The sequence below is a fragment of the Cupressus sempervirens genome, chromosome 3, assembly GCF_028749045.1.
Source record: "Cupressus sempervirens isolate cs-2001-9-10 chromosome 3, ASM2874904v1, whole genome shotgun sequence".
Taxonomy (NCBI): domain Eukaryota; kingdom Viridiplantae; phylum Streptophyta; class Pinopsida; order Cupressales; family Cupressaceae; genus Cupressus; species Cupressus sempervirens.
Window position 1 is genome coordinate 1,025,472,044 of NC_143120.1, and position 144,179 is coordinate 1,025,616,222.

Sequence of the window (144,179 nt, forward strand, 5' to 3'; positions counted from 1 at the left end):
TATCTATTATCTTTTTACTAATTTAAATAGGGATAAATACTTCTCACTTACACTTTTGCTTTGCCGTGCATCAACAATTATATAATCCTTTTGTTTACTTCATTGAAATTTGTTAACATCACAATAAAATGTTCCCAAGAAGTAATCCTTTCTTTTATTCCAATCTATCGCAAATAATGTATATCAAGTAAATCCAATCCCCAAAGTTGAACCCAAAACCAATGGGTAGAAAACTCGCTGCCTAGCCCAACTCCACCATTCATGTAGGCTTTTTCAAATAGGATTCTATGCATATAATAATTCATTCCTCCAACTTCAAAATTTGATCTCTATTGACTTTAGAATCAAAAAGCCTTTAATCAATTCCTTCGAATTATTTAATTCCATCTCAGTTCTTTAGAAGAACAATCAAACCAATACAGTAGAGAATTCAAACAAAGAATGAGTTGAATGGTTTTTCCTTATATAAGAATGTGAAATGAATGACCATCTATCATGCCTGACCACTACTTTGGGTTTTTCTTCAAATTAGGACCTTTCTATTATAAGATTTCCTTCTGATGTTATGTTTGTATTTTGAAGAACTTGGTTATATTACTGTCTTTGAATTATGAGACTGATGCTGAATGTATTTTCTATTTAGAACTATGTTATTAACAATGAATGTGATTTATGATTTTTTGATTTGAACTGGCATATAAATATTTGCATGTTGTTGGGTATCGAATATGTTCATTATATTTCAAACTCATAGTAAACTACATTTTGTTTTATAGTGTATGTTAACTTGACATTTCAAAAAAAATCATTTGAATGGTAATACGTTGTTTGCATTTAGAACTTATCATTATATTTTTGTATGTGTGACTGAGAAGGGATAGAATTATTTCATGGGATTTGTTTTCAGTTTAGCATATAGGCATATGCTATAAAGGCAATTAAATACCTTATATTTCATATAACCTTCAGATGGTTTTCATTACATAACTTGTATTCATTTTGTTTAAAAAGGGTTTGAGAAAATCGCAATTTGCATTGCAAATATTTATATTTGTTTAAAAGGGGTCTAAATACCCTAGGTTGTGATTGGCATAAAGATTTCCATTTTTAAAAGGGTTTAATTACCTCTTAATCTTTAGGTAACCCTAAATGGGCATCGATTGTCATGAAGGAGGAAATCATGCTTATTGTGTTGAAAGCCAATTCATGGCGATGGACTTGGTATTGTCGAATAAACAGCACTGTGATTCATATGGTGTATTGTATGCTTGTTAAGGGGATTTATGGCACCAAAGGTTTAGTCAGCCATTTCATGTTGTGAGTTAGGTTTTTTGTTAAATATGGGCTGGAATCTTGGCTGCATTACTCTGTTTGAAATACATCTGTGACCCTTAATGCTGAGGTATCAGGATAATGAAGGGTGTTGGTTGGAAAGGAAACTTGCATATTGGGTTTAGCTTGATGGAGTTACTCCATAGAAGTTGTCTGTTGTTCTTTTGGGTTCTTCTATGCCACTTCATTTTGAAGTCATTTGCAAGTTATGTGTGTTGGCATTGTAGAGATTGCTTACTAGTTTTGACTTGGCTTTTGGGGCTTTGGCTTCGAGTTGCACTGCAGAGCATTTTTCATCTTCAGTTTTCATGTAGGGGCAATTTCTTACCCTACTCTTTCTTTCTATTTGCAATTGTAATGTTATTTAAATTGGCATGTTGTAAATGGTTATGAGTTTTACATATTGTGTATCGATACTCAATGATGGATATGTGCAGACCATGGCATTATGTGCAATGCTTAGCCCTACATATACCCATCTTTGAATGTGGATTTATGGAGAAATTAATTCAGGTGTTGCTATATGGATATATTTGTCTGGGCTTTGCCCTAACCATACAATCTTTCTTCGAGTTGAACTCGGTCGTGACTTCATGTCTGCAAAATCATGTCTGCAAAGTGTTTAGGATATGTTTATGGGTATTCGGCTTTGTTAGGGCCAAACTTCGAGAGAATCATATTTTAAAATTCATAGATATATGTGGTTCGGCCACAGTCTCAAGCTTGCATTTGGTTTTAGTCTTACGACTGATTAATGGCACAGTTACTTTGATTCTTAAGATATAAATGATTTAAATAAGGGTTATGTCACTGTTAAAAAAATATTATGCTTGAATTCTTTAACTCGGTTATTGTATAGTAAAACAGTAACTTAGCGAATAGTTGTGACATTTAATGGTAATGACATTTTGTCAAATGGTTAATAGGAAGCTCGAATTAAGAAGAAAATCTTCTGTGACAACATAGTTTACCCATTTATTTATTATGGAAATCGAGTCTTATTTAACTAATTGTTTTGTGGTATAGTTTGCAACTGAATAAGTCATTATTCTATAACAAAGACATTGACAGATGTTGTTGTATCACCAGGGTCATTATGTGAACAGTTAGTGAGCATCTTACAGTTTTTGGATTTTATATCTTAATCATTTTTAGTCATTGATATAATGTAAGTTATATTGCATATTTCTGAGTCATATTTTAAATTGAATTCAGATATTGTATTTTAAATGTTGATTGTAGATATAACTAGGTGGTATCTTATCGTTAAACAGTGGTAAAACTTCAATAGACACTTGGATATTTAGTAACATTGTAGATTATCTTTTGTTAAGCATTGGCTATACTTGGACTCAGTAATGTTTGATTTTACTATGAAGTGTTTTAATAAGCATTTATAGATTGTTTTGAAATAAGATGTTTGAAACATAATCTTGTTTTATAAAGATGTATTTCTATTCTTAAATAAAATGGAAAGTCATTTTAAGTTATGAGATGGATTATGATATATGTTGGTGAAATGTCATTTAAAAACAAGAATATCATATGTACATTGTATTATTATCTTGGCCAATTCGAAGGATAAGCTCAGTTTGTTATAACATTAGAGATAAGTAGTATAGTACTATGACTGGTAAATATCATTAAATTGATGTATCAATTTAATTATATTTATGAGATCATAATATTATAGTATTTATTTTTGTTGTTATAATAACCTGAGTTTACTTTCAAAATTTGGTAGTAGAAGATGAGATTTTAAAAAGATGAAGAATGTAATGTCATGTGAAATCTTACTATTATTCATTGCATGTGCATTCTTAGAATATCTGATTGATGTGTATGTTAAGGATAGCTATAATGAATGTATATCAAGGTGGCTAAATATCGATTTATCCTATTCAGTTAATCAATTCAATGATAATTTTAAAGATGAATTGGGTGGGTTAATTACATACAAAAGATAATTGGCCTTACCTATGACTTAAACCAATAAGGTTAAGTACGAAGAACAACGCAAGTCGCTATTGCATCATTTCATGAGTACTCTAGAGAATCCCACGATGTGTTGTCTATGGGCTTACCATATATGGATGCAGTGTCTTAGCACCATAGTGATGACACCTCAGTATATATATGGTTCATTAACTAGTTATTCTTAGTGTGAGTTTAACTTTGCATTGTTAAGAAGATGATACTTCTTGCATAGTAATTTTAGAATTGCACTATGTTATGTGGTTCAGATATCTACATTATGGTTATATATATATATTCTGACCCGTATGCAGGTGGACTACACTTTTCAACTTAGTGTGTACTGAGCCCTCTTTGTGTTGTGTTGCATTTTGTCTATGTTTCAGGTATTCAAGTTGAATAACTAGTGCTAAGGAAGACTGTTGAAGTTACTTCTTAAAATTGAATTTGATATTTGTAACGTCCATATGTTGGACTTAGGCATCTTTGAATGATATTGTTCTTCATTATTGTACTGAACTCATTATGTATTAACTTCATTATGGAAATTTATTTAGACGATATATTCTTATATTTTGAGGTCTACGAATTGAGAATGAGTCAATCATTGTACTTGTTCTTGTAATATGATGATTAAATAAATAAAAAATTCGTTGGTTCTTTATGTTTTTTCATAGTTTTTTTATCTTTGTTTTGTGGATCATTACATTTGGTATCAGAGTGCAGTTAGAATAACTAGGACTCTTGGGTTTTAGGGTTTTTTTCGTCTTCGATGCGTTATTAACAGTTAATTTTTTTAGGTTGTTATCATGCCTCCTATCACTAGAGGAACTCGAGGTCACGACATTCCTAAGGATAACCTTGCTGGCAGAGGCAAAGGTAGGGGTAGGGGTTGTGGTAGAGGTCTTAGGCATAGAGAAATGTTGGGGATGAACAGTTTGATCAAAAGGCTGGGGTTGGACATAACTAGGATAATTAGGCAGATCAAGCTATGGTACTTCAATGGATACTAGAACATCTTGATAATATTGAGACTAATAACTAGATTCCTAGTGGGGGAGCAAATGTGTGGGTACCTCTTGTGCAGGGTATTAACCTTCCTATAGAGGATGATCTAGTGGCAAGAGCTCAGCTCAAGGATCTTTCTAAGGTAAAAGGGCCATTATTTTATGGTATAAAATAGGGTACAACAGCAAAAGCTTGGCTGCTGAATATTGAGCGGTGCTTTATCTTACACCGTTACTTGAGTAACATGAAACTAAAATGGACGGTTATACATTTGAGGGGATTTGGTTACTTGTGGTGGGAACAAGAGTTGGAGAAGCTTGGCATTGATATCTCTTTAGTTACTTGGGAACTCTTTGTAGAGCATTTCAAGGAGAGGTTCATGTCTGAATATTGGCATCGGACCCATGTAGAGGAGTTCTTTTAGATTATGTAGATTGGCTCTAGAGTGGAAGCTTATGAACGTAGGTTCTACGAGCTTAAAAAAAAATTTGGTTGGGCAAAAAATGATAAAGCCATGAGACATCATTTCATTAGGGGGCTTATGCCCAAGATCAAGGAGGAAGTGAGAACTTTCAGACCTATGTCTATGCAGGAAGCTTTGGAGTGAGCAAAGCTAATTGAGATGAAGTCTAGCTATCATGGGACTTCATACAAGACCAACATGGATCTACCTACCCTGAATGTCAGTAAGAATCAAAAACCTCCTCAAACTGGTTCAAAATTGAGATTTTTAGTTGGTAAATTCAAAAAGAGGAAGTTTGGTAAGAACTCCAAGGGTTCAGAATGGCCTAGACCATCTCAACCACCTCAAAGTGTGCAGAGTAATAATCCATCTCCTAGTCCTTCTGGTTAGAACATGGGATTCAGGAAATCTATTGAGTGTTATCATTGTGGTCAGATAGGTCATTACCAATCTCAATACCCTAATTGGGACAAGCTAAAGGTTAGACTTAAGCCAGCTAGGTCTGAGGTAACAATTGGTGATTTTGCCAGGAACCACTATGTTTTTTCTACCTTGGATTAGAAGCAAGCTAAACATCAGAACATAGTTATTGAAGCTCAGGGTAATATCCAAGGTATGAAAGTATCTATCTTATTTGACTCTGGAGCTATAGAATCATTTATTTCTTCTACTTTAGTTGCATATAGTGGTATTCATGTGGTTAAGGCAAGGAATAGATGGCAAGTGGAATTAGCATCAGGTTCTAGGGTGAACACTGATATTATTGCTCCTGACAAAGATTCAAATGAAACCTTTTACTACTTTAGCGAACCTTAGGGTTATACCTTTAGGATCATATGACATAGTTTTGGTAATGGATTGATTTGAACTACATCAAACTATTTTGGATTGCAAGGATAAGACAATCACTTGTTTGGATGATGTTGGAGCAGCTAGGGTTATTACTGGAATCAAGAGACCCATCTCTTTGCAGACTATTTCTGCCAAGCAATTGGCAAGGTGTGCTTGAAAAGGTTGTAGTTTGTTTTCCATATCGGTAAATGACTTAGAAGATTCCATGGTTAAAGATTCTTCTCTTGATCATCCAGTCTTCTAGAGTTTTTCAGATGTTTTTGTTGAAGAGATTCCTGGAATACCTCCGAGAAGAGAAATTGATTTTCGGATCAATTTAGTGCCAGGAATGGAACCAATTTCCAAGACTCCATATAGAATGATAGCTTAAGAGCTAGTTGAACTTAAATTTTAGTTAGAGGAGCTTTTGGAGAAAGGTTTAATTCATCCTAGCGTATCACCTTGGGGTGCTCCAGTAATCTTTGTCAAGAAGAAAGACGGTTCCTTGAGACTTTACATAGACTATAGATAGTTGAACAAGGTCACTATTATGAACAGGTATCCTTTTCCTAGAATTGATGACTTGTTTGATCAAGTTAAGGGTGCTCGTGTCTTTTTGAAGATTGATCTGAAATCTATGTATCATCAACTTAGAATTTAGGAAGCTGATATTCATAAGATAGCTTTTTGCACAAGGTATGGGCACTATGAATTCATAGTAGTACCTTTTGGGTTAACTAATGCACCTTCAATCTTTATGAGCCTAATGAATGGTGTGCTTAGAACTTTCCTAGACAAGTTCTTAGTGGTATTTTTGGATGATATTTTGGTGCTTTCTAATTTTGCTGAGGAGCATGAACAACATTTAGAGCAAGTTTTGGAATGTCTTCGTAGCAACAAACTGTATGCCAATCCTTTGAAGTGTGAATTCTTCAAATCAAAGATTTTTTACTTAGGTCATATTATTTCAAGGGATGGAATTTCTGTAGATCCATCCAAAATTCGGGCGATTGTAGATTGGCCAGTACCTGCGAATGTGTCCAAGGTTCAAAGTTTCATGGGCTTAGCAAGCTATTATCGTAGATTTGTGTCAAAATTTTCTAGAATAGGGCATCCTATCACATCTCTTCAGAGAAAAGGGAGTAAATTTGTGTGGACAGAGGAGTATGAAGTAGCATTTCAGAAACTTAAGGAATGTTTGACCAAGGCACTAGTTTTGGTAGTCCTTGATTCAGCTAAGGATTTTGTGGTTTGTACTGATGCATCTTTGGATGGCATAGGGGCAGTGTTGATGAAAGGACATGTTATAGCTTATGAGTCTAGAAAGCTTAAGAGTCATGAGGTGAATTACCCTACTCATGATCTTGAACTTGTAGTGATCATGCATGCTTTGACCAAGTGGCAGCATTTTCTTTTGGGTCAACAATTTGAGTTACATACTGATCACCGAAGCCTTCAGTATCTTTTCACACAACCAGACCTCAACACTAGACAAAAAATATGGATCAAGTTCTTGTGTGAATATGACTTCAACATTAGTTATGTGCAAGGGAAGGAGAACATTGTTGCTGATGCACTTAGCAGAAGGTGACATGAATTATCTACTTTGATCCTAACATTGGATCTTAAGGATAAGATCTTGCAGAACCTTTCCACAGATCATTGGTTTTAGGTTGTTAAGGATGTTATTGATAGTGGCAACATCTTGGAAGGGTGTTTTGAGGGATATTCAGTAAATTCTGAGGGTTTACTGCTATTTAGAGGGAGTGTGTACATTCCTGAGTTGGGTGATTTGAGAAATCTGGTTTTTTTTAGGCCCACAAAGCACCATATTTAGCTCATCTGGATGTCAAGAAGATGCATTCTTACCTTAAGCAGCATTACTATTGGCCTAGAATGAAGAGAGACATAGCAGATTTTGTGGCTTGATGCTTGGAATGTCAGTGAGTTAAGGCTGAACATCAGCACCCTACGGGACTATTGCAACCACATAATATTCCAGAATGGAAATGGGACACCATTTCTATAGATTTTATTACTGGATTGCCTATTATATCTCGTAGGCATCACACTATTATGGTGGTAGTGGACCATTTTTTTAAGGTTTCCCACTTTATTCCATTTAAATCATCCTATAATGCAGCAACGCTTGCCAAGGTATATATGGAGCAAGTAGTTAAGTTACATGGTATTCCTAAAAAGATTATTTCTGATAGGGATCTAGTGTTTACTTCTTCTCTTTGAAGTGTTGGAAATATTCAAGATATAATAGGTTACTAAGAGGGGACGGGTGAATCAGTAACAATAAAACTTTTAAGTCAACCATACACAACATTTACTCATCTATCCTGCTGCATAAAAAACTATTAAACATTTAAACCATATATGCACAGAGATTTGGTGACCCAGAAACCTTCCAAAAATAGAAAGTAAAACTAGGGTGGGGATGATACCCACAAAGCTTCATTACTGCAGTATGAAGTTGGCTGGTTAAGGCTTACAATGATCACTTCTAGTGATTTGCCCTGTTAGGAGCACAAAGGATTGCTAGATCCACCTGGTTAGAGGATTTACAAACACACTTTAGAAGTATGTACTCTGTTAGGAGATTTGAATAAAGATGGTTAAGTCTACCCTGTTAAAGGATTTAAAAAAATGATTCACCTATTAGGATGAACCAACAGATCAACTTACAATTTGACTGAGTTCTTTATTTTAGATCACCTTCTGTGATTGATGAAATCATTTCCGCTCCTAGTAGACCTTGCTGAGTATTCTTTTCTGCTATTGAATTTGCATATCATATCTTATGTCCCTCCTATTTGCAATATTCTATCTCTTGTGTATTCTTGAATGTGTCAATTGTATATATGTCTCTTGAATGATATAATACATTATATATATATAGATATATATACCATTCCAATAATTATTCATGCAAGGTTGGCCAAAAAAAAGTAAACAAAATATAATTGAGTTGGCCAAATAGTAAAATAAACTCGAGTTCTTCAGATAGACTTGATGACCTTCTGATACGCGACATCCACTACATTACTCGGCATCATCATGCACTCGGTAGATGTAGGGGCTCGGTTCATACTAGTCATACAACGTTGCTTGGAACTCAGTAACCATTGGTGACTCAGTAGATATAGTGTCACTCGGTAGAAACTAGCTTTTTCGTTAACCTCTTGAGCTCGGTTATCACTAAGTGCTTCCTTACTCGGTTAATACTGAGTGCATCTTTACTCGATTGATACTAAGTGCAACTCCACTTGGTTAATACTGAGTGTATCTTTACTTAGTTGACACTAAGTGCAACTTCACTCGGTTAATACTGAGTGCATATTTACTCGGTTGACACTAAGTGTAACTTCACTCGGTTAATATTGAGTGCATCTTTACTCGGTTGACACTAAGTGCAACTTCACTCGGTTAATAATATGTCTTCAGTGCTCGGTTTGAATTGTGTTGCCATCATTCGGTCTGCACTGTATTACTCGATGCTTGTTTAGAACTATGTTGCCATTATTTGGTCTGCACTGTATTACTTGATGCTTGGTTAGAACTGTGAGATGAGTGTTGTCACTAATAGAAAATAACTTTATACCAACAATCTCCCCCTTTGGCATTAGTGACAAAAAAAATTATGATTCAAGGTTTATGTGCAAAAAAAAATTGACATACAGTTCTGAATTTTCAAAATTGCTCTTTGCAAGTCTTATTTACCCATATTTTTCTTACATGTATCTCCCCCATATAGTATGCACAATATTTACAAGTCATTACACATATTTGCACAATTTTATCTCTTGGAGTGTTCTATCTCCCCCCTTTTGTCAATAATGCCAAATTAAACAATATATATTTACACAGAAAGTTCAAAATGAGAGATAAACTCAGAATGTACCTTGAGAATAAGATCCAATATCTTATCCCAATTTTATTGCAAAAGTTTGCTGGTGGAGAGTGGTATTTGAACTTCTACAAAGAGTTCAATCATATGATCTGCAATTGAGAAGTTTTTGTCATGAATCAATGTTTTGGAATGGGAAATATGCTTCTGCATTGTGTCCATGATAGGAAGGATCATATTTTGGATGTCAATCAGAGTACACCTGATCCTTGCTTCTTCTCTCAACAATTCTGCCTATTTCTTTGACAAAAATCTTATTCTGAGATGATGGGATGAACTTGAACTGTGGTAAAGCTGCAACATTTGTGCACTAACCTTCATATCCTCATCAATTTTATTCAACTTTTCTTTGATTTCCTTAGTATACTCGGTAACATCACAAAGTTTGCCAAAAATTGAAGTTACATTATTAAAAGAATGTTCAAAATTACTCAAAATTGTAGACAATTCTACCTGTTTTAATGCAATATGCTGAGCAATGTGCTCAAGCACCTTATTGTCAAATTTCTTCTCTACCTTTTCAATCAAATTTTCTTGGCTAGAGGTATCCTCATTGAATTTATATACAGCCTCTTCTAACTAATTCAAAATGTGTTGAGTAGAATCTACTTCAACACCAATAGCTTCTATTAATGCTATATTCTTGGTCTCTCTCATGCCTCAGTTGTTTTTGCCTTGCCTTCTGATCTAATAGTTGACTGATCATTCTCATTTCATCAACTGATGCATTATCTAGATCTATCTTAGGAATGACAATGTCCTTATCCAAGTCTATTTCCTCATCCACTGCCTTGCTAGAAATCATGTATCTTTTTGCTTTTCCTGCAGTGACTTCACCTTTTCCCTTTGAATCTGAAATAATAGTTGATGAGGCTGGACTGGCTAACAAAACTAGAATAGGACTCTAGCTAGAGGAAAACTGAGAGAAGTGCTAATAGTATCAAAAATTGATGTTCTTCCCAAGATTGATGTACAGGTTGGTATGGGAGAACTAACAGATGCAAAAATTGGAGAAGATGAAGTTGTCAAAATTGGAGTACTAGAGGGTACACTTACTATACACACTGTAGTAAAAGTTGATATGCCTCATGAACTTACTGATGTAGTTGATGATTCCTCGGTCAATGAAGATGGCTACAGCTTGGTTAATGAAGTGGTAGACACTTGCATAGGTGGTGCCCAGAGCTGAGAGGAGATAGGTGAAGATTGGGCAATTGATGAAGCTGTTGTGCACACAATCTCACTAGTAGAGGCTATCTCCGCAGTTGATGTAGCTACTTTAGGTGGAGAGTGAGGAAGAGATGCAATGACTTTGGCTGCAATTTTTATAGGATCATCTTCCTCCTTAGCTTGATCAGCTTCTTCTTCCTCCATTTCCTTGTCGTCTTCCTCCATTTCATCTTCCTTGAATTCTTCCTTAACATTTATCATCATTGAATGCAAATCCCCTAGAATATCTTCAATGTCATCATCATCACTGTTGTCATTGTCTTTGATTTCAACAATATCCTCACTAGATTTATGTAGATGATAGATATATTTCCACATGTTTGTTACATCATTGACAACATGCTCAATGTCTTTGATAAGTATCAAAAAAGTGTGAAATCTAATCATCATATTACCTTCATGATCTTTTAGTGATTTCTTCACTTCTGCATCAGTGAGATTCGGCAGGAGATTTTTCAGGGTTTTCTCAAAGATATCTTTGACAGTTTTGGTTGCAATTTCCCATCTTGGTTGCAACCTCTCCAATAGCTCTTTAGGGATCTAAGAGGCAATCTCGTCTAGAGAGTATTTCCATCTTCCCATTTTATTTAATACCAACTCCTCAATCTGCATTTTCTCCTGTTATGTTCTTGTCTCAAACTTCAATTCTTTGAAGTTTGTGAAGCTAGTACCTTCTTCTAATTGCTTCAACCTTTCCTCAAATGTGAGTGGAGGCTTGACAAATATAGGTTCTTTCTTCCCATGTCTTGTTCTTCTGGAGAAGACTGCAGTAGCTTGCCTTTTAGGTTTGGTGATAATCACCTTACCTTTCTTCCATTGAGGCTCCTCTTCTTTTTCTGACTCGGTTTCCTCTTCTTCTTCATCATCTTCTCCTTTCCCTTCAGTAATCATCAGAAGACCAAGTTATGTTTTTATCTTTGCAATCTTCCTCTTTCCTTTGCTAATGACCTGAGGGATTTTGATTGAAAGCTCAATTCTGGCTTTAGCTTCATCGTAAGTTCCAAAGACTGGTTGCTTTGGGTCTACTGGTTCATTCACTAGTGCTTCTATGATATCTCTAGTTTCATCAATATTAACCTCATAAGGAAGAGGTTTCACCCATGCAACTCGGGGCCTGACTGCCTGTATGTATACTTTGTCACAATCTACCATAAAGCATACATCTTCTTTATATTCCTCAACCAGTTTTGGTGGAATCCGAAACCTATTGTTCATTCTTTCCTTAAAATATTCAAAGTAATTATCCAAAACACTATCAAAATTTTCTCCTAAGTCTGCAATGAACTCATTTATTTGATAAAGAACGGGAATATCTTTTCTCCATACTATTGATCCTTTTGATGGAAAAGAGTTTTGAACATAGAAAAATAAAAAATGAACAAATCAAAAGTGAACCAAATTTGCAGGAATTGTTCTTTGAAGTCCTTATGCTTTCCATATTTTTGTTAAATTGAGACAAAAGAAATTCAGACAGATCAAACTCAACATTCTTCTTTACTACCTTATATGCTAAATCTACTGCTTCGCAAGGTACACTGTTTCGACGGCTGGAACTGTAAATTTTATGAGCAATAACGTGAAAACCAAATCTTAATTTAGCATTAGCTACTGTACTAAGCTTGAGTCCTCTACCATCCCATTCTACTTGGGTTTCAAGATGCTTATGCTCGAGTTTCAAATTTCCATCTACACTCATTTCTCCTAGGGCATTATCAATTTCTAGGTTTCCAAGTTCTTGAATGGAACATTTGAAATGAGAGCGAATGTCATTTACAAGGAGTATCTTTGGAGGAATTTGAGACTGAGCACCATTAGGGTCAAGTGATTCTGCAATTGCTAGTGCCAATTTAAAGTTCGGCGCCTTCCATTTCACACCTTTAACTAGCATTTCTGAGCCTCTCTTTGCCTTACAGCTGCTGCTACCAGATGCCATTGCTGCTTGGTAAGTGAAGAGAAATTTTGAACAAATTCTTCACTCTAAAATAATTCACTCGAAATTGCTTTAAGCTTGCTCTAGAATCGCAGAAGATAACTTAACTCAAAGTTCGTAGTGAAGAATGAGATCAAATTTTGCCCTTTTTGATGAAACATTCATCATAAATGCTTGGTACAATGGTAGATAAAATGATAGGTTGTCATCCACTTGCTCAATAGATACTATCAACTCGGTAACCAAGAGAAAACATTGATGTACCAACCTGACTCGGTAAGGTCACGAACCTACCTTGCTCGGTTGATATAACTTGGTAAATGAAACTTTATCGCACTCGACCAAACTTGGTTAAGACTAGGAACAAAGTGTATCTGAATACTGTTCTGATCATCTTTCTTCTTGTGGAACTATTTAGGATAATTCTTGGAGGATGCAGTTCCATACTTTCTTTTATGAGTATTAATTGGAAATGGTGGAATCACTCATTACTTGAGTGATATTGCCATTGCTTGACTTATCTTGTTCAGTGGATTTTGGAATCCATTGTTGCTTCATTTGCTTTTGAATGTTGTCTACTTTGATTTTCTTATCATCTTTGATTCTTTCTATATTCATGCAATTTCTAGCTATATGACCAAGTTCTGTACAAGTGTAGCACCTTACAGTAGTGTCCTTCTTCCTTAGGTGAGGTCTTGCACAATTTATGCCAGTATGTCCATATTCTCCACAATAGTGACATCTGCACTAGGTGTTGTAGTCCCATCCAAGTATGGCTTTGAAAAGTTGTTCAGCTAGATTGAATGATTTGGATCTGCATTGGAATGCCTTGTGACCATGTTTTTTGCATTTGTGACAGTTGCCTTCAAATTTTGGTTTTTCCTTGCACTCATTTTCTTTGTGACCATGCTGATTGCAATTGAAGCATTTACCATTGAATTTTGTTTTTCCATTGCTCCAGCATTTTTTTGATGTATGACCTAACTTGCCACAGTGATTACAAGTGGGTTTTCAATTCCTTCATTCACCTTGTTTGGAGGATTCACCTTCTTCTTTGTATCCAAGACCAGCTTTACCTTTATGTCTATAAAGATTTTCCTCATTTTGTTGATTTAATTGATTCATATCTGCTTGGGATTTCATCATTCTTTCATTGACTTGCCTTACAGAGATTAGATCATTTTCCAAGCTTTCATTGATTTGTCTCTCAGTTCTTAAATCATTCTATAGACTCTCATTTTGTACTCTAAGAATCTTGATTTCTTCATTTGCATTAGAGAGTTGGTCTATAAGGTCTTCATGCTAATGGGATTGATTATGGCTTTTATCTTCCAATTCTTCTTGTGCTTTATTTCTTTGTTCCAAAACTTCACATAGCCTAATTGACTATATTTCTTGCTCTCTTTTAAGCTTTCTTACCTCTTCTTGTAGAGATCCATTCTTTTCTAGAAGTTCTTTGATTGCCTTGTCAACTTCTTCTAAACTACTTGATGGTAACAAATCTTCAATCTTTTCTTCAACATAGTGATGGTCATTCATTTTTCTTGCAAGTTCCTTTCTTCTTTTTAGGGATTGATAAAGATGCTCCTTTGCTTCTTTGAGTTGAACCAATGCCATTTCTAGATCTAACTTTTCATTTTCAATAACTTTCTCTAGTCTAAATATCTCCATAACTTAGATCTTTGCTCAAGCTGTCAAACTTTGTCTTGAGAGCCAAAAAGCTTTGATACCAATTGTTGGAAATATTCAAGATATAATAGGTTACTAAGAGGGGAGGGGTGAATCAGTAACAATAAAACCTTTAAGTCAACCATACACAACATTTACTCATCTATCCTGCTGCATAAAAAACTATTAAACATTAAAACCATATATGCATAGAGATTTGGTGACCCAGAAACCTTCCAGAAATAGAAAGTAAAACTAGGGTGGGGATGATACCCACAAAGCTTCATTATTGCAGTACGAAGTTGGCCGGTTAAGGCTTACAATGATCACTTCTGGTGATCTACCCTGTTAGGAGCACAGAGGATTGCTAGATCCACCTAGTTAGAGGATTTACAAACATACTTTACAAGTATGTACTCTATTAGGAGATTTGAATAAAGACGATTAAGTCTACCCTGTTAAAGGATTTACCAAAATGATTCACCTATTAGGATGAACCAATAGATCAACTTACAATTTAACTGAGTTCTTTATTGTAGATCACCTTCTATGATTGATGAAATCATTTTCACTCCTGGTAGACCTTGTTGAGTATTCTTTTCTATTGTTGAATTCGCATATCATATCTTATGTCCCTCCTTTTTGCAATATTCTATCTCTTGTGTATTCTTGAATGTGTCAATTGTATATATGTCTCTTGAATGATATAATACATTATATATATACCATTCTAATAATTATTCATGCAAGGTCAGCCAAAAACAAGTAAACAAAATATAACTGAGTTGGCCAAATATTAAAATAAACTCGAGTTCTTCAGATAGACTTGATGACCTTCTGATACGCGGCATCCACTACATTACTCGGCATCGTCATGCACTCGGTAGAGGTAGGGGCTCGGTTCATACTAGTCATACAACGTTGCCTAGAACTCAGTAACCATTGGTGACTCGATAGAAACTAGCTTTTTTGTTAACCTCCTGAGCTTGGTTATCACTAAGTGCTTGCTTACTCGGTTAATACTGAGTGCATCTTTACTCCATTGATACTAAGTGCAACTCCACTCAGTTAATACTGAGTGCATCTTTACTCGATTGACACTAAGTGAAACTTCACTTGGTTAATACTAAGTGCATCTTTACTCAGTTGACACTAAGTGTAACTTCACTCAGTTAATACTGAGTGCATCTTTACTCGGTTGACACTAAGTGCAACTTCACTCGGTTAATACTGTGTCTTCAGTGTTCGGTTAGAACTGTGTTTCCATCTTTCGATCTGCACTGTATTACTCGATGCTCGGTTAGAACTGTGAGATGAGTGTTGTCACTAATGGAAAATAACTTTATACCAACATGGAGATCCATGTAGCAAGATTTAGGTACTCAGCTAAACTTTAGTTCATCTTATCACCCAGAGGCAGATGGACAAACTAAACATGTCAACCAGATACTAGAAGACATGCTTGGGATGTACGTAATGGATAGACAGAATAAATGGGAGGAGTATCTACACTTGGTAGAGTTTGCTTATAATAATGGATATCATAGTTCCATAGGTATGGAACCCTTTCAAGCATTGTATGGAAGACCTTGTAGGATGCCTCTAAGTTGGGATAATTTGGAGGACAGGACTCTTTTAGGACCTGATATGTTGTAAGATTTGGAGTAGAAGGTTAAAAGGATCAGAGAGCACCTTATTACTGCTGAAGATAGATAGAAGAAATATGCTAATAGGCATAGAATTGACCGTCAATTCCTGGTGGGTCATAAAGTGTTTCTCCGGGTAAGACCACGTATGAGTCCAATTTGTTATGGAAAGGGATCCAAGTTAGCACCTTGATTTGTGGGTCCATTTGAAATTTTGGAGAAGGTTGGACTTGTTGCCTATAAACTTGCCTTGCCATTGAGTCTTTCACACATTCATAATGTATTTCATGTTCCAGTTTTTTGTAAGTATATACCTGATATTGCTCATGTATTTGATTGGGAAAATTTACAGATTATGGATGATCAAATCATGTTGGAACCAGTGTAGATCACTCAAAGAAGAACTATGAGTTTAAGAGGGAGAGAAATAAGGTAGGTAAAGGTCCTATGGGACCCCAATGATGAAACATCTGCTACCTGGGAGGATGCAGAAATGATGAGAGCAGCTCATCCGTTCTTGTTTACTGACTTCTAGGAGAAAGTTGAATCCTAGTGGGGGAAGGTGTCATGCCTGACCACTACTTCAAGTTTTTCTTTGAATTGGGACCTTGCTGTTATAAGATTTCCTTTTGATGTTATGTTTGTATTTTGAAGAACTTGGTTATATTACTATCTTTGAATTATGAGACTAATGTTGAACATATTTTCTGTTTAGAACTATGTTATTAATAATTAATGTGATTTAGGATTTTTTGATTTGAACTGGCATATAAATATTTGCATGTTGTTGGGTATCGATTATGTTCATTATGTTTTGAACTCATGGTAAAATACATTCTGTTTTATAGTGTATGTTAACTTGACATTTCAAACAAAATCATTTGAATGGTAATACGTTGTTTGCATTTAGAACTTATCATTGTATTTTTGTATGTGTGACTGAGAAGGGATAGAATTATTCCATGGGATTTGTTTTCAGTTTAGCATATAGTTATATGCTGTAAAGGGAATTAAATACCTTATATTTCATATAACTTTGAGATGGTTTTCATTACATAACTTGTATTCATTTTGTTTTAAAAGGGTTTGAGAAAACTGCAATTTGCATTGCAAATATTGGAAAGACTATAAGTGGTCAAGCCCATTATTATTGGAAAGACTAAGAATAACAACATTCTCATGCTCTAATGGCGATAATGCCCTTCCTAGCTTGTAATGAAAGGTACCATCTATCTTTGATTGGAATGACAATTGGTAGATAGTGATACCAGAGATGTAATTATGAATGTCAGGTGTAGATTGTGTCCCACACTTAGCTCTCTTCACCATAGTTTCTTTTCTCACATTCTCTACCCTTGCTCTCACTAGTAGCTTCTTCACTCTCTCTATTAAATCATCACTTCTTTTATATGTGGTTTTCACCTGCAAAAAGAGAGTTTTTTTTAGGGTAGATATCTCCAAATATTGTGAAATATGTAAGTGTAGTAATAGTTCAGATATGGTGTTTTATTCATCCTTCAAAAATCAAGGGAGCTCAAGAAGAAGAAATGTACTCTCTACCATCCTCTACTAGATCAAAAAATATGATGCAAAATATTGATTATAAAAAAGCTTGCATAATCATATTCTATAACAACAGTGATAATATAGACATGTCTTTAATATCCCTATAAAACTTTAGATATCTCTTTAATATTCTATAACAAAAGATTTTAAATAATTAAAAAACTATTAATAGGAGCATCTACTTGATGAAATAGAGTAGCCCTTAGGTTTGACTCTTGATACAATTTCAATAGTTTTTTGATAGAATTACAAAAATCCCAAAGGAATTTGAGTACTACTCCCAGTACAAAACTCCGATAGGAATCCCAATAGTATAGGCTAATCTCCCACAAAAAAGTACCAAAAACAAAAGAAAGTCAAACTTCTTTTTTTTGCAAATTCATGAAAACATAGTGATTTTTCTCCAATTTTTTTGGTGTTTTTTCCTACAAACTATTCAGATCATGAAGATCAAAGGGTGAAATTTTCAAAAAAAATCCATGAGGTTTTGGATCTTTTGGAAATTAGTCAACTATGCATTTTTGTGGGAGGATAGTCATGTCCATTTTTAAAAACCTCTTTGATAAAATGTTGACGGACATGGGATTCAGTGGATTGGAGTTACTAAAAACCATTGAAGGATGTCTACCATATCTTGCGCATTATGTTTATTCTATTTAGCATAAATAAGCACAAATCGACTTGCTTACATCAATCATAACATCATGTTTAATTCAGCTATGGTGTTTGATCCATCCAAGGGCACTTCAAAAAGGTTTTCAGTTCCTGTTGTTTAGGAATTGGCATCTCAAAACCTTCAAAGCCTCCCTCAAAGGTGTATCAAATCAGAGAAAGAGCACCCAAATGACTTCTTCTTTCATCAAATTGACATCCTCATAATTGATGTGGACATGTTTTTTAGTGATTTGGAGTGCTGCTAGCAAAAGGAAATAGAAAAATTGGGTATTGCATGTGAGAAATGGGGATTTTTCCAAGTAGGTACCTTCAAAATTGATTATAAATTAAATAGTAGACTTTTTTTTTTCAAATTCTCTTACTTTGTTCGGAGGTATGTATGTCCTTATGACAAGCTATAAATCATGGGATTCCTTTGTCTATGATGGAAAGAATGAAGAAAATTGTAAGGGAATTCATTCAGCTTCCTTTCGAAGAAAAGCTCAAGTACGAAATGCAAGATGTTGAATGCTATGATTAGCTCTTTGTAGCCTCTAATGATCAAACATTGGACTAGGCAGATATATTGTTCTTGACAACTCTCCCCACAGAGAATAGAAACATGAAGTTTTGGCCAAACACGCTGGCGGGCTTTAGGTAATTAAATCTTTATTAATTCACGTAGCATTCATAACATCCTGAGATCATGTCCAATTTATGTATGATGAAGAATCTAGTTATTTTCATGTCTATCATGTTTAATTTTACATGATACACATACGGTTCTCTGCAATTTAAATCTCATACTCAATTAGTCATAGCATCTAGGCAATTATAAGTACTAATTTTCTCATAATTCTATTGCTAATTTTTCTTTTGAAGTGGGTAGTATACACTCGTAAGATACATATTTATGCTCACCTCCCAGTTTTTCAGATCTTTATATGTAACATTATTGGAAGGATATTTTTTAAGGTAAAATCTCTATATTATGGAAATTGTGTTTTAGTCCTTCCCTAAACTATTTAAGATGTGTTGGAATTGATATCCCAACTACCACTGTTTATTATCTATCCTGCTGTATCTGCATTTTCTCAATTATCAGTATGAGTTTCCTTACCCTTCTCTATTATGTTTTCTCTTGTTTTCTATAGAGCCTTTGTTATGGGTTTGCTTCTTGATGTAGCTCAAATCAAGAGGTGAGAGATTGATCTATAACATACACAACAAATAACCAACATAAATGACGAGAAATTTAGATACAAGAATTTGAATAGATTACATATGTTATGATCATTTCATTGAACCACTACTACAGGACAAAAAAGAAATAGAAACTATCTCCGGAGCCTTCAAGCCTCGACCTCTATTTCATCCTTCTACCTGATGTAGGGCATCAATGTGGCAAAGGAAAATTAAATTTGAATAATAAATTTCCCTTTCTTGGTGTGTTAGGGATTTGAATGACCATGTGGGAGGAATATTATAAGTTAACTAAATATGTAATGGTTTGTTTAGTTACATATGGAAGAGGGAGGTAGCTTTTAAGTTATATTGATTTTGTGTTGGGGTGCCTTCTCAAGGCTCTGTGTAGTATTTTTAGGGTGTGGGTTGTATAAGATTTTGGAGTGAAGTTTTATTTTGGGGGCTTTTTGTGTAGGTTTTCTCTTATAGAAGAAAAACATCAGATATGGATTATTGTGACCCACTACTCATGAAACATGAGTCAATCAATTTGGCTCAAAAACTACATAGTTGAATCTTGATAGCAATATTACAATTTGTCTTGTTGTGAAAAATATCTCCTCCTTATCAAGTTATTTCTTGATGTTAAAAACACAACTGTTGCAGTTCTATGAGAAACCAAATCAGTCAAAATGTTGTAAAGTGAAGCCAATAAGCTCATTGTTTTGTAATGCAAATTTTTTTTGTATCTCAATAAGAATTTTTGAAGATTGCTGCATAATTTTTTTTTCAATTGTCTTCTATTTTTCTATTATATATTTCAGATTTGTATGTGTGTTTAGAGTGTTGATTGAAGAAGGTGAGAGCAACATTTCAAACCACTGCCTATCTCTATTCTTAGACCATTCTATAAAAAAAAAATTTAAAAACTTTAGTGATCCATAAGATAAAAGAATCCACCATATGGTTGATTTTCTGATCATGTGATGAAATAGAGCTTATATGACCTAAAATTTCATTTCCACCAAATATGGTACCTAGTAGTTGTTCAACCCACTCTCTTTTCTTCTTTAGCAATTGCTTACTCCAGATATTTTCATCCTTCTCATTGTACTCATATTCCATCTAATCTTCAATAGTTACAAGGGAATATTAATAAAGATCAGCAACTTCAAAGATGAGATTGATGTCTAGATCCTTAGGCAATCCAATTGTTAGTCCTTGTATTTATCTTCTTTATAATTTTGTAGGTTCCAATCTTCTTCGGCTTCAATTTATTCTAGGTACCTCCAGGATGCCTTTTCTTTGCATAGATGAACCATGATCAATTTTCAATCTTGAAAGACTTTTTCTCTTTGTTGGAAATCAGCTCTCATCTTACATTGTTCATTCACTAACTACTATTTGTGTCTAACTCACTAATGCATCTCTTGGAAATACTTTTAAAAATCTATAGTTTCTCCTTTTTTTTGGTGAGTTTATTGGAAAATCAATGAAGTCCATAACTCCCTTAGGATTTTTTCCACATGCAACATGAGATGCATACTTACTAGTAATTCTATTAATGTTGGAATTATGGGAAAATTCAGCTTGACGAACCACCAAATTCCTTTATCGAGGATTATTCCCATCTAAACACCTCAATAAGTTGCTCAGTCTCCTATTTACAGCCTATGTTTGACCATCGATTCAGGGATGGTGCATTGAACTAAATTTTAATCTGCTATTCAATTTTTTCCACAAAACTCTCCAATAGTAGCTTAAGAATTCAATGTCCCTATTAGTAGTTATCATTTTTGGAAGACCATATAAACACATAATTTCTTCAAAGAAAAAATGGACCACTTGATTTGCATCATTAGTCTTCTTACAAGATGTGAAATGATTTAGTTAAAAAAAATGGTTCACCACTACAAACATTAAACCGTTACCTCTTTTGGTTCATGGAAGATCCAAGTCAAAATTCATAGGAATATGAATTCATAGCTCCCTTGGCACTGGTAAATGCATGTAGATTTATATTTTGATGCCCTCCTATTTTACTTGTGGCACCTTACAAGAAGCAATTTTTTTCAATGTCTCTATCAATATTAGGCCAAAAGAGTTTTCACTTACTTTTCTAGAAGCTTATCTCTTTCAATCTGACCTGCCAACCCATTTGAGAGCATCACTTCGATGAACTATTCCCTCCTAGATCTAAAGAAAAGGAGAGTTGGGTTTCTTTAAACCAAAATATGTTATGTAGTAAGCAGTCTTCAAATGGTTTCATAAGTGGCTTGTTTTGACTACTAAGAATTGCATAGATGTGACCAAGATTAGATAAGTTGTATATCTATTCTTCATTTCTTTAAAGCCAACAAACGCATGACTCATTTTAACCACTAAGTGATGTCTTTTGCACAAAGTGTTAGCCGCTACATTAGAGTGAATCCTATTTTACATGTTTGTGTGATAGCTTATCCTGTGAATGTATATTCTTCAAGGCTTGGTTTTCAACTATTAAAATGAACTCTCTATGTAGAAGGTAATACCTCAAATACTTTATGCTTGTACCACTACATAGAATTCTTCTTTATAAATTGTGCACTTTTTAGCTTCATTTACTTCTCAATATAAAAGGCCATTGGCTTCCCATCTAGGCTTGGAATTCCCCCAATAGCAATTTTTGAAGCATCAGACTCTATTGTAAAATGTTTCTCACAATATGGTAAAGCGAGATTAGGTGTTGCAGTATCTTTCTTTTTGAGTTTTTTGGAACTCACATCAATTGCTCTCATCCAAGTGAAATCCTTTTGTTTTGTTCAATCAATATTTGGTGCACTAATGCCACTAAAATTCCTAATGAATATCTCGTAGACATCCTAAAGGTGTCAAGCTATGTTGACATCCTTTATTCATCTAAGTTGCAACTTTGCATGCAATCCTTTTATCTAGTCTTTGAAATCACATTATGTGTCATTTTGAAGAAGTTTTTAATCCTTTCAATCTTGTTTGCATCTAATTGCTGGTCTCTATTATAGCCTGTAGGAAGTTCTTGTTTGTGATTTTAGATAAATATACATTCAGTCATAATTCATAATTTCTATATAATGTTTCATGTGAGACACAACTATTACTAGTCCAATGCATGCATATTGGGAAATAATATAGTCAATTATTGATTTCATTTATACAAAACCCCAAGGAAGATCTGTATAGCATTGACATTTGTATATCTTGTCTATAGTTTGGTGCCTTTGGTTGGGCTTAGTGTTTAGGTCTATTTTCGATCTCAAGGAGCTCCGCCTCACAATTTGAAGAGAGTTTTATGCTCACACATTGTTATGTTTTGTCTTGTCTCGAAAATGCTTACAAGCTAAAAGGCGATTAGCAAGAAAAGCTAATTCATAACCAATTACACTACTAGCCATGAGGTATGTCATATTATTGCATATAGCATGGATACATAATCATATTATTGTGGAGTTATTCTGTGTGCAAATAAAATCATATTATACAGGTCATCAGGTTGGTACAAGATCTAATAGCATTGCAAATATTTTGCAAGATAGGCTTATAGGTGGGCATTGTGGAATCTTTCATTTTGTGAGGAGTCCATGAGATTTTTTGTTCAATGTAGAACCAAAGTACTATAAATGCAACAATTAGAAATTTAAAAGCACAAGAATAATCAACACAAGATATTTATCCTAGGAAAACCTGCCAACCGGAGGAAAAGAAATTAACCACACTCAAAATAGTTCCTTTATTGAAAATTAGGAGATTCAATACAAAGCTTCACAAGCTTATATGGAAGAATGACTTTTTTAACTGACTGTTATTAACTTATTACATAATAGTCACTAGGAGTGTGTCCTTATAGCACTAGACATATCCAATGCATATCCTTCTCCTTTTCAAATCATAGAGCACATATATAAATCTAATCAAATGATAATATTACTTAGAATATAATATCGTTGAGTCATGTCTTTACAATACTATCTTTGACTTGCAAGCTACATAGAATCATAGTGATCAAACAATATCAATCACTTGGAAGAAAAAATCATTACTAGATACTTCAGATGCAACAACCAAAAGACTTAGGTGTTAGCTAAACACAACCCCATGTTACAGGAAGGGTCGATGGTAGTTAGACTTTCCATTTTGCATTCCACCAAACATACAAGCTACATGTCACTATGAACTGGTGATGCTTAATCTTCCTCTGTAAATGACATTAATGGTAGTGACAATGAATGGCATGAATGGTAGTGATACTAAATGACATGAATGGTAGAAAACATCCAACACCACAAATATGATAACCACCAAAACATGTGATTACATTTGCATCATAAGCATGGAAACATATATGTGCTAGCAACAATAACTCAATTGCACCATAACCTTAACCATGACAGGCAAAAACAAGGATGAAAGATATGAGAAAGATGAATGCTAGATGCAATACATCATCACATCTCTAGTAACATGATTAAAGAGTCATAGAAAATAATAGAAAAACACAATATATCCTTCAGAGGTCATAGAACATGATATTATGGTTTAGCATAACCATTTCAGTTAACATAGAATTGAATGCATAGTCCCCAAATCAACAAGCTGAATTAGTAATTCGGGAGAAGTAATGTCTCTTAATAAACTCAACCAGAACAAGTATGTATGAGAGCTCCTAATGCTACCAAGCATTAACAGTTTTGTGTATCTATATAGCACATGATTTAAGGAAATTGTCCAATTGTAAATATTATTAATTAAAAAATTGGTTTGTATTCCAATGCTGAAGTTCTAAGATTGAATGTTTGCAGACATCATTAGTTAAAATTAGGTAGAGAATGAGTGGGAGTTATAAAAGTGGAAAAAAATAGATCAATTTCTTCACAATAAAGAAATCAAGACACAAAGACTATTGTAACATCTAAAACTCTGTGAATATAATAAAATAAAATAAAACACTAATTATGGAATTGAAAACTGAATTACAACTAATTTTGAATTTCCTAGGAGAACCATATGAATATTTTTATTATTAATGTTGGCTCCCCTCACATCCTTACAGAATCCAAAACTTCAAGGTCCAAACTCTTACCTAAATTCAAAGAAGGACTATGAACCAAAAGATAGTAGATAGACCCAAATTATTTCCTTCAACAGTAATCATCGAGTTCTTAGGAGGAACTTTTTCGACTGAATATGGAGCTCATCTTTGAAATCTTGACATGAGTTGGGAAAATACCTACTCAAAGGCCTATGTGTCAGTGAATTTGCAACGAAGATTCATAGTGGATAATCGTCTCCTAGACTCTTGTTGTGAGGTTTTCCCATCATCACCCCAAAACTTCGGGGACCCCCCTTTTTTCTCAATCACCTTGGGAATAGGTTTTAAGGTTGTCCAAAAATTGAGTTTTGAATTTCTTTTAAGTCTTGGACACCTTTGGGCCCAAAGGGAGAAAGGTTAGATTTATTTTCACCTAGTTTCAACTTGATTTTCCAAAATGATCAATTTCATCCTTAGGTCAAACAAAATTAGAACAACAATTGGTAGCGTAAAAATGTAAATTTTGTACTTAGACTTTTTTTTTTGAAAATTCAGCTATAATTGTATAAATTAGAATAATTTTCAAAAAATGAAATTTGTTAGATTTACTTTTTTGGAAAATCTTGAATTTTTTTTCGGTGAGAAAATTTTCTTTTGTGATGATGAAATCAAATTGCAAAATTGATTGTAGGCTCTAAAGAAATGATTTACTTTTTAAAAAAAAATTAGAATGGCATAGCAAAATTGGTGTCAAATGGATTAAATTTGTCTTGAAATTTTTAAGTCTTTAATGAAATTAGTAATATAATATTAAAAAATGGCTTTTGGCTTGCCAAATCTAATTTTTAATGATATATGAATTACTAAACCATATTAACTAGAAACATTTAGCATCTACAAGGCATTATTTACTTTATTTTCATAGTTTTGGTCTAATTGGCAATTTAAAAAAGTAAATTTCATCTTGGAAAAGTTAATTTTTGGCTAAGCATTTAATTGGGGGTTAGTTTTATGTTCTAATTTTATTTTATTTTGCTCCGAGGGTCCCAATTGGCTAGCTAAGAAAGATGAGCAAGTGGGGTATAAGAGGAAGCTCTTCCCCCTTATTTCTTCATTCCTCACTCCTCCTCTTTGATGCTCGGGTGATTTTTCCTTAGAGCAGATTTCCTCTTCCTTGAGCAATTTTACAAAGGTAGATTGGCATTTTTCTTGGGTGATGTTTTTCATCTAGGGAAGATTGGCATTATGTTGGTATTTTTTAAGGATAATTTGGAGCTGCTACCCCATGTTTGGAAATTTTTTGAGGACAACTATATACTTCATTTTGGTAATTTTCCTAGGGTAGAATCCTCATTCTTAGCAGCTTCTCCAGGGCAGATCTAAAACTTCTCATTGCTAGGAAATTTTTGGAAAGTCTAATTTTTGTTAAGGATCTATGATTTCTACCCTAATTTGGGCAATTTTATTTCGAGGAGGTTATTTGATCAAAGTTGTAATTTTTCTAGGCAAATGATGGACAATTTCAAAGGATTAAAATTCTGATTTTTGCAAGAGGGTTTGAATCTCTTAAGGTCTGATCCTAAATTCCAAAAGAAGACTCGACTATTGGTAAAGGTAAATTCAAATAATTTAGAGTTGAAAGGGGTCCTTAAGCAGATTTCTTTATTTTGTTCTTGTCTAGACATTGTCTCCCTTAGTTCTTTTTGCATTTATCATCCACTACTTCATCATCCCATCCTAGGTTTAAGTTTGGAGACTAATAAGCGTAAAATCTATTGGTGTTTTGAAATGCTACAGGTTTCAAATTACCTCGATGAGAACAAGATATATCTAGGGGTAGCTAACTCCCATCTTCAACATACCATTTCAGACAAAGGGCAAACTATAAGGCTAGACCCTTCTTCTACTTCAAGCTCTGCAAAACCTAAGCGGGTGGACCTTAGATTCAATTAATATGGTACCAGTGCTAAAACATATTCCTAAATCTAACAAAGCAGATAAACCATTATTTCTCTTATTAACTGATGCAATGATATAGATCTGCAATATCTAAGTGCAAGATAATGAAATTCACAAGCTGAGTGAGGGCATTCTATTGTAGCTCTTCAACATGAAAGGGAAAAGCATTTGATTAATGATGTTGATTTTTCAACAAAAAACTCCAAATATGTAGTAGTATGAACAAGCGATCCTGTAGCTGATCAGTGCCTTATCTATTGGGAGATCCATGAATCAAACACATACATATGGATACCTGAGACATACTCATATATTTAGATATCTAATCTATCCATTCACCTTGTAAATAGACATCTATCATCATAAGGATTCTCACTACATACTAAATATACTCCTGATGAAACCTAGAACCCTATCAAGGTAAATAAGAATTTACTTGGCTCTTTGTTCCAATAAAAAACTTATCTAGACATACAACCTTAAGGGATTATAAATGAGTTTAACCCTTTGTTCTCAAACACAAAACTTTGTAGACAATAGAGGAAGAACACGAGAATTAGAATGTAACTAAAGGTATTTCTACTCAACTGTATACATTTCCTTGAAATTATACATTCATATGCATGAAATCAAAATATAGAAACACATAAAAGATCTAAAATTTATCTATTATCTTCACTATAGTTGTTCATACAAGAGAAATTGATGAAGAATGAAAGTGGAATAATTCTGGATCCAACAAAGTGGTCTCACAAAAAGACTAAATATTTCCAACCAACAATGGTCTCACAATGAAAAAACTAGAACCCTTACAATGGATGAAAGAAAGAAAGATATAGAAGAGGATGAATTCTTGGATCTAATCTAAGAATGACATGTGTCCACTTGAAATTCCATCCTTTACAATTGCCAAACCTCTTTCATCTTTCTACCCATAAGATCTGATTTTGTTTTCATCATTTTTCTAAAAAACTTGAAAAGATCTCCTATTCAATGATGAAAACCATGTTGTTCTCCAAAATAGTTGAACTGCATCATGAAATGCTAGTAAAAATTTGGGTTTAAATTGATTTGAAGGTGACCAAAATTGATTCCAACTACATTTTTACCATTTTAAAACATATTCAAGTCATTAGCCTACTAGAAATCACAATTGAACTTCAATGCCTGAATGTGGTTACAAGTTAGGAATCTAGAAGAAAATCTTGAATAACTTGAACAAATAGCTTCCTGTACAAAAACAAACTCCAGAATCAAAAAGTTCATTTTCTCCTAGTTTCGGTGATATATAATATTGCTATGTTAGCATACCAAAAACCCTCAGAATCTCAATTTGAATAAACATACCCACTTGCTAAAAGCTTTAGCCTAGTATTAAATTTTTAAAAATTTAAAATAATTCTAAAGTTTAGACTTTAGAATAAAACCATTTTAGATTTAAAAGCCTGGACGTACCCTTTGGAGAAAATATTTTTAAATGACATTTTAAAATTTATTTATTTATTTTCCCTCATTATGTCATTTGGGTGAACTGAGGTTTGACTAGGCTGCCATGTGGTAGCACCTAATTAGCCAGTGTGACATCCAGTCAACTACCACCTCATCTCCAACCTAGGCCCACATGACACCATCTAGATGGCTGACATGTCACTGCCACATGTCAACCCCTTATTAGCTATCAAACTACCCACTCAGCACCCACATCATCTCCAACCATGTCACTGTGGATGGGGCCTACTACCAGGTGGTAGCTTGGCACTTCCCTACTTTTCTTAATAGTCAAGAATTTCCATGAAGTGGGAATGTGCCAGCTATAGGATATACCATCTGGCACAATCCTGTGCCTCTGTCATTTATTTTTCCATGCTATTTAGTGAGCATCTTCATTCAAAATTTTGCCTGCATGGAATCTAGCTAACATTCTTGTCTAGCATACATGGGGCCTACCACATTAGTATGAAGCCTTTCAAAAGGCTCCTATCTTTAAGACATTGTATGTTATGTGTGGATTTGTATTTAAACATCCAAAAAACTCCCTGACTTGTGAATGTGGGATATTTGGTTTTTACTATTTTTTCTTTAAAATGCTAAGCACTAGCTTGCCAATGAAAAGGATGTGCTTTACTCCAATTTAATCACTGATTTCCTCCTCCATCAACACCAAGTGTGATAGGACACGACCCTCCACTACAAATCTTCAACCAAGAAAAATAGTCGTAGCCCTCATTTAAATTGATAAATCAATGTCCAGGTGAGTAAAAAGAGTATGAGTGAGTTGGAATACGTGGGATGAAAACTGCATAGGGTCCATTAAAGGATGGAAGAGAGCATCCCAACTCAGCACATGGACATGCCCTTCCTCTTTCCTTTTAACTTTCACTACTTCCTATTTGGAACTCCTCCATTGCTACTATTGACTCCCCTGCTCAAAATTGTGGGTTTCTCTACCTTGGGATGCCTCCTCTTCAAACACTACAAGATTTTGTTCGCAGGAAGTAATTGCTACCGATCTAATTACAAGAATGATAAACCTAATGTTTGCGTCTAGTGGGCTTCGCTTTGCACTGAGACAGTTAGCTCAATTATAGACCAGATTCAAAATTTGGTAGGCTAGTCTCATGAATCAACTATGTTTTTAGTATTAAATGAATCTTGCATAACCCATCATTCCAATTGATCCCCCTTGCCGAACTACCTCCGTGAATTGAAAAGGCCTTGTTTGTTGAAGAGGAGGCCATGTGCATTTCCAATCAGGTTGCCAGAATTCCACCATTTCTCCATATATCAAAGTTCCAATCCAAATGCAACACAACAACACAGTAAGGCTCTACATTTTGGATTCACTAATTCCTTGGTGTTAGCAGTGTTTTGAGTCACCATTTTTCAAAGGTCTTTCCTTCAACTTTTTCCTATCCCTTTGTTGAAGTCTTTCCCTTGTTGCTTCACATATTCACCATCTCCCAAAGTGATTATTTGAAGTCCCTTCTTTCCCTGATTGATATCTCTTCCCTTGAACCACTTTGAACCTCTTTGAACCTCGGTTCAAAAATATTTCAAAAAAATTCAACCAAAGGTTTTGTACTAATAGTTTTTCTAGCGAGTGATATGTGTCAATTTGGCAGAGACTTCTTTTTGAATCGCTTTGAACCACTTCGAACCTTGGTTTGAAGTAGTTCAAAGTTGTTCAATTACAAAGGTGTGTTGGAAATATTAAAGTTTGGTCTATGATGCATCGTCATCTCGCAAGGAAATTGATGGTCATGTCAAAGAACAATGAGTAAAAGGACATTTCTATTCCCAATGTGGAAAGTCATCATCATGGGGAAAGTGGGAAATCTTTAGCCAAAAAAGGAATCAGATGTCGCACTAAAACTAATCATTACTGAATACATCTAAAAAGGAAATCATTAAATGGAAATTTTATACAACAAGGCTTTCAAACATGAGAATGTTAACAAGATGTAATGTGTCACAAATGTCATATGATGAGCCAATACTTCTGCACGTAAGTACTTTCCTTTTAAAACTCATTCAGCTTTATTTTTCTATTTATCATGCAAAGAATTGAAAGTGTGGAGAAGAAGTTGTTAAGGAAGATGGAGGAAAACATTAAATTTTTAGTAGAATATAGATGAGAGCTTAGAAATTCTTGTTTTGTCCTGAAATCTCTATATTTTTGAAGCCTTGTTGTTTGATTAAGAATGAGGTTTGTATTGCATTTCTTCGATAATGTCACAAGTTTAGAATGTAGAAACCTAGTCATTTGTGATACAAATTTTCAAGGGGTGAAGTTGGAGAATTTACAGGCAAATTTTCTTGAATATGCTAATGAGGTGAATGGGTGTATGGAAGTCCTAACCAGTGGGTTAATTGATGTTGTTGCTTTTCCCCGAGCCTTTGTGAGTCCTAAAATTCTATAAGTTTGCATTGATCACTACGATGTGAAAAGAAAGAGTATTTTATGTAAAATTGGCAACATGATACTTTCAATTTCCAGAGACACTATTGCCTCTATACTAAATTTGCAAGAGAATACCTTTGCTGCATTCTCCCCTATTCAAGCTGAGGCCAAATATCAAGAAACCCCAAACCAATTTTGCAATACCATGGCTAGGAAATGGACTAAGACCATGTATGGTGGAGGATCCAAGCTACCCAAAGTCATCACTAAAGATTGCCTAAAGCCCCATATTCATGATCTAGTGGTGTTGTTGCATAGGGTAAAAGGTTTAGCTGATGTGCTTCTTTTTGAAGAATGGATGTATAGGTATATAGAAATCATCTTGAAGGGTGAACAATGGATGGATTGGGAAGAGATTATTGCTAGCTCACTAAGGTCTCAACTTAGACATGCTAAGGAATTCTAAGAGGATTTTTATATGGTGTCCTACTACATTGCTTGTACTTGTGATCTTACCCCTCTTCCTCATGGAGTATGGAGTGAAGAAATGATAGTTTTTTAGTATTGCCCTCTACTATAGAAAGATAAAGTCTTGGAAGATTTCAGGAAAGTTCATGACATATTAATAAAGAGGGTTTATATGTCCCTGAATGAAGTGTCGATGCCTCAGTTGTCTCCTGAATCCCAAAGGTTAATTCAGCAATATGGAAGTTACTTCATACAATTCCCTAGGTTCACTTACTTAAGGATAGGTGGATTTGAAGAAGAAGCTATAAAGTTACCACAATATGCTTTAGACTAGTTTGTATTGGTTGAGGTATGTAGGCAACTTTTCTGTATTATAAAAGATAATTTACTACAAGATGATTGGGAAATAGCTTTTCCTATCAAGCTAGGTTTGTTAATTTGTGGTAGCATGACCAATGCTTCTATTATTGGAAGTAATTTTCTTGGGTTCAATTTCAGCTCTTACCATAGCAGAAGGAACTTCGATAGTAAAGGATATGCAGTCCAAATTCTTAGCCCTGAAATTCACCCCCCAGCAACTCCACAGTTAGAAGATCTATGGCAAGATTGTAGGAATGAAGAAGAAGTTCTAAGGAAAGATCAATCTAGGCTGACTTTGCAGCAAATTGATTCCTTCAGGTTAATGTTCAAAAAAAAGGGAGTGGTAAACAATGGCTCAGATATAATTGAAACTAGTTGGGATGAATCTAGTGAACCAAAGTCTATGGTTGTTGATTGGATTAAAGATGAACAAGATGATATCAACCTAAGGGCTAGATTTATACTTACCTTCATAGATTACTGGTTAAAGAAAAAGAGAAAAGGAATTATCAATGAACCCTCTTCAGGGGTGATTTCTTTATCTGAACCATCTTCGTCTAATGTCCCACTTTCTCTTATTGTAGGTAGTATATTGGCTTAAGATAAGTAAAAGAAGATGCCACTTCATTTTCAAATGGCAGATCCAAGGACTAGATCTCAATTTAAATCCAAAGCCCTAAAGAAATATAAAGTTTAGGAGGGAATGTCAACTCAGGGACAAGATTTGAATGACGGCCTCAATTCCCTAGATGCTGTGGATGGTGATGTTCAATTCATCAAAGCTCCTAAATTAGATCAGCTCAGATTCCTAACTCCTACTAGAGATGCCAAAGCAATGTCTATGAGCCCTACTATTCCTTCTTGGCTATCTAATACAATCAAAAAGAAAATGAATTTGCAATTAGTGTCCACACTAATGAAAGACATTGCCACTAAGTATGCAGCTAGAGGTTTGATGGTAAAGAAGCTGAAAATAGATGCTCACCTCACCAAGGACCCAGTAACTAGGAAGATCACTACTAATATAGCTACCTAAAAGTAGAAATAAGAGTCAGGGGATATGGATGATGAAGGCTTCAAGGTTACCTCTTTTGAATTGGGAACTATTAATAGAAACACTGGTAATGATTTCTTTAAATTCTCTGTTGATCATATGTTGACACAATCTGAAAAGGATGGTAAAGAGAAAAAGGAGCTAAAAGCCATGGTAATGACAATGGCTAAATATATCGATTCTCTAATGAACCTTGGTGCATTGCAAATTGTTCAAGCCCCACAACCCTTTGATCCTAATTCTGCAGAAAGTCAACAATTAATGAGGCAAATGCAAAGGGGTAGGCTGCTAGTTGATGCCATTAAGGACTGGGTGGATGATATCATGAAAGAAGGTAAAAAATTTATTTTAGAATTTGTTAATGTTTATGCTAAGGGAGAATCATTGCTTGGAGAGATCCAAACCTTAGTTCTAGTTTGGGAAATAGAGCTAGGTCAATGTCAAGCAATTATTTTTCAAGTGGATGAAGTTGAGAGATTCGGGGTCATCAAGTTCCTGAATGAGAACCCAATGAAAAACATGGATCCCTGCATGTTGTTCATTATGAAGAACAATATGGGTTGGAAGGAGTCGGTTTACAAGGAAATAATTAAAGGAGTGCAGGGCATAGAAAATAGAATTACTAAAATGCACGAAGAACTCCTCAAGGATATGAAGGTAGTTAATCCAATAGGGATCCTACAGTTCAACAATAGGAAGATGGATGTTGAGACACTAATGAAAAGATTCAATGAAGTTCTGGAATAAATCAAGGATGGTGAATCGCCAAGTGCCAATGATTTCAATACATTGGCAAGTATTGAATCGATGTTGTGTCTCAACAAGAACCTGATACCATGTCAGAGTTTAAAGATAAAGGAATTTAAATGGCAGAAGGACAGGTGTAGAGCCTGATTGCTGAGCTTGAAGAGTCTTCACTCCCATGCAATGCAGGAGTTTATGAATACCTTCCAAAGCTGGAAGCTGGTACATCAGACCATTGGTAAGGAGGACAAAACTGATGATGATGCTTGAACTAAACCATTGCTTTTAGTTACTTTTTGGCCTTCATTTTCTAAACTGCTTTTTTATTTTGTAACTATTCTTGTCTTAACCAAAATGACTAGGTTTTTATGGAGGCCTTTCAGATTTGTATGGAAAAGCTATAAATGCTGTGGCATTGAACTAGTTAAAGGTTAGCAATAAATAGTTAGAAAATAGATAGTTGGAAACTCTACTAAAGTAGATACTTTTATACAGCAATCAAAGGATATTATATGGATGTTTTTTCTTTTGATTAACTATGTGCATGTGGAAGGTTTAAGATATATATATATATATATATATATATCATCTTGAATTCAGCTTGGAAACTTTGTGTTCAAAGTGTATGGACCATTGTAACTTTGTGAACTCTAGTTTATTGGTTCAAGATATTTGATTGTTCTTCTTACAACAACTTCACTTCAATTTAGCTATTTGAATGGTTGATATAAGTTTATGGTGTTATTCATTCTTCTGAAATAGGTTTTCTATATATATATATATATATATATATATATATATATATTCATTGTATGTTACTTTGAAGTTTAGAGTTGATTCTTTACCTCATTGCCTTGAAGTAGTTGAGAGATCCTTAGGCACTTTTAGGTAAAAGTGCAAAGATAACTTGAATTCATTGAAAATCTAATAAGGGAGCTGTACCTTTAAAAAATTTAGAGAGAAAGTCAAATAATATGAGATTTTCTCAATTGTTGTGGACAGTTTATAATTTCTAAACCTTGGGCATAAAGAAAAATGATTAAAATCATTGAAAGTTGGCCTTATCTATAGACTCACTGCAATACATGTCATTTCCCTTCATAGCATTTCCCTCCTCTTCAAACCTACAAAAAAAAATCACACAAAAGAAAAGGTTGCTTCCTTGGACCTGTGCATTCAAACCCACTACAAGTCTCAACCCAAAACTAAGAGGTGAGAGAAGACTCTTTTCATTGTACTAACTTTCTTATGATAGACTAACAATCCTTTTGATGTTGCTTCTATATTTCTTTTTAAAAATCCCAATCATATCAGCCTTCTTTTCAAAAAGTATCAAACATTAGTTAGAACACACTGGTTTACACCATAAGGATTTGTCATAACATTTCCCTTCATACCCCAATGTGTGACCAATCCCTCATGTTCATTGAATCCAATTGTTATATGTATAATGCAGAATATACAATGACTTAAACCATTATGAATTTCCTCTTTAAAGAACATATTTTATACTACAATGCCTTATCCATCAGGTGAAAATAGTTAGGCCCCAGAGTGAGACTAGCTAAAAAAAAATTGGTTTTCAAACACTTGATCATTTAAACTAATCCATTGATTACCTTGAACTAATTAGAATCAATTTTGATCACTGAACCATCAATTAAAGCTCATTTTTCCATTAATATGCAAATTATCAATTTAATGCCAGAGGGTCCTTTGACTGGCTTTAAAAATTGACAGCAACACCTAACCTAGCTTTGAGATCTGACACACTAACTATTTGTTCCGCATACTCCTACCTTGTCAAATCTTGTCTTATGATGAATTTCTAGTTAAAAGATATTTACTATCAAAGTTGCCCTCTCAGAATTACCTACAAGAAAATATGTTAGAAAACCATAAAACATGTTTGGATTTGGCTTTGAAAATTGGGTAAACTAACACTTGGAAAAATGAAACTTGGGGTGTTGGTTCACTATCATGAGGAGAGTATAGATCTATGATTTGGTCTCATGATGAATAACTGGGCACATTTAGCAAATAGTCAAAGTAGGCTACTCAAAATTTGTAGACTAGAAACCATAGCAGAAAACTATATTTTGTAAATGGAATGGACTTAGGAAAGTGTGCAAACAGATTTGTCCAGACTTGAAAATTGACACACTTAAAGTATTTTTGGTGTAAAACATAGTGGTATAATCCATTTGATTTCACCTATCATGGATTCTGAGATATGACATCACGAATAGGGGTACTGACAACTCTACATCTTCTGATAGCAGTGAAAAGTTAGAAATTGCATTTGGAATTATGTTTCAAAATTGATCAAATGGATTTTTCGTAAGCTCAAAATTGAAACATAGAAAATTTTTTACCTCTAAAATGCAATGCAAAGAGAATCTTGGTATTTTGGTCAACTGGGTCAAAGTTATAACAAGTCAAATAGGGCCTTCTAGAATTCTAAACAATTCATATTAGCATGACATCAGTAAATTCTAGTATGGTAACTAAACACTACCAAAGAGGCAAGTCATGAAATATTATTGCGTACAAGATATTAAATTGCAAACATGGCCTCCTATTGTTGTTTGATACTTAGGCAAAAATGCAAAATTAGACAAATGCTTAAAATGGGACTTCACAAAATAGCTTGGAATGTCAATTTATCATAATGGAACACATAGATGAACTAAATGAAAGGTGCTAGAAGCATTAAACACCTCTTAGGACTCACAAGTATAGTCAGCTACACATGCATCAAAAGTGCTTATAGGTCTTAATTTCTCAATGGTACTCAAAATTAGGGCTTTGATTTTGAGTCCCAACAATGGCTTTGTCCTGGGATGCATGTCCCTTGTGGACATGGCAAGGATTTAGATCTCTGGAAGAAGCAGACCATTGCCACAATAGTAGAAATTTATGCTAAAAAAATTTATTGAAAGTAAGAAAACACTACTCTTACTATGTACACACGATGACCCCAAGCCACCAAACTTCAAAAAAATTTTTTACCTCTATCAAAAACTTGATTCTCATTGAGATTTTTTTGAGGTAAAATGAAATTATCATTCTCTTTTGTTTAACCCAACACATCAGCACTTTCAATCACTTCGTTAGAAAAAACAAAATTGTCATCATTCTTATAGTGCATATAAAAATCAAAGACTATTTCATCATCATGCTCACTATGAGAAAAAACATCAAAATTTTCATGATTATGCAAACTGAACTGTGAATCAAAATCCAACGATGATTCATACATGCTAATTGGAAACACAAAAATTTCATATTCTACACCATTCACCAAGTTGTATATACCAAAAACTTGCAACTCACCTTGTGTCTCTGGCTACAAAGAGTATGTGAAATATGATTGTTGCCTACTTGCAGTCATATCATTCACTAAATCAGATTTATGTTTCACTGAAACCTCTTCACACTTAAATAACTGATTAGTTACCATATCTAAAAAACTATCATGAAAGTGCTGACATAAATCATGTTGATTGTAATCTTCATGAAAAAATTTATGAGAATGAACTTTGAACTTATCATTAGCATATAGTGCAAACTTAGAATCAAATTTATCACTTCTAGCCTTTGCTTCTTTTCCATATTTGAAACCAATTTCAGAATAATCAGCATGATAAGAATCTAAAACAAAATATGAAACTTCTCCTTATTGGTACTCTCTTTATTAGAGAAGCCGTCATGTGTATTGATACTTGATCTATTATCACATACACCTCCAATACTTGACAATATATATTCTAATTTTATATTGAATTCAACACCAAACCTTGGGAAAATGACCTCACCTTGAGAAGAAGTACCACAAGGGACAGCATGAGCATCTTGAGAAATATTTTCATATCTTTCAAAATCATGAGGTAGGAGTTTTAAAATTTCATCAACACTCAACAAGACTTCATCACAAGTCTCTTCTTCTAGGTTCTAATCATAAACTAGCTGATCTAAAAAACTTATAGCAGTAGTACCATTAATATGACAATCTAAAAAAATAGAATCCATACTAAAACATATTACCTCTTCTTTGCACAATACCTCTTTACTAAGTGTGTCATTCTCATATTTACCAAAAGAAGAATTATCTATACTGCTATTAAAACTTTCCACACTCTCATGCATACTATCACACAATTCATTTTCAATCACATAACCATCTTCACCCTGCTGACTAAAATCATCTAATTCAGTAGATCTAGAATCTAGCTCTTCATAATCACAAGAAATGTTTTCATTATCTATGGATTCACTAGACTCGCTATTAGTTTCAACATATTCACATTGGCTATTTAAATCATTCTTAAATTTCTTGGAAAGACTATCAACATGAAAGATTTTTTGTACCCTCAAATGTGATGGCTAGTAAACTTAATTAGATATAAGGACATCTAAGAAAGCAATAGGCCCTGAAGATTCCTTGGGTCTTAAAGATGCATGCAACTCCATAAGTGCTAATTTAAACTTTTCATAGATTTTATCATCTTCTAGACCTTGAACATTTCCTACCACATTTCTTATAAATTTGACAATCTGATTACAAAGAGCTTTCTTAATTTCTATCACATCTTATAGCACATCTTCATGTCTTGGTAAATTAATTTTAGATTTGATATCTACTTCCATTGTAAAATAAAACTTCTACCTCTTCCTTCTAGTGCTAAAAATCCTCGAATAGAGGCAACCTTTTTAAACACTTGACTTCCATTAAAGAGAAACATGAAAACCAAAATACCTCAAGTGTTGATACTAAACTTTGATCTGCTAATTTAGCACAATTAAAAGACTAAAATTCCTTCACACCACTAGTCAAAAATTATTAGAGCCACCACCTCCTTGCTAGAGGATAAATAAATCACTGTTGTGATTCACCTTTTTACACTTGTATGTTTTATAACAGTAGATTGCAAACAACACTTTAACGCTTATCAACAATTTAAACTTCCTTTTCAAGAGACTATCAAAAGCTTCAGATTCACCCATACAACTAAGAGTCTTTCAAAATTTTGCAATGAAATCAAATAGGAACAAATTTGTATAGATATTTGAGACTCGCCACTCACACTTTTTGAGAAATAAAACATAATTTGTTACTTGACAAATCTAAACCAGATCTTTAGATGTAGGAGAAATGTAAACCATCAAAACACTCTTGTAGCTTTATGAAATTTGAAAATGGAATACAAATTTATATTGATTCTTGACTTTGATTTTACAACACCTTTAAGAACAAAATTTGATTGAATTAACTAAAGATAAACACTCTTGACAACACAATTTACATTCAACCTCAAAGTTATTGTTGCAAATGGATAAAAACTTACTGGGAGACATGAATCTTCAACACAGATATGGAAAACATCTCACAACCCTACTGCTATAGCAAATTCTTACTTACTATATTGAATCTTTCTTCAAATTCTCAAGGTTTGTCTATTATAAAAATTCAGAAAATGGTATTTATTGTCTATGGACTAAAATATTCAAATAACACTAGAGATTCATGTCCTTGTAAAAAAATGTATTACCATCTTATCTCCCCAGTAGAATTGCCATTTTTTTGGTGTTTTGAAATGCTACAAGTTTTAAATTATCTTAATGAGAACAAGATACATCTAGGGGAAACTAACTCCCATCTTCAACATATCATTTTAGACACTAGGCCAACTATAAGGCTAGACCCTTCTTCTACTTTAGGCTCTACAAAACCTAGGTGGGTGGACCTCAAATTCAATTAATATGGTACCAGTGCTAAAACATATTCTTAAATCTAACAAAGAAGATACAACCCTTATTTCTCCTATTAACTCATGTAATGACATAGATCTACAATAGCTAAGTGCAAGATAATGAAATTCACAAGCTGAGTGATGGCATTCTATTGTAGGTCTTCGACATGAAAAGGAAAAGCATTTGATTAATGATGTTTATTTTCAACAAAAAACCCCAAATATGCAATAGTATGAACAAGTGATCCTATAGCTGATCATTGCCTTATCTATTAGGAAAATCCATGAATCAAAATACATACATATGGATACTTGAGACATACTCATATATTCAGATATTTGATTTATCCATTCACCTTGTAAATAGACATCTATCTTCATAAGGATTCTCACTACTTACTAAATATCCTCTTGATAAAACCTACAACTCTATCAAGGTAAACAAGCATTTACTTGGCTCTTTGTTCCAATAGAAAACTTAATGAGACATACAACCTTAAGGGATTATAAATGAATTTAAGCTCTTTGTTCTCAAACTCAAAACATTGTAGACAACAGAGGAAGGAGAAAAGAATTAGAATGTAACTAAAGAGATTTCTACTCAATTGTATACATTTCCTTGAAATTATACATTCATATGCATGAAATCAAAACATAAAAACACATAATAGATCTAAAATTTATCTATTATCTTCACTATAGTTTTTCATACAAGGGAAATTTTTGAAGAATGAAAGTGGAATTACAATTTTGGATCCAACAAAGTGGTCTCACAGAAAAAATGAAAATTTCCAACCAACAATGGTCTCACAGTGAAAAAATTGGAACCCTTACAATAGATGAAAGAAAGAAAGATATAGAAGAGGATTAATTCTCGGATCTGATCTGAGAATGACATGTTTCCACTTGAAATTTCATCCTTTGCAGTTGGAAAACCTCTTTCATCTTTCTACCCATAAGATCTTATTTTGTTTTCATCATTTTTTGTAACAAACTTGAAAAGATCTCCTGGGTATGTGCAAGATCATGGTGTACCAAACTATGGCCTTAAGTGGTAGTGAAAATTCAACAAATTAGGGTTATGTCAACTTGACACATAAATTTAAAGTAGTTATGGACTTTATATCAAAAAGTTGTAAGAAAGTAATATGTAGGAAATTGAATGTAGTTTCGAAACTACTAGGCCTTACCAAGAGAAAAAAAATAATTGATTGGTCAAAAGTTTGGATTTTAATGCAGTACTACAAAAATTTTAGGTCAAAAATAAAAAAAGTAGGTGTATGTCTAACCACCTTAATCAAAATCAAATGATTATATTTTTTTAATATAATTATAGATATAAAAGTAGACTCATGCCCGGATGTGATGACTATTTTTTGGTATTTTAATTCCAAATAAATAATTAAATATGAATTTTCTACCAAAACATTTTTGGATAAAAAAACTCATATGTCTAACCACCTTAACTACTATAAAATTTTATCAAATTTAATTTTTTTTTAAATTTTTCTTATACTAGTGAAACATAGAATGTGACACAACTTTTAGATTTAAAAAATGTTATACTATTTGAAAGTTATAGATATTTTTCAATCAGTATGTCAATCAACACTTTACAATAATCTTCATTGATAATTAACTAATAAATACTTATTGAACTCATAATTTGACAAAAATAATATTGATGGAATCTTGAGAGTGATATTAAAAAACTCTTTTTCATTTCATTCAATTTCTATCAAAATGACATTGTCAAATGGCTACCCGAAGTCTGAGTGTCACTAAAACCCTTCTCAAACAATTTTTTTGGGTTGACCGAGTAGGGTTGGTAAATACCAAGCCTAATCGGATATCCGATTAGGCTCGGTGACTTCCCATGCCTATTTGGTGGGAAATTTCAAAAGGTAAGTTTTTGTAAATTTTAAATATGGAGGGAAACAAATTTAAATGGAAATGAACATAAAACAATAACTTTAGACAATTTTAGAAGAAATTACATATTTTGTGACTGTTTGAACATTAATATTATAATTATTATTGCATTATACTAATATATATGATTATTATTATTAAATATAATATAGTTTTAAATATAATATAGTGATATATATAATATATTATTATTATTAAATATATATAATAGTATTATATGACAAAATTATTCTATATAATCTAATAATATATTATTATTATATTAAAATATAAAATATAATATAATTATTATATATATTAATGACATGTAATGGGTCGAAGGGGGTCATAGGTCACCCTATGTCCCCCTCTAACCCATAAGAATGATTCTAACATGTCCCTAGTGATCGAAGGGGGTCATAGGTCAACCTATGACCACCTTTGGCCCATATGAAGCATTCTAATATGTAGGACCCCTAGGGACATATGTCACCATGTAATACATTAAAGGGGGTCATAGGTTGACCTATGACACCCTTTGACCCATACAAAGCATTCTAATATGTCCCTAGGGGTCCAAGGACCCCTAGGGACATATGTCATCATGTAATAGGTTGAAAGGGGTCATAGGTCAACCTATGACATGCTTTGACCCATAAGAACTATTCTAATATGTCCCTAGGGGTCCTGGGATGCCTAGGGACATATATCATCATTTAATGGGTCGAAGGGGGTCATAGGTCACCCTATGACCCCCGTTGACCCACAAGAATGATTCTAATATGTCCCTAGAAGTCCTAGGACCCCTAGGGACATATGTCATCATGTAATGGGTCAAAGGGGGTCATAGGTCAACCTATGACCCCATTTGATCCTCAAGAATGATTCTAATATGTACCTAAGGGTCTTAGGACCCCTAGGGACATAAGTCATCATTTAATGGGTCGAAGGGGGTCATAGGTCAACCTATGACCCCCTTTGACCCACAAGAATGACTCTAGTATGCCCTTAGGGGTCCTAAGACTCCTAGGGACATGTAATGGGTCGAAGGGGGTCATAGGTCAACCTATGACCCCCTTTGACCCACAAAAATGATTCTAATATGTCCGTAGGGGTCGTAGGACCCCTATGGACCTATGTTGTTATGTAATGGGTTGAAGAGGGTCATAGCTCAACCTATTACCCCCTTTGAGCCATATGAAGCATTCTAATATGTCCTTAGGGGTCCTAGGACCTCTGGGACATATGTCTTCATGTAATGGGTTGAAGGGGGTCATAGGTCAACCTATGACTCCATTTGACCCATAAGAATGATTCTAATATGTCTCTAGGGGTCCTAAGACCCCTAGGGACATATGTCATCATGTAATGGGTCGAGTGGGGTCATAGGTCACCCTATGACCCCCTTTGACCCATAAGAACGATTCTAATATGTCATGTTGGTGTTTTAAAAAGGACTAAATCTATTATGTAACAAGATGCTTGATACCAAGATGATAGTACTCATACAATCTAAAGGCTAGCCAATTCTTGTTAACAATTGCATGTGCAAAGCATTTGGACCCAACTTCAACAAAACCAAAGGTGGTTTTCTACTCTTCTGGCTCTACAAGACCAGGGTGGGTATACCCAGGGATGATTCAAGACTAGGAAAACTGTATGAGGATTATTTTTAGTTTCGTTCTAATTCTCATCTCAAATCCTCAAATACATACACAATTCTTGATAACTTGATAAACACATCCCATATAACAGATATGGCCAAAAAATCTTCCATAGATCTGTAGATGTTCTTTGACAATAGTTGCTAACTAAAGCTAAAAAATTCCATGCAGACAAGTATAGGCCAACTTTAAAGATCTACAAGAAATAATAATAAAGTTGATTATAATTCTACATTTTGACAATCATTTGTGACATACTTCTCCTTTAGCTAAATCAATTTGATCAGTGCCTAATCCATTGGGGTTCAGAGTCTACTACAAATTTCTAGACCTAATTTGTTGCCTTACAACAAATTTCATCAGCAATTCCTATCAGAATTCATCATTCAAAATCCTTTCCCATACTACAGCAATCTTATCATATTCATTAGAGCTTTTATTTAATCCATTGAATTAATAGTAGTGATAAAGAGATATACAACCTAGTTGGATTCCATTCAATTACACAAGCCTTTACCTATACAACATCAAGATAACCAAATAACAGAAAGGAGACAAAGTTCAGAAAGAAAAGATATGGGATAGTTCATAATTTGTATTCATTTTTCTTGAAAATTGTATAAAATTCATAGTAAACTTAAAATGACCTTTAGGAAGAAACACATATCATTCTATATTTATGTATTCTTAAAATTCTGATAGAGAAAATACACCACAAACTTGCTTTACAATATTGGACCAAAAACAGACTAAGTATTTCACCTAGACCAATAGAATTTGGACCCTTTCTCTAGCCCTAGAATTTCACTTATATAGTGTGAAATGCAACAAGCTTCAGGCTAAGAGAAACAAGACAGGTGTCCTTTTACAAAATTGGGTATATTACCCCTTTTCAAAAGAAACCAGACACCTTAACTCAAAAAGGAACAAATAAAATAGTAGCAGATGATAGCTGGAGCATAAAATCTTTAACTTTGTCTTTTTCTCTAACTACTCCCTGTTGATAATTCTTTAATCTCTGCAATTGCTTCCCAAAAAAATACTTCTCTTTTGGTGGGCCATTCACATTCCTTAACTGTTGTTAGTTCATCAACAGTTTTATGCCACCTGGCATCAATAATCACCCTTCCTTCTATGGTAAATCTAATCATTTCAATTTCAATTTTGAAAAGGGTATCAACTAGTTTATTGAAGAGACATTCATCAATACCATCTTGGAAAACATATACCACTTGTGGCAAGTCTATAATGTGATCAAAAGAACTAGACCATTCATTAAAATCTTTTACCCTATCATCAGAATTAATAAAAAAAAAAATTAAAGAATAGAAACCATTTGTTAGCACTTTCAATTTGCTTTGAATTATTGTCAGCGTCCCTGTGAAGGTTTGCAATAAGTCTTTCACTTTATCCATACCCTCCTTCATAGTAATAACTTTATCTAGGAGATCTAGCTTTTTAGCTAACAAGGGTATCAACCTATCAAAGAATTGCATATATGGCCCCCATTGTTGAAAAATAGGCTCAAGCCATCGGATTGCATCCTTGCATACCTATTCTGTAGATTGAACATTGATGAATGTATTATAAGCATCTTGAGATATTCTTTTCAGAATGCTTATTCTATGATTTAATACATTCATCAAGGCATTTTCATTGCTATTACTATCAGATTGGGACACTTCTATTTTCACACTAATCACAGGCACTGGCATTGTTACCCCTATAGGTATTTCTTCTATTTGGGCCTCTGCTTCTACCATGTGCCTTCTTTCTTCCTCTTTCCTTGGTGCATGCTCTACCTCTCCTACTACCTTGAGTTGTTCTTTGAGGGATTTTGTTTATGTTTCTAGAATTTCATTTTTTTCCTCCAACTCTTCTATTTTTTGCTTCTATACATGGCTCATTTTGAGCTCTTCTTCATATGTTCTTCTAATATCAAGGCATTCATTGCACATTGTAGCTAACTTATCCTTAATTTCATCAACCTTTTCTTCATTCATAAGAGCAAAATGTTTGACCAAGCTGGAGATCTCCTTCCTAGTAGTGCTCTACAATGTCCACACAATCATATTGCCCTAAGAAATTTCTTCTATATCCATCATCTTGGGCTTCTTAGTGTCAGAGGCCACACTCCATACTACTAGGGTTTTTATGTCCACATTAAAACCTGACCCTCTTTTAAAGCCTTCATTGCTAATGGCTTCATAACTAATGGCCTTGTCTTGTCTTCTCATTTGATCCAACACAAAGGCCTTCTCATTATCCCAATGTGGTATTAGAATCATACCACTCCTATGTACCAATTCTATGGCTTTTGCAGCAGTAATTGTTTCACTCTCAGGATCATAAGCCAAAAAATTTTCAACTAATTCCTTATTCTTCTCTGGATCCTCTATTGGGATGAGACTCAATGTGAGTTCATTTTGTTTGATCTTATAGAGAAAAATTTTTAAGTCTAATGATTTAATGAAATCATCACTTTCCATGAACTTTTTAGATTGAATGAGCCTATCATCAAATCTTGATGCTGCAACTTGTAAATTAGTAGAGGCCTTCCCTGCTTTAGTAGCCCTTTGGTGAAAATAATTTTGCCTAATATCAGAAAAATACTCACTATTCCCAGACATGACTTGTATGGCTCTGCTTACCACTTTTTCAAGGATGTGCATTGTCTTTTGTCTCTTATTTCCTTGTGGCACCCAGACTGAAGTTGATGGTTGCTCCTCTTCTAACTCAATTTCCAATTATGTATCTGGCTCAGGGGATTCTCTATTTACAATGGCTTCCTCTCCCTCTGGCTCATGAGGTGTTTGTGACATAATATGGTCAAAATTTTCAACCATCTTTCTCAGATTATTAGGATATGGAAATTCTATATAGAAACCCTTAAAATTAGGGTTGGTCCTCTTCAAAGCATTCTCAATTCTCCTTATTTCCTCATATTTCCTTAATAACTCATCTGCCTCCCATGTTGCTACTATGTTGGTAATTAGGTCCTCTATAGGGATAGGCTTTCTTGGAGGTAGAATAAAACCCCTAATGGCCTTGACCTCATTTACAATATAACTATCAGGGTCATACATCCTATAGAGCCCAATGGAAATTTTGTATTGACCTAGATACTCACTTAATTCCTCAAATGAATTTTATCCTATCTCAAAACCTCCTACTTTAAAAGTTCTACATACAAAAGTAGGCTTATGCAAAGAGGGAGGGATCATTTCTTTATTCATCAAAAGGAATTGCTAGAAAAATTCAGTAATAGCCAGTCTGGGGGGTAAATATTTAGGTTGTAGGTGAGAAGGTTGTGGGCATGCAAATACTCTGATTAAAGTACATTCTTTAAAAAAATATATACTCCCCCAGTTATGATCTAATTTTGTTTTTTCATCTAAAAAAGAGGGCCTAAGCAGAGTCTTCAAAATATTGGGTGCCCTAAAGAAAGTATGATCTAGTTGCCTCATGATAATAGAAGTGAACAAATTTAAAAACACTAGGGCATTTGAATAAAAGAAATTGTTATGCCAAATATGAGTCCAGAGTTGCACAAGTAACTCACCAAATTCATTAGAAGTTTGATCAATGAAATTTTTGCTGATGTATCCAATGTTGTTATATAGGATAAGGTGCATCAATAATGAATAATGGTGGAACTTGAAGTCTTTCATCTCTCCCTTCTTAGCATCACAAATCTGCATGTGCATACTGTCAATAATGAAGGCCACATAATCATACTCCTTATGATGGAAAGGGTCTTGTATATCACATGCCATTAGAAAAAGAGAACCATACACATAATCCTCTGCACCACCATTACTTCCCAACACTTTGTGCAAGCCATACACTGTGTTTTTGAAATAATTCTTCAACCTACTCAAAGGTAAAATGTCTCCCACCTTTTTTGGAATTAACCCTACCTTCTTAACTCTGTAAGGAATATGTGGCAACATGACATTGTTTACAAAATAGGTTTTATTTCTATCAAATTTTCCTTGTAAATCCGCAATGTCAATAGGTACATCCATTTGTTCCATTAATCCGAAGGCTTCAACAAAAGAAGTTTTGTCCAATGTGCATAATATACTCCCATTATGTCTATGGAAAGTCTTTGTTATTGGATTGTATGAATTTATTAGGGCCTTCAACAGATCAACATCAATGAACACTTCTGACAATATCAATTTTGCCATATTTCTATTCCATGGTTTACATACTGGCACATTCTTTGTTCTATTTTGATAAAAGTTTATGAAAAGATCGTAGCCAGTCACTCTAGGGCACTCAGCATCTCGAACAAAAACATAAGGGTCTCTGAAAATATGGTCATTTGCAAAAATTGCATTTGACGATCTTGGAAGAAGTTTTAGCCAATCTTCTACATGCTTGTTTGGTTTTCTGACCCTTGTTTTCTTTTCTATCTTAGCAGAAAATTTTTTCCTTTTCCCTTCTGGTGTAACTTCCACAACATCATCATCCTCATCTTTGACTTCCATCTCTTCTTCTTGTATCTCTTCAATTTCTTTGTCAGCCATGTTCTCTTCAAACTATATTTTGTATTCTTTCGCAATAGCACAAAAACTCTATAACTTTCAAATTTCAGAATGGAACAAGAAATAAGCTTCTTCACAGTGGCAAATACATTGACATCAAATCCTTGATGTTTTAATCATACACCTACCAGCCTTTTTATTAAATTTAGCATGCATGAGCTTTAAAACTATTAATGCAAGTTGTCATCAAGGTATATCAGCTGCAAAACTTGATTCTAATGTACTTTCCGTAGCTTTATTTTACTTGGCTATAGTGATTTTGTCTTTCCTGCTTACCTGGTGTGACACATCAGCTATTTTCTTTCAAATGACTATTTTTCATTATGCTGAGTCAAACCTTCAATCTTTGTAATGCCAAAAATGCCTTTGATGGATCTTTACGTTTACTCGAAAATGTTTCAGCATGCTCCAATCATAAGAATGTAATGACACCTTGGAATTGTTTTGAAAATCCCTTTTACATTCCTATGACACCCTTTACCCCATAGGATCTCATACCTTTTCACTGTATACTTCTATTTTTACGATTCAAAATTCTGTCATATAAGCGTAATACCCTTACCCTAGCTTTCTTCACCTTTTATGCTTATACACAACCCTTCGTACCGCGAGATCGAAAGCCTTTTTACCATCACGTTCGATCTTACAATTGAAATTTTCCTTGTATGAGCATAAAACTTTTGTTAAAGATTTCCTTTTTCCTTTTACGCTCACACGTCCTCGTATCAACAGAAACCTTGAAAATCTCTTCTACGTCGCTCTACTTACTTTATTTCTCGAGACACTGTAAGACTTCAAAACTTACCTTCCACTTTTATGATTTAGCTTTACCTATAGCATCGGAGAGCCCTCTCAACTGACATCACATTCTTACGTTTATCCTTTATCATATAAGTGTAAAGCCCTTTATCTTTACCTTCCTTTATTCACCACTTTATGCTTATATGTAACCATGGAGAAAGGAAAAAACAACCCTTCGTTCATATGCTTACCTTGCAAGCATAAGGGTGTAATGAAAAAATTTCCCTTCTCAAATATCAACGACCCAGATTTGATCTCAAAAAAATTTAAAAAGACATCGTCGTTGATTTCATACACATGCCAAATTCATACCTTAAGTGATATGCCATGCGAGCTGGGTCCATCTGACATAAATGTCATGTCTTTATCTGATTCGCTTGCACCAGGGCCCATCTAACAGTTCAACAGGTCCTACTCAACGCCTTTACTGCTAAAACGAGGCTTAATGATTGTCTGCAAACTCAAAAGCGTATGCACATAAACACCATTGAACCTTACTTATGCTCTTACAAAAACCTTTTATTTGTAAAACCATAAAACCTTCATGCAGCCTTTCATATCAAGCTTTATGCCATGCCAGGGTATTACGCCTTTATGCTATCCATTGAAACATATATGCATAGATCACAACCCAATACCTCTCTGCCCCTTTGCTCAAACTGCTTACTCGTAAGCTCGTAATAAGATTTTTCAAAGAGCAATAAACCTTTATGTTTCTTCACTTGCAAAACCATTTGTATGACTGCGAAGCCTGTGGCCAACTCATTTTGCTATTATGAAAAACAAAAGTGTATCCCCGTAGAACATGAAATCCTTTACACTTCTTTGCTGCGCTATAAAATGTGACCATAGAAACAAAAGAAAAAGGTATTATGCTCTTACATGAAAACTTACACCGTAAGACTGTAAAGGATGAACTTAAAGCATTTTACAACTCTTTTTTAGAAATTCAAAGGGGAACCTAGGGTTTCAAGGTTTAGGGCATTTTCATGGCTAAGTTAAGAGACCAGCCTTGAGAAGTTAATAGAATCTATCATCACATGAAGCAAGGAAAAACTAGGGCAACCTTAAAATTTTCAAAAATATGAGGAATGAAAACCCTAATCTGCTTAAAACAAAAGACCTAAATTTTTTTCACCAGAGTTTCAAAAAATTTTCATAATTTTTGCAAATGTAAAAAATCAAACCAACATGTCCCTAGCGGTCCTAGGACCCCTAGGGACATATGTCATCATTTAATGGGTCACAAGGCCCTTTGACCCACAAGAATGATTCTACTATGTCCCTAGCGGTACTAGGCCCCTAGGGACATATGTCATCATGTAATGGGTTGAAGGGGGTCATAGGTCAACCTATGACCCCCTTTGACCCACAAGAACGATTCTAGTATGTCCCTAGGGCATATGTCATTATTTAATGGGTTGAAGGGGGTCATAGGTCAACCTATGACCCCCTGTGACCCACAAGAACGATTCTAATATGTCCTTAGGGGACCTAGGACCCCTAGGGACATATGTCATCATGTAATAGGTCGAAGGCGGTCATAGGCCTTTGACCCACAAGAATTATTCTAATATGTCCCTAGGGGTCCTAGAACCCCTACAGACATGTGTCGTCAGATAATTGCTTGCGGATATCTTATTAGAAGTTTGGCTTTTTCTTTATTTGATATAAAGCTGACATTATGATTATTAAAACTATATTTATCAAACTAATCAAATAATAAAAATCTAGAAAGTATAGATGAACAATTAGAACACTTGATTTCTTCCATTTTGCAACCAATCATGGTATTTGAAAGCATAAAGAGTCATAATATTGTATAATGTTTTGAAAGACTTTCATATTGAAAAGTTGTAAAGGACCATGAGATTTGAATTTTACGAATGTCTAGGTTTGCATAGGGTAAGTGAGTCATTAGATAGGTCCTAATAAGGTCTCATAATAATCTCAAGTCATTTCATAAGTTGAAAAATTCAATAAGTTACTTAAAATTTAGCTTATTGCTTTAGAAAATTTAAATCTTGAATGTAATGACTACATGAGCATTTTGGACAGAAACTCCATAGTTTAAATTTTATGAAGGAATAGGAAGTGAAACTGATTGGAGGTGGTTGAGGGGGTTATTAACCATCCCCTAAAACTTATAAATAGTGTATGTACGGACTATAAGGGCAATATGTACAGACTGATTCAGAATTCTAAATAAAAAAGCTTGGATTTTAATAGCAATTTGAAGGTTCTTTGGAGTTTCTGAGTTCTTTATGATATTCTAATGCATTGAGGCATCTTCTAAGATTCGTAAGGAAGTTTAGGACCAAGTTTTGAAGGGTTATTCATCTAACTTGCCGATTGTTGGTTGTAGTACTCCTTTTCAGAAGCATTTTGACAATTTTTTCATCTAATCATGGTCATTATGTGAAATGCTTACCTAATTCTTCATGGAATGTAATTTTCCTAACATGTATAATGTCTTCTACCACTGAAATGATCAACTAACCAAAATAATTAGTGGCCACCAAACATAAAAGGGTGAAAACAAGGGTTGAAAGTGAGGGGACAGTCCTATAGGAAAAAAATTTCCTTAAAGAGGGTAGTTTTTGTGAGTTGATTTATGTTTATGGTGATAAAACATAGATTTCTGAATTTTGAATTAGACCAAGAAGGCTTGGTATGTGTGAGATTGGTGATGCCCTAGGAACAAGGGTTTTGAGAAGGTGAATTGGGGCTTTTGGGGTTAGGGAACCCATAGAATGAAATTGAGAGTTGATTTTTCTAATTAAAGTCATTTTAGGAGCCTATGCAAATTTTGGAGTCTAGATATTAAGTCCTTCTAGTGGTTGCTTTGTAAATGCATCTTTTTTACATTGTTAAAAAATAGGAGAAGTGTGAAAGTTCATTGATATTTTCCAAAGGAAGGGTATCTAAGTCTTACATATGTTTTGTGAAAGGATAAAGGGTATCCAAAACATCCATTTATTCAAGGTTTCTTTTCAAAAAAAAAAAATTTATCCACCTATTTGTCTTGCTGCTGTCATAGAATTGTAAAGTTGCATAGACAACATTTTTGCGTGTTGTGCATTTTGGCTTGAAAGATATTGAAACTCAAGGGTAAGTGTTGGAACATGGTGAATATGTCAAAACAAAATCATTGAAGCCTTAAAACCTCCTAGAGTTGACCATTTGTGAGATTTGACCATCAGGACCTAGAAGGGTCACTTGGCACATTGTTATAAATTTACTCATTTAAGGTTTTTACTTGGGTCCATCACCCTATCCTCTGCATCACTTGTATATTGTCAAAATTTGGGATTGAAGCAACATGTTGCATTTGATCCTCTCCATAATCATCTTTATGTTCAAGTGCATCATGGTTCATAGTGTTTCTCCTTTTTGTTGGTTCATCATGGTTACCATGCATTATTACAACAATGCCAACTCTTCCTCCATTGGTTACCATGCTTAGAATTATTGGGAAAATTGCATATACTCTGAATTTTTAGTAGCAAGGTTCTCACAAAAAACTTTTTCAATACTATAAAAATAATCTTCTAAGATTTGGTTAGCTACCATCTCCAAATGAGCTATTCATTAATATGGTGATTTAACATTATTCTAATATGTTGAGCTCTTAGGCCCACTCCTTGAAACAAGAGTAAAATAGATAATAATTTCTTTGCATGCAATCTCAAGCCTCCCCAAATGAGCTAGTCATTACCAAGGTGGTTCAACATCACCCATTAGTATTGAACCCTTAAGCCCACCCTTCCAACTGAGAGGAAAACTAGTTCTTAGTCCAATAACATTAATGAAATACAGGGAAATTTAGTGCAAAAAACCTAATCATTTTTCTTTTCTTGATTTAATAAGGTCTAGGGATAGATCTAATGATCTCCCTATGACCATCCACATTTGTAATGGACACAAGACCCCATGGTGCAACTATAAGCCTTGGCCATCAATTGGTCCGATAAAGTGGATTTTTGGTAAATTCCATATTTTTTAAGTAAGTCTAGATTTTTAGAACATTATTAGGGTCCCTAGGAGTTTGTAGAGTCCATTTGCAATCAAATTTGCAATAAAACTTGTCTTATCACAAAAATTGCAAAAAGTTGCTTAGCAATTTTTGTAATTTTCTTAACAACTTTTCAAAATATAACTCCTAATGGCTAGAACTATTTTAATCATCAATGCCATTAGCTCTAAGTGTGTGGGTGAACCCTAGTGACACCCTTGTGCCAGCCACAAAGACCATCCATCGTCCACGGTCACCCCATACTGAGGAGTCCCCAAGGTTCTCTAAGTGTGTTTTGAGGTCGATCTTCTGAGGGTCATAACTCAAAGCTCGTGAGGGCTATCGATGAACTATAAAATGATATAGGATGGTGATGTTGAGGCCTAAAATAACCTATTTCTTTTTTGAGAGATCACATTCTATTTGCATTCAATACAGCAATCTTGCTCGATGCAAAAACTTGTAGTGTGCCTCAGTTCATAGGTGCACCACAACGTAACTTTGACACCACTAATCTTCACATCGAATCATCAATGCCATTAGCTCTAGGTGGGTGGGTGAACCCTAGTAACATCCTTGTTCCAGCCATGGAGACCATCTATCATTTGCGGCCACCCCGTACCAAGGAGTCTCCAAGGTGCTCTAAGTGCATTTTGAGGTTGATCTTTTGAGGGTCATAACTCGGAGCTCATGAGGGCTATCGATGAACTATCAAATGCTATAAGACAGTGATGCTGAGGCATAAAATAACCTATCTCATTTTTGAGATATCACATTTCGTTTGGATTTGGCATAGTGACCTCGCTCAATGCTAAAACTTGCAGTGTGCCTCAGTTCATAGATGCACACAGCGTAACTTTCAAACTGCTAATCTTGGCATCAAATCTTCAGTGACATTAGCTTCAAATGGGTGGGTGAACCCTAGTGACACCCTTTTTTTGGCCACAAAGACCATCCATCATTTGCGGCCACCCTGTACTAAGGAGTCTCTAAGGTGCTCTAAAAGCATTTTGAGGTTGATCTTCTGACGGTCATAACTCAGAGCTCGTGAGGGCTATTGATCACCTATCAAATGCTACAAGATAGTGATGTTGAGGCCTAAAATAACGTATCTCATTTTTGAGAGATCACATTCCATTTGGATTCGACACAGGCATCTTGCTCAATGCCAAAGCTCGCAGTGTGCCTTAGTTCATAGGTGCACCACAACGTAACTTTAAAACCGCTGATCTTGGCATCAAATCATCAGTTCCATTAGCTTTGGATAGGAAAGTGAACCCTATTCACTCCCTTGTTCCAGCCACGAAGACCATCCATCATTTGTGGCCACCACATATCAAGGAGTCTCCAAGGTGCTCTAAGTGCATTTTGAGGTCGATCTTTAAATGATCATAACTCAGAACTTGTGAGGGCTATCAATGAACTATCAAATGTTACAAGATGGTGATGTTGAGACCTAAAATAACCTATCTCATTTTTGAGGGATCACATTCTGATTGGATTCGGCACAACGATCTCCCTTGATGCCAAAACTCGTAGTGTGGCTCAGTTCATAGGTGCACCACAACGTAACTCTGAAACTGCTGATCTTGGCATTGAATCTATGATGCCATTAGCCTTGGGTGGGTGGGTGAACCTTATTCATACCCTTGTTTTGGCCATAGAGACCATCCATCATCTGCAGCCACCTTGTACCGAGGAGTCTCCAAGGTGCTCCAAGTGCCTTTCGAGGTCAATATTCTGAGGGCCATAACTTGGAGCTCATGAGGGATATTGATGAACTATTAAATGCTACAGGATAGTGATGTTGAGGCCTAAAATAACCTATCTCATTTTTGAGATATCAAATTCCATTTGCATTCGTCATAGTGATCTCACTCGATGCCAAAACTCACAGTGTGCCTCTGTTCATAGGTGCACCACATCGTAACTCTGAAACCGTTGATCTTGGCATCAAATTGTCAATTCCATTAGCTCTAGGTGGGTAGGTGAACCCTATTCACACTCTTGTTCTGACCACGGAGACCATTCATCACCTGTGGCCACCCCGTACTAAGGAGTCTCTAAGGTTCTCTAAGTGCCTTTCGAGGTCAATCTTTCAAAGGGTCATAACTCGAAGCTCATGAGGGTTATCAATGAACTATCAAATGCTATAAGACAGTGATGCTAAGGCCTAAAATAACCTATCTCATTTTTGAGAGATCACATTCCATTTCCATTTGGCACAACAATCTCGTTAATGCCAAAACTCATAGTGTGCCTTAGTTCATAGGTGCACCAGAGCATAACTTTGAAACCATTGATCTTGGCATTGAGTTTTTAGTGCCATAAGCTTGGAGTGGGCGGGTGAACCTTAGTGACACCCTTGTTCTAAACACAGAGACCATCCATCATTCACGGCCACCTCATACTGAGGAGTCTCCAAGGTGTTCTAAGTGCATTTTGAGGTCGATATTTTGAGGGTCATAACTCAAAGCTCGTGAGGGCTATCAATGAACTGTTGAATGCTATAGTACAGTGATGTTAAGGCCTAAAATAACTCAAAGCTCATGAGGGCCATTGATGAACTATCCAATCAAGTCTCTTAAGTTGAGATATTTTGAAGTTATGTTGAAATTGAAAAGTTGTAGTATGAGGATAGTAACAAAGTGAAGTGCTAGTTATCAAAGATTATGAATCTATGAATGACTTGGTGGTTGGGAATAGAATACATGGTTGAGGAGTTGAGTCCTTAACTATTTTGAGATTAGATTCAAAGCCAAGAGTTAGTTTCAAGGTTGAAGGTGGATTTTAAAATCAGATTTGGGGTTATCTGAACCTTGTGTAGGAGATTAACAAGTCTATTTATGTCATGATAGCACTTCAAATTATACATTGCATTCAAATTTGATAATAAAGGTCATTAAAATGTTATTCAAAAATTATTGTATTTGAATCAAATATAACAAACATAATCAAAATTAATGATATTCCATAAACATGAACAATACACATGATCCATGATAAATTGAACAATACTAGATACTAAATTAATATGTATATCACTGTGCACATAAATGAAAAAAATATATATCAAAATACATGTATCCATTGACAAAAATTTACACAAATATATATCGAAGATCATGTATCCATAGACAAAGTACTCAAATGTATATATCAAAATACATAGATCCATATACAAAATGTGGCTGATCATGCCATCAGAATGTGTATAATATCAATGTTTCTGTATACAATGTGGCATATGACATCTCAAAATGTCTCATGATGCATCCTATGACAACTATACTATCCTAGGGTGCTGGTGGATGATGAAAATGCAGCCTCTTCATTGCACTAGGTGGATTGGATGCCTCCTACATAAACAAAAAAGGAAAACCCAAAGTTAGACTACTAAATTTATATGATTCTATGTATCTAACATTGAATTACTCAAATGCATAATGATCTTTTTTGTAATGGAGATTTATACTATCAAAATTTTATAATAAATACCTCTCTTGTCAACCTCCTGCGCCGGTCAGGAGTCCTCTTGTATGCCCTCGGCAATGCTGGTACCTCTTTGATTGTGGGTTGTATATGTTCAAATATGTTTGTCAGATGAATCTACAATTTAAACTATAACATTATAATTCATAGCATTCTAAATTTATAACATATTTAATCATGAATTCAAACTACAACTTACAATTTTAGGCTCCTCCTCAGGAGTGAGTGGCTGCATCATCAAATCTACACAACTCTCCCGTCGAACCCCATGTGCACTAGGAGTCTCCTATGAGATACAAAATAGTAGTTGTTAATATCACAAAATTTGTTTTGAATTTATTTATGAAGATAAGGATAATTAAAAATAAATGATACTTATACATACAATGGGGCTCTCGGTGCGAATGGAAATCCCTGATGGTCTATGACGTAGAATCTATACAGGCTCATCGCCAGTAGCCATGCCCTATATACAATAAAGAATGTAATTAAATGGGATTACCACAAACATTTTACAAGAATGCATCGATATTTAATCAAATAGAAAGCGCCTAATTACCTTTCCTTTTTCAATGTGTGCTAGCTCACCCCCCTCACTTTGTCCCCCCGGGACAAGTGTTGCTTGCAAGATAAAAGAAAGATTAGCAACCATATATGCTACTATATCAAATAGAAAAAAAAATGTGAATACAACATAATGTATCATAGATGTCTCAAGGCCAAATGAAATGGCTGAGAGTGTGGCATCATCAATCTGTCTCAGTTCCTCCTCAATCATCAACTAAAATGAATGAAGATCACATACATATAAAATTCAATATGGCTTTAAAATTAAAATTAATCTATTATAAAAATTAACTTTAAATCACATATGTCATAACAAAAAAATGTATACACATATCGACACCAAAGGAGTCCATGCCTCTACATTCCCCTCCTCTCTCACATCAGGGTCTGTAGCCTTTGTGCGTGTGTCAAGTGTATCCTCGTCTAATACAAAATGATACTTAGGAAGATCACCTATGGGACCCAAGAAAATATTCTTGCATGTAATGCAAGTGTGAGGCACACACATGTGTGATGAGCTAGCTGATGATGACTTGGCATTACCATCATCAACATGAGGCAACAAGACTAACCTAGCCTACGATATCATTAGGCTACTCAGCCTATGAATGGATCTGATGGTCTGAGAGCTAGCCTCTGTCATAATATCTAGATGTTGCACTCAAGGAGAAGGGGGGATATTAGTTGGGGGGGAAAAAGTGCTAGCTTTCTTCCATTGGGAAGAGGGTCTATCCTAAGGAGCTCCTAGTCCTAAGCCCATGTTGGGCTTCATGCTCCAATAGTTCACTTTAAGTTTCAACACAAATTCTGCATGTAATTTTTTAAGGAAACAAAATGGTATGTCTAAATTGCCATGTGGAGGGATATCAAAGACCATCCACCAATGATCCCAAAAGTTTGCACGTATGGCATCATTTGTGCACCAATTAATCGATAGTTTGGATTTTTTTGGGTTGACTGGTAAACCCATTTTTCAGTTCGCAAAAAGGCTAGCCAAATTGTCTTTGGTTATGTTGAGGGCTGCAACCTCATCATAGTCCAAACCATCATCAAACATATTGTGCATTTCATCATGCCAATGAAGAGTGGAATTTTGTTGGTTCATAAGGGTTTCAATGTTATCCACTATGGTGTTTAATGTGGATAACATAGGAGCCAATGCGAGTACATTATTATATGTTCTATGCAAACCTCTCAACTCGGTGAGATTTTTATTTATCAAATTTTCAATTCGAGGAGAGTTTTGAGGGGGTAGAGGATCATTTGGTGGATGGTTTTTTGGGGGTACTGGATCATTTGGTGGGAGATTACAAGGAATATTATTCCCTACCTCAGTGTCATCATTCTGATTAGCCATTCCTATTGAATTGCAAAACGTAATATATATTTTTAAAAAATCTTAATTTTAATAATTTTTTTCAAAAAAACCCTAGATTCAACTAAAACAAACAAAATCATGCTAAAATCTATTGAATTTAGATTAAAAATGAGTTAAAAAAACAAAAAAAAAATACTTTGACATTCGATATCCGATCGCGGTGCAAATACTGGCCCCCAAATATGCGAAATAAGGGCCCGCAAGTTTGATTTTTTTTTTTAATGTAATGTCATAGATATCTGATATCCGATATGGTGTATTATATTTTATATAAGATATAACATATATAACATATAACATATATCTTATATTTTATATGATATTTTATATATGATATATTACATTATATTATATTTTATATTATATTACATTACTATATATTATAATATAATATTATTATTATAGTATAATATTATACGATTATAATATAATAATAATATTATTATTATATTATAGTATAATTATTATTATTATAATAATATAATATTATATAATATTAAATAATATATTATACTATTATAATATAGTATTTTTATATTATTATAATATAATAATAATGTTATAAATCGTTGATTATCAAATATCTGATATGTGATTGGATATCCAATAATATTGGATATCCAATGTCAAATCGAATATCCGATAAGGCTCGACCTTTCCTTCCAGGTTTGGTACCTGGATAGGTGGAAAAAAATCAGAGCGGATTTTGAAGTGCTTTTAGATGTCTTCAAACTCTATTTTTTCACATCACCACTTTTTGGCACACCATGATCTTGCACATACCCTCCTATTCAATGATGAAAACCACGTTGTTCTCCAAAATATCTAAACTACATCATGAAATGTTCGTAAAAATTAGGGTTTAAACTGATTTGAAGGTGACCAAAATCAATTCCAACTGCATTTTTACAATTTTTAAACATATTCAGGTCATTACCCTACTAGAAATCACAATTGAACTTGGATGCATGAATGTGGTTAGAAGTTAGGAATCTAGGAGAAAACCTTGAATAACTTGAACAAACTACTTCTCGTGCAAAAACAAACTCCAAAATTGAAAAGTTCATTTTCTCCTAGTTCTGATGATATATAACATCACTATGTTAGCATACTAAAAACCCTTAGAATCTCAATTTGAAAAAACATACACCCTTGCTAAAGGCTCTGGTCTAGTTTTAAATTTTTAAAAATTTAAAATAATTCTAAAGTTCAGACTATAGAATAAAAACTTTTTAGATTTAAAAGCCTACATGTACCCTTTGGAGAAAATATTTTAAAATGACATTTTAAAAAATATTTTTTTTTGCCCTCATTATGTTATTCGGGTCAACTAAGGTTTCACCTGGCAACCACATGGTAACACTTGATTAGCCTGCTCGACATCTAGTCAACTACCACCTCATCTCTGACTTGAGCCCACATGATGCCATTTTGCTGGCTAATACATCATTGCCATGTGTCATCCCCTTATTATCTCTCAAATTTCCTACTCAGCACCCACATCATCTCCAGCCACATCATTGTGAATGGGGCCTGTTGCCATGTTGCAGCTTGGCACTTCCCCACTTTGCTTAATGGAAAAGCATTTCCATGAAGTAGGAATTTGCTAGCCATAGGATATGCCATGTGGTGCAATCCTGTGCCTTTGCCATTTGATTCTGCCACATCATCTAGTGAGCATCTTAGTTAAAAATTTTGCCTGTGTGGAATCTAGCTATCATTCTTGTCTGGCATGCATGGGGCCTACTACATTAGCATGTAGCCTTTCAAAAGGCTCCTATCTTTAAGACATTGTATGTTATGTGTGGGTTTCTATTTAAACATTCAACAAACTCCTTGACTTGTGAATGTGGGATATTTGGTTTTTACCATTTTTGCTTTAAAACACTAAGTACAAGCTTGCCAATGAAAAGGAAGTGCTTTACTCTAGTTTAATCATTGATTTTCTCCTCCATCACCACCAAGTGTGATGGAACATGACCCTCTACTACAAATCTTCAACTGAGAAAAATACTCATAACCCTCATTAAATCGACAAATCGATGTCTAGGCAGGAAAAAGAGTATGAGTTACTCAAAATACATGGGCTAAAATCTACATAGGGTCCATTAAAGGATGGAAGAGAGCATCCCAACTTAGCCCATGGACATGCCCTTTATCTTTCCTTTTAACTTTCACCACTTCCTGTGTGGAACTCTTGCATTGCTACCATTGACTCCCCTACTCAAAACTATGGGCTACTCTACCTTAGGACACCTTCTCTTCAAATGCCACAAGATTTTGTTTGTAGGAAGTAATTTCTACCAATCTAATTACAAGATTGATAAACCTAATGTTTGTGTCTAGTGGGCTTGGCTCAATTATAGACTACGTTCAAAATTTGGTAGGCCAATCTCATGAATCAACTACATTTTTAGTAGTAAATGAATCTTGCATAACCCATCTTTCCAATTGATCCCCCTGTATGCATGGAATGTCACCTCTGTTTAACATACACACTTCAACATGGTCTTTATATGCAGATTCATCCTAGAATGAGCATGAGATTGTTCACCCAAGACGAGTCCTACAAGACAACCTGTTGCCTTCTATCTATGTGGATTTTACTTGCTTATGCTCTTAGATTTGAGGTTTAGGTAATCAAACCATCTAGAAGGAAGGGTTTTGAATGCAACTCTATGATTATGCAAATTAATCTATATGAATTGCAAACATTAATCTTAGAAGTAATAGAAGAAATTAAGCTACATGTATGCATTGTTTAATCTAAATGATACTAGGATATTAAGCAAAAGCACATGTAAAGTTATGAAAGTGAGTATGCAATTCGAAAGCAATTCAATAGCATGAGAATTTAACCTCTATAATGAGGAATTAGGAGTCCCTTAAATAGAATTCCTAGAATCCATCAATGACTAAGATAAACTTGGATCAATGGTCAAGATTGAAGCAAAGATTCAGTTAAAATGGAAACTTCCTTAAGAAAGGAGAGTTAACTGAGCTTTTCATGAGTGTGAGAACAAGTTAACTAGATTAATTCCAATTTGAGAGATAGTTCACTTAGAGTTTCCATTTTGGAATTGAAGAGAAGATTTTGAAGATATTATTTAATTTAATAAAGTGAGATATGACCTCATGAATGCCTTTTTAATTTAATTGAATAATCAAATTCAATTAATTAAAGTGAGCTTGATTATTAAATTAAATATTTTTAGTTCCTTAGTACATTAGCCTTAGGATATAATTTAATTAAATTAAAGTAGAAATACTTAAAATTAAATTAAATCTTAATCAGTAGGTTTATTGTGACTAATTCAAGTCAATACTTTAGGAATTAAATGAATAGCATGATTAATGTAGATTAGGGTTTTCTGCATTTGACAATTAAGTTAAGTAGTGAGAATCAGAATAAGAATTGCCTAGTTAAATAAGATTTTAGGGCTGATCAGAATAGACCAGAATTGGTGATCATGGCAATGAGCCAATTTTGGTGTATTACATTTTTCCCCTCTTTGAATGAATGTACAAGCAACACGTTCAATTCAAAGAAAATCAAAAAGCATGATGTGAAGATCAAGAGATAAGATTGGTTCTAAAGTTGATGATACAGAGACCAATTGATAAGCTTTTAAGGACCATCTCTAGAACAGAGCTTAATCCCAAGGAATCTAAGAAAAATACCTAGATACCCAAAACTGATAAGCATTTTAAAGGTTTCCTTCAAAGCAAAGTTTAACCTTTAAGGATCCAAATAGAACATTTGGATACCCAAGATTGATAGCATTTAAAAGATCATCTCCAAAATGAAGCTTAACCTTTAAAGATCTAGAGAGAAGATCTAGATACCTAAGATTGATAGCATTTATAAGATCATCTCCAAAGTGGAGCTTAACCTTTAAGGATCCAGATAGAACATCTAGATACCTAAGATTGATAGCATTTAGAAGATCATCTCCAGAATGGAGTTTAAACTTTAAGGATCCAGATAGAACATCTAGATACATGAGATTAATAAAAGATAGCAAGATCAAATTATAAGTCATAGAATCATCCCTAGAATGAGGCTTGATCCTCAGGAGTTGGGGTTTAGACTATCCCAATACCTGTCCATTAAACTCTGAGAAGAGTTTTTATAAGATTGATCAGTTGACGAAAAGATAAGATAGATACCAAAGATGCCAAATAGAAGGGAGCAAGATGCCTTCAGTGATGAGATGCCCCAAGTGACGAGGACATAAGATAGGAACAAGATACCCCAAGCGATGAAGATTTAGATTGATTTGAAATTAAAGTTCAATGATGTAATCATCTTGCCCCCTCGAGAGTGAAATTGAAAGATGACACACTAGAAATATGATGTAAAGTAGTATACAAAGAGATACAAAAGAAATCTGAGATGTAGTAGAGTGTAGAAAGGATTAGAATGATCAGAAGAAAATATGAAGAGATCAGAATGATTTGAAGATATATGAAGAGATCAAAATGATCTGAAGAATATTGGAAGTCAATCCAAAGTGATTTCGATGTCCAAAAGACCAATTTTGACCAATAGTTGACCAAAGTTGACTTTTTTTAGAATTAATTTTTAAAATTTGAAGAATTTTGAGTTGAAAAGATTCTAAGAATTGCAAAGTATGAGAAAAATTTGGACTTCACAAGCGTTCGATTATGTCGGTCCCAAAATTTTAAAATGCATTTTTGAGCAACTTAGGTGTGTTAGATTTTGAATTCGATCCCAAAAATGAATTCAGAGTAGCCAAAGTAGCCAAGAGAGTGATTAATTGATCAGTTTTTGTAGTCATGAAGAACATGATGCTTTGAAGAAGCCAACAATTCCTCATCACAAAGGATGGGAACAGAGTTGCAATTGAATCGTGTGCTAATGCAAGTGAAGTATGCAATGCAAGACTATGTTAAATGTAACCCTAGGTCTAATTACCAAGCCTTGACCATTTATCATCACTGAACATAGGAAAAAATCCCATATGTCATACAATTCCCACTAACATTGCAATCATGAGAATATGAATAGGACATATGTTATAAGTTTGTCGAGATTAAATGTAAGCATTCAAGGCACTAGAAGCCAAAATGACCAAAACATTTGTCCCTTTTAATATAGCAAGTTAACATAAGCATCAAAGCATAAACGCTAGGATGACCATAACGTTGTTTGTATGGCAGACACACCAAACACATTGAAGATCCCTCTTATTCTAAGTAATTAGTAAGTATTCTGTCCACAATGACCTTTGCATTCGTAACCTAAGATAGAAATGTGCTAGGTATATTTGCAGTGACCCATACGTTCACTTAGTAGGATGAGTATCAGTATGTACTATAGCATGCAGAGTTCACTCTAACAAAAAAGGAGAAGAGCCAACATTATTAACATATCTATTAAAAGGAGTTGAGGACACCCCTCTTAGATGAATATATCAACTAATTGGAACTAAACTGCATACAAAAAGAAAAGAAAAGATCATGTCCCCAGTCATTACTTCTCTAGTTAGAAATGACATCATCATGTTGCTCGAGGAGACATGATAAAGTAAAAATAAAGGCAAACAAAGAAAAATGATCAGCATATCCAAACAAGTATGTCATTTTACATTCATTTTTGTGTTATAGGATTGATGTCAAGTATCAATGTCCAGAACATGTTTGAAATAAATCTCTTCAGTAGGGTGACAACAGTAGGTAGATGCAGTCAAAACAACTAGTGACTGAGGTCAAAGAGGAATCTTCAAGGTGAAGAACCTAGGAGGACTAAGTGACAGTAGACAAACATAGCAAGGATGACTGGTGACTAACACAAAAGAGATATTCAATAAAGGAATCTCAAAAGATGACATGAGCAATAGTAGGAAAACATAGTTAAAACAACTAGTGACTGTTGTGAAAGAGATTCTATGAGGAGAATCTTGAAAAGAGTGACACTGGTGATAGTAGGAAGCCACAGCTAGAATGACCAGTGACTCTCATGATAGAGATACTATGAGGAGAATTTCAAAAGGAGTGACACTAAAGGGGAATACCCCCGAGCTATGACAACACTCAATCCATGGATACATGAGAAAAAAGTAAGAAAAGTAGTAAAGAAACTATAAAGAGAGCTAGAAGATGTAGTGTGAGATGGAGCATCGAAAACAAGAGGTGCCTATTTATCAAGTTTTCACCTTCTTGGTAGAGTTTTCATTTTTTTCTACCATGATGTCTATTTCTAGGTTTTCACCAATGACACTTTTCTTGTTTTTCAATTTTTTTGTAATTTTTCTGTATTTTTGGATTTTTTCAATTTTTTTGTGTTACCAAGGTGCCTATTGCTAGGTTTTCACCAGGGTAATAATTTTTTTATGACTTTTTCTGATTTTAAGGATATTTTAGAGATTACTAGCTCTCAAGAAGGGTTACCTTGATTTTGTTCCAGTGTCTAGAAAGGTGTAGGATGAGATGTAGTAGTAAGTTGGTGGATAAATGGAGATGGGTAGGCAAGGAGTATGAAGTGGTGAATGTTACCCTCAAGGAAAGTCTTCACAAGATTACCCAAGCTAGGGAAAAAGATATAACAATATAAGTTCATGGTGTAATGAAGGGTGTTGCATAAGTAATCCAAGAAAGTGGCAATGTCAAGAGATTGCTAAGAACTGAGTTTTCTTCTTTCTTTCATTGATCAAGACCAAAGGGTTAAGTGAATAGGATAGAAAAAATTTTTTATGGAGGTTATGAGTGAATGACTTTGGGAATGAGGACATTTGAAGGGTAAGCAATATCATGATAGGATGTCATGGATGGAAGAATTATGCATGATGCTTGTTTACTAGGTTTTCATCATGGTACTTGTCCAAGGTGCCACAAGAAGTGGTTTTCACCATAGGATGGATTTATTTATCTTTACTTTTGCTACCAAGGCACCTATTTCTAGGTTTTCATCGAGCTACTTCTTTTTTCTTTTTTTCTTTTTTCTGGATTTTTCTGAAAGAGCTCAAGCTTTCTCAAGTTAGATATCAGACCTATAAGAAAGATACATTATGACAAGCCAAGGCCATATCAAGGTACACTCAAAGATATTGATAAATTAATGGAAGGGAGATAGTAGAAAAGATAGGTTTTAGACTATGGGTGAGATAAATGGGATGGAATGATAAAAGGTGGAGTGGATAGTGTATTGAAAGGGATGTGAAAGGGTAGAAGAAAAAGTGGGCAAGATCAACATTGACACACACCTTTAAGGGTAGTGGAATGATGGGGAAATCATAGAAAAAATAGATTGAGGCTTAGATATATGAGGTAGTAGAACCATTTTTGAGGAAGGTGGAGTAGAAGGTTTTGAAACCTTTTTAGGAAGATGATGGCAAGAAGATGGAGTGGAAGCCTTTGGAAGCTTGAATGTCAACTTTGATTTGTCTTAAATATTCAAGTCCTTCAAAAGAGACTTGGGAATCCATATAGCTTTTGATTTTTCATTAGATGCTTTGGAACACATTTCTTCAATAATAGATTGAAGAACCCACTTTTTTTTTTTGTTGATCTCTTTGAAATGTTGACCTTTGTGCTCTCTTTTGCATATTTTCCTTCTTGACATTCACATGTCAATTAGAGAAGACATAGTGAAATTTTGAGGATGGATTCATGCACTTTTGTTTGAGTTGATCATCCAAATTGCTTCCAAAGGACTTGGGACTTGTGGATGAATGAGGCCAATATGAATGATCTAGATGGAAAGGTTAATGTGAATAGTTCAAGTATGTGTATCTTTGTTGATCATTAGGTAAGGTAGGAGGAACATGTAATGGGCTAAGAGTGGAAGTAGGAGATAGAGGAACATAAGGTCTCAATATGGATGGAAGACTTGAAGGTTTTAGCTTAGATGGATAGGGACCAAGGATAGATTTAGAAGATGTGAATGGACCATGAGTAGGGATATCAACATCTTTAGAGTGAGCAACATGACCAAAGCCATCAATAGATTTATGAGTAAGTGTTATAGGAGCAATACCTTTGACAAGAGTATTTAAACCTTGAGCATAGTTTTGAAGTGAATGTAACAAAGTAGAACAAGAGGGTGACGGAATACTTTTCTCTTCAAAATGAATTTTAGATAGCATAGGAAAAGCATCCTTCTCTTGGTATTTAATAATCTCCTTAAGGATGGTGGAAGGAGTATATTGACCTTGCTTAGTAGAGGTGCATGACATGGGAGATGGAGGACTATGTAGCTCTTGAGATGGATTCACAAGATCTTGAAAGATTTGAAAGGGGACAAAGGAAACTTGGTCTTGATCAACACTTGTTGCTTCATCATTTAAGTAGTCCGCTTAACATGAAAGCAATTTTGAGGATGAGGGAGTATTTGAATCAGTATTCAAATATATTTCTAGAGTCTGCATAATAGGCTCTTGAAGTTTAAAAGGAAAATTACTTGGAATGGACTTCATAGGCATAGCAAGGAATGAAGAAGTATGATCTATGGAGGTAGTGAAAAGACTTGCAACCCAATATCTATTGGGTTGAGTTTCTTTCAAAGGCAGTCCTTGAGGGTACACATAGTCAACAAAGGGAGTAGTGAGTTCTTCTTTTGGTGAATATGTGTTGGAAAAATTGGACAATTTGGAAGGTGGATGTATGTTGGAAGAAGTAGAAGTCGCATTTGACCCATTACTAGACATGGTTTCATTTGGTTGATCCTTCTTAAGAGTATAATCTATAGTAGATGAGAGCTTAGATTTTTGAATTATGTCATTGTCAAAGAGATCTTGGATATTGGTTTTCAGCTCCCTACAATGTGAAGTTTTATGTAAATTATGTCTATGATAAGCACAATAGTTACTCATAAAGGAAACTCCCACCAAAGTGACCTTAGGTAACACAATTATTTTCTTTTGAAGAATTTTTTCCAAAGTTGATTCATAAGATCTTCCCAAAGGGGTGAAATCACACTTTGGTTTAGGTTCCCAAGGTTTTTCTTCAAAGATATTTCCAGATCTCTTGGGTGTTTGTGAAGTCTTCTCAGATATCTTGGATTCAAGATCACAAGAATTTGATTTTTGGTTTTCATAGGAGGAAGGGAAATTTTCTCTCAAGGAGAATTTGTTCTATGATGTTGCATCTTCCTCTTTCAGTCTTTGAAGTTGAGTGCTCATCGATTGGGATTTTTGCTTCATGTTTGCAATAAGTAGCTTTTCTTCCTCACTAGGAATATTGGATTTAGCACATTTTTTGTTAGCCATTTTGATGTACTATGTTTCAAGTAGTGATAGCCAAGTTTTAGAACATAATTCAAGTTTCCACAGTCATAGAGAATGACAAAAAGTAAAAGCTTAGACAAGGACCACACTAGAACATAGTCTCAATAGGACAAGATAACAGTCTTGTATACTAAGGCATGAATAGTCTAATTTGAAGGCTAGAAAACCCAAAGATTATGACTATCATAATGCAGAGTATGAAAAGCTCTAAAGAATGAGAATGAAGACAACTAAAAGGTAATACTAGTTAAAGTATAGGTTACCAATCTTTAGCTAAGAAAAATGTCACTATTTGGGACTATTTTCAAGTAGAGAAGCAATAAACTAATGCATGAAATAGACTTGGTACAAAGCACAGATAGCTCTAACAGACTAACTTGACAATTCAGACTCAAGATCTCATGCGAAGATCCTCTAAGAGGTGCATGAAAAAGTATACAGGGTTGTGTGAAGACTCAGGACAATATAAAAATTTTGTGTGAGGATGTGCTCCAGGCCACATGAAGAAGTGCAAGGTTTAACAACAAAGTAAGGACACTGAGGCAAGATCTCACATGGAGATATGCAACTATTTGCACAAGAACTTAGACAAAGCTTCAAGAAGAAGTGTGAGGACAAAAGCTACTTGCTCAAAATTTTGAAAGCTATGCACAAAAATGGAGACCTGACTGATAGTAGACTTAGATTTTGAAGAGATTTTGATAGTTTTGAACTATTCTGGATAGATTGTGGGTTTGTTTGATTGATAATAGGTAGAATGCAGGTCGATTTTAGACTTGTGAAAGTGGTGTTGAGTTTCAAATAAGACAAAGTGTTTTCAATAGGATACAAGAAGCAAGCAATAGTCAAATACAATCCAAATGAGGGCAAAGCAACTTAGAGGGATAGAGGATTCTTCACTCTTTAGTTTGTTTTGTCAGGTTTGGACATGTTGAAGACTTGATAACAAACACGCTTTATCCTTAGAAATAGAAAATGGTAGAGTAGGAAAAACCTTTTTCCCACATCTTACATGCATGTGTGTACCTCAAATAGCCATGTCACCCCCTAGATGGTGCCTGTGTTTTTGGTATATTCAAAGGACACAATACTATATGCTAAATGAGCACCCTTGTGGTAGGGGAAAAGAATGTATACCACCTTCAAAAATCCAATAGAATACCTATGGTTAGTTCTAGAGGAGAGATTCTTCCCCCTCCTTGCATAAATATTATGCCTCCTTTTAGAGGTGAATCAGGTAGCTTCTAACTAAGAGGTTTTTACTTGGCTTCCATTCCAATTAACCCCCAATGGCTCTGCAAATAGAGTTGAGGCTAGCAGCCCACACCAGGATTTGAAAGTGCACAATACTTTCTTAGCAAGCTAGGGGTCGGCATCGACCAGTGCACAAACAGAACCTCCCTTTGATATGCAATATCAAGAATGAAGGAGAGGAAATTAATCCAACTTTTGAGCCTTTCGCTCTAGAAATATTATTTATTATAGTGAGTTGGAATCTCTGACAAAAGGAGTGTGCTCACTTGGGTGGTTGTTGGAGGTTGGATCACTCTGGTAGGCCCTCTAAAGGATTGACTCAGATTGGTGGTTCGATTGCAAGGGTCAAAGTTTCTGATTTCCCTCAAAGGGGAAAGAGCATACTCCTCTACCTTACTTTCTCACCCAAACATGCAAAACAAGTTGATTAGCAACTTAGCTTAATCAATACAAACTCGCCCTTCCTAAAGATTTTGATTCCCTCGAAAGGAAACCATAATCTCATCATAGAAAAGGATTAGTACTAGAGAACCACTAAGCTACTTGCATTCTTTGGAATGCCATCTTTCATAAGCATCTAGGTTTTTTATTCACCCTTGGTCATGACCTCCAAGTGGTGAAGAGCATAATCCCCTATTCTTCTTTCTTGCACCCTAGGAAGTTTAGAAGCCCTAATTAGACTATGTTTTGAAAGCAGGAAAGAAAACACATTTTTTTTATGGGTTTTAAGATTTGATCTTCAATAATTGTCCAGCAAACAAATAGTCAATTCATGTTTTGAAGAATTTGTTTTAAGGAGTCTTCATCAAAAATCCTATAGACAATTGTTAGGCTGCAAAAAATTAGAAAAATTGAAATAAAAATGCTTTAGAGAAAATGTTTTACTCAAATAAAAGCTTAACTATGGGAAAATAAAATTTAACTTTTTTTGTTCTTTTTTATACACATTAAATAGCTTAGAAAATTTTGAAACTTATGAAAGCATCAAAAGTCAAATTTTGTTTAAAATTAAATAAAACTAAAATAAAGATGCTCCAGTGACCATAAGTTAATAAAATGAAATGATAAACAACATTAAAAATCTGCATCCTAAAGTGTGTTGTTGCAAGATCTCACGTGAAATCTTGCGCAGGGCCACACAAAATCTTTCAGAAACCCGCTTGAAATATTGCATAGACCCACATGAAATCTTTCACTATCTCATGCAAAATCTTGTGTAGGGTTGCATGAAATCTTTTACCAAGTTGCACGAGAAAATGATGTGTCACGCGAAGAATTGCGCAATGGGGCACTTTTTCGCGTGATATGTTTTAAAACTTTGCATTAGAACTTCAAATCCTCGTGCAAAAATGGAATGTATCATGCAAAGATTCAAGGTTCTATATGGAACAGTATGAATAGAATGCTAAAATAATAGAAAAAAAATGCAGATGAAGCCAAAGAAATTGATTTCCTCAGCCCAGAAATGTAGGCATGGAATGTGGCCTCTGTTTAACACACACACTTCAACATGATCTTTATATGCAGATTCATCTTGGAATGAACATGAGATTTTTCACCCAAGAGGAGTCCTACAATATGAACTTTTTCCTTCTATCTAAGTGGATTTTACCTACTTATGCTCTTAGATTTGAGGTACAGGTAATCAGAGCATCTAGAATGAAGGGTTTTGAATGCAACTATATGATTATGCAAATTAATCTATATGAATTGCAAGTATTAATCTAAGAAATAATAGAATAAATTAAGCTACATGTATGCATTGTTTAATCTAAATGATACTAGGATATTAAGCAAAAGGACATGTAAAGCCATGAAAGTGAGTATGCAATCTGACAACAATTCAATAGCATGAGAATTCAACTTCTATAATGAGGAATTAGGAGTCTCTTAAATAGAATTCTTGGAATCCATCAATGGTTGAGATCAACTCAGATCAATGGTTAGGATTGAAGCAAAGATTCAGTTAAAATGGAAACTTCCTTAAGAAAGGAGAGTTAACTGAGCTTTTCATGAGTGTGAGAACAAGTTAACTAGATTAATTCCAATTTGAGAGGTAGTTCACTCATAGTTTCCATTTTGGAATTGAAGAGAAGATTTTGAAGATATTATTTAATTTAATAAAGTGAGATATGGCCTCATGAATTCCTTTTTCATTTAATTGAATAATCACATTCAATTAATTAAAGTGAGCATAACTATTAAATTAAATATTTTTAATTCCTTAGTACATTAGCCTTAGGATATAATTTAATTTAATTAAAGTATAAATACTTAAATTAAATCATAATCAGTAGGTTTAATGTGACTAATCTGAGTCAATACTTTAGGAATTAAATGAATAGCATGATTAATGCAAATTAGGGTTTTCTGCATCTGACAATTAAGTCAAGTAGCGAGAATCAGAATAAGAATTGCCTAGTGAAATAGGACTTTAGGGTTGATTAGAAAAGACCAGAATTGGTGATCATGGCAATGAATTGAAATCCCTTGTTGAACTCCCTCGGTGAATTGAAAAGGCCTTGTCTACTGAAGGGGAAGCCATGAGCATTTTGAATAAGGTCGCTAGAATGCCACCATTTCTCCATACATCAGAGCTCCAATCCAAATGCAACACAATATCATAGTAAGCCTCTACATTTTGGATTCACTAATGCCTTGGATTTACAAGTATTTGGCCTTATCTATAGACTCACTACCGTACACATCATTTCCCCTCATAGTGTTTCCCTCCTCTTCAAACTTGCAAACAAAAATTGCACAAAAGAAAAGGTTGCTTCCTTGGACCTGTGCATTCAAGCCCACTACAAGTCTCAACCCAAAACTAAGAGATAAGAGAAGACTCTTTCATTGTAGTAAATTTCATATGATAGACTAACCATCCATTCGATGTGGCTTCTATATTTCTTTCTTAAAATCCCAATCATATCAGCCTTCTTTTCAAAAAGTATCAAACATTAGTTAGAACACAATGGTTTACACCATAAGGATTTGTCATAACATTTCCCTTTATACCCCATTGTGTGACCAATCCCTCATGTTTAGTGAATCCAATTATTACATGTCTATTGAAAAATCTACAATGACTTAAACCATTATGAAGTTCCTCTTTGAAGAACAATTTATACCACAATGCCTTCTCAATCAGGTGAAAATATTCAGGACCCAGAGTGTGCCCAGCTAAAATTTTTTATTTTTTCAAACTCCTAATCATTTAAATTGATCCATTGATCATATTGAACTGATTAGGATCAAGTTTGATCGCTGAACCATCAATTAAAGCTCATTTTACCATTAATCTGCAAACTGTCAAACTATCATTTTACCATTAACCAACTTTAAAAACTGACACCAATACCTAACCAAGCTTTGAGATCTAACACACTAACTCTTTGTTCTATATACTCCTACCCTATTGAATCTCGTCTCATGAAAAATTAACAATCAATAGATATTGACTATCAAAGTTTCCCTCTCAAAATTACCTGCAATCAAACATGTTAGAAACCCATAAAACACATTCAGATTTGGCTTTGAAAACTCGGTAAACTGACTCTTGGGAAAATGAAACCTAGGGCATTGGTTCACTATCACGAGGAGAGTATAAATCTATGATTTGTGCTCATGAAAAATAACTAGGTGCATTTATAAAATGGTCAAAGTAGGGTACTCAGAATTTGGAGATTGGAAACCATAGTAGAAAAACATTTTTTGCAAATGGAATGGACCTAAGAAAGTGTGTAGACGGATTCGTCCAAACTTGAAAATTGACACACTTGAAGTATTTTTAGAGTACAACACATTGATACAATCCATTTGATTTCACCTCTCATGGATTTTGACATATGACATCATGAACAGGGGCACCAACAACTCTACATTTGCTAACAATAGTGAAAAGTTAGAAATTGCATTTGGCATCACATTTGGAAACTAATCAAACAGATTTGTCATAAGCTCAAAATTGAAACATAGCAACTTTATGACCTCTAAAATGCAACATGAAAGGAATCCTAATATTTTGGCTAACTGGGTCAAACTTATAACAAGTCAATCAGGGCCTTCTAGAATTTTGAACAATTCATATCAGAACAACATTAGTAAATGACAAATTTTGAGGCATTCAAAACCTAGTCAAACATATTTGAAATGACTCAAAATCTGAAACATAGGCTCTTTGGTATGGAAGCTAAACACTTCCAAAGTGGCGAGTCATGAAACGTTATTGGATACAAGATATTTAGTTGCAAACATGGCCTCTTGTCACTATTTGATACTTGGGAAAAATTGGAGAATTAGACAAATGGTCAAAATGGGACTTTAGAGAATAGCTTGGAATGTCAATTTATCATCATGGAACACATAGATGCACTAAATGAAAGGTGCTAGAACCATTAAACACCTCTTAGGCCTTACAAGTATAGCTAGGTACACATGCATCAAAAGCACTTATAGGGCTTAATTTCTCAATGGTACTCAAAATCAAGGCTTTGATTTTAATTCCCAATAGATTTTTTTTGGGCAAATGGTGGACAATTTAAAAGTATTAAAATTCTTATTTTTGTAAGAGTATTTGAATCTCCTAAGGTTTGATCCTAAATTCCAAAAGAAGACTTGGCTATTGGTAAAGGTAATTTCAAATCATTTAGACTTGAAAGGGGTCCTTAAGAAAATTTCTCTTTCATTCTTGTCTAGACATTGTCTCCCTTGTTTCTTCTTGCATTCATCATCCACCACTTCATCATCCCATCATAGGTTAATTTTTGGAGATTGATAAGTGTAGAATCCATGATAAGACATTTGAAGAGGTAAAAATAAGCTAGACCACCCTAGGAATGAAGCTGGGAGATATAAGTGTAGTCCATCCTAAGGTAATGAAGAGGAAAAAATAAGTGGTAGTCCCACCCCTAGGTTGAAGATTGCAGATTGATAAGTGTAGTGATAGGGCATTTGGCAAGGCAGAAACAAGTGTAGAATCCATCGCTAGAAAGAAGGTTGGAGATTGATAAGGGTAGTCCATATCACTTAGAACAAAGGGGCAGAAATAAGTTTTTAGGATGGTAGATGTTAGTGCAAGTAAGAACTCTAAGGGAACAAACACTAAGAAAAACAAACAGGATATGATGCCCAAAACAACTTTCTTCTCAAAAATGAGGTGAATAATCGATACCAATGTTGATATAGTAAATATGCTACTGATAAAGGATAGGCTAAAGGAAAGACAATCCCTCTTAGCAAAGAAGATATACAAAAGTGGAACCATACATGCACTAGCTTTTCCTCCTACATTGCCTTGTCTAGAATTGGTTATAAAATGTGCATTCAGGTTTGATCTAATCAGTAAACCCATCATTTTATATGAAGGGAAGAGGACATTGGCTAGCATTGGTAGACATGAAATTGAAGAAACATTTAACATTCCCGAGTACAAAAGCATAGCAGTGTTGATGATGGATCAGGCAACCACATCATTTCAGGATAACTAGGAGGCTTATTTCATGCATCTAAAATAGGATTGGCTACACGAGGGAAAGAAAGGAGTAACCAGATCATTAAGGCTCACAGTGGCAAATTTCAAATCAGAATACAATGATCTCATCTTGCTCCTTAGTTAGGTCATGGGCCTAGCTCAAGGTATGCAATTCAAAAACTAGATGTACTTCTTTATTGATGAAATTGAAAAAGTAAAAAGAAGATTCGATTAGGCTAGGATCATAAGCAAGAATCTAGAGTTGAAACTTAGAACCATACAAAACCAAAAGTAATTCTACATGGGATCCTATCTATTTTACCTAATTGCTAGATTGTATAAGAGTCTAGGAGTTAAGGCCTTAGGAGAAATTGGTAGTGGGTCAGGGCAATATTTGGCACATGAATGCTATCCATAGCTTCATTTTCACAAAAACAAGGATTACAAAGTGTTTTGCGATGCCTTTTCCATGCAAATAGTAAAGGTTTTAAAAGGGACACCTACAAAGAGACTTTCATCAAAAGTAGAAGCAAAGATAAATAAATATGGGTGTTGGCTCATTCAATTTCTACAATTTATTTACATTAGAGTAGCAACAAGTATAGTTTGTCCCAGGAGACTTCCAAGGTACCCACCCGACAAGGTGGTTTTGATGGAATTCACTAGGCAACTTGAGCATTATGATAGGATAAGGGTAAGATAGGGATTACCTTCTTATTTAGAATTGGCAATGATAGTTGTCCCAATCATGTTGTCTTTACAGTTGTAGAGAAAGAATTGGAATGGTATCATCTAGGATGGTGTAGAGCAAGACAAGGGTTTGATCCTAATGGTCTTATCAAGGTATCCCATGGAAATGCATTTAAACATGTTCCAACTATAGAAGAATTTTGGGCCAATGCCAAGGATGACTTTCATGTGAGAAAGAAAGCTTTCTCTAGATTGTCGATGAACATGATCAGAGATATCAAATGGAGAGGCCTTGATATTCCCAAACAACTGGAAGATGATGGAGATGCACTAAGAGAAGATTATGATATAGTAGAAGGAATAGAGTTGAATCCATTGGATTGGGATGATCATCAGGATCCTTCCTTGGAGGTGGTCATAAGGATAGTAGATCTACATACCAAGTCATGGTATAATGGAAAGTTAAGGAAGATACAAAGTCAAAGGGTACTGCTTGCTTATGAGAAGATGAAGCCAAAAGAGGGTACAATAAAATTAGTTGGAAAGAAGGGTGAAGGAAGTAGCCAGCAAAAAGAAGTAGTTAGAAGCAAGAAAAGAGCTTTGGAGGTTGAGAAAAGAAAAGAACATCTAGAACCTCTAGCAAAGAGATAGCATGCGGAACCATCAAGGGAAAGCATAATTGAGGCTAGAAGAAAAGAGGTCAATTCAAGTGATAAAGGGTCCACGGTAGAGGTGAGCTTTGAATCAAAATCAAGTGGTTATAGTAAGAGCACTGAGTATTCTCCTCTCTCAAAAAACCAGCAAGGAGATGATATGGTAGTAACTAATGGAGAAGAAGATGGACTAATTGATATTGAGGAGATAAGCTAGGTTCCTGAGGCCATTGGTGATGCTTTTCTTGTCAAACCAAATCTAGATTTTGGGAGATGCACTACACTACTATGGTTAGGGAAAATGGTCATACCAAGGGAAGGTAGTGACTACCTGAATGGTTAAACATATCCAAGGATTAATAGAAAAGTGTGATAGTGAGAACCAAAGAAAAATGGAAAAAATGGTGGAAAAGGTGATTAGGACCGATAGAGATGGTCGCCAAAAATTTTAGGTTGCTATACCAATAGTTAACAAGGCATTGGATGGGATTACAACCTAGAATATGAGATAGAGGAACACAACTTGGGAAGAAACATGGATGATATGGAATGTGAGTTGATCCAAGAGGGTATAGATCCAATCAGAGAAAGTTGAGGAAGGAAAATGAAAAGATCATCAAGTTGGATGTCAAGAACAAATATTGGAGAGATTGTCAGCCTATTCAACAGTTGCACTAGGAAGCCCTTCCTCAAGATAGCAAGAGAAACCTAGAAGAGATATCATCTTAGCTACATGAAGTCAGGGGATTAGATCCATGATACAATCCGAGATGGGAAAATTTTCTTGCCTTCCTTTATCTCAGCATTTTGTTCATTTGTGACCATTAGAAAAAAATTTAGAGTATTTGAAGAGGAGTGGAAGGATTTCCTTCCAATAAAGGATTTAGCTATTCTCAAGCTACTGGCATTCATTGGGCTACTAAAGACATATTTGGAAAGGGCTAGGTTGGTTGATAAAAGATGATTTAGTATGGTTGAGTATAGGTTTGTTGCCTTAACCACCAAATTTAGAACACTCGAGGAGATATAGAATGCAGTTGCACAACATAGCCCAAGCGTTAACACTTCCATTTCAATCATAATGAGCGACATCATGGTGGCACTTGATTTTGAAGACATCAAAGAAGAAGAAATTGATGATACAAGACTTGGATCAAGATTGGATGAGTTTATAAAATTTGCAAAGGAGTATGAGAAGGACCATGAGAAGACACTACAAGCAACAAGCAATATGATGAAATTAGCTGAGCTTAAGATAAAGAATACACCTTGCCCTCCCATGGAAGAAATTAATGAGAGGCTAGCTAGGTTCATTTCCTTAGCCAAAAGAACAAAAGAAAAAGGAGATTTATATTAGAAGATCATTTGATGGAAGTCAAAGTGGCAATTTTTCTTTCTTCTAGGGTAGGACAAGTGTCTAATTCTGACTAGTTACCATTTTGGTGCATTCTCATTGGTTTCCACCTTTCCACTTTTTTTCATTGGTCCATTGATGAGGTAGCATCTTCTCGTTGGCTGATGGGGTGGCAACCCTAATTAGGGTTTCTAGGATTCAATCTAGATCATTGATTTTTCTTTTGATCTCTTCTATTGGTTGTACATTTTGGCCTCTATATAAGGCCATTTTCTCTCATTTGTAATGTTCTAAGAAAATTTTTCCAAGGGTAATGCAAAAATTCACTATATCTTTCTCATTGTTATGAATTTCATGGTAATTGAGAGCCTTTGGTATTATTGCATTGTTTCTACTTCGAATAGTTAGAGTAAAATTTTTTTTAAAGTTGTTAAAGTTAGTTGCATTTCAAGTTGTTAAGTAAGAGTAAAGTAGATGGATAATTGCATCAGAGCATTAGTAGATGTTTGATAGGGATCAATTCTAGGCCACTAGCATCCTAGTGGCTTGTTGGGAAGCCTTATGTGCTAAACTAGTTTATTTTCCTTTATATCATTGCATCTATGGAGGTGGAACCGCAAGTTAACTTTCATTAGATTCAATCCTAGTCCATCTACTAATCTTCCATTGATAGGATTAGGAGTAGAATGGAAAGTAGTTTAGGAGTTAGAATCTTGAAGAAGAGAGTTAGAAAGACACTAGTCATAAGAAAATTCACCCTCCATCACCATCACCTTGATTCTACCAAAGTCCAAATCGTGTTCAAGAAAATAGCCTAAGGCCACCTATGTGATTACCAACAAATCACATCGATAAAATTAAGTTATTATCCATAGGTGTAAGGAACATTGAAGTTATTCTCATGTCCCCATGAGTATTAAATTTTCAAGTGAGGAATTGTGTGTTTGATACTCCGTATCACATATTCAATTGCTAATATGTTATGTAGTGGTACAAAAACTAACATCAACATTATTTGGTGCTAGAAGGAGGGCCTGAAAGTGTTTTGTTTGAAGGATTTTTGGTGTTCAACTATGAAGAATAATGTTACTTCCTAGATCAAATCAACTTAGAGGAACTTGGAGGACACTTCAAGATCATATTGTAGCTAGTTTGTGCTCAATTACTTGGGAGGAAAGTGAGAATACTAGAGAGTATCTGGACACCATTGACGTATTGAATCAAGAGGAAAGGAAAGCATGAGCTATTGAAAGGAGAGTTAAAAGAATGTTGGACCATCAAAGAGAATTAGAAAGGAAGATTGAAAGAGAAAGGAAAGCACAAAGACAAGCTCAAGCTATTGTAGAAGAAAACTCAAATTAGAGAGTCAATTGGGTTGTGATTATATTTAAGCTGGATAAAAAGATTGGATCTTTTTCTCTTGAAAAGTTTGAGAAACTACAATTTGATAGGAGGTACAGGATACTGAGAAATATACCACACTAGGAAGAGGATCTACTTGTATTATAATTTCATAAGAAGTTAAGGAATTGTTGGGTAGTTAATACTCCAAATTTTCCTAGCTCCTCAAGTCAGCCATTCCAGACTCAAGTCAATCAACCAGTTCAAGCTCAAGTCAATCAACTAATAATGGCTCAACCACCATGGATTCAAAACAATGCCTCACCTATTTCATTCCAATCGTATTATGATCTATTGAAGAATCTGGTAGTATTTTGCTCCAAGTTCTTTGTTAATGACCCTAATCATACAACAAAGGAGCATGTGAAGGTGTTTGACTATGCATTTTGAAATAGAAGAATTCAACATGAGGATGTAGCATGTAGGCTTTTCCCTTATTCATTAGGAGAGGACCCTTATTACTAGTTTTTCAATTTGCTAGATTCGTCTATAACAGGATGGGTTCAGCTCAGAGAAGCCTTTATTGCAAAATTTGGCATGCCAACCACACCACTGGAGTTACATAGAATATTTGTGGACATTAGGAGAAATGATAAAGAATCTATAAGTTCCTTCAATAATAGTTTCCATAAGTTTTATATGAGATTGTAAGCCCCTTACATGATGACGGAGCTAGGAGCATTGGAGGCATATTATAGTGCCTTAGACAGTCAAATGGCTATATTTACAAGGATGGTGAATCTTGATCTAACAACATTGACTGAGGCCTATACTAAGGCAATCAAAGTAGGGAAGAAATTGGGCCAACAAGGAATGGAACCCCCAAGTGCTAGGTATTCAAATGATCTAGTTCCACAGCTTGCATACCAAGCACCTACAAATCAGCTGGTGGTATATCTGGGACCCCCACTATCTTAGGCACAACCATCAATGCTAGTTTATCTAAAAAATGCAACTTCATCCACAAGAACATAAGAAGAAAGGGATGAAATGAAGGAATTAGCCAAACAAGTCAAGAAGTTGTCTATAGAAGTCACCTATTTGAGAAACTAGAACAATCAACTCCAAAGTTCCCATAGAAACAATCAAAGAAGTAATTATCAGAACCAAGGTGGAAGTTATCAAGGAGCGTATTAGAGAAATCACCAAGAAGGTGGATACTAGAGGAGCTATCAAGATAGAGACTACCAAAGAAATAACCAAGGTAGTGGTTATCAAAGGAACTATCAAAACAATAATTATCAGGGAAACAACCAGTCACAAGACCATGGATACAATAATTAGTCTAACCAAAAGAGGGCATGGAACACAGGCCCAAACAATGAAAATGTGGTATTACCACTTGATAATGAAGCTTCAGAAAATAGTAGGCTGGTGGATAGGATATTCTTAGCTAAGTCCACCATGTCTAAATATTGTAGATTCCATGAGACTGATTTACATTCAAAGTTAGGAAGTGTTGAGTTCAAGAGGGTATCTAACATATTTCAGAACATAATAGATGAGTCACACAACCAAGAATATTTTAATGTCTTTGGGTATGATATTATCCCATCCTAGATATATGATCAATGTTTGACCTTTGAGGATATTTCATTTTTGCCTGAATTTGAAGCATATGAAGAACACCAAGGGAGATTTCCTCCTAAGTCAACAAAAAAGCCAGTTAGTAAGGTGATATATCAAAATGAGCATAACAATGGGTCAGAGTTTTCTTTCCCACCTTTGGGAGACACTGTTCTAGTCCAAGGAATATGTGGGAACCAAAAATTTCAACAACTGGCTAGCAATGCAAGGTTTTATCAGAGGAACAATAGAAGGAATGATGGACCCTTCACATCCTCCATACCCCCAAATAATTCCAATACACCTCCACACCCAAATGTGAGAAATGTACCAAATTCCTTAAGGGATGCACCCAAATACAGATAGGGGAATCATAATAGTGGAAATGGACAATAGAGTTTTCAACAAAGTACGCAACAAAGCAATCAGGGTACTCAAGGAGTGCAGAATGTCTAGTTGACACATGAAGCAAGTAGAGGAAGAATAGGAAACAATGTTGTGACTAATGTTGAGTTGAAGAGATTGGGATAAAGTGTGACAAAGGAGATGAAGAAGATCAAAATCAATCTACCTTTGTTCAAATTATTGAAGGTAGCAAAGATTAGAGATACATTCCTTAACAGTTTGAAGGATAAAAAATTGCAAGGGTCTCACACTCAAGGTGCAATAACACATACTCAAGGGAGTCCTCCTAACTTAGTGCATGTGATCTAAGATATTTTAGGAGGAAAAATGACTAACTCATCTCAAGATATTTCACATGGAGGGATGGAGAAATCTACAAAAGAGGTTTCATATGGTGACATTGGCAGTGAGTCCAATAGACAACTAGGGCCTCAACTAGTTTATGTGGCTCAAGGGTCAACATCGATGGAAGAAAAGACTCAAAGGAGTCAAGACCTAGCAAAAAATAAGGAAACCATGAAGAAAGGAAAGGTAGTTCAAGCAACAGATTTTAGAGTGAAGCCAAAGTAAGTACATAAGACACTCATGGTATATTATCAAGGAAAGATGAGCTAGCCCCATTCCTACTATCAGTGAGAATATTTGGGAAGTTGCTTCATAATTGTTTGATAGATTCAAGAGCATCAAGTAATTTCATGCCTTTGAAAATTTGTAGAATTTTGAGAATCATGCCTTCAAGATCAAACCAAAGGGTTACTCAATTGGATAAGATAGAAGTGCCAGTAGTGGGTGAGCTACACAACATACACATGCATTTGGCATCTAATCCAAGTATGGAACACATGGTAGATATTTCAGTAGTAGATGTGGCTGATACCTATGGATTGATCCTAGGTAGAGATTGGGCTAGAAGGTTGAATGCATACATGGAAACTAAATTTTCTCACATGTGGCTCATATGGAAAGGACTTGCTAACCAAATCAGAATCAATAGCACCCCAAGGTTGAGATTGATAGTTATAGAATATGGGGAACCAAATGAAATGCTATTTGTAGAAACAAATATGAAAACCTATAGACCAAAGAAGACTAAAGTGTTGACAATGAACATCATAATTGAAGGAAGGGATTCCATTGAGATCCTAATTGAGTTAGATTCATATGTTTCATTTGATGAGGGTGAAGGTATGTTCAAGAATTTTAAGAACTTTTTGACCATGACTATAGGGCAAGGAGTGGAGTTGGGTAATTGGACATTAGTGAGAGACCTATTGTTGCCCAATTGGTGTAGAATTCACAATGCATTCCATTTAGAGTTTTCTTGCTCCTTGTGCACAGTTGCCTTAGAACAAGTGGAAAACAAAATCCCAGGGGCTCTAAAAGAAGATGATCACATGGCAAACAAAAATTTGAAATTATACAAGTTGATAAAGAAAAAAGTAGCATGATGGGTGAAAAAAAGAGTAAAATTACACCACCCAATGCAAAAATGAAGGAAGATGATGAAAAAGACGAGTCGAAGAATTCCCAAAAGGAGAAGTATCAAGAAAGAAATGGAGTATGGACTCTAAGGTTTGATGGTTCCAAGACTAAGCAAGGTGTTGGAGCCAGATTTGAATTAGTTAGCCCAATAGGGGCAACATATTTGGAGGAACATAGACTAAAATTCCCATGCACCAACAATATGGTAGAATATGAAGATTTGATTTTAGGCTTGTTGTGTGCTATCAAGAAAGGTGCCAAGATACTTCATGTACTTGGAGATTCATATTTAATAATTGAGCAGATAAAGTGGAAGTTTGCCTACCATGAAAAAAGATCAAAGAGATATAGAAAAAGAGTTTGGGATATAATAGAGGACTTTGATGCTTTCAATATAAAGTTTAGCTATAGAGCACACAATCAGGTGGCTAATGGCCTCACACAAACTGCAAGCTCACTAGCACCAATTAAGTTGGATGACTTGATGAAGTTTAGAGTTGAGTTAGCATCGGTCCCATTAGTACCAAACAATATCAAGAATTTACAAGTATGTGAAGATGATAGACATATCCTCAAATTCTTGACCAATTCAAATGTTTTCACAACATAGATCATTGATGGTGAAGTATACGAAGAAGTAGAGATTAATACAGAAGGAATTATGAGCTTAATGAAAAATACTATTCCAAAGGAAATGATTGAGTTAGAAAGGATATTCAACATGGAACAATTCAATGAATTTCAATATCAACCCACATGAGGTGCTGAATGTGAAAAGGTAAATTTGGGAATAGAGGATTGTCCCAAAGTAGTTCATATTGGGAAAGTTTGCACACCTAAGGAGAAGGCAGATATATTGAGTTTGACAAGGGAATTTCCAAATGTGATTGCTTGGGGATATGAAGATTTGAAAACATATGATCCTTCCATCATCACACATACAATTCCACTAAAGGAAGGGAGTAAGCCATTCAAGTAGAAACAAAGACTAGTCAACCCTTTGTTAGAAGCATTGATATATTAGGAAGTAAAGAAGTTGCTAAGTGCACAAATTATCTTCCTAATGAGGCATTCAACGTGGTTCAGCAATCTCATCCCAATTAGGAAGAAAAATAGTCAGATAAGGTTATGTGTTTATTTAAAAAATCTAAATAGAGCATTAGAAAAGGATAATTATACATTTCCACCCCTAGATGAGGTCTTGCAAATTGTAAATGGAGCAAAATGATGTCATTTATGGATGGATACTCAGGATACAATCAAGTGATAGTTGAAGAAGATAGATAGATTGAAGATGACTTTCACCACAAAGTGGGGAACATTTTCATACACGAGGATGCCTTTTGGCCTGATCAATGCGGGTGCAACATTTCAAAGGGCCATGGATTATGCTTTCAAGGAATTAAAAGAAAATAGCATTATCATTTACATGGATGACATCACAGTATTTTCAAAGAATAGAGAAGATCACATTCTAGATTTGAGGAAAGTTTTCACAAGATGTAGAAGGTATAGAGTCTCTCTAAATCCAAAGAAATGTATGTTCAGAGTTACCGAAGGAAAATTGTTGGGACATGTAATTTTAGAAAGAGGTATCATGATAGATCTAGAGAAAGTGGAAGCAATTTCCAAACTTGGCATGCCAGCTGGCAAGAAAGAGCTCAAATCTTTCTTTGGGAAGATAAACTTTGTGAGAAAGTTCATATCTGCATTTGCAAAGATTGTAAAACCAATGAATGACATGTTGAAGAAGGATGCAATAGATTAGACTCCAATAGAAAAGAACGAATTTGAATAAATAAAGCATGCTATCATTAACGCGCTAGTTCTGGTAATCCTAGATTATGAGAGGCTATTCAATATATATTATTTTACCTTTGATGATGCATGTGTGGCCATTCTAATGTAGAAGAATGAGGTAGATGAAGAGCACCTGATAGCATTCATGAGTGAAACTTTTAGAGAAGCTAGATTGAATTATCCAAATGTGGAGAAACAAGATTATACCTTGGTGAGGGCAATGAAGAAATTCAGGCATTACATCTTGAGAAGAAAAGTACATGCAATTGTGCATGAAACAGTAGTAAAGACTCTTTCAATGCAAAATGATCTTGGAGAAAGAAGAAGCAACTAGGTCACCACTATCTAGGAATATGACATAGAGATTCAACCAATGAAGTTGGTTAGAGGAAAACAATTGCACAGACCATGGCATTAGAAGGGCTAGGATTTGTGCAATAGGTTTATGAATTGGAGGTTGTCCACCCTAAGAAATGGTATCAGACATGATCAATTAATGTGGAGAAACAAGCTTATGCCTTGGTGAAGGCAATGAAGAAATTCAGGCATTACATCTTGAGAATAAAAGTACATGCAATTGTGCCTGACATAGTAGTAAAGACTCTTTCAATGCAAAATGACCTTGGAGAAAGAAGAAGCAACTGGGTCACCACTATCTAGGAATATGACATAGAGATTCAACCAATGAAGATGGTTAGAGGAAAACAATTGCACAGACCATGGCATTAGAAAGGCTAGGATTTGTGCAATAGGTTTATGAATTGGAGGTTGTGCACCCTGAGAAATGGTATCAAGACATGATCAATTATTTGTTAAATCATTGGTGCCCTTCACATTTGAATCTAGTATAGAAAATGGAAATAAGATTCAAGAGAAAAAGATACATGCTACAAGGAGTAGTGTTATACAAGAAAAATCATGAGGGGATGTATTTGAGATGTGTTAGAAAGGAAGAAGCTAGGAACATTTTGGAACATTTTCACGATAAATGGGGAATAGCACATGGATCAAATTTGGCTACAAAAAATTGGATACTAAGGGTCGGCTACAATTACCCAACCTTGTTCAAAGACACTCACAAGCACATAAAGACTTGTCATGTTTTCCAAATTTTGGGAAAGGGTGAGAGGAATCTGGCAATGCCTTTGTGGCCAATCATCGAGGTGAGACCTGTTGCGATGTGGGGACTAGACTTCATTGGTCCTATCAATCCAAATTCCTTAGTGCAACATGGGTATATTCTAACTGCCACTGGCTATTGTATTTAGTGTTTAGAAGCTCAAGCTTTCAAGAATTGCACTCTTGAGATTGTCACTAAATTTTTAGAGGAAAAGATCACCACCAGGTTTGTTTGTCCTTCTACTTTTGTTTGTGATAATGGTTCTACTTTCACTTCTTTGAAATTTCATAAATGGGCATTCAACCATAGGATCATTTTAAAATTTTCATCAGGTTACTATCCCTAGGGTAATGGCCTAGCAAAATCCACAAACAAGAAACTTTTGACTATAATTGGAAAACTTTTAGATAGGAACCCAAGAGATTGGCACACATAGCTAAGATACACTTTGTGGTCCAATAGAACAAGAATTAAAGAGTCCATAGGAATCACACCTTATCATTTGGTTTATGGACAAGACCCTATATTCCTAATTCAATTGAAAATCCCAACTTTAAGATTCATGCAAGAATACAATGATGAGAATGAAGATAGAGTCCAAGTTAGGTTAGCTTAACTAATGCAACTAGGTGAAAAAAGAGACAAAGCCCTAGAAAAATTTGCAAAACATCAAGAGGTAGTAAAATGTTGGTTTGATAGAAAAGTGCAAAATAAGGCCTTTAGGATCTCTAACTTGGTCTTATATTGGGACAAAGCCAATGAAAAGAAAGGAAAACATAATAAATTTGACAAAATTTGGAAGGGTTCTTTCTAGATTGAAGAAATTATCAAAAATAATGCATCTACACTCAAGACACTCACTAGTGGAGATGTCCCATTGCCTGTCAATGGAAAATTCCTCAAGCATTATTTACAAGCCTATGACTCCATCTGAAGCCCTTTTGTACATAGTTAGAATAGGCTTGCTTTCGGTTAGTAGTTAGTTTGTTTTTTTTCATTCTTTAGAATAGAGTTTTTCTTTGGACCATTTGTCCCAAGGGTTAGAGTAGTTTCCCTTTCAGTTGGTTAGAGTAGTTTCTTTCAATTGTTTAGTTTAGGTGTTGTGAGGGAGCTTGAGTTTGATTTGCATCAAGTCATTTGACTTGAAATCTTTTAGCTTCCCTTAGTTGGAGATTGTTTTGGTTTTGGTCCTTTGCAAGTGCAAAGGGGGTCCATGTTATCACTCGTGGGCGAGGTATGTAGATTTTACATTTTTGGTGACAAAATAGAGTCTATCTTTTTTGTTGGAAATGATTGAAATGATCATAAGAACAATTGTTGGAATAATATATGGAAAAGAATGTCCTCAATAATTATTTTGTTATTGATGTCAAACTTGCTACTTGCAGGGATGACAATTGCTTTAGTGATCCAAATACTATCAATTAGTTGATTGTCAAGGTGGAGGCAATCAATAAGATGTAACTAGAACACCTAGAGAAAGGTTGAAGTTATGATGTTGTAATGAAGTACAAGGATCAGTCAAGCTATTAATGAAATAGTGTATTGGATGACATACTAAAAGATATAAAGAATGAGCACACTGAAACATATCAAAGATCTAAGGTTTTAGCTAAGTCTTTTGTAAAGCTCAAGCTAAGTTTGTTAAAAAGAAAGTGCCGAGCAAGTTCAAGTGCCAAGCAAGTTCAAGTGTCAAGCAAGTTCAAGTGCCGAGCAAGTTCAAGTGCCAAGCAAGTTCAAGTGCCGAGAAAGTTCAAGTGCCAAGCAGGTATAGGTGCCGAGTAACACAGAGGTGCCAAGCACCAGTAACTCAATGATGTCGAGTAACACAGAGGTGCCAAGAACCAATAACTCAATAATGCCGAGTTGCTGCATTATTTAGAAAATTGAAGATTCGCTAGATCTAAGCTGACAAAGTTGTTATCTAGAAATTTTTTAATTAAAAGGAAGATAAGAATGATAAGCTAGTGGCACAGAAAATCATGTAGAACATTTTCAAAGTACAGTTGGTGAAGAAAACAAGATATGGGGTAGATACATTGTATCCTACCTAATCCATTTTGAAATCCTAAAATTGGAAAGGAGAATTAAGTGGCAAAGGCAAATCAGACTTGTATATAAGAAGGCATAAGTTAATGAAAATAATGTGGAAGAGAGCAGAATAGAGGGGATAGTGAGAGAGAGAGAGCCGTGGTCAAACATGAAAGCATGAAATGTTGAAGAATGAGCTAAGGAGAAGATAACATAGGAAATCTGTTTGGAAATATGACCACAAGGATGATTTCATTGGTAGAATGAGTAAGAAGACTCAAGGAGACGAAGCTTGAGAGGGAGACAAGCAGCTGCAAAGTATGTTGTAAGTTATGTCAGATCAAAAGACCATTATCATTACTTTCTAGAAATTGTAACAATAAGATAATTCCTATGGACTTAGGTTGGTTTAACAGCCATTAGATAAATCCTTTAACAGGGTGACATTCCAAGTGAATGTTCTAAAGACCTTTAACCAGGCCCATTCCTAACAGTTTGGTGAAATCCTCTAACAAGGTCACATTTAACAGTGTGTTGTAAGCCTTTAATAGGGCAGGCTCTTAATAGGGCATCACTGGATTTAACAGTGTGTTGTAAGCCTTTAATAGGGCAGGCTCTTAATAGGGCATCACTTCAAAAGAGTGAGAATCAAGTAGCATGTTACTAGTGGTTTTTCCCAAATTGGGTGTCCACGTAAATCATTGTGTCATGTGTTGATCTTGAATGTTTTATCTTTGCATGATGATTTATAGTAATTTTCTTATATGAATGATTTAAGTTTGAACAGATGAAAAGGGTATGGATTTATTAAAAAAGGGATCAATAGGGCATTTTGGACCTTGAATAACTGATTCACCCCCCCTCTCAGTTATTCTAAATAATTCTAACATTTTTCATTTCTTGAATACATTCAATAAGGTTTAGAGATTAAAGGGTGTGCTTAGTTATTAATCTATGGTGGGACTTGTACTAAATTTGGGTCAAACTCGATAGAGGTTCTTAATTTATCTCTGGCATGGTTACAACATTCTACTCACACTTAATTGCTCTATGTTCTTGGTGTTTTGAAATGAAATTGGACTTAGTAAAAATCATACACCTACTTCAATGCCACTATGGTCTTCCAAACCCTCTACAATCTTCATTTCCTGCAAGCCAAACAAAAGATTGAGAAAAAATAGAGAAAATATTATACAAAAGATTAAAAGCAATATCAAAGTGAAAATAAAGATGAAATTTGGTTAAAGGGTGTGCAATCATCTCTATCGGTGCTACAAAAATAATCACTAAATGTAGAATCATGATTGTGGTACCACAACAATAAATCCATTGGGGCTACAGACCCCTGACTAGCAGTGAGGCTCTATCCAAGTTGCTTTTGAATTAAGGATATTACAACAACTAAGTTTAATGGATCTGAGAGATTATCAAGTTCTTGTTGAGTAGGGAATAAATCATTTGCACACATGTGAGTAACTTATGGTCAGGATGCTTAAGTTCAATTTGAGATTCCTTTCCCTTGTTGAGTGCTTGTTCTTAAGTGGATTTTTGGATAGGCCATCCTAAGATTTTTCTTTTCTGAGTTATTTATTTCTTGAAATGTTCAGGAAAATTTCACCCATGGAGTCGCCAGATGTTGTGAGGTTTTCACACCATCGCCCCAAAACTTTGGGGACCCCCCTTTTTTTCTTGATTGCCTTTGCAATAGTTTTTAAGGTTGTCCAAAAATTGTGTGTTTTAAAATTTTTTAAAGTCTTGGACACCTTCGGGCCTGGAGGGAGAAAGGTTAGATTTATTTTCACCTAGTTTCAACTTGATTTTCCAGAAGGATCAATTTCATCCTTAGGTCAAACCAAATTTCAAAGAACAACACTTGGCAAGGTAAAATTGTAAATTTTGTACTTAGATGATTTTTTTTGAAAATTTGGATATAATTGTATAAATTTGAATAATTTTCAAAAAATGAAATTTGTTAGATTTAGGTTTTTGGAAAATCTTGAATTTTTTTCAATGAGAAATTTTTCTTTTATGATGATGAAACCAAATTGCAAAATCAATTTTAGGCTCTAATGAAATGATTCACTTTTTTTAAAAGAATTAGAATGGCATAGAAAAATTGATTTGAATTGAATTGTAAAAATTGGCATCAAATGGATTAATTTTTTCTTGTCATTTTTAAGTCTTTAATGAAATTAGTAATTTAATATTGAAAAATGGCTTTTGGCTTGCCAAATCTGATTTTTAATGATATATTAATTACTAAATCATCATTAAATGGAAACATTTAGCATCTTCAATTTACTTTATTTTTGCAATTTTAGTCTAATTGGCAATTTAAAAAAGTAAATTTCATTTTGGCAAAGTTAATTTTTGGCTAAGCATTTAATTGGGAGCTAGTTTTATGTTCTAATTAATGTTTTTTATTGCTCCTAGGGTCCCAGTTGGCCAGCTAAGAAAGATGAGTAAGTGGGGAATAAGAGGAAGCTCTTCCCCCTTATTTCTTCATTCCTCACTCCTCCTCTTTGGTGCTTGGGTGATTTTTCCTGAGATCATATTTCCTCTTCCTTGAGTGATTTTGCAAAGGAAAATTGGCATTTTTCTTAGGTGATTCTTTTCAACTAGGGTAGATTGGCATTGTGTTGGCATTTTTTAAGGATGATTTGGAGCTGCTCCCCCATGTTTGGTGATTTTTTGAGGGCAGATCTGTACTTCATTTTGGCAATTTTTCTACGATAGAATCCTCATACTTGGTAGCTTCTCTAGGGTAGATTTGAAACTTTTTATTGCTAGGAAATTTTTGAAAAGTATAATTTTTGCTATGGAGCTACGATTTCTACCGTAATTTGGGCAATTTTATTTGGAGGAGGTTATTGTGATCAAAGGTCTAATTTTTTTGGGCAAATGGTGGACAATTTCAAAGGATTAAAATTCTAATTATTGCAAGAGGTTTTGAATCTCCTAAGATCTGATCCTAAATTCCAAAATAAGACTTGACTATTGGTAAAGGTAATTTCAAATCATTTAGAGTTGAAAGGGGTCCTTAAGTAGATTTCTCTCTTTCATTCTTGTCTAGACATTCTGTCCCTTGGTTCTTCTTGCATTCATCATCCACCAATTCATCATCCCATCATAGGTTGAAGTTTGGAGATTGATAAGTGTAGAATTCATGATAGGACATTTGAAGAGGTAGAAATAAGCTAGACCACCCTAGGAATGAAGTTGGGAGATATAAGTGTAGTCCATCCTAAGGTAACACAGAGGCATAAATAAGTGGTAGTCCTACCCTTAGGTTGAAGATTAGAGATTGATGAGTGTAGCGATAGGGTATTTGGCAAGGTAGAAATAAGTGTAGAATCCATCAATAGAAAGAAGGTTGGAGATAGATAAGGGTAGTCCATATCACTTAGAATGAAGGGGCATAAATAAGTTTTTAGGATGGTAGATGTTAGCATAAGCAAGAACCCTAAGGGAACAAACACTAGGAAAGACAAAGAGGATCATATGATGCCCAAAATAGCTTTCTTCTCAAAAATGAGGCAAATAACCAATACCAATGTTAGTACAGTAAATATGCTATAGATAAAGGATAGACTAAAGGAAGGAAAATCCCCCTTGGCAAAGAAGATATACATAAGTGGAATTGTATATGTAGTAGCTTTTCCTCCTACCTTGCCTTATCCAAAATTGGTTAAGGAATGTGCATCCAAGTCTGATCTAATTAGTAAATCCATCATTTTAGATGAAGGGAAGAGGACATTGGCCAGTATTAGTGGATAGGAAATCGAAGAAACATTTAGCATTCCCTAGTACAAGAGCATGATAGTGATGATGATGGATCAGATAGCCAAATCATTTTAGGATAATTAGGAGGCTTATTTCATGCATCTAAAATAGGATTGGCTACATGAGGGAAAGAAAGGAGTAACCAGATCATCAAGCCTCACAGTGGTAGATTTCAAATCAAAATACAACAATCTCATTGTGTTCCTTAGCCAGATCATGGGTCTAGCTCAAGGTATGCAACTCAAAAATTGGATGTACGTCTTTATTGATGAAATTGAAAAAAGGAAAAAGAAGATTTGATTAGGCTAGGATCATAAGCAAGAATCTAGAGTTTCAACTTAGAACCATACAAAACCAAAAGTAATTCTACATGGGATCCTATCTATTTTACCCAATTGCTAGATTGTATAAGTGTCTGAGACTTAAGGCCTTAAGAGAAATTGGTAGTGGGTTGGGGCAATATTTGGTGCATGAATGCTATCCACCACTTCATTTTCACAACAACAAGGATTACAAAGTGTTTTGTGATGCCTTTGGAAAGAGGCTTTCATTAGAAGTAGAAGCAAAGATAAAGAAATATGGGAGTCGGTTCATTCAATTTCCATAATTCACTTATAGGAGAGTAGCAACAAGTACAGTTTGTCCCAGGAGACTTCCAAGGTACCTACCTAACAAGGTACCTACCTGACAAGGTAGTTTTGGTGGAATTGGCTAGGCACTTTTAGGATTATGATAGGATAATGAGATTTGAGGGTAAGACATAGATTCCCTTATCATTTGGAATTGGCAATGATAGTTGCCCCAATTGTGTTGCCTTTGCAGCTACAGAGAAAGAATTGGAATGGTATCATCTAGGATGGTATGTTCCAACTATAGAAGACTTTTGGGCCAATGCCAAGGATGACTTTCATGTGAGAAAGCTAGCTTTCTCTAGATTTTCAGTGAACATGACGAGAGATATCAAATGGAGAGGCCTTGATATTCTTGATCAACTGGAAGATGATGGAGATATGTTGAGAGAAGATTATGATACAATAAAAGGAACAAAGTTGAATCCAGTGGATTGGGATGATCATCAAGATCCTTCCTTGGAGGTAGTCACAAGGATAGTAGATTTACATATCAAGTCATGGTATAATGGAAAGTTAAAAAATCTACAAAATCAAAGGGTACCCCTTACTTATGAGAAGGTGAAGCCAAAAGAGGGTCCAACAAAATTAGTTAGATAGAAGGGTGAAGAAAGTAGCCAACAATAGGAAGTAGTTAGAAGCAAGAAAAGAGCTTTCGAGGTTGAGAAAAGAAAAGAACATATAGAACCTCCAACAAAGAGATAGCATGTGGCACCATCAAGGGAAAGCATGATTGAGGCTAGAAGCTAAGAGGTGAATTCAAGTGATAAAGGGACCATGGTAGAGGTGAGTTCTAATTCAAAATCAAGTGGTTACAATGAGAGCACCAAGTATTCTCCTCTCTTAGAAAACCAACAAGGAGATGATATGGCATTAACTAGTGGAGAAGAAGATGGACCAATTGATATTGAGGAGATAAGTTAGGTTCCTAAGGCCATTGGTGATGCTTTGCTTGTCAAACCAAATCTAGATTTGGAGAGATGTACTGCACCACTATGGTAAATGACAATGGTCATGCCAAGGGGTGAGGTAGTGACTTCCCAAATAGCTGAAGATATCCAAGAATTAATAGAAAAGGGTGATAGCAAGAACCAAATAAAAATGGAAAAAAATGGTAGCAAAGGTTATTAGGGTTGATATTGATGGTCACTAAAAAGTTCAGGTTGCTATACCAATAGTTAACAAGGCATTGGATGAGATTTTGGTCCAAGATAATGAGATAGTGGAAGACAACTTGGGAAGAAGCACAGATGATATGGAATGCGAGGAGATCTAGGAGGGTATAGCTTCAATCAAAGAAAGGTTGAGGAAGGAAAATGTAAAGATCATAAAGTTGGAGGTTGAGAACAAATATTGGAGAGATTGCTAGCCTATCCAATAGTTGCACTAGGCAGCCCTTCTTCAAGATAGCTGAAACACCCTAGAAGAGATATCAACTTAGCTACATGAAGTCAAGGGATAGAGTCCATGATGCAATCCAAGATGGGAAAAATTTCTTGCCTTCCTTTATCTCAACATTCCAATAATTAGTGACCATTAGAAACAAATTTAAAGTATTTGAAGATAAGTGGAAGGATTTCCTTCCAATTGAGGATTTAACTATTCCTAGGCTACAGGCATTCATTGGGTTGTAAGACCAGAGACATATTTGGAAAGGGCCAGGTTGGTTGATGAAAGAGGATTGAGTATGGTTGAGTCTTGGTTTGTTTCCTTGAACACCAGATTGAGAATACTCAAAGGAGATATAGAATGTAGTTGCACAACACAACCCAAGTGTCGACACTTCAATTTCAACCATGATGAGTGACGTTGGAGTGGCACTTGATTTTGAAGACATCAGAGAAGAATACATTAATGAGACAAGACTTGGATCAAGATTGGATGAGTTATGAAAGGTTTCCATCAAGAAGAAACATTTGGGCACCCTTTCCTCCCTCAATGCCTTTATTAGATTTGCAAATGAGTATGAGAAGGACTAGGGAAAGATACTACAAGTAGCAAGCATCATGATGAAATCCGCTGAGCTTAAGATAAAGCATACACCTTGCCCTCCCATGGAGGAAATTAATGAGAGGCTAGCTAGGTTCATTGCCTTAGCCAAAATAAAAAAAGAAAAAGGGAGATTTAAATTAGAAGATCATTTGATGTAAGCCCAAGTGGCAATTTCTCTTTCTTCTAGGGTAGGACAAGTGTCTAATTCTAATTAGTTACCATTTTGGTGCCTTCTCATTAGTTGCCACATTTTCATTTTTTTTCCTTGGTCCATTGAGGAGGTGGCATCTTCTCATTGGCCGATGGGGTGGTAACCCTAATTAGGGTTTCTAGGATTCAATTTGGATCATTGAGTGTGTTTTTGATCTGTACCATCGGTTGTACATTTTGACCTCTATATAAGGCTATTTGCACTCATTTGTAATGGTCAAAGAAAATTGTTGCAAGGATAATGCCAAAATTTGTTATTTGTTTCTCATTTTTGTGACTCACATGGTGATTAAGAGCCTTTGGTATTATTACAATGTTTCTACTTCCAAATAGTTAGAGTAAAATTTCTTTTCAAGGTGTTGAGTTGGTTGCATTTCAAGTTTTTAAGTAAGAGTAAAGTAGATGGATAGTTGCATGAGAGCATTAGTAGATGTTTTATAGGGATCAATACTAGGCCACTAGCATCTTAGTAGCTTGTTGGGAAGCTTTGTGTGGTAAAATAGTTTATTTTCCTTTGAATCATTGCATCTATGGAGGTGGAGCCACCATTTAAATTTCATTAGATTTGATCCCAATCCATCTGCTAATCTTCCATTCATAGGAGTAGGAGTAGAATAGAAAGTAGTTTAAGAGTTAGAATCTTGAAGAAGAACATTCACCCTCCATCACCATCACCTTCCCATCAAAATCATCTTACATTCACACTGAATCACCATCACCTTCACTCCACCAAAGTCCAAATCATCTTCAAGCAAATAGTGTAAGGCCACCTACGTGATTACTAGCAAATCACATTGATAAAACTGAGTTTGTATCCACATCTATAACGAACATTGGAGTTATTCTCATGTCCCCATGAGTATTAACTTTTCAAGAGAGGAATTTTGTGTTTGATACTCCATATCAAATATTCAATTTCTAATATGTTATGTAGTGGTACAAAAACTAACATCAACATTATCTAGTGCTAGAAGGAGGGATGAAAGTGTTTTGTTTGAAGATTTTTGGGTATTCAACTATGAAGAAGAGTGGTGCTTCCTAGATCAAATTAACCTAAAGCAACTTGGAGGACACTGCAAGATCATATTGTAGCCAGTTTGTGCTCAATTGCTTGGGAGGAAAGTGACAATAATAGAGAGTATCTGGACACCATTGACATATTGAATCAAGAGGAAAGGAAAGCATGAGCTATTGAAAGGAGAATTTTGTTGATCTCATGCTGGAAAAATATCACTGAATTGATTTTTTCCTTTTTTTGTTGCAATAAGTCTCTAGTGACTATAGGTGTATATATATATATACCTAATTACACTACCCATTTGTTGCAGAGAAACTATGGATAAATACACTCTTGAAATTAAAAAGCTTTTCAAGACAATTTTTTGCCTTTTATCAAAGAAAATTGGGCTAAAACCCAACACTTTCATTAAAATATGTGGAGAAATATATCAAGCAATATGAATTAATGACTACCCCTCCTGTCTAAGACTAGATCTTGTATTACGAATAAGCCCTCACGCAGATGGGAGTGCTTTGACAATGCTACTGTAGGATGATGACATAATGGGGCTATAGATAAGTAAGGATGCAAAATGGGTTTCTATTCAACCCATCCCTGGTGTCCTGGTCATCAATATTGGGGACATTCTTGAGGTAATAAGGATATTTATTAGCTATCTTTGGCTATAAGAATTTGTACGATGTTAAATTTTTTCAAAGATTATTCCTATAGGTATGTAAGTGTGATTTTTTGGGTGTAATTTTTTAATTATTGTAGGATTTAAGACTATTTTTTGTTAAACAAAACTCTCTTCTCCTCATTCTTGATTATGTATTTACCTAGATTTGATAACTTGGGATCAATGGTTGATGCACCTGATTGATAACAAATCAAAACTTGTTATTGTGTTTTGATCTAGATACTAAGCAATGGAAAATATAAGAGCATTGAGCATAGAGCAATCACAAATATAGACAAAGATCATGTATCCATTGTCATGTGTTATGCTCAAAGTAAGGAAGCAAAATTGGGTCCTACTCCAGAGCTCATAAATGGGTTGAATCCCTGTCATTTCAACAATGCCTTTTGTTTCAATAGTAGATCTAGTTGCCTCTGGTACTAGCACATTTAGTGTAGGCTTCAACTCAATCCTAGCAAAAACCACTCTTGATGCACCCTTGGCAAAAGAAAATTTAGGATAAACATTACTAATAAATGTAATGACACACTAGTTTAGTGAATGTGAAATGTCTTAAGAATACTTATTCATTATTTTCATTTTTTAGGGTTATTATCAAGTGGTTCCAACACAATAATCTAGACTGCAAATAGTCAATAATGCATTTATGACTTGTTGATTTATTTAGGACTGTTAATGTCGTATAATATTAACATTGTTATATGTTGTTGATAAAGCTATGGAAATTCTCATCATAGTCACAAGGAATTGTGACAACTACCTCCACCAGTGCACTTTTTGTGTCTACTAAAACCAAGACTACTATAGCTATCACACCATTTAGTGCCCCTGTTTCTACACGAATGACTTGTGTCTGGACAGGGCATACTTCTCCACAAGGATACAAGTATTATAACAATAGTGTGACATGTGAAAGCAAGGTTTTAAGCAACATTCTTTTATTCAATCTAGTTAGCTTCACTTGAAACATTATGATTAATTTTAGACATTTAGATTATGCAACTTGCTTAGTAGAGGCCACTCCTTGAAGTTAAAATTCTATCATTTGAAAAAAAAATATGATATAGCTTTTTATGGTTTCTAGTTTATGTTATCTTGCAACTAGTAGTCATGCTGAAAAGATTTGAGGAAAAAAAGCAACTACAACATCCTTAGCCAAACCTAAAACAACCTCATCAACAACAAAAGCCTCAAATGCTACAACCCCAACAACACCAACATCCTCAAATGCAACAGTCCAATGCACAACAACAACCACAACTTCAGCAGACCCAACAACAACATCAGCCTCAACTACAACAACCTTAGTAACTTGTTCAACCTTAATTATCAACTATGAGTTTCCTTTTACATAATGTTCCATGTGGACCATAGTAGCAAAATATAATAGTAATTTGGTATTTAAAATTATGATATGAATATTTACTCGGACATTTGTGTTAACCAATAAAATAGAGCAACTAAGTTTTCAATAATGTATAAAACCCTTTTAGCCTCTTTGACATGGAATCTTACAAGTTGTCACCTTCAAAGAATGTGGGTGGAATTAGTTTTCCAATTTTTAAAGATAATTTATTTTAACAATAGAAATATAATTCATGCCTATGGAACACTTTACATGCTTCTTTGTGTTCATTGATGTGGCTTCAAGGAATATTTTGAATTTTTCTATATAAGTAATTATTGTTTTACTATTCTTGGTACATTTTAACTTACTTCCTTTTGGCTACTATTACTCCTGAAAAAAAACTCTTTTGTGCCTTATCTATGTGCAATGTCATGTGGGCTTAGTAGTCACCATTTTATTTTGAAATGAAAAATACTTTACAATCAAATTTTTCATCTATTCTTTCCTTTAAAAAAAAAAAGTATTTATTTTGTGTAACTATATGGTCAAAGGGTGGATGTAGAATCTATAGCTAAAATTGCATGTTTGATGCATGATCTTGGTGATGTTACATCAAAATTGAAGGCAATACTTAAATCATAAGTGGAAGAGCAATGCTTACACCTAAATGCAAGCACTTGACTATGGAGATATTGCAAGCTAAATGATCTGAGAAAGGCAGAGATTCTAATGTACTCCTTGCAATACTTGATATAATGAAAGATAGGATTGAAAACAACTTCAAGTCATCTAACTCTAAAACTCCTAATGCTATACATAACCTATCATAGCTAAATATACTACTAAATATGCTACGAAATGTACTCATACAATGGTATACACATTGTATGATTATTCTTCAAAGGGTATTAGCTCAATGGAAGAGCACTTGCTTTAAAAGAAGGAGGATGGTGGTTTGATTCCATCATGCCCCATTATAACAAAATATACTACTAAATATGCTACTAAATATACTAATTATGTGACCAAATAGATCACTACATATAAAATTAAAACAATTTTCAAATTTATGACTAAATATGTGATTAAATATACTATTAACTATATGACTAAATGTGTGACTAAATCAACAATAAAAAATAGTGACTTAAATCAGTCAAGTGACTGATAGTAGTTAATATCCAGTCATTTATAACACTATTAAATATACTACTAAGCAATTTTAGTCACTGATTTTGATTTGTGACTAAAATATACTACTAAATATACTATTAAAAATTAGTCAAGTGACTAATAGTAGTTAATATCCAACCATTTATAACACTACTAAATATACTTCTAAGTGATTGTAGTCACTAATTTTGATCTATGACTAAAATATACTACTTAATATACTATTAATTTTGATAGTATATTAAGTAGTATATTTTAGTCACAGATCAAAATCAGTGACTAAAATCACTTAGTAGTATATTTATTAGTGTTATAAATGACTGAATATTAACTACTATTTATCACTTGACTGATTTTAGTCACATATATACAATTTTTAGTGGTTTTTTAGTCACATATTGTTGTTTCTATACTAATGGGTAGTGCTTACCCATTACATAGTGCATCTAAAGTATGCAATAGCACTTTCAAGTTTTGTAATAGCACATATGTCTTTTGTAGCACCTTCATTTTGTCTATTAGCACATACAACCCAAGAAATAACGTGTAGGAATTTTGAAGTACATGTGCGTGTTAAAATGATGCTAATGGGGACTTGAAGAGTGCAATTAGATTATGAAGCCATGATTTAGCATAACATATGTCTACTAATGGTCTTTCATAACAAGAAAACCAGAGGAATCAGGTGGTCATAAAGTGATGTCTTAGGATCAAACTAATGATAAATAGATAGAGAATGATGCCCCAGCTTAGGATATAGAGTAGGGAAACAAACAGGTCTAACTCAAGATATAGAGGAGGACAATGAATAGGTCCAAGATAGAACTAGTAGCTGATTAGGTAGATAATGACAATAGATTGATGTATGATGATCACTTGGGATGAAAACTGGCATTTTCATTTGATTGTTCGATGAACAGGTATGTGGACAAAAGTTCATGGTGCAAGGATTGTATCCATGACCCTTAGAGTCTATACGAAGATTGTTGATCGAGGAGATGCAAGTGATTGATAGATGTGGGTTCAACTATTTTCTACAGATACCCTAGTTCTGAGTGAATAGAGGGCTATTGATAACTATAGCCGAGCGATGGTACTCATATCACAAAACCTTCCACATGCCCATGGGTGAGATGACCATGACTCCCAAGGATGTATATCAATTATCATGGATATTGATAGTAGGAGATCTGGTGTACTATGATCAGACTGTAGATGGGACTACATTCAGAGATTTTTTTGGAGATGATAGCATTGGTGAAGACAGTGTATCATGGTTCCAAATGTTGCAGTATGAGCCATTGTTGATGGTGTTGGCTAGACTAATAGGATATTTTTTGTTGCCAGATAGACAAGGGTGAGGATGTCTAGTTGGATGGGGTCATTTGATATAGGACATGATCGATCAATCACAGAGATTTTAATGGGGTAGCTATATATTGGCCCACCTATATCATGATTTGCATCAGGTTGTATATTCTAGGGCCTCATTACTATTAGTAGGGGTGATATTGTTATAGTTATGGACATGGCAACATCTACCCATCACACACCCGATATGTGTGTGATAGCATCTTCAAGAGATGCCTTACATATACAGGTATTTGGGTGTGATTATGCAACCCCATTTGGGCAAGACAAAGTATTGGCAACAAATATTGGATGACATTGATGAGGTCATATGACGACCATATAGGTTTACTGAGCCATGGGCTGAGGATGATGATGAGATGGTATATTTATTTGGCCTGAGATATTTGCTTGGCCAGATTCCCACAGTGATAAAGAGATTCTATTTCAGGTGGGTTGTGAGATAGTTTGGGTAGTCGTAGGGCATGCCACAGGGATTAGCACATTATTCTTGGGTTTAGTCAGAGAGGGTAGTATGGGGGCTAACCTTTGAGTATGAGGCTTGCCTTAAGGCCTTTCTCTAGATGATAGATATTCCACAGCCATGGGAATTGAGATATGGAGAGGCAAATGTAGGGATAGAGGGAGACTATGCATGATGGTTTCATGAGCAACCATTCCCAAGATACACAGATCTAGTAGAATCTATTCCTAGTATCAATGAGCAGTCAACTGGAGGAGAGGATGAGGATGAGGATGGGGCTTAGGGGAGAGGTAGTGGTTACATGAATCCCTAAAGATGGCACAAGTGGGTTTAGAGAGCATGCAAAATGAGTTGGTATTACTACAGTCACAATATGAGTCATTTAGGGAGGCAATTGCAAAATTAAACACCCTGCCATTGTAGCTATAGGAGCAGTTAGCATTGAGCAAGTCAAAGATAAGGTAGTTTCAGTAGTGACTCAATGAAGAAAAAGTGGATTTGGAGCATTGGCAAATGGTGACTGATCAGATGTAGTAGGAATGGGATATGGCCCAATGAGTGATCACTATACTAGGAATAAATAAGGTGGTGGAGAATGTGTTTGTGGATATGCAATGGATTGTGAAGGTGCACCACAAAGCCTCTTATTATATGGGACTTTATCATTGAGCATTCCCTAATGAGAACCGATGCGAGATGCAAATTTTGGATAGGGAATTTACACAATTTTTGAACATGCAATTACATGGTGGTAGATTTTTTATTCCCATGAATGTGGTGTGGGTATGAGGAGGATTAATGCCAGGGGCCTCATCCTGTAGGACTGGGACTTCAAAAAAGCCCCTAATCGGACACCCTATCCAACCACCTCCACAAGGGAAGCAAAAATAAATGAGCTGCCAGATGTTATTTGAATGTAATATTGTCATTGTCATTGTAATAGAATAAAAGTTGTGCATGTTTTGGTGGCAAGCAAAAGGACAACTAGTGTTGATGTTAATGTGTCAGATAAACATTGTCATGTTTGTTTTTTATATTTTTGGAATGTATTTGGATATTTTTGGCATTTTGAGGAATATGTGGATGTTTTTGGAATTTTTGATACATATTTGAATGTTTTTGGGATTTTTGATAGATATTTGAATGTTTTTGGGATTTTGGCAAATATTTGGAAAGGTATCAATCTCTGTAAAAGTGGGAACAATACAATCTATAGATGAAGAAAGACCTTTACTTATGCATGGGGTATTAAATGTCAGTGTGGGCTCTCAATAAAAGATGAGTACAAACTTGTGTAACGTTCAAAGAGTCATGGTGTTTAAGGTGGGAAAAGCAAGAAATGTTAAACTACAAATTGTAAGGCATAATTCTATATATATTGAGAGCTTTTACAGATAAGCTTAAGACTAAAGTAGGGATTTTTCTCTAGGTGTGTGTCGAGACAAATGCTCACAAGGCCTATGAAAAGGCATTTGGGCCTATGGGAGGCATTGATGACCAAAAGAGGTCTAAGAGGGACCTTGAAAAAGGCACTTGGGCATCTAAGAAGGATATTTGGGCTTTGAAAAAGGTTCTTGGGGCCCAAAAAGGCACTTGAGGGCCTAAGAAGTTACTATGGGGGCCTAAAAATGCAAAACAGGGCCTTGAAAAATGTGTTTGGGCCTAGAAAGATGCTTCGAGGGCCTAACAAGGCATTTGAGGGGGGCCTAAAAGGCAAAAAAGGGCCTTGAAAAAGGTGTTTTACCTAAAAAGCTATTTGAGGGCCTAAAAAGGCACTTGAGGGGCTTGAAAAGGTGAAACAAGACCTTGGAAAAGGCATTTTGGCCTAAAAAGGTGTTTGAGGGCCTAAAAAGGCACTTGAGGGGCCTAAAAAGGTGCCTCGGGGGCAGAAAAGGAAAGGAGATTGTGATGAAATCAATGGATCATCAATTTGAAAAATACAACAATAATTTATGTATAATTAAATAGCCTATTTGAGTTGAGGTAGGCCATGTGTGATTGGAACTTTGGGCTGTTGTTAAATTTTTTTTTGGATTTTTGGGTTATTTTTTGCAATGATTATCCAATTTTGAATGTTCTTGGTAATTTTTGACCATTTTTTAAGGCTTTTGACAATTCATGATAATTTTTGAGTGTTTTTTACAATTTTTGACAATTTTTGAATGCTTTTGGCAGTTTCTTAATAATTTTTTAATGTTTTTGATAATTTTTAACAATTTTTTAATGGTTTTAACAAATGTTTACCATTTTTTAATGTTTTTGACAATTGTTGATAATTTTTTAATGTTTATGGCAATTTCTAACAATATTTAAATGTTTTTGACAAATTTTGACCATTTTTTAATGTTTTTGACAATTTTTTGACTAGTGGTTGAAAAAAGGAGGATGCGAGTGAGATATGTTGGAATGGGGAGATAACTGGAGTCTTATTGGAGCACATAACGAGTGAAGAAGACCAAAACTAGGCCAAAAGGCCAAAAGTGGGCTTGGGGTGCTATATTTGAGATAATGGAGGCACACAAGTATTTTTAGGACTTCAAATGGATTATATGAAGGCTAAAATAGATATTGGGAATTATTGGCTCTAGCAAATATCTGAGGTGTGCACTAATTTTCCCACAATTCATGTATGTGATATCTTAGAACATAATCAGACTCCATGTTTCTTCTAAGTTGCCTACCATCTTGTTGTTGCCATTTTGCTGGCTATCTCTGCTACTGTGAATTGTGTTTGATGCCCAAAAACCACTGAACCGTAACCCACAAGTGTTTCTCAATTGGGTATGTATAAAATCAAGTCAACTATGAGAAGGCTACAAACAAGAAAAAATTGTCTCAAAGAGAGTTTCTTATGTCATGCCTTGTTGTATTTTGGCATTGAAGAACTTGTGTTGTTTAGGGAAGTCCAAAGGTGTTTTCTCTTAGTCCTTTTAAACCAAAGGTGGTATTTCTCGTCTCTTTTGTACCAATTTTTCTTTTTTGTGTGTGTTTTCTAGTGTAATTTGATTTTTTTTTTTTTTTTGGTATTTTCAGTGTTGAGGTGTTTTTTCAAAGATTTAGACATAATTTTTTTTGAGATGGATGTTGTGAATGGGCTCAACCTGGTCTTCTCCATCACAATCAGAAAGTCTATAAGTATCAGTCCCAAAAGATTTTGTGATGATGTAAGAACCAATCCAATTGGCCTCCCATTTTCCTTTATTTCCCCTAGTAGTTGATTCTTAGGATTTCTTGTGGAGTGTGACCCATAGATGCCTACATGGACTTCTGGAAGGGCGACTCTCAACTCATCCTTTTTAAGACATCTAAACAAAGTACCATCAAGACCTTTCCTATACAGCATATCAGCCACAAAGTGTAGCGTGAGAACTATCGAATGAAATTACATTTTTTGTTCCATGAGAAATCAAAGGGAGTGGTGTTATCGCAGAGGTAGGTGGTGATGGAGTCACACCAAAGGGAATTGGGGGTGTCTAAATGGAAGATAATGAGGGAATCAAGTTGAGTAAATGCAGGTTGAACTATGAACTCATACCTCTCATGTTGATCTAGTGACTAAAGCAAGGAGAGCAAGGTGGCCATGGCATCTGCTGCTCCATTCTTATCTCTGGAAATTTGTTCAAACGTAATGTTTGGAGAGGGAAAATCATCCTTAGGACATGGTTTGTTTACATCCCAAAAATCAATACAAATGCATATTCTACCATATTTCTTTGATATAGGCACAATATTGGATATCCATGACACATAAACTAAGGGGCAGATGAAGCTAGTGCTGAGCAATTTCTCTAGTTCTATTTTGACTAGCAAGGCTATGCGGGGATGCATTCTTCTTAAATTTTTCTTAACCAACTCGACCTCTAGAGAAATGTTGATGTGCTAAAGTATTAGATTTGGGTCCAATCCTAGCATGTTTGTGTAAGAACATGCAAAGTATATTTATCTCTCTTTGAAGAAGTGAATGAATGAGCTTCTTTCTTCTATGTTTAACGAATATGCCAAATATATGATCCTCAATTCTTGCTTGGTACCAATGTTGACTTTTTTTTTTGGTTCAATTAGGACAGATGATCTTTCCTCTAAGTGCTTAGGTAAGGTATCAATCATCTCATCTATGGGTGCCACAATTGGGTTTTCACCTTTGGATGCATCATTTCTAGTTTTTTTCTCAAAATCCGTTGCAACTTGATCTTGGTCATTGAGGCTATGATGTGCTCAACCTGATCTGGTATGACTGAGATGATTGATATTAGACCCATATATTTTAATTTCTTTTGTTCTTTGTGAATGAGATGGTTCAACTATGTTAAGGTATACGAAGAAATTGTTGTTAGTCTCAAAATTAGGAATGTGATGAGGGTTGGTTGTATCCCACTTGATGAGCTCAGGATGAACTAAGGAGAGTGGTTCACAATATGGGTAGGATTTAGTAGGGTTTATAGACATGACCTCATTTTATAGTTCATACAATGTATCTATTAGGTCTATAACATGTTCTTCCTCTAAAGTGTCAGGAAAAGTAGAGCTAGTAAGTGGCTCATAGTGGCCATCTTCAACTTTTGCTAGAAAGAAGTCAGGAAATAGGGTTTGAAACTAAAACCCTTCAATATTTTCATCATCCTCATATGATGTGATGTGACATGTCTATTCTGTATTAGTCTCTAAGTTTTTATGATGTGTTCTAGCTCTTGGTGAAGTAAAGTCTAGACGAGAGGTTGATCCTTGTGCAATGAAACCATTGGATGCGGGAATGTGAACAACATCGCATTCTTTGTCATGAATGGACTCTTTAGATAATGATTTGAATTATCACTTGGTGGAATCATCATCATCTTCATTATTAGAGATGTCCATGAGTGGTTCTCTTTTGTCATGTGAATCTGGGAAGGATAGATTCACATTTTTAATGTCAGCTACTTTCTGGTGACTACCATCCCTTTCTTTAGGCACCCACACCAATGTGGAAGAGGAGGAATCGATGTATTTGGGATGAGACTCAAGAATGACCTATGCATTGTCTCGTTTATTGTACCCCACCCCTGTTTTGGATCTATTAGACCTGAACTATGCTACTAGGGGTTCAATGATGCCTTTCCCTTTCCCTAAAGGGCCATCACCCATATATCCCATCTTTTTCATTAAGTCAAAACTTTTTCCATATAAGTGAGGGGAAATGTCAATATTTTTGTCACTGATTTCTTCTATAGAGCTTGAAGGCACACCACTTGCTTTGAAAAAATTTGCTTGGTAAGGTCTACTGGTGGATCATGGTTTACCATGAGACCTTGGAGAAATTGGGGGATCAAATAATGAGACCAAGTACTCACCTATCCCTTTGCATTGTAGCTTGCACTTCCTATCAAAATCTTTCATTATCCTATCTATTTCTTCATAATGTGACTATTTGGGGTCCTTCGATGATGATGGTAAAGGAAGGGAAGAACATGAACAACCAACTTTCTCTTTACTCTTAGTCGATGTAGATAAGTGGTCATTATTTTAGCTGGTAGAACTTGAAGTGTTTGTTGATGTGGATCGGTTGATGTCATTTGTCAGGGCACCGATTTCTTCCTTGTTACGAGTAATAAGGAAGTTACAATATTGGGCAAGGTTTTGATCCCTGGGTATGGTCACCTCTTGACCCATGTATGAAAATTTGAGACATTGATGGTAAGTGGAAGGAATAACTTGCATGTTGTGAATCCACGGCTTCCCTAATATGATATTGTAAGTTAATTATAAGTCCAAGACTTGACAAACAATATTTTTTACAACCAGGCCTACCCTGATCTATAGAATAACCATGCCCTTGGAGGATCTCTCCTCGTGATCATAAGATTTAATGGTGATTTTCTTTTTTGGTTCAACAACATCCTCAATATACCCTAAGGCTTTTACAAAATTCAGTGTGAAAATGTTTAGTCCTACTCCATCATCAACCAAGGCTCTTTTAACTCTTTTTTTGTGAATAAATACTTCAATGTGCAACGAGGAGTTTTGGGGGTGAATGGATGGCATGCCATCTTAAGCTAAAAAAGCTACATAGTGAGGGGCAATGAGGTTACTAACCATGTTTTCAATTCTACTAACATCAAGGTTGTTTGGTACTAAGGCTTTGGTGAGGATCTCTTTGTGGTTAGGGGAAATTTGCAACAACTCAAAAATAGAGATATGGGCAGGAGTCTTGAGTAACTAGTTGACCAAGTTATATTTGGGTAAGGAGGAACTTGTAGTTGCATGATTTAAATTTGTCATAGGCCCTGGTAAAATGACTTTAGAGGCTTGGCCTTAGGTAACAACATTTGATGATTGTTACTTTTTTTAATCTTTAATCATGATGACATTTATGGTGTCATCAAATCTGGATATCATGTTGATGGTGTTATAGTATGTTGAGCATAATTAACCTTATCATCAGGAGGTGCATTCTAGCTAGCTCTAGAGGATTTTCCCTTTTTATGGCTCATGAAAGGGTTCTTGAAGGTTGTGTGATCTTCATTGTTTGTAAGGTTGTTCACTTTGATAGTTCCATCGTTGATTAATTTTTGTATAGCCCCTTAAGGGTGAAACAATTGTTTGTTAAGTGCCCTCTATTCTAGTGGTAGGTACAAAAATTCTTGTCACTCAACCACTTCGGTTTAACTTGCAATTCATAAGGTTTTGCCTTGGGGAGTACAATGGGTTCATTGGCCAAGAGTGTTTACAAAGCACTCTCATAAGACACCCCAATAGGTGTATACTCCTTGGGTATGTTGGAAGGCTAATATCTTCTCAAAGGAGGAGCTTGATTATAAGAAACTTGTTGATTACACATCGAGGGATTTTTTGTGTTACATTGGTAAAATGGAGAGGCATTATCTTGTCTAGGTGTGTTTGGATTGGTGTTATTGACGATAGGATACTGCTGATTTGTATGGGGTTGGGTTTGTGGTTAGCTTCAACCACCCCATCATTGATGGTATTTTTTTGTTGTTTCATCACCATGACTTTTGTTTATTAGTGTACCAATCAAGGGAATTGTGAATTTGTGAGGAGTTGTTTGAGAAACCCTTACCATCTTTTGATAACTTGATGATATCATTGTTTATTAGGGTCTCTTCTACTTTGGTGGCATTCTCTAAGGTAGTCTTAAAGTCCTTAGGCCCTTGGAGTTGGAGCTAGTAATTCATGGGTTTCGAGAGACCATTAATGAAGATGTCAATCTTCTCTTTCTCTGGAATGTCTCTATGGTATTTGGCAAATGTGTGTCTCCACCTTTGCAAGAAGACTTTGGATGATTCTCTAGGAAGTTGTTTCATGTTACACAAATCAATCATCATAACTTCCCTTTCAATATTATAAGAGTGTTGGGTGATGAACATGAATGCTAATTGATCAAAGGACTTAATGTTAGAGGGTAGATTGGAGAATCACTCCATGGCTTGCCCTCTGAGGCTTTTAGGAAACAAACACATTAGATACGTCATGTCATGAACAAAATCCATACTTTGAGTATAAAATTATGTAAGATGATCATGGGGATTTGATGTACCAAAATATTTGTCATATTTTGGTATCTACACATTTTGCAAATATTGTGTAAAGGTGATATTTTTATCGAATGGAAGAGGACACACCTTTTGAAGGCTAAATTATTTAGGTTGAATTTTTCCTTGCTTCATCTTTTTGATTTCTAATTGTAGCTCTTGTAGTTTTTGTGCAACAAAATCTAAAGGTGACTCCTCTTCATCTTATTTCAGGTTGGTTACATCAAAGTCAGATGACAGTTTCACACCTTGTTGTGCTAATGCTAGTATGTAACATTCTTTGTATTTTTCAAGTATCTTGTCCATGATATAGACAAGCTCTGGGTTTTGCTGAAAATCCTCAATTTTGGTTTTGATGCTCTTTTCATCCCACATATTGGATGAACCAATTTTGACAAAACGTTTTGTTGGCTATTCTAGCACTCACCCATATAAGTGATTGTTTTGGTTTCAAGGCTACACTAGTTTTATGTAGTGGCATGAGACATGGATAGGATTCCTCTAAATCTTATGCATTATCACAATGTGAGGGTTTTTGTTGACCGTGGTTTGTTTGAAGTGACAAGCTAAGTTTGAAAAGGTTTTTGGTACTATTGATAGTGTCAAGCTCACTTTTGTGAAGTCAGGTAGGGAACAAATGTGTGTCTCTAGACATTTTTAGCTTGATATGCAAAGTGAAGCAACAATGATTGTTGAATTAAGAATCTCTAAAGGGAACTTGTAATTTTGCTTGTTTCAAAAATGGTTACGATCAATATCAGGATCTCTTAGTCTTGGAAAATATCAATGAGGAAAATGGGTATCTAAATCCATTATTTGTTTGAAAGTGTCATGTATGTAGATAGCCTCTATTTTAGGTTTTTTCTCAGATGTGCTATAGGATTTCTCAAATGTTCTATTTCATTGATTATATGTGCTATTTAAATGTTCAAATGCATTATGTTATTAGTCATATGCACTATTTCAAGGTTTAAATGTGTTGTTATGTAGAGCAAATGCCCTATTTAAATCTTTAGATGTATTTTTTTGCAGTCATATGTGCTATAACAGAGCTCAGATGTGTCACAGAATGGGTCAAATGCATTGTTTTAAGAAGTAAATATGCTATTACAAGGCCTTCAACAACGTTCTTATTTTGAGCTTGGTTTTCATATTAGTTTATAGTTATGTCTTTTTGGAAGGACTGTGATCCAAATTGGAGTTTATTATTAAGTTTTAAAAATACACCCAAGCACAATAGTAGTAGAAATGAAAATAAAACAAGAAACTACACGAACCTAGAAAATGGAAGAAAAGAGCTTCCTAACAAGGTTGTCTAGAGTTGGTGACTAGTCGGTTTTAGTTTTTTTTTAACCACCAATGTTCAAATTTATCTCTCTTATGACAAAGAGAATCCCGCCAATGCTAAGGAGGTTTGGCACAATCCCTTGTGGGACTACTAGAGGAAGGCTATATTTTGAACACAGTTGGCTTTCATTCGATCAAGAATACAAGATTGGAAGGCGTTCCCTCTCACTAGCCCTACTAAGGCAACTCAGGAGGTAGTCTTTCTATGGCTAAGTAAACCTACCTAGTAGAAAGAAAGAAAATAGAAATAAAAAATATGTTTGGGAATTTGATCACTCTAGAAGAGTGAGAACATATCCCTACTATCTAACCTCCCAAACACAACTGACATAGTTATTCAATTATAAGCCCTAAATAACTATAGAAGACAAAGGGGCTCCTAGTTAAGCTATGTGTGGGTGTTTTCCTTGTTTGATTGTAACTAATCTTTATAGAAGGTCAAACATTCTAATCAACTCGAGAGCATAGGCCTACTCCTATTTAGGTCAGCGAGATCAAACATTTCTATTAAACTAGGTTTTGAACTTAGAAATGTTGTACTTTGAATTAAAGAGGGCCAAAGTACACTTACCTAATTCGATGCTAGCAAAGGCTAGGTGCATTTTTTAGGGTCGTCATTCCTATCGCATGTTGTTGTTGACCTAGGAGTTCCTGTTAATGTGGAAGAGACCTATAAGGAACCAATAATTAGATTGCAAGTTAGATTCAACAATTTATGACTTTAATCAAATGAACTATGGAAATTAGCATTTACATTATAGAATGTATCATATGCACTATTTAAACATGTAAATGCACTACAAGAAGTTGCAAATGTGCTATAGGAAACTTTAAATGCATTGCAGAAATGTTTAAATGTGCTACAAAAAGCTTTAAATGTGCTACATAAATGTTTAAATGCACTACAAAAAGATTTAAATGCACTATAGATATGTTTAAATGCACTATAGAAGACTTTAAATGCACTAAAATATTGCTTGAAAGTGTTAAAATAGAGTTTAGAAGCATTGTAGCATTGTAGCATCAAAAAATTGTAGATCCAACCTTCGTGCATTCAGGAAAGTCTTTGAGAGTTTGTTGTTGTTGTTATGAAGCTTCCAAAATGTTGTAGGACCTACAACCAATCAGATCTGCACAAGAAACCAATAAAAAATGCATATTTACATTAAAATAGAATATTAGAAAGAAAGATTGAAGAATAGAGAGGCTTCAAGTTCAAGCCCCACGATGGGCACCAATTTGTACATGGTATATGCGCATATTCATGAGACTTTAATGCAGAGTGTAGCTAAATTGACAACAAATTAAACTAAACCCAAGAAATCATTGTCAAAATAGAAACTCTACAAACATCTCATGTTTCCCTAGCTACAACTGCTAAGAGTACTCTCAGAGTAGCATCTCAGTGATAGTTTTAGAATGGGAGTATGTCATGAATGTAGATCTACAAAGATGTATGCAAGATCTATGAATAAATGCATATTGTATGAGTATGATAACCTTAGAATGATATGATATGAGTATAAAATACACTAAACATAAGTTAAATGATGCTAAATAACATGAAAAGAATTCTAAAATGCTAACAAAATGACATAAAATTGCTAAAATAACAATGCTAGCATGATAACTCTAAATATGCCTATAGTGTAGATGGCTAAAACTTGGGTCCTTTAGCTCTTGATTTTCCCTCCTATTTATAGGATTTCAGAAGGGTTTGGGGCAAGAATTAGGGTTTTACCTTTGACTGGAGAATGGAGGTGAAATTGAAAACATCGCATAAGGGACCAGGAGGAAGAGTCCAACAGACTTAGTTTGTGAGGATAAAAGAGGATTTTTCCAATTCTTTTAAATTTAAAAATGTGGATTTTCACTTATGTGAGGATAAATGGATTTATTGATTTGATAAATGTTCCATTTAATTTCTACTTTTTGTCTTTTTCTTTTTCCTTTTTAATTTCATTTTATGATTTATGAATTGTTTTTCCTTTTTTTAAAGTGATTTAGTTCCTTTTGATTTGATACTTGATTGATTGATTAATGACTTGATGTAATGATCGATTTGAAAGTCTGTTGTGTTCCTTTGATTTAATCCTTAACTCTCGTCAATTGATCAAAATTGCATTTTTTAGGTCTTTACCAATTTTTGGGTGTGTTTTTCCTCTTTTTAAAGTGATTTAATTCCTTTTGATTTGATACTTGATTGATTATTAATGACTTGATGTAATGATTGATTTGAAAGTCTGTTGTGTTCCTCTGATTTAATCCTTAATTCGTGTTGATTGATTGAAATTGAGTTGTTTAGGTCTTTGCCAATTTTTGGGTGTCTACAACTAGAACACTCATAGTTCATCAAATCTGAGAAGTAATACTACCTTCTCAATTGCCTCTTTTTTCTAGCAATCACAATTGCACAAATTATATGTTATGTAGAAATTTTGATTTTGCTCAAGAGCTTAGCCAATCCAAGCCTTTTAAAATTTGTTGAAACTATATGGTTTTGGCTTGTATTCTTTACAAACTAGAAAAAAAAATTTAAGCTTTTGGATCTTTTTATCTATTTAGTTAAAAGTATCTTTAAACATTTTTTTGTTTTCAATTAAACTTGAGTTCTAAAAATGAAGATAATTCTTCAAGAAAAAATGGAAACATTCGAAGTCTTTTGTAAGAATCTTTAAAATGCTAATCAATGAATCACAATAAAAACTTCTAGTGACATCATACAAAAATTTGAAGCTTTTAAAATATTTAATGTCAAATTTTCTTTTAAAATATTATTCCCAATATTTTTGTTTTAATATAGTTTTATTCAAGTGTTTTTATTTGTTTTGGGAGGAAAAAGCATACAACTAGATTTTAATTTTTTACTTGAAAATTTTATATTAAAAAAATTGAGCCTACCATGAGGTTGTCTTGCATTGTCAACTATACACATAATTTGTGTAGCTATATAGATACATAATTTATTTTCAATGATTTTGTACTTTGATTGATCTTACTAGTTTAACTACCTAGAATTTTCCCTGGTAATTGTATTTTTGTATATGGATGTTTAGTCTAAAAAAATATTTCAGCCTAAACTATTTGTACAATTTTTTCAAAAATATTTGTTACTATATAGAAAACTATTTTTACCATATTTTTAACCACTTTGGCGTTTACATGAATAGGGAAGTGGATTACATAAAATATCTTAATTGAGCTTCTATATTTAGAACTTCAATTAGTGGTTATCGTTAGACTAGGTTTTAGTAATTAAGTCATTTTGTACTTTACAAAACTAGGTTAAAATATCTTAATTGAACTTCTATCTTTATAACTTCAATTACTATTGGCTATTATTAGTAGACTAGGTTTTAGTAATTAAGTCATTTTATACTTAACAAAACTAGGTGAAATTATTTTACTTCAATTTTTCTTTACAAAATTTTGTTATTAGTAAAACATGCTTTGTTTTTATATTTGTTTAGGATAATAAAAGGAAGAAAAACCATTATAGTCTTCCATCATTCAAATGAAAACAAAAAAAAAACTTTCAAAATATATTTTTAGTGAAAACTTAGATGCTAGGTCCAAAATTACAATTGAATATTAGGAGATTAAAAAAATTGTTATCACTCATTCACAAAATTGGAAGTAAATATTTAGTGCTAATGCCAATCCACTGCACACACTTTTTTAATAGCTCTTATTAATTTTATTATTATTATACTATTATATAGATTTATAATCTTATATATATATATATATATATATATATATATATATATATATATAAGAAGTGTATAAATATTATACATTAAAAATATTATTCTAATGAAGAAGCTTGTGTTTCCTCTTTATATTAAAGTGGTCAATGTTCTTTTAGGCCATTCCGATTTATATTATAAAAATTTGATTTTGAACATTACAAGTTTTAATTAATAGTAATAGATTTACACAATCCATTTGTAAAGTACTAAGTTTTCTGGATTCAATTGTGTGTGTTTATTTCATCAATGTTTCAGATCACACTACATGATCCATCATCAGGATAAGAAAGTGCAGGATAGTAGTCTGATCAGACTACTATCCTGCACTTTCTTATCCTGATGATGGATCATGTAGTGTGATCTGAAACGTTGATGAAATAAACACACACAACACTGTACTATCCTGCACTTTCTTATCTTGATGATGGATCATGTAGTGTGATCCGAAACGTTGACAAAATAAACACACACAATCGAATCTAGAAAACTTAGTACATTACAAGTTTTATTATAAACATTAGATTTTTTCTAGTCCAACTTAAATTATTAAAATTCCAATTTTTTCTGAATCATCAACATCAGTGATCTACCAGCCTTGTGAGTGAAATCTTTACCGAACACTTGGAACATTTAGTGTTAGTCGGTTGATCATCACGAAGCCTACCCTACCACTCCATATATAAATATTGTTGATTGATTTGATAAAAGTGATGTTTTATTGCTTCCTTTGATTATAATATGAACTACTTTACTTCTTCCCTTCATTATAATATCAATTACTTTTTTTAGATGGAGGTCATCCACAAAGACATTTTAGGTACCTGATACGGGCCCACACGTGCCTAAAACCTCTTCGGCTAAGAGCTAAGGACTGAGGAGCATCCACACTGCTAAATTTTCCTGGGGCACAATCTTAGCCTCATCCCTTTTTGATGTGTTTGGATCTTGCACTTAGCAAGACTTGATCCCTGGTGGGCTCTTTGTGAGCCATTCAACTTCACCAGTAGACCAAGGGCCCGTTGACATATCAACTACTTTGGTAGCATTTTCTTTATTATTATCTTATGACTTGAATCCAAAGTAGTGGAATTTGATGGCCGTATTGTATGATGGTTTGAAAATTTGTTACATCTTATTGATTGATAGGTTAATTTTTTACAAAACTGTCAATATTAATAACTATTAAAAGTAATAACAATTTAAAAAATAGTATGTAAAATATGAGCTTAGAAACTTTCTTAAGTTAATCTATATTGTTAATTTATTATTGATTTGTAAAATCTTATATATTTTTTTAAAATATATAAATTTCAAATTTAAGAACTTCCACAAATTTTTGTAAATATTACTAATTTCTACTTTTATATTGATTAAATATTAAAATTCACAAAATTTAATAAATTATTTTTAAAAAAATGTCAATCAATATTTATTATTAAAATGTAAAACAAAAGATATTATCATGACCAAACAGTGATTAAAAGATACCCATAACAGACAAAGGTGACTGTCAAATTCCAGACATGGTTCAAAGATAGAGAGACACAAGGATTTTTCCTTTGTGAAATTTATTCATATATTCATAATGATGAAATGACTCTTTTTAACATACATATTGGAGTTGATTAAGGGTTTTGTTAAGTCTAGTCTTTATTTTGGTTTTCCAATCTTCGTAAACATAAGTGGTGATGGAATCTTGAGTGCATAATAGACAAAGGGAGAATGGAAAAACAAGAGTTGCACAAAATAGTTATTAGATGTATATAATTTTTTTTTTAAAGTATCTATATATTTTATATTAGAAAACCATAATCTCACTTTAAAATATAAATATCAAAATATAATAATGCAACACAATAATTAGAATAGGAGTAGCTACAATGATCAACACCACTTCCAATGGAAAGCATGAAATACAAACCTAGAATTTTAAGGTTGTCATTGCTAAAAAGCATAGTTAGATAGTTGGAAATGCTTTGAGTCGATAATTTTTTTAAAGAAATTTTGGAGGCATGAATGAGAAAATTGCAAAATTTCCTTTGAAATGATAAGAAATTATATTTTGTTTGGGTAAGCAAGAAGGAAACATCACTTTTTCATGGTGTAAATATATCATACGAAAACTACAGCTTTAACTCACAATTTTTTTAAAAGGATGTTTGACTATTTCATTGATCTGTGTGCATTTTGGGCTATTATTTGAGACAACTTTTCTTAGTTTTCTCTTATTAACTTAAAATATACTTAACTCTTCTAATATGAGAAAATATCTATATTTTTAAGTTTATTTTAAAATTTTGATTACAATAATTTTTTTTTAAATATGTAAAATTACACAAGCAACTTTTTTTTATAATTGTACAAATATACTCAAATTATAGATGATTGTTTTAATTTTTTTAATAAGAAACAAAATAAATTAATTGCATCCAAATTAATTGAAAACATTAAATACTTTATCAATAGCAAATTTTGGCAAATAGGTTCAAAATTGGTATGGAGATAAAAATTTGATGAATTATGAAACCATGAAGTATTCCAAATTATCAATTAAACTATTAAAATATCAATTGTATCTTCTCTTATTTTATCAAACATTAATGTATTAAAATACTTTGTATGAATTGAATAGGAAGGAAACCATATTAGAAATAAAATAAATTTGGGCATAGCATAAAGTGTACCACACTTTCACTAACTCCAATTTCAATCATTAATCAATACACTATTCTTCCTATATTCAACTTGAATAATTCATATGTTTGTTTCATCCACAACTATCCTTAGCATTTTCACCTTTGTCAAATAGAAAAAATAAATATTAATTTAGATTATACCAACAATAATGATCACTAAATTTCTCATGCAAGATAAATAAAAATAGATATCATCTCAAACTTTAAAACATACTCATCTCTAAAAACCTTCTCGTATGAGAGAATTTTTTTCAAAAAAAAAAATCTTGTATCCAAATAATAAGAAAAATCAAAATACTTTATTTTGAAACACTCTATTTAACTTATTATTAGATGCATGTTTGACTTTAAATATTCATTAATTGAAATCTTGATTAATAATTTGATTTTCAATGAATAAATATTTACAGTCAAATACATGAGATAGACATTCTCTTATAAGATTGTAAAATATTCATAAACCATGTCAAGCAAACTGAAAAATAACATTGAAACAATGTATGCAAATTGTTGAACACTTTGACTCCATTGTCAATACTATAGTTGATTTTTACTATATGCTCTCTAAATGACCATTTGCAGACATGCCCACGATCCATCGCCTCCATCATTCTAGAGTTGGATTTTCTCACAAGGTTTTCATAACCATTATACCTGCAACACATTAGTGTAAAAATGTGTGTGCGCGCGTGTGTGTGTGTGTAACATTAATTTGAAAGAGCATCATCAAAAAGTTGTTAGAAAATTCAAAAATCAATAAGTAATGATAAAAAATTATGGAAGAATTTTTAATTAAGAAAAGTTACTTGCCTAAAAATTATAAAATCTAGAAGCAAAGTTCCAACATAAAAGCCTATTCCAAAGGGTGGGGGCCCTAGCTTGGTTGGCTACATCTTCCCTATTGCAGGAGGTTGGTCACGGGTTCTAGTCTCCCCCATCCCTGTGGTACTAGTGGATGTGTCGCGCCAACGCTACCGATCACATTAAAAAGTTTACCTGGCACACTGCAGTTTATAGGGGGGACCGTGCTGCACCTGATTCTTGTAGTCTAATCAAAAAAAAAAAAAAAAAAGCCTATTGACTTAAAAAATCCTATTTCAAAAGTTTGATTTTTTAAAAAAGTATCCATATTTAATTAAAAGAAATAACCAAAATATGAAAAACAATCATAAATAATAAGCAATTATATTCAACATTTTAAATAGGGTGGAATATTGTTTAAAAAGTATAACTAGCAGTTGCATAGTTTTGTGCATGCAACTAATATGCTAATAGGAGATTTAGTTTTCACCTATAAAATGCAATGTCACATGAAAAATAACATGCATTTTCAACTTTATTGATGAAATATCATACAATGTATATGTTCATTTTAATTTATTTTTAGTTTCAATGTATATGATTACAACATCTTGTGTGTAATTTTCACTATTCAATTCCTCTTAAAATAATAAATGACACAAAATTTTAGGTTACAAACTTATGCAATTCCTTTTGAGATAATAAATGATACTAAATTTTATTTTTACAAACTATGATTGCAATGAGTAGTGAGGATTAAAAGTTTAAAGTTATATGATATACCCCAATTTAAATGCAAGTATATTATTTAGAATTTATAAAAACAATCTTAATATAATGTATAAAACAACTTCACTCATAAGAAATTCAAAATAGGTCACAAAAATAATTAATCGATCATTGCAACAATCCAAAGATTTGAAAAAAAAAAATCCAAATAAGAGAAAATCAATTAAAAATAACAATATAAATTTTAAACTCTATACTTTCAATCAATTATAAAGAGAATAAAATTAATTTAAAAAGCTATGTCAAAATTTAATATGATTTATGAATTTATTTAATTTCTCTTTATAATTTCTTTAGAATTTAAAGTATTAATTTATTTAATTTTTATTATAATTAAGCCAATAGGCTTATATGTGGGAGCTTTGCTCCCATATTTTATAAATTTTCATAGGAAAATTGTTAGCCCCTCTCGGATTTTATAGTTTATGATAGTAAATCTTATCTTTTATTTCCACTTTCTAAATGTTTCTATATATGGGTTATATTTCTAATTCAAATTATTCTATTCTCTAAATTTCTAATTCAACCTATAGTTTCTATTATCTACTTCCACATTTGAAGGATTTTGTTTACCCTTTGTTTATAAGTACAAACTCATTTCATAGTAGAAAGCTCAAATTTTAGCTAGTTGATTCAAATTTTGTCATAAATGTTTTCATTTTTTTATTTTTTATTTTGTTATTCTCAATTTGATCTCAATTTTCTAATATTATTCTTTATAGATTTATCTTTGAAATGTGGTCATTTTTCTTCTATTTGTATATGTTGATATTGTTGAGGTATAATGATTTCTAGATTGGAATAAAAAAATCCGAGGTATTCATATCTTTTTGAATTCTATGTTGATGTCTTTTAAAATCCTATAGATGTTTCTATCCTGTTTAAAAATTATTTTCAATGATAAATAAGGTTCTTCAAAGAAAATATAGGAAAATTGTACTATACTAATTCACATTACTAGCTATATTTTGAAATCTAAAACTTCCAATAGAGGTTTTGAAAATGAATATGACTTTATTGAGCTACTTATCTAAAACTTTAATAATAGAATGTAATGAAAAATGAAAGTAAATGAAGAAAAACATAAAGCAATGCTTAAAATGGAAAATCTACTTTATAAAAAGGGTTATATTGTTAATTGGAAAATTTATACAACTTGCAATGAGGACACTTTAACAAGTTGTCGATTTTGAATAGAGGAAGATGGCTTAATGTTTCATAAATCTATATATAACAACAAAATATTTAATTTTATATATTTTTGTTAGTCAATTACAAATTTAAACACTAATTTATTTGAAAACTAATTTATGTTTGTTTAAAAAATTAAAAGAATACAACTTAACTTAATATAGAATTTGAAAAAAAAAGTATAATAGAATAGTATTGTTTCGATAAGTAATGTTTCTTAAATATTATTAATAATATAGATAGATTTTATAGAAATCTAGATTCTAGTTTTAAAAATTATTTTACAATTATCGGTAACTTCTTTTAAAAAATTAAAATTCATTAAAAAAAAATTATAGTTAAAATATAGAAATATTCTATTATGATAAAGATTTTAATTTTGAATTAATTAGAAAAATATTTTTTTTAAAAATCCACACATATTTTAGTTAAAATTTAGAAAGATTTTGTTGAAATAAACAATTATGTTTTTAAATTAATTTTAGAAAGGTGATGACTCATTTTAATTCCTTTTTAAAATAGAGTTAAGTTTAATTTATAGAATATTTTTGGCTTGCATGTAAAAAAAAAATATAATAGTAATTTTCTTTTGAAATCTATATTATTTTTTAATTTCTTATTTTACAACTAAAATGATGTCATATCTTAAATAGCAAAAAAAATTCTTTAGTTAGTAAATAATATTTTATTTAAATATTTATAATATAAAATATAAATCTTAAATTATGATTAAAGGGTAAACAAATTAAGATTAAAATTATGGTTATTATTATTATTCTTAATCCTAAATGATAAAGTATGGTTTTAAAAATCATAATCCTAACATTATATCCTTCTCTAGAGTGTTATCCCTAATCAAACCCCAGCCTTAAACATAATTTTAAAAATCATGTAAAACAATATCATAACCCTATTCCTACTCATATTGCTAATACTAGATGTTAAACCCTAACCCCAACTCTCAATGGTAATCCATATTCCTAATTGCTAAACAATACCCTTACTATCCTAAACCATTATACCAAGAAATGTGTAGACCTATAGTCTAACCCTAATTCTATACATAAACCTAACCTCATGACTAGCCATTTGTGGAAAGTACATCTAACACATGCTACCTATTGAATTTATACTTTATTTGATATCAAGTTTTCAAGTCTAAGTTTAGGTTTTTGATTTGTTCTCTATATATATATATTTGAACCTTACTCAATATAGAGTTTCTCTTTATTATTTTCCTTAACTTATATTCACTTTCTTAGCTCTTTTTTAACATTTAAAGGATAACAGTATTTACAATTGTATTGAATTCTTAATACCAATTAAAGTAGTTTAATATAAAATTATGTGAATAAAATATAGAGAATAAGATCTCTGGATGATAAGAGTGAACTAAATGTCATAAATTATACTAACACATATAATCACATTTAAAAAACATTGTACTCAATCAACTCAAGGGAAAAACATAATAGAGTTGAGTTGAATAATTGTTAAATTTAAATATTTCCAAGATGGTGGTCAAGTCTACATCTATATGGTTGAGTTCATGGCCACAAAGATAATCCTAGGAGGACAAATTGCTTGATTTAGGTGGACATGAACTATACTAGGGTTGGTGTATGCATATTTATGTAATTAATTGAATAATTTCTAACTATTTACAATGCTTATGGTGATAAGTTGGGGCTAAATATGTTGAATTCATGTGTGCGTAGAGAGAGGAAAATGCTACAAGAATGAGCCAAACTCAACATCATTTGCATATGTATACATATATAGACCATCTTCCAAAAAGAGAAAAGGAGTACCTTAGAATTTGCATGGATATGCAAATTTTAGCTTATCAATAATATGTTATTTTTCAATAATAAGTTTCTCTCGAAGTTTCATATCATTTTAAACAATCAATCTAAAATAAAATTGTTAAAATGTCTTTAAAAATAATATTCACTTGAGATCTAAACATCCCTCTAGGGTTAATGTTAGCTTCTCTTCCACACTATTAATTTAAGATTTCACTTTCACTCATGTATTCTCAAAGTTTTATTCTCATTCATTTTAATTTTTTGAAATTCAAACTATTATATTTTATGTCATGTTAAGTCTACTCCTTTGATCATAACCTCACTATAATTTATGTCATGTTTACATCCCCATCAAATATATTACTCCTATCGGCTTATCGTTGCACATACAAAAACATGCAACTGCTAGTTTATTAAGACAATAAGCTTATATATGGGAGCTTTGCTCCCAATTTTTATTAAATTCCATTGAAAATTCGTCAGCCCCATGCTTGAAAATTTATTTCTAATTAACTATTTTCCAATTATTTTAGATTTTTTTTAATTTCTTTTTAATCACTTTCTATTTTAATCTTCTCTTTCTATTATGTATTCCTTTCTCTAATTTTCCCCTCCTCCCCTACAATACATTTCCTTTTAACCAATTTTTTTCCTTCCCCATCATGCTAGTTTGACAGCTTGCATATATGTGTCATAAGGTAGATGCACATAAAACATGTAACAAAATTTATCTATCTTCGAATAGATGTTTGAAATCTATTCAAAAACTCTCATTTTGCTACAAGCAAGGAAGGTGTTAGCAATTAATTCAGGCATTTCATAAGACTAAATTTGTTATGGTCATTCAATCAAACAATTTTGGTGCATTATCCATGTATCTGTACTCTTTTTGCAACATTTTTGTTGTATTATCTATGTATATATATTGTTTTTGCATGTGTGTTGGTTGAAGATAGCTGAAAGCATTTGTCCCTTTGAGAGTTATAATAATGACTTTTATCTCTATGCCAAAGAAATAGAAAGATTCTAGGAACATCTATTTTTTAAAATTTATTGTATTTATATCATTTGTGATTTTTTGGATGCAATGCTCCATAATGGGGGTATTTGGAAAACTATGTCAAATTTGGTTTTTATATAGGGGAGGTCATGCATTTATTTGTGGTGTTTTCCCCCTTTCATAGAGGGAATATATTTCTTTGACTGATAGCATGGTATTATAGATATAGCTTACTCATTCATAATACAGTACCATTTTTCCTTGAATTTAGAGTTGAGTTTAACATTTAATTGACTTTGTCCAATTTAATCCATATTACTTGTATAACTAAAAAGCAATTTTGTTGCATGTCTATTTTTTTGGAGAGAAGTTGTGAATGGAAGTGAATGCTTTGAAACATAGGTGCACATTTGCTACTATTTTAATCTATTGTGTTGCTTCTTTTAATAAAGACTTACACTACAAATTTAAATAAAATGTCTAAAAACATTTTTATGCATGCAAAGACTTATACATTAGGATCAATATAGAAGGTTTAAAAGGGAACTATGGCATTATCTTTAAATATGACTACAAGAAATGAATTTTTGTAAAATACACATCTTGAAAACTTTATTTTTGTAATGTTTACAAAATCCTTTTTAATTAGATGTTTATAAAATCTTTTTTACTAAAAGTTTTTGAACCTAAAATGTTGAATTCTTACTTTATTAGATTTAAATTTTCCTTTTTATTTATGAAATGGAAAAAATGTGAGGCCTTTGAATTGGAGACAGAGTGCCAAACCTCTATTAATTTAATCTTTATGCATTTACTTTACATAAATTAGAATAAAATTCTATGAGATTTGTAAACATAGTTTCTTAATAAATATTTATGAAACTAAATACCTAATAATTTAATCGTAGATTGATGATAAATATCATAAATATTTTATGTTTTGAGCTTGAAAAATGTTTAAATTACTTTTCATGAAAAGTTGCAGAATGATTTGACTACAGAAAAAATGAAAAAATCTTTAAAGAAGATGTACATGTGAAGAAAGTGGCATAACAAAGAAAAAGTCATCTTTAAGAAAAATAGAATGAAAAAAATTTTCTTTCTATTTTGTTCCATTCAAACAATTTTGATTTGTTAGTAAAATAATTTTCTAAATTATTTTATTAAATTTTTTTTGTAAGTTTTAATAGAATGACATTTTATTCTATCATTTGGATGTCCACATACAATGGATGCATTAATTTAACTAATTTAATACATATAAATTAATTTAGATTTAAAATCATAATTTTATATCAATATATTATAAAATGAAATGCTAAATTATGAAATTAAAAAAATGTATAAATAGAAATTTTGAGTTTTATTATTAAAAAGAAAAAAAATGTTAGAATTTAAAATTGTAAGGATAAGATGAGGCTAAATATTCATACAATTTTATTTTAACCTTCCAAAAAACATGTCACTCATATCACTACTAGTTTAAAATTTAAAGTTGATATTATAAATTATTGTGAAGATATAAATCTTAAGATTTTTTTTAAGGAAGTTTTTGTTTGAATTATAAATTTTTAAAAATGCAGTTGAAAATCTTGATTTATTTATTTTGTTGAAATAAATCATCATATAAGAAAAATATATAGTTTTGATCTTAGATTCAATTTTTATTCAATTTTTTTAAAAAAAAAAAATAAATTAGATTACAAAATCACTTTTAATATTAAATTTCGTGATTCTATTTTTTATTATATTTTATGTATAAGATATATTATTTGTAGATTTTTGAAAAGCTACAAACATATATTATGTGTAATGTAGGTTTTAGTATAATTTAACTAACTAAAATCTATAGTGTATCATTTTAATTTTATAAAATAATTAAATCTAACAATCTTTCTAATATTCAAAAAATAAATTATTTGAAATTCTAAATTTAAATTAAATTTTATTTGTTTTATAATTTTAAGATTTTAAAAATTTACCAATTATTTAAAAAAAAAATCAAATTTCTATTTTATTAAAAACAATCACAATTTTGAGGAAATAATCTTCTAGAATTGTAAAATGCTGTTTTGTTGATTTTCCACATATAAATGATGTACAAAGTGGAGAGAGCTTTAACTTATTTTAAATTAAAGCTTGAACTTATTTTTAACTTATTTTATGGTAAAGGAGGCCAAACATTCTATTCCATTTTGAATGAGATAATTTATTTCTATAAATAATGCTCAAACAAAAGTCATCAAATTAGAAGGTAGAAAATAGAAATTGCAGTCAAAATTACAAACAAAAATTATAAGTGTGATAATTAGAAACATAGCAATGAAAATTCATTAAAAAAGAAAAAAAAATTGTTCTCATGAAACATCTATCAAAAAGAATAAAATTCCATCAAAGTAAGATTTAAATTAACACTTCATTCTAATATTTACTTTTTGAAAAGTAAAGACAATAAAAGATTTGACAATTAATCTATTATACAGATGATAGTAATATGGCATATTAATATATATGTTGAGATTATACTAATGCACACTTTATATGTTTTAGATCACTAAGCTTGATTGATTGAAGTATATATTATATTAATAAAATTTTAAAAATATCCAATTAAGTTTTGCACAACTTAAATAAGAGATTCAATTCAAAGATGAAAATCTATAATATCTTTTGATACAATAATAATGATTTATTTTTTTGAAAATGGACATAGATTATGGACATGGTTGTCAAGGGAGAGGATAACTTTAAACAATACTAGAAACCCAAAAGATATGATAAATATTTCTAATAATTGCAATATAAATTTGTCCTAAGTTGAAAAGAGATTCATTATTCTAAAACCGATAATCTAGATAAGTTAATTGCACAACATCCAAGTTTTGAATCCTAAAATTTAAATTCCAAATCTCAAAAAATGACCATTATGTATAAATTTGAAATATGAAGTACATACATCTATTTTTTATAATTTTCATTGAATTTTAAAAAAAAATTGGAGAAGAAGATTAAAAATAAAGTCAACATTGATTACAATGTAACTCTATATAGCTACATAATATATTGCAAGAAAAAGTTGGGAGCACATTAATGACAAAAAATCGCGATGACAATGAGAGGTTTATAATAGGGAAAACTCAAAATAGTGAAGATAAGGAAGAAAAAGAAAAATAAGTATGCAACAAAAATGAAATTTGTAAATCTACACGATTAAGTTAAATACCCGTAATACAAGATTATTATTATAGCTTCAAAAGTAATATGCATGTAACAATGCCCTTTATTAATTTGATCTTTCACAAGCTCTTGCCAAAGAGAACAAGTGCCACTTAGTGGCTTAGTACTTGCCTCTAAGAACCATTAGTTTTTATTTTGAATTTAAATTTAAGTGTAATTGTATTATATACATTAAATATATTGATTTTTATAATTAGATAGTAGTCTTGTTCTTTGTGCCATAATTTTTTATATATTTTTAAAAACATGTTTTATAATTGATTCATCAACTACATAGTTGTTCATGATGTAAGAAGCATATATACCAACACATTAATCTCACCTAAGATTTACACGTTGTAAAATATTTAAAATTTTTTTTATAGCACTCTGGGATTGTTTGTTGATAATTAGGATGAGGTATATCATTGAGAGAATATAGGCAATAAAGAGGGTTAAAATATATTTTCATAAAATATCATATTTCACAAACCATTAATCCACATATAAGGCTTCAATTGATTCATCCAATGAAAACAAAGAAAAATAATTTACACAAATTGTAAAGTTCAAAATTTAGCATGTATATTTTAGAAATAACTGTTTTATAATGAAATATAAAATATAAAAAATTGATTAGTCAATTACAATTCATTCAATCACTATTTAACATTAGCAATTCAAAAAGTAATACAATACTACTTAGCCTATCGACAATTCCTAATAATAATAAATGTTGATAAAATGGTAAAAGCGACATGTACAAAGCTGTGAAATGTTCAGATAAAAAAATTCTCGAATTCTTCCTTTATCTACATAGATGCGAAAATACTCACATGCATGCTTGAAATCAAATCAAATTTTCCAAATGAGATTTATAAATTTATCGAAGAAAGAAATATTAAAAAATGGTAACTTGCTAATTTAGAAATGATTTATACTATAATAAGTAAGAATAGAAGCAATTTTTAAAGAGATAAATTTAAACTTAAAAAATTAAAAGAACTATGAGACATAAAAAAAATTTCACTGGGACTCACAATTTTCAAAAAATTGTAAAATTCGGAAGTAAAGCTCTCATATATAAGTATCAGCTTAATAATTTATATTAAAATAAGATTAAATAAATTTTATAATTGAATTTCTCCAAACTAAAACATGGATTACTATCTACCAGATATTAAAACTCTGCCATACATATTTTAAATACTTTTTGAAAAAACAAATCTCTCGAGAATCTCATGGATAAGTACTAGACCTACCTAGAAAATTTTAAAACCAACCAACCTAGTAATGAGGAAGGGGAGGCAGCGTGACTCCTTTATGTTCAAATCATGAGATAATAATGTAGTGTGAAGGGAGACGGGTTAATGTTTGTGACGTGTAAGAAAACAAGGCCATCAACTAAACTAAAATGTTGTTTGAGTTCCAAAGTCTCCCATCCAACTGAATCATTGAGTGGGATGATGGCACTAGATATTCAATACGTGATGTTTGAATATGAAGCGAATGACAGGCAATGCTTCCCAGGCATTTATCACATCGAACTAAATTAGGCATCCCACGAGGAGAAGTTTTTTTTTTTTGGTTGCGAGGATTTCATGAGCGATAGTGGATCAGTCTTTTTCTGACAAAGCGGTGAAAACCCTAAGAATCACTGGAGTGCACAATCATTGATATGATATGATATGATATGATAGATTTTAATGATGTCCATGAGACTAAAGTAGTCTATGGGACCCATGCAATCACCCTCCCAAGTCAGGAGCCAAACTAGTCAGTTGCAAAGTTTTGGTTAACTTGTCTCTTCTTCTTTGAATTTTGATAATCAAATCCATTGTTCTCTTCACTTGATCTTCCTTGAATAAATAGTTGAAGTCCTTGTTCCGCAAAATTTTTGTATAATTAGATCTGATGTCGTTGTAAGCCAGGCATTCCTTGACAAAGTGTTGCTCTGTGTCAACTGTTCCCATATTGCAAAATAAACATGTTATGTCTGCCCACTCTTCCTTTGGAACTTGCCATCTACCAGTTTCACATCGCAGCTGATGTGAACTAGTTCTAATTTGTGCCATCAACATTTTTTCTTTCCAGTTAATAGGTGCCCTTATATAGGCCTTTTCATCATGACTAGAAGTGGGATTAAATTCTTTAATGTAATAAGATTTTTTCCGCCCTATGTTTCTTGTCCACAGAATATTGCAAAATTTTTCATTGACAAACTTCTTTATTTCTTTAATGTTATCTAGGCAAGTTTGGATGTTGATATCCCATTTTTGCATCCATTTGTCATTTTTTTTCATCCATGTGCTTTTCCACCTCACAAGTTTTTCCTCTATTACCAACTTGGGCCAACGATGTGTTTCCAGACCTTGGGTTTTCTTTAAATAGCTTAGCATTTAGATCAATGCGACGAATTCTAATGGAAAGGAACCCACCTTCGCCAAAAGGATTTCATACAGAACTGTGGTCTTGACTTTAAGATTGCATGTGATGAAGTGTTTTTGAATTTTTTCTACTTGCTGCCATTTCTGTTTGGACATACTACCGCCCCACACTTCACATCCGTATAGAATAACCGGAGTGACCAGCAAACCAAACAGAGTTTTCATGGTCGTCCAATCCCATAATTCTGCATTCTTGCACTTGTTTTGTAAAGAGTATAATGCCTTCTAGCCCCCTTGGATCCTTTTCGATCTGTAAGTATCCCAGTTGAGTTTGTTATGAAAATCGATGCTCAAGTATTTGTACTCTTCCACAATATCAAGGGGGCTATTTTCAAACAAAAACTTGTCTTGTATGCCCCTATTCTTCTTTAGTGAGAAGATCATAATTTTGGTTTTGCTAGTGTTAACTTGCATTCCTACATCATGACAAAAAATTTCTAGTGCTTTCAAGTGCTCTTTCAAACCTTTAGCTATTCTAGCAAGAATTATGAGATCATCTGCATATAAGAGCAATCTTATCATGAAGTGGGCCAGTTGCACCCCCTCACCATTGGTCTTGTTTATCCACTCTTCTAACTTGTCAACATAGAGCCTGCATAATGTTGGAGAAAGCGGACACCCTTGCTTAACCCTGATGTTGCTGTCAAAATCTTCTAATATCCCTTTTGTCATTATGATTTTAGCTTTGACCTACTCATATAATTAGTAAACCGCTAACCTATGTTCTTTAGGGACTTCCAGCTCTACCATTCTATCCCATAGTTTATTACGTGGCACTGTGTCGAAAGCTTTTTTAAAGTCCACAAAACAACAAAAAGCCTCGTTCCCCAAAGTGTCCCAAACTTTCTCTATCAAATGCCTGAGAGTGATGCCGTGATCTATAGTAGAGTGTTTTGTTCTAAAGCCTGCTTGCCTTTTTGTACTTTTGCCTTTTGTTTCAGCCCAGTTGCTGATTTTTTGTTCTACCAAACTACCAAATAACTTGCCAAATAGTGGATTGATCATGATGGTTCAGTAATTAGAAGGATTGTTTATATCTCCACTTTTGTGGAGTGGGATCACCACACTTGTAGTCCATTTTACAAGGAAACCTTCTCTATTGACACTGTTGAAAATCTTAGTGATGTGTGGTGTGAGGATTTCAACACCCCATTTTAAGTATTCCGCTTGTAGCCCATCTATATCTTGCGCTTTACCAGTAGCTAACCTCCTTATGCCTTGAATAATATCATTTTCGCTGAATAACTCCCCTGTAGTCTTTTTTTCCACGTTACTACACTCTCTTAGATCACATTCGTAGAGAGTCTTGGCATATTCCAGCCATTTGGTTCCTGTTATGTTATTCTCTATCTGAGTTTTTCTCTACTGAAGCTCTTTCCAAAATTTTCTGGGGTTGTTTTTACCAAGATTAATCAACTCTATTCTTCTCTTGTTCACATACTCTTCTTTCTTCTTTTTAATCAGTTGATCATACTCTTTTCTACTTTCTTTGTTCATGTTCTTTTTCTTTTTTCCAATTCCTTTTTGCCATTTTGCACTCCTCATCAAACCAAGGATTGGCTGAAAATGTGTTCTTGGCTTCTTTTGTGGCCCTAGATCTTTTACACTCCTCCAATGCTTTAATGATAGTAAGAACAAGATTATCATGGTTTTCTTGTGTCATTAAAACTTTTCCAGTCAGAATCATCTTCCTCTTCTGCAAAGGTATTGGGACAATATGTTGATCTTTAAAGTGAGTGGCCACCCTTATCAAGATGGGGTTATGACTAGATTTTAACTCTATGGGGCAATCTTCTATCTCAAAGTTAATTATCTTTGCGACATAGTCTTGCGAGCATATAACATAATCAACAACACTTTGTCCATTGTGTCTTTTGCATGTGATTCCTCCTAATTTAGGCCACTTTTACATAAAATTGCATATAACCATGTTGTATAGGTAGCATAAGCCTAGTAATTCAACACCAAAATGATTAATCTTTCCCATGCTATCCTATGAAGATCTTTCCCATTTTTGTGTCCCTTCTTCTTCGAGCCAAACTGGATCTCTGCTTTCATTGTAACTCTCCTTAAGATTGAGAGTTTGGTTGTTTGCTGTTCTAGCATTGAAATCCCCTATTAACATTATTTCCCCTAAAGAGCTAAAGGTTGTTATGTCTTTTTTTAGTGCAACGAATGGGTCTTCTCGATCCAATCTATGTTTTTAAATATATTTTTGAGCCTTTTGGAGTGAAGTAACATATAGCCACCCTTGTAGAAATTTGATTCTCTGTTATTTTTATCCAAATATACTGCTTGTTTACATCTTCTTTCTCTAAGTTTACAAATCTGCTCCAAGTTTCTTTTATTAGAATGGTGATGCCTCCATGCCCCTTACCATTATCTATCTTTTCATTCCACAGTGATACCTTCTTATACCCTTCAAAATTTGGAACCCTACATCCATCATGTTTATGAGTCTCGGTAAGCATAATGATGTCATTGTCTTTAGCTATTGACCCTAACCCAGGTCCTCTTCTCCAAGGATAACCTCTACAGTTCCAACTAACTATAGTTAAATGTTCCTGGGTGGGCCCGAGTTCCTATTTATTGTGTGTGATTTTTTCGCTGATTTGGGCTTTGCCATTTTGTAGCCATGGCCACTTGCCTTTTCCTCTTGCTGTTTTCACTTTTTCCCATTCCTTCCTCCATTTTTCTTGCTAAGTTACGGTGAGGCCATCATCAAGATATATGTGTGTGCCTCTAAGAAACTTTCTCTTGCTGAAAATGTTATTTTTATCTCCTAAATTCCTCATTTTCACTCTAACATGTCTATCTTTTCCTTCTCTAATCCATTTTCCGATTCTTTGAGCTTGTATGGTTGTTCCATGCCAGTCTAATTGGTCTTTAAAGAAGTCTTTAACTAAATTCGTTGTTTTCTCCTGTTCTCCATAGTCTCGTAGCCCTTTGACAACGATATTTGTTGCTTTCTCATTTCTTTCTTTTTCCTCTCTAATCTTTCTCCGAACTTGTTTTTCTATGTTTTTAATAGGAGTGTTTGCTGGCCCCTTTACTATGTTAGCCCATGATCTAACTTCTTCGATCTGTTCTCTGAGTTGATTCTCTTTTATTTCCATATTGGCCATGGCATCTTGTATATTTTTCATTTGCGGGTTTTTGTCTGCTTCAGTAGCCTCTCCTTCTCCCGTAGTACTTGCTGCTGTCCTCTTTTCCCCTACTTCTTTCTTTAACAATATTAATTCATACTCTCCTTTTTCCATATTAAATTGCAATTCTGAATTTGTTCTCTAAGTGACTTGACCTCCGCTGCCAGCTTCCAGTTATCCTCAGTAACTCTTTTCATTGTGATAATTTCTATTTGGCTCCTCTCTTCAAGTGCCCACACCCTTTCCTTCATAGCTACTAAATCGTTCACAAAGATGTCTAGATACTGTTGTCACTTAGGTTTGCACCCTTGTCCAAGGCCTATGCGCGAGGACAACCTAGTGAAACATGGAAACAACCTCCAAGTTGTGGGACTTGAACTATGAAGTTGAGTCTCAGGAGAAGGCCGACTTCCTCTTACTGTCAGGGTGCACCTATCTATTCTCAGGAGAAAAAGGGAGAAAGAGAGCACTAAGGCAAATCTACCTAGTCTAATCTAAGGCGGTGATGCACCAAAATAGAGTGTTCAGACCCATTCCTGCCCATATATGCACTACAAAGCTAGGGTAACATGCAAAAGTCATACACGTCCAGACTTATATCGATCAATAATCACATACAGATCAGAAAACCAACTGAATGACACCAGGAAAAGAAGATTTCACTTGTATATTATCCAATAGGCCAAGATAGATACAGTATGTGGACCACTAATCTCAATAATGCATCAATGAAAGGAAAAATGAAGCACATACAAATTGACCACTGAAAAGAATGACACAGGATGCTATGTAGCTCAAAGACACAGGGATTCTACACTGCAGGTCTGCAAGCAGTAGCAGAGAAAATCAAGAAGAGTCGACCCTAAGAACAAGTCACCAAATTGCCTTTATAGATCAGGCATAATTAAAGATTTCTGTGTCACACTCACTTCTTACCTACTGGCATTAACTTCCCATCTTGAGAATCCAATCGAAGATCTGATTGAATCCTGGCTTGCATACCAAGAAATCTCATATCTTTCTGAGAAAGAGCTTGGAGAAGATAGAAACGGCGGCACAACATTCCCTGACATGGTAGATGGATCGACTGGATAGATGGAGTGTCCCTCTGCACCTGATATTCACTCTGAGTTGGTGGCAATTGATTATGAAATTAGATCCACGGCAAAAAATAAATAAATGATTTCTATCCTTTTTGGTTCACGAAATAGTAGGGTCAAAAAGGTCAACCAGGTCCACATGCTGACTGGGCCACATGGGGCAATCACTTTCCTCCCCTTTGCCACCCTGGCAGTCCTCTTCATGTGCTGACCGCACCTTTATGTTTGATTGGGTGCTATGTCGCTATGGGCGCCATGCCCTGAAGTTCCTAATAGCGGCATAGCGCCCAACAATTATCTCTATCTGTGGTGGTACCAAACTGTGACTGCGATGCCCCAACCAGACTGTATCATTGACTTGGAAACTTAACTGTCAATCATAACTATGATGTTAACTATGCATCCCCCCTGGGCCCCAAGGACACATGGCAGAAAGGCTCCAACTCACTATGGAAAACCTCGCACAACTTCCCCATAGCGTGATGGTGCCTGCCCCTGATCTCTGCAGATCTAACGGCTCAAAACTCAACCCCTGACTACGCTAGCCGCGTTGAAGATCTAGTACCACCTCATGTCTACATTCTAATCCAGCACATGTGGCTGTTCCTGATTTATCGTAAAACTAACCGCCGTCGGTACACCTTTTCGACGATGCAGTCTGCCCGTCATGGGACTGTCGACCTGCCTCAAACTTTTCAATCTGTGAGTGGGCCCATTCCACTTGGCACCACCTCAGCGATGCATCCTGGCGAGACTTGACCCTACCGACACGTGGCGAAAGGGCACCAAGTCGCTATGCAAAAAACCCTGCAGCTTTGCCATGGCGAGATGGCGCCTATCGCCGATCCATTTCTAATCTGACGGTCACAAAAACTTGACCTCCCGTGACCCACCTTCTTTATTAAATTATCAGGCCCGCTGGCACATGGCGTCTCCTTGTTAATCAGTTGGCTACTTGAATCTAACTGTACCGGCAGCATGAAATGTGGCCCTGCCAGGACACGTGGTGCACAGGCGCTATGTCACCGACGTTAACTCCCAGGAAAGTCTTGATAGTGAGACAGCTCCAGTCATAGATCCCTGCGGATTCGACGATCGTGAAGACTCGCCATTTGTGCTGAGAGTACTGGGCTCGCTGTACGCTGTGTGCCGACTCATACACACATGGCACTTCCCTATTTGGTCCGACGAAACATTAGCTGGCAACCCAAGACCTAATCTGCAAAGCGACAATGTGTTAGCTAGGTGCCATGTCGCTATGTGGAAATCGAGGCCAAATTCCCATAGCACCCACTGACAGCGTGCCCTGAGATCTACGTGTGTCCGCATCTGTTTCGCCACGCCGACTGCGCTTGCACAGTACCCGTTGGGACCCATCCGTTTGATCATTTCTTACCATGGTGAACTTTGCGCTTGGGCGCTATGTCGCCATCAGAAAATGCATGGGTTTTTCGTTGGCGCCATAGTGCCTTGCCATGTTTCTGAGACCTCCAAGCCGTGAACCTATCTTCCCGCTGCCACGAAACCTCTGACCTGCTGTACTCTGCGACATGCAATTAGACCCATCCCACTCATTGCCATATTCGTAACTGCACCATACCTTGGACAACACATGGCGATCCTTCATGAGACCTGGTCCTGTCGATGCCATGTGGCGGATGGTCACCATGTCGCTATGATAAAATTTGCACATCTTCGCCATAGCGAGATGGCGCCATCCGTTGATGCGATCAAATCTGATGATCATGAGGACTCGTCGTATCTCATGCTTCCACCTTCCATGTCGATACACCTGGCATATGTGGCAGTCCTTTATTGGCCTGACGTAGCACCATTCTGATGAATTCCATAACACTTGGCCCTACTGACCTTGGACGTGGTACTAAGGCGCTATGTCGCTATGGGAAAATCGAGGCAACCTTCCCATAGCAAGATAGTGCCCAACTGCCATCTCACTCTTTGATGCGAACGTGGCATATTCTGAAATGCCACAGTGGTAGATGAGCTACCACCCTAACCAATCACGAGGCCACAACGTTAGATAGCTCATCCCACCTATCCCGTCCTACGGTCCCACCAAGCTTGAGAGTCCGTCGTGGTCTATTTTTTGTTTGGGCGCTATGTCGCCAACAGAAAACTCATGAGTTTTTTGATGGCGCCATGGCACCCCACCAGCATTTCTAAACTTTTCGGCTGCCTGACCTCTTCCCACCGCAAAACTTGCCCCGCGTAGACTTGCTTTCCGTCACACCTCCCAGTCGGGTGCTATGTGTCCATCAGCGATAAGGACCCATTTCCCGTTAGCAACATGGTGCATTCCGGTGATACACGTCATCTTCTGGCCCATTGTCTTAACACTGGTCCCTGTCCCGCAGACCCACCATGCCACGCGTCATAAGGGCGCCATGTCGCTATGGAGAATTGCATTGGGAATCTCGATAGCGACATAGTGCCTAACCATTGATTTGCGCAGATCAAACGATGGGGAACATGCGGGTAAGAGAAAATAGACCTAGGGGACCTAAGAAATATCACAAGGTTAGAAATATCTAATTTTTTCGTATTCCCTAGGCGATTTTGAATATTATTTAAACTGGAGGGAGGGACCGTTGGGAGGGCAAGCACTTCAAAATTTGAAATGTGGCGGGGGGCAAGATGTGGTAACATTCTGGTGACTCACAGGGGATGCAAGCTTGCTATGCAATAGACCAGTGGCCTTATGTATCCATTGGGCTATGGAGTCAAAAAAAAATGGGTCTGGTGAACTACAAAACCCTAACCACTGCCGGTGAGAGGTCAAAACATGAAACCTTGCAACTGGAGCCAAAAAATAAAAACTTCCTCCTCTGCAACCTCAAAACTTCGAAACCTGGCTACTCACAGAGAGAAACCCGTGCACGTGCACTTCTTGGAAAGCAGGAACAACAGAGAGAAACTAAACTATTATGTACATGGATTCCCAAATTTTCAGAAATAGGGCTTCAGATAGATCCCATTGACTGGAATGGGCAGAATTTCGCCATTTGGTCTGCTTAGCTAGAACGCATTGGCCTATTTGCAGCTAGAGATCAGATAAGGGCCACTCCATAGTGGATCAAATTTGGAGTGCCTTCCTGGTTTTGCTGTCTAAATCCCACTTGAGAACCAAATCCCCTTCTCTGAAGATTCTGGCCCTTGCCTTCTTGTCAAAGCTCCTCTTTATCTGCTACTGATGTATCTCTAGAGTTTGCATAGCTTTTCTTCTCTTTTCTTCCAGTTCAATTAGTTCTGCCATTCTTACTGACATGGCATCTTCTTCAATTAGTTCCAGCTGATGAGCCAACTCCAAGGATGGGAATTCCAATGAGATTGGGAGTCTGGCCTCCCTACCATATACCAGTACAAAAGGTGAATTCCCCATAGATCTCTTAGGCATTATCCTATCAGCCCATATAGCAGTTCTTAGCTTCTTATACCAGGCCCTGTGGTTGTCTTCTATCATTCTCTTTATGATTCTGATCAGATTCTTATTGGAGGATTCGACCAAACCATTACCCTGCGGGTAGTAATTTGATGATGTGCTCAGATAGATATTTTGACTCATTGCCCATGCACAAATTTGGGTTCCAACAAAAGATTTGGCATTATCTGAGATGATAGTAGAAGGAGCTCCAAACCTAGATACGATTCCATCAAGGAATTCAACAACTGATGGCTCTGTAGTATCCTTCAAGGCAACTGCCTTTGTCCACCTAGTGAAATAATCGGTAGCAACTAAGATCCATTTATGACCTGCACTAGATGGAGGATAAATGGGGCCTATGAAATCCAACCCCCACTGGGTGAAGGGCTGATCCACCTTAATGGGATGAAGAGGAAGAGTTGCAAGTCTCTGTTTTCCTGAGAAGAAAGTGCACTTCTCACATTTTCTCACATACCTATGACAATCATGAAACAAGGATGGCCAGTAATAACCAGCCCTCATGATCTTCATGGCAGTTGTTCTCACAGAGAAGTGGCCACCATCAGGGCCATCATGGAGTTCTTTAATCATCCTTTCAGCTTGATCCTCTTCAACACATCTCAACAGGGTCCCATTAAAATCCCTCCTGAATAGGATATCATCAATCACAAGATAGGGAATGGATTGTAGTCTATATTTTCTTCTTTTAGCTCTATCCAATCCCTGAGTGTATCCATTCCCTGATAAAAAGTTCCTCATGTCATCCATCCAGCTCCTTGGGGCATTAACATTTCTTTCCTCCTGCTGCTCTGTAATTACCATAGCAGCTTCTTCATCTGAATCTTGACTTGATAATATTTCTTTGCATAATCCTCTCCCTCTTACCAATTTGGTAATCTGAATGTCAATATCATATTCCATTACCCTAGTGATCCATCCAGCTCTCTTCTCACTGATATCTTTGTTTAACAGGAAGTCTTTTACACTTGCATGGGGCACCAACAAATGGATCCTATTATGGGATAAGAGGTGTCTGAATTTCTTCAAGGCTCTAATGACTGCGAGGGCTTGCTTCTCAACAAAGCTATACTTATCTTCATATTCCTTGAGCCCTTCACTAAAGAAGGCTATGGGCTGCTCCTCATTCTTGTCATTTGTTTGAGTCAAGATAGCAGAAATACTTGACTCACCACCTAAAGTGTAGAGGATGAAATCTTTCTCAAAATTTGGGTTCATGAGGGTAGGGACCGATGCTATGGCTGCCTTGATCTTTTCAAAACTCTCCTTCCCCTCCTTGGTCCATGAGAAGACCATATCTTTCTTGAGCATGGCTGTAAGGGGTTTCACCATGGTAGCAAGATTAGGAATAAACCTTCTTACAAAATTTATCCTACCAAGGAAACTTTGCAAGCCCTTCTTGTGTTTAGGGAGAGGAAGGGAAAGTATTGCTTTTGTTCTTTCTGGATCAATGATCAATCCATCCTTAGATACAATGTGTCCCAATAGTTTTCCTTGGTTTGTAGCGAAGACACACTTGGCTGGGTTGAGAGAAACCCCAAACTCTCTACATCTTAGAAATACCTGTCTCAAATGATCAAGATGATCCTCTACATTCTTGGAATACACAGTTATATCATCGAGGTATACTAAGACAAACTTGTCAATTAATATTTTGAAAGCTACCTACATTGCCTTTTGGAATGTGGCACCTGCATTTGTTAATCCAAATGGCATTTTGCAATAAGCATAGGTGCCCCATTTAGTAGTACATGTTGTCTTGTATCTATCAGACTCTTTAACCAGCACTTGGTTACAACTAGAAAACCCATCAAGAAAAGAGAATCTCCTTGACCCACTGACCTTGGACAGAATTTGCTCCATAGAAGGGAGAGGATGGTGATCCTTAAGGGAAGCCTAATTAAGATCCCTAAAGTCCACACACAATCTGATTTCTCCATTCTTCTTCCTCACAAGGACAAGGTTAGCTACCCATGATGAATGTTTAATAGGAAAAATTATGTTAGCTTCAATCAACTTGGATAGCTCTTTCCTCATCAAAGGTTCAATCTTGGGATTCACTGGCCTCTGCTTTTGTCTTACTAGTTTGACCCTATCAACCAAATCTATGGTATGCTGAAACAAACTAGGGTCGAAACCTTTTAAGTCATCATATGTCCAAGCAAATACATCACTAAATTCTTGACATAGATGAATGAAATTTTCTTGCTCAGCTTCAGAACATACCTTCCCCATGTTAAGAGATTTTCCATCAGCAATAGTAACTCGAGCATGATCATCCTTTTCAGCAGCTAGATTTATTCCTTTATCCCTTGACTGATCATCAGGATTAAAGATACTCTCGAAGGTAATGAGACCCTTGGGCAACTTGTTGGAACTGAGGTGGATGATCTGATCACCATACTGATCCTATAGTCTTGACTGATTTCTTTCTAAAAATTCTACTTCATTCTGCAAGAAGCTCACAATCTGCTCATCAGACTCAAACACCTGCCAATGAGTATTATTATCAGGAACAGCAGGCCTTACTACCACCCTTATTTGTTGCATCGTCTCTTCCTCGAGATTCCCTGGCACATCATAAGATGCACCCACTGCTGCAAGTCTATCAGCATATTTGTTTTCTTTCCTAGGAATGCTTTGGATATTAAATGCTTGGAAACCCTCAAGAAAATCCCAGACTCTATGTTTGTAAGACTTGAGCAGGCCATTTTTGGTGATATTCTGATTTCTCACTTGGTTCACTACCAACTCACTGTCTCCATATACTTTCAAGGTTTGAATTCCCCTCTTTTGGGCAAGTAGGAGACCTTGGATCAAGGATTCATACTCGGCCACATTATTGGTACAACTGAATTGGAGCCTAAAAGAGAAGTAGTATCTTATTTTTGCAAGAGAGATCAACATAACACCAACCCCTGATCCATTTCTATTCCTTGAGCCATCAAAGTACATATTCCATATTCCACTCATGTCGTCATTAGTCCTAACAAGGTCAGGAACTTGAACCTCTTTCTCTATTATGCAATATGTACTAAGGCCTGTCTCAAGAGTTTTCGACATAGGCTCAAATTGACATGTATTTGCACACTCATCTAAGAAGAAATCAAGAATCTCTGCTATGGAAGTCATAGGCTCGTTTACTATGTTATTTTTGTCCATCTCTAGAATAGGGCAATTCATATTGATGAAGTTGGGAGTGTATGGTTCAGTGTGATGAAGGGCTTGAGGTTCTGCTCTTATTAAAGCATTGGCCCCATATCTGGTCTTAAATGACATATAAGACCAATCAGCAGATATGAATCCACCTATTTGGGCAGTGAAGTCTCTTGAAAGACAGATGGCAAAATAGGGCTTGACTTCAGCAATAGATATATCTTGAATCACACTACAACCAGGGCATGCATGTAGGGCCATTTCCACATTCTTAAGGATGCCTACGGTTTTGACAGTACTCCCATCTAGTTGTAACACATCCCTAACAATGGGCTCATATTTCATCCCTAAAGCATCAACAACACACGTAGGCATTACTGAGCTACTAGCCCCTGAATCTATCATGCAATTATGGACTAACTTTCCCCCTATAATCAGAGAAACATAGAATGGAGGAGGTCTAACCTTTTTATTTGTCTCCACATCACCTGATGGTTTTACTAAACTAGTGTCACTTTCCATGGTAGATGACTGATCTTTGGGCTCAATCTTTTCCAATTCTTGCACTGCAGCATCTTCCTCTGCATTGGTATGGTAGCAACAGCATCACACATGGAAATGTTTACATTGGTCTTCTTCATTTGCTCTACCACACTCAATGGTGCGTTAGGAATTTTGGTAGAAACTTTGGGAGCTGCACTCATGAGAGGTTGAGATGGAGCAACATAGGGATCACTTGCATTCTCCTCTCTTGGACCTTGCCTTTGCTGTTGCGAAGTGTTTGTCTTCTCATTTTCTTTTTGTGTATGAAGTATAACACTTGAAGTTGAGGCCTGCTTAGGAGAAGGAGGAGCAGCATGTTCCATAGCTCTCTTCTTACTTCTTGTGTTATGAGCAACGGAATTCTGGTTTACATTACAATGCTCCTCCATTCGATGATTCATGAAAGAGCAATCACCTTGCCTTTGGATATATGAGGCCTCCTTAGTATGATCTTCCTTTTATGGTTGCTTTACTGTAGGCTCCTGGACAGTTAAGGCCAAATAAGATTCTGCCTTCTGACACATGCAATAGGTATAAGAATAGTTGCAAGAAGGACAAAAATCTTGATCTTGGGCCAAGTTATTTTGAGGGACTATAGCTCTGTTCTGATTTGAGCTTGAAGCAAAAGCATGACTATTCTGCCTATTCTGATCAAAAGAGCTATTCCACTGATTAGGAGGCCTACCACCACTTGGAGCTTGATATTGTAATTGGGGAGGCTTGCCACCTTGGGCTTGCTGCCTTTCTAAGGCCACCACCTTGTTACTCATCTTTTGTATTAGAGAAAAACTATCCTCTAATCTCTTCCCTTGGTCCTTCAACTCCCTCCCCTGCTCTTGTAATTTTTATCCAGGGTCTTCTCTCTTTTATCTATGTTCAGCACTAGACCTTGGAGCATTTCCTTGAGTTCATCTATTCCGTTTGAGGATGTGGAAGCTTGGGGAACTGGAGTAAGGGCTTGTGACGTAGAAATTGTAGGAAGAGGGGCTATTGCTGGTTGGTGGTTGGGAACATCAGGAAAGAAAGGCATAGGAGGCCTTGGAGCCAACTTCCCACCTTGTATTAGGATATTCTCAGCTTTTATAGCTGTCTCATAAGAATTCGGTAATGTATCTCCTCCCATAGTTTGGATTGTGGTGGCAATGTCACTGTTGAAAGCTCTAGGGTAATGCAAGAAAGCATTACCAGGGGTAGGTTTTACTATAGTAGGTATTCTATCCCATGTCTTTTGGAATCTGTAATTAAAATTAGTCATACATTCATGGGGGGCTCTTTTTATTGTAGTTAGCTTCTCTAGTTGTGACAAATGGTCACTCTTATCCTCAAAATGTTTGCATAATCCTGCTCCTAGTCCATCCCAATCAGTTATGGAACCATGAGCTAAGCCTTTATACCACTGTAATGCTTTTCCTTTTAAAGATGAGGCTAGAAGTCTGACGGCAACATCATCTTCTGTAATACCATGAATATTGCAGACATTCACTACCTCTTGGATATGCTCTAGAGGGGAAATAGAAGTTTCACCAGTAAAATCAGGTATGCTTTTTAGTGCAGCTACTGGTATATCATGTCTTTGGGCTAACAACAGAGGACTTCCACCATTAAAGGTGGCAAAAGCATGAACTCTTGGCTGTGCCATATAAACAAGTGTTCTATTGATGAGTGTTGATGGCAATCTAGGCTGAGTTCGAACAGTAGGGGGAGTAGATACAGATCTTACAGGTATATCAACTGTTATTCTACCCCTAACTGGTGATAATGAAGTTCTAGTCCCTCTTCTCCTAGGATTTGAAGGAGAAAGCTCTTGATATTGAAATTTACCTCTAGAAGACGCTCTTGTTTCAGTCTTGGGCATGAATCACTGCAAACTTGGTCTGGAACCAGATTTTTTGATGTTCAGAGTTGCCAAGTAGTTGAAGAATCAGCCTCTTGAAGGTTTGAAAACTGAAGCCAGCACTACTTCTTTAGCGTTTATCTCTAGAATTCTTTCTTCTTGACACCAGTAGACCTGAAATCTTCTGATATGAGTCCCACCGGGCATGCCAAAAACTGTTGTCACTTAGGTTTGCACCCTTGTCCAAGGCCTATGCGCGAGGACAACCTAGTGAAACATGGAAACAACCTCCAAGTTGTGGGACTTGAACTGTGAAGTTGAGTCTCAGGAGAAGGCCGACTTCCTCTTACTGTCAGGGCACACCTATCTATTCTCAGGAGAAAAAGGGAGAAAGAGAGCACTAAGGAAAATCTACCTAGTCTAATCTAAGGCGGTGATGCACCAAAATAGAGTGTTCAGACCCATTCCTGCCCATATATGCACTACAGAGCTAGGGTAACATGCAAAAGTCATACACGTCCAGACTTATATCGATCAATAATCACATACAGATCAGAAAACCAACTGAATGACACCAGGAAAAGAAGATTTCACTTGTATATTATCCAATAGGCCAAGATAGATACAGTATGTGGACCACTAATCTCAATAATGCATCAATGAAAGGAAAAATGAAGCACATACACATTGAACATTGAAAAGAATGACACAGGATGCTATGTAGCTCAGAGACACAGGGATTCTACACTGCATGTCTGCAAGCAGTAGCAGAGAAAATCAGGAAGAGTCAACCCTAAGAACAAGTCACCAAATTGCCTTTATAGATCAGGCATAATTAAAGATTTCTGTGTCACACTCACTTCTTACCTACTGGCATTAACTTCCCATCTTGAGAATCCAATCGAAGATCTGATTGAATCCTGGCTTGCATACCAAGAAATCTCATATCTTTCTGAGAAAGAGCCTGGAGAAGATAGAAACGGCGCCACAACATTCCCTGACATGGTAGATGGATCGACTGGATAGATGGAGTGTCCCTTTGCACCTAATATTCACTCTGAGTTGGTGGCAATTGATTATGAAATCAGATCCACGACAAAAAATAAATAAATGATTTCTATCCTTTCTGGTTCACAAAACAGCAGGGTAAAAAAAGTCAACTAGGTCCACATGCTGACTAGGCCACGTGGGGCAATCACTTTCCTCCCATTTGCCACCCTAGCAGTCCTCTTCACATGTTGACCGCACCTTTATGTTTGACTGGGCGCTATGTCGCTATGGGCGCCATGCCCTGAAGTTCCTAATAGCGGCATAGCGCCCAACAGTTATCTCTATCTGTGGTGGTACCAAACTATGACTGCGATGCCCCAACCAGACTGTATAATTGACTTGGCAACTTAACTGTCAATCATAACTATGATGTTAACTACGCATCCCCCCTGGGCCCCAAGGATACGTGGCAGAAAGGCTCCAAATCACTATGGCAACCCTCGTGCAACTTCCCCGTAGCGCGATGGCGCCTGCCCCTGATCTCTGCAGATTTGACGGCTCAAAACTCAACCCTTGACTACGCTAGCCGCATTGAAGATCTAGTGCCACCTCATGTCTACATTTTGATCTAGCACACGTGGCTATTCTTGATTTACTATAAAACTAACTGCCGTTGGTACACCTTTTCGACAACGCAGTCTGCCCATCGTGAGACTTTCGACCTGCCGCAAACTTTTCAATCTGCGACTGGGCCCATTCCACTCGGCACCACCTCAGCGATGCATCCTGGTGAGACTTGACCCTACTGAAACGTGGTGAAAGGGCGCTAAGTCGCTATGCAAAAAACCCTGTAGCTTTGCCATGGCGAGATGGTGCCTGCCGCTGATCCATTTCCAATCTGACGGTCACAAAAACTTTACCTCCCGCGACCCACCTTCTTTATTAAATTGTCGAGCTCGCTGGCATGTGGCATCTCCTTGTTAGTCTATTGGCTACTTGAATCTAACTGCATCGACAGCATGAAATGTGGCCCTGCCAGGACACGTGGCGCACGGGCGCTATGTCGCCAACGTTAACTCCTGGGCAAGTCTCGATAGCGAGACAATGCCAGTTGTAGATCCCTGTGAATCCGACGATCGCGAAGACTCGCCATTCATGCTAAGAGTATTGGGCCCGTTGTACGCTCTGTGCCGACTCATACACACATGGCACTTCCCTATTTGGTCTGATGAAACATCAGCTGGCAACCCAAGACCTAATCCGCAGAGCGACCACATATCAGCTAGGCGCCATGTCGCTATGCAAAAATCGAGGCCAAATTCCCATAGCGCCATAGCGCCCACTGATAGCGTGCCCTGAGATCTACATGTGTCCCCATCCATTTTGCCACGCCGACTGCGCTTGAATAGTACCTGTTGGGACCCATCAGTTTGATCATTTCTTGCCATGGTGAACTTTTCGCTTGGGCGCTATGTCGCCATCGAAAAATGCATGGGTTTTTCATTGGCGCCATAACGCCTCGCCATGTTTCTGAGACCTCCGGGCCGTGAACCTGTCTTCTCGTCACCACAAAACCTCTGACCTGTCGTACTCTGCGACGTCCGACAGGACCCATCCCACTCATTGCCATATTCGTAACTGCACCATACCTTGGACGACACCTGGCGATCCTTGGTGAGACCTGGTCCTTTCGATGCCACGTGGCGGATGGTCGCCATGTCACTATGATAAAATTTGCACATCTTTGCCATAGCGAGATGGTGCCATCCATTGATGCGATCAAATTCGACGATCATGAGGACTCATCGTATCTCATGCTTTCGCCTTCCATGTCGATACACCTGGCATATGTGGTAGTCCTTTATTGGCCTGACGTAGCACCATTCTGGCGAATTCCATAACACTTGGCCCTACTGACCTTGGATGTGGTACTAAGGTGTTATGTCACTATGGGAAAATCGAGGCAACCTTCCCATAGCAAGATAGCGCCCAACTGCCATCTCACTCTTTGATGCGAATGTGGCATATTCTGAAATGCCATAGTGGTATATGAGGTACCACCCTAACCAATCATGAGGCCACAACGTTAGATAGCTCATCCCACCTGTCCTGTCCTACGGTCCCACCAAGCCTGAGAGTCCGTCGTGCTCTATTTTCTGTTTGGGCGCTATGTCGCCAATAGAAAACTCGTGAGTTTTTTGATGGCGCCATGGCGCCCCACCAACATTTCTAAACTTTTCGATTGCCTAACCTCTTCCCACCGCAAAACTGGCCCTGCATAGACTTGCTTGCCATCACACCTCCCGGCCGGGTGCTATGTCGCCATTGGCGATAAGGACCCATTTCTCGTTAGCGACATGGCGCCCTCTGGTGATACACGTCATCTTCTGGCCCATTGTCTTAACACTGATCCCTATCCCGCGGACCCACCACGCCATGCGTCATAAGGGCGCCATGTCGCTATGGAGAATTGCGTTGGGAATCTCGATAGCGACATATCGCCTAACCATTGATTTGTGCGGATCAGACGATGGGGAACATGCAGGTAAGAGAAAATAGACCTAGGGGACCTAAGAAATATTGCAAGGTTAGAAATATTTAATTTTTTCGTATTCCATAGGCGATTTTGAATATTATTTAAATTGGAGGGAGGGACCGTTGGGAGGGTAGGCACTTCAAAATTTGAAATGTGGCGGGGGGCAAGATGTGGTAATAGATACCACGTCATAGTTGTCCTTGTGGGGCTTTAATTATTTGGTAGCCCATCCTCCATTGTGTCTATCACCTGAGAATTATCTGGCTTCCCTTTACCATTAATATCTCTGATATTATCAAACTGCTTAATTGTTTTAGAGATTTCAGTCAGCCTCAGACTTTGTTCTCCCTCCCTTGCACTATTTGGGGTTTGTGGAATCGGTTTCAGAAGTAAAGCTGCTAACTTCCCTCTTTTTGCATTTTTAAACTTTTGTATCTTTCTTCGCCTAATTATTCTTTTATATTGTTTGGCATTCACATAGATGTAGTTTCCTCCTGTGAGTGGTCCGCTGGCTTGTGATAAGCTCAGAGTGTTTGTGGATAAATTACCATTTGTCCCTCCAATATTGAATGAACTCGTGTGTCCGGCTGAGGATCCTGGAAGAATGAGGAAGCTCCCTTGATTCCACTTGATGATGCTGATGTGCATTAAACTATCCTTGTATGTCAAGACCAAGCCACTATTGCCAGAGATGTCATTGTGTTTCGTAGCTTGTTCCAGACTAGTTTGTTGTTCTGTTGTTACGGGTGCCCTGACTATTTGATTCTCTGCCACCCTGTTACTATCAGATCCTGTGTTATGCAAGGTGGACCCATCAAGTTCTGACTGTTCCTCTCTTATCTTAGGTTGATCAGTCAATGATACTTTTACAAGTATCCTCTCTGCAGATGTATCTATGATTTCCCCATTTGTTCCGTCCATGAGGACAATATCATTCCCACTGGTGCCTTGTTTATATGTTTTTAATGGTGTTTTACCATTGTAAATTTACCAATGCCAGGAGAAGTAACAAAGGAAGCCTGAATAGGTGCAAAATCAGATGCAAGAAAAAGGGAAAAGGCATACTTGGGATCTGCATGTCCGCCTATTGGAGGCACATAATGTTGTCTTCAAATGGAACCAAGCTGGAGCCCACTGAAAGAGAGGGACACCATATCAAGAAAAATCATCATCTGGAAGCCCACCAATATCAAAGCCTTTAGTACTGGATGGTCCCACCAATTGCTAAGATTTATAGTATTCCGTGTGAAAATTAAAAATTACAAGATTCTCGGTGCTGCTCTTTGAAGAACATTATATGGCCCGCAGTGAATGGGAAGGAGAAGATGAAGTGAAACTTATTCCTCTACTGACCTCCCTTCTGTTTCCAATCGCCCATTAATTTTTCTGCAATTTTTCTTGTCATGACATACTCAGTGGTCTCCGTTAGATGTGCACCATACACATTTTCAAATTTGTCATAACATTCATTTCAATGAATTGTAAATTATATAGGGTATTAAATAAAGATCGATTCAATTACATCTTCTTGTTTTTAATATATTTCTTTTATTATTATTATCATCATGTTTATTTTGATTTGTGATATCTAAAGTTTACCATCATGAAGTATAGAATGAAGTAAATTTTACTCTCACTTTTCTATGTAATGTGATTTTGTAATCACTATATAAAATAAATCTAATTTAATAAATGGAAGAATAGGCTGAATTGAATTGGTCTATGTATTTAGAAGTATGTATTGATTATTGATTATTTTCTTTAAACTGTCCAATTCAACAAAAGTTATAAGATATATTTTTATAATAAATTTTTACAAAATCATTCAATTAATCTATATGAAAAGAACAATATATATTTAATAATATTTTAGATATTTTTAAAATTGTCAGCTAAAATTATAGATTAATGTTCAACTACAGCGTTTAAACACTAGTATTATATTACTTTCATATTCATCTCAAATGCAATATATATGAAATTGAGACTTCACGGAAATCAAAATTCTTTGTAGAAATCGATTTATTTTATAAATTTTGGATCGACTCAAAAATGAAAGTGACACGAAAGAAATTTTAGTTTAGGGAGGTTGCGTTTTACGGCAACGGCTACCCAGGCAGGAGGATCGATTGCCTAGGTAGGCACGCCTGGGTATGCCCCATCCACTCATGCCATGCCATACCATAACCCGTTCCACCGTACCATCATTGCAGTTCAGATTTGACTGTTTTATGCACCTGAATGAACCTGCCAATAGGTACGACCTTTGCTACTGTTCTTCATAGGTGGTCTTATCGAAGCTTCTAAGGATTTCCTTTCATTTTGCTGGAAATGCAACGTTTGTCGTGCCTACGAGGAACTTGTTTGACCCCGCGAAGGTTAACGGACTTTAGTTGCAGTGCTTGGTGTATCACAATTCTGGCGGTGACGGTAATGAATTTATGCTTTCTTATTCATTTGAGGCAATTATGCTATGAACATGCTAGTAAATGGTACTATAAATACACCATAAATAATTATCATTCATAAACTGTTAAATTTCTATTAACGTAGCATCCAATCACTAATTCCATGGCGTACCATAATGTTTAGGTAATCCTTTCCATCTAAAAATAAATTTAATCTAATTGA

The 144,179-nt window shown here is 34.8% G+C and overlaps 1 pseudogene; it reads left to right on the forward strand.

Moving 5' to 3' along the window:
• Window positions 1-18,268: 18,268 nt before the first annotated feature.
• On the forward strand, window positions 18,269-94,278 carry LOC149570255 (protein LATERAL BRANCHING OXIDOREDUCTASE 1-like; annotated as a pseudogene).
• Window positions 94,279-144,179: the final 49,901 nt, after the last annotated feature.